Source organism: Rhinoderma darwinii, chromosome 1 (genome assembly GCF_050947455.1).
Source record: "Rhinoderma darwinii isolate aRhiDar2 chromosome 1, aRhiDar2.hap1, whole genome shotgun sequence".
NCBI lineage: Eukaryota > Metazoa > Chordata > Amphibia > Anura > Rhinodermatidae > Rhinoderma > Rhinoderma darwinii.
This window is the reverse complement of record NC_134687.1, coordinates 644,609,229-644,753,407: the sequence shown is the minus strand read 5'-3', so window position 1 is coordinate 644,753,407 and position 144,179 is coordinate 644,609,229. Positions and strand designations below refer to the sequence as shown.

Genomic DNA, 144,179 nt, shown 5'->3' with positions numbered 1-144,179 from the left:
TAACCACAGCATGAGCAGAGACACAGCAGCAGCATACATGTAACCACAGCATGAGCAGAGACACAGCAGCAGCGTACATGTAACCGCAGCATGAGCGGAGACACAGCAGCAGCGTATATGTAACCACAGCATGAGCAGAGACACAGCAGCAGCGTACATGTAACCGCAGCATGAGCAGAGACACAGCAGCAGAGTACATGTGACCGCAGCATGAGCAGAGACACAGCAGCAGTGTAGATGTAACCACAGCATGAGCAGAGACACAGCAGCAGAGTATATGTAACCACAGCATGAGCAGAGACACAGCAGCAGCATACATGAAACCACAGCATGAGCACAGACACAGCAGCAGAGTACATGTAACCGCAGCATGAGCAGAGACACAGCAGCAGCATACATGTAACCGCAGCATGAGCAGAGACACAGCAGCAGAGTACATATAACCGCAGCATGAGCAGAGACACAGCAGCAGAATACATGTAACCACACCATGTGCAGAGACACAGCAGCAGCATACATGTAACCGCAGCATGAGCAGAGACACAGCAGCAGAGTACATGTAACCGCAGCATGAGCAGAGACACAGCAGCAGCATACATGTAACCGCAGCATGAGCAGAGACACAGCAGCAGAGTACATGTAACCGCAGCATGAGCAGAGACACAGCAGCAGCTTACATGTAACCGCAGCATGAGCAGTGACACAGCAGCAGCGTACATGTAACCGCAGCATGAGCAGAGACACAGCAGCAGCGTACATGTAACCGCAGCATGAGCAGAGACACAGCAGCAGTGTACATGTAACCACAGCATGAACAGAGACACAGCAGCAGCGTACATGTTACCGCAGCATGAGTAGAGACACAGCAGCAGAGTACATGTAACCACAGCATGAGCAGAGACACAGCAGCAGCGTACATGTAACCACAGCATGAGCAGAGACACAGCAGCACCGTACATGTAACCACAGCATGAGCAGAGACACAGCAGGAGCGTACATGTAACCACAGCATGAGCAGAGGCACAGCAGCAGAGTACATGTAACCACAGCATGAGTAGAGACACAGCAGCAGCGTACATGTAACCGCAGCATGAGCAGAGACACAGCAGCAGCGTACATGTAACCGCAGCATGAGCAGAGACACAGCAGCAGAGTACATGTAACCGCAGCATGAACAGAGACACAGCAGCAGTGTACATGTAACCACAGCATGAGCAGAGACACAGAAGCAGCATACATGTAACCACAGCATGAGCAGAGACACAGCAGCAGCATACATGTATCCACAGCATGAGCAGAGACACAGCAGCAGAGTACATGTAACCACAGCATGAGTAGAGACACAGCAGCAGCGTACATGTAACCGCAGCATGAGCAGAGACACAGCAGCAGCATACATGTAACCACAGCATGAGCAGAGACACAGCAGCAGCGTACATGTAACCGCAGCATGAGCGGAGACACAGCAGCAGTGTACATGTAACCACAGCATGAGCAGAGACACAGCAGCAGCGTACATGTAACCGCAGCATGAGCAGAGACACAGCAGCAGAGTACATGTAACCGCAGAATTAACAGAGACACAGCAGCAGTGTACATGTAACCACAGCATGAGCAGAGACACAGCAGCAGCGTACATGTAACCGCAGCATGAGCAGAGACACAGCAGCAGAGTACATGTAACCACAGCATGAGCAGAGACACAGCAGCAGCGTACATGTTACCACAGCATGAGCAGAGACACAGCGGCAGCGTACATGTAACCACAGCATGAGCACAGACACAGCAGCAGCGTACATGTAACCACAGCATGAGCACAGACACAGCAGCAGAGTACATGTAACCACAGCATGAGCAGAGACACAGCAGCAGTGTACATGTAACCACAGCATGAGCAGAGACACAGCAGCAGTGTACATGTAACCACAGAATGAGCAGAGACACAGCAGCAGCGTACATGTAACCACAGCATGAGCAGAGACACAGCAGCACCGTACATGTAACCACAGCATGAGCAGAGACACAGCAGAAGCGTACATGTAACCACAGCATGAGCAGAGGCACAGCAGCAGAGTACATGTAACCACAGCATGAGTAGAGACACAGCAGCAGCGTACATGTTACCGCAGCATGAGCAGAGACACAGCAGCAGCGTACATGTAACCGCAGCATGAGCAGAGACACAGCAGCAGAGTACATGTAACCGCAGCATGAGCAGAGACACAGCAGCAGAGTACATGTAACCACAGCATGAGCAGAGACACAGCAGCAGCGTACATGCAACCGTAGCATGAGCAGAGACACAGCAGCAGAGTACATGTAACCGCAGCATGAGCAGAGACACAGCAGCAGCGTACATGTAAGCACAGCATGAGCAGAGACACAGCAGCAGCGTACATGTAACCGCAGCATGAGCAGAGACACAGCAGCAGAGTACATGTAACCGCAGCATGAGCAGAGACACAGCAGCAGCATACATGTAACCGCAGCATGAGCAGAGACACAGCAGCAGCATACATGTAACCGCAGCATGAGCAGAGACACAGCAGCAGAGTACATGTAACCGCAGCATGAGTAGTGACACAGCAGCAGCGTACATGTAACCGCAGCATGAGCAGAGACACAGCAGCAGCGTACATGCAACCGTAGCATGAGCAGAGACACAGCAGCAGTGTAAATGTAACCGCAGCATGAGCAGAGACACAGCAGCAGAGTACATGTAACCGCAGCATGAGCAGAGACACAGCAGCAGCGTACATGTAACCGCAGCATGAGCAGAGACACAGCAGCATACATGTAACCCCAGCATGAGCAGAGACACCGCAGCAGCGTACATGTAACCGCAGCATGAGCACAGACACAGCAGCAGCGTACATGTAACCGCAGCATGATCAGAGACACAGCTGGAGTGTACATTTAACCGCAGCATGAGCGGAGACACAGCAGCAGAGTACATGTAACCACAGCATGAGCAGAGACACAGCAGCAGCGTACATGTTACCACAGCATGAGCGGAGACACAGCAGCAGAGTACATGTAACCGCAGCATGAGCACAGACACAGCAGCAGCGTACATGTAACCACAGCATGAGCAGAGACACAGCAGCAGCGTACATGTAACCGCAGCATGAGCAGAGACACAGCAGCAGAGTACATGTAACCGCAGCATGAGCAGAGACACAGCAGCAGAGTACATGTAACCGCAGCATGAGCAGAGACACAGCAGCAGCGTACATGTAACCGCAATAGGAGCAGTGACACAGCAGTAGCGTACATGTAACCCCAGCATGAGCAGAGACACAGCAGCAGCGTACATGTAATCGCAGCATGAACAGAGACACAGCAGCGTACATGTAACCACAGCATGAGCAGAGACACAGCAGGAGTGTACATGTAACCGCAGCATGAGCACAGACACAGCAGCAGCGTACATGTAACCACAGAATGAGCAGAGACATAGCAGCAGCGTACATGTAACTGCAGCATGAGCAAAGACACAGCAGCAGCGTACATGTAACCGCAGCATGAGCAGAGACACAGCAGCAGCGTACATGTAACCGCAGCATGAGCAGAGACACAGCAGCAGCGTACATGTTACCACAGCATGAGCAGAGACACAGCGGCAGCGTACATGTAACAGCAGTATGAGCAGAGACACAGCAGCAGAGTACATGTAACCGCAGCATGAGCAGAGACACAGCAGCAGAGTACATGTAACCACAGCATGAGCAGAGACACAGCAGCAGCATACATGTAACCACAGCATGAGCAGAGACACAGCAGCAGTGTACATGTAACCGCAGCATGAGGAGAGACATAGTGGCAGCGTACATGTAACCGCAGTATGAGTGGAGACAGCAGCAGTGTACATGTAACCGCAGCATGAGCAGAGACACAGCAGCAACGTACATATAACCATAGCATGAGCAGAGACACAGCAGCAGCGTACATGTAACCACAGCATGAGCAGAGACACAGCAGCAACGTACATATAACCGTAGCATGAGCAGAGACACAGCAGCAGTGTAAATGTAACCGCAGCATGAGCAGAGACACAGCAGCAGAGTACATGTAACCGCAGCATGAGCAGAGACACAGCAGCAGTGTAAATGTAACCGCAGCATGAGCAGAGACACAGCAGCAGAGTACATGTAACCGCAGCATGAGCAGAGACACAACAGCAGCAGAGTACATGTAACCGCAGCATGAGCAGTGACACAGCAGCAGCATACATGTAACCACAGCATGAGCAGAGACACAGCAGCAGCGTACATGTAACCACAGCATGAGCAGAGACACAGCAGCAGAATACATGTAACCGCAGCATGAGCAGAGACACAGCAGAAGCGTACATGTAACCACAGCATGAGCAGAGACACAGCAGCAGCATACATGTAACCGCAGCATGAGCAGAGACACAGCAGCAGCGTACATGTAACCGCAGCATGAGCAGAGACACAGCAGCAGCATACATGTAACCACAGCATGAGCAGAGACACAGCAGCAGCGTACATGTAACCGCAGCATGAGCGGAGACACAGCAGCAGTGTACATGTAACCACAGCATGAGCAGAGACACAGCAGCAGCGTACATGTAACCGCAGCATGAGCAGAGACACAGCAGCAGAGTACATGTAACCACAGCATGAGCAGAGACACAGCAGCAGTGTACATGTAACCCCAGCATGAGCAGAGACACAGCAGCAGAATACATGTAACCGCAGCATGAGCAGAGACACAGCAGAAGCATAGTACATGTAACCGCAGCATGAGCAGAGACACAGCAGCAGCGTACATATAACCACAGCATGAGCAGAGACACAGCAGCAGAGTTTATGTAACCGCAGCATGACCAGAGACACAGCAGCAGCGTACATGTATCCGCAGCATGAGCAGAGACACAGCAGCAGTGTACATGTAACCACAGCATGAACAGAGACACAGCAGCAGCGTACATGTTACCGCAGCATGAGCGGAGACACAGCAGCAGCGTACATGTAACCGCAGCATGAGCAGAGGCACAGCAGCAGAGTACATGTAACCTCAGCATGAGCAGAGACACAGCAGCAGAGAACATGTAACCGCAGCATGAGCAGAGACACAGCAGCAGCGTACATGTAACCGCAGCATGAGCAGAGACACAACAGCAGCAGAGTACATGTAACCGCAGCATGAGCAGTGACACAGCAGCAGCATACATGTAACCACAGCATGAGCAGAGACACAGCAGCAGCGTACATGTAACCACAGCATGAGCAGAGACACAGCAGCAGAATACATGTAACCGCAGCATGAGCAGAGACACTGCAGCAGCGTACATGTAACCGCAGCATGACCAGAGACACAGCAGCAGCTTACATGTATCCGCAGCATGAGCAGAGACACAGCAGCAGTGTACATGTAACCGCAGCATGAGCAGAGACACAGCAGCAGAGTACATGTAACCGCAGCATGACCAGAGACACAGCAGCAGCTTACATGTATCCGCAGCATGAGCAGAGACACAGCAGCAGTGTACATGTAACCACAGCATGAACAGAGACACAGCAGCAGCGTACATGTTACCGCAGCATGAGCGGAGACACAGCAGCAGCGTACATGTAACCACAGCATGAGCGGAGACACAGCAGCAGTGTACATGTAACCGCAGCATGAGGAGAGACATAGCGGCAGCGTACATGTAACCGCAGTATGAGTGGAGACAGCAGCAGAGTACATGTAACCGCAGCATGAGCAGAGACACAGCAGCAACGTACATATAACCATAGCATGAGCAGAGACACAGCAGCAGTGTACATGTAACCACAGCATGAGCAGAGACACAGCAGCAACTTACATATAACCGTAGCATGAGCAGAGACACAGCAGCAGCGTACATGTAACCGCAGCATGAGCAGAGATAGCAGCAGTGTACATGTAACCACAGCATGAGCAGAGACACAGCAGCAACTTACATATAACCGTAGCATGAGCAGAGACACAGCAGCAGCGTACATGTAACCGCAGCATGAGCAGAGACACAGCAGCAGCATACATGTAACCACAGCATGAGCGGAGACACAGCAGCAGCGTACATGTAACCACAGCATGAGCAGAGAGACAGCAGCAGCATACATGTAACCACAGCATGAGCAGAGACACAGCAGCAGCGTACATGTAACCGCAGCATGAGCAGAGACACAGCAGCAGCATACATGTAACCACAGCATGAGCGGAGACACAGCAGCAGCGTACATGTAACCACAGCATGAGCAGAGACACAGCAGCAGCGTACATGTAACCACAGCATGAGCAGAGACACAGCAGCAGCGTACATGTAACCGCAGCATGAGCAGAGACACAGCAGCAGCATACATGTAACCACAGCATGAGCAGAGACACAGCAGAAGCGTACATGTAACCACAGCTTAAGCAGAGACACAGCAGCAGCATACATGTAACCGCAGCATGAGCAGAGACACAGCAGAAGCGTACATGTAACCACAGCATGAGCAGAGACACAGCAGCAGAATGCCTGAAAAAACTGAGGGACCCACGACGGTCATTAAGTTTTTGGGAATCATGATTGATTCAGATAACATGGAGTGTCGCTTGCCTGATGATAAGTTGCTGGAGATGAGAGGGTTGGTGGCGAGTGCGCTGCGCAGGAAGAAGATCCAGTTGCGGGACTTGCAATCCTTGTTGGGGCATTTGAATTTTGCTTGTAGGATTATGCCCATGGGACGGGTGTTTTGCAGGCGATTGGCGAGTGCTACCGCAGGGGTTCATTCTCCCCATCATTTCATTAGGTTGTCGGCGGAGTTGAAAGCTGACTTGTTGGTGTGGGGGGAGTTTTTGCAGACCTATAATGGGCGGTCGGTGCTCATGTATCAGCCGGTGTCTAGTGTGGACTTGGAGCTGTATACTGATGCATCAGGTGCTTGTGGATTTGGGGCTTATTTCCAGGGGCAGTGGTGTGCAGGAGTTTGGCCAGATGCATGGCATGAATGTGGTTTTGTCCGTAACTTGGCTCTGCTGGAATTGTTCCCGATTGTGGTGGCTGCGGAGTTGTGGGGGGATTGTCTGCGGGACCGGAGAGTGCGTTTCGTATGTGACAATCTGGGTGTCGTTCAGGCTGTTAATGCGCAGACAGCTAATTCTCCGCCAGTCGTGCGACTATTGCGACATTTAGTTTTGAGAGGTCTGATGTTGAATGCGCATTTTGTGGCAGTGCATATTCCTGGGGTGCTGAATTCTGTGGCTGATTCCCTTTCTCGTCAACAGTGGGACAGGTTTCGTCTGCTGGCGCCGGGGGCGGAGTCTCATGGCCTGCCGTGTCCAGAGCATCTGTGGAAGGTGGTGTGACAATGGCGATGTCGCTCGTGGAAAGGTCTGTTAGTGCGGTAACGTGGCAGAGGTACAGTGCGGTATGGCAGGTATGGGAGGCGTTGTTGGAAAATGCGCAGGCAGGTATTGCAGATCGGCAGGCGTGTTTGCTGTATTTTATAGGAAATGCGTACAGTGAGGGGTCGTCTGCAGCAACGGTCGCTCGCAGTTTGTCGGCCTTGGCTTTTTGGTTTAAGAAGAAAGGTGAGGAGGACGTGACTAAGTCCTTTCTGGTGCGGCAGGCAATGAAGGGTTTCAGGAGGGGTTCCGCAGTTAGGGACCGCAGGAAGCCGGTGTCATTTGAGCTGTTGGTAGCGATTTGTGATTTGTTGAGGGAGGTTTGTGTTTCAGCATTTGAAGTGCGGCTATTTACACTGGCCTTTTCTTTGGCGTTCTTTGGGGCGTTCCGGATATCGGAGTTGGTGTCGGCCAGTAAGATTGTGGCAGGGGGTTTATTGTACGCTGATGTGGATTTGGATGGCTCCTGCCTTTCTTGTTTGCTCCGTAGATCTAAGACAGATCAGGAAGGGAGAGGTTTTGTGGTGCGTTTGTATGAGTTACCAGGGTCGCGGGTGTGCCCGGTCCGCTGTTTTCGGGAGTTTGTTGCGGTGAGGCCTGAGGGCCCAGCATCCTTGTTGGTTCATGCAGACGGGCTGTCTCTGTCAAAATTCCAGTTTTCACAGGTGTTCAAAAAATGTCTCCTGTTGTCTGGCAGAGGTGGAGCAGGTTTTAGCTCTCACTCTTTTAGAATTGGCGCAGCTACGGAAGCAGCTCGGTGGGGTTTATCCCCGGCGATGGTTAAGAAGATCGGTAGGTGGGAATCAGACAGATATAGGTTGTATGTGCGGCCTCACTTGCTTTGAGGCGGTGGTGATAAGATGTGCTGGAGGTGGATATGGAGTAGTTACGTTGTTGTTTTGTGTTGTTTTAGGTGCAGGTCCCTGCTTGATTTGGATCATGGGGCACTCCTACGTGCACTGGGGAGGTGTTCGTGCAGATGTTCGTCCGGCCGGACGACAGTTGGGCATGGATCACGCAGAGGTGCAGGTCAGATGGTTGGGCCTGCGGGGCATGCTGTGGTGTAGGCTGTTACCAGAGGTACAATTTTATGCAGGTTTGGACAGGGCGCCGGATATCTTAGTGGTGCACCTTGGCGGCAATGATTTGGGCATTCGGTCGTCCAGGGATTTAGTGAGGGATGTGAATATTGACCTTTTGCGGTTGTGGTCGGCGTTCCCAGGAGTGGTTATTGTATGGTCTGATATTGTGGCTCGCAAGGTGTGGCGGGAGGCACGTTCCGTACATAGCTTAAATAAAGCGCGAGCAAAAGTCAACAAGGTAGTTGGCAGGTTTGTGGCACGCAATGGCGGTGTTGTGGTGCGGCATAAGGAGTTGGAGGGTAGAGAGGTAGGTTTCCTCAGGGCGGATGGTGTTCATCTAAACGAGGTGGGTCTGGATATGTGGACCCTGGACATTAAGGAGGGCATGGAGAAAGCCCTGCAGTTGTGGAGGGACAATCATGTGTAAGGGGTCACACATGATTGTCGTGGCGGTAGGAAGAGGGGTCTTTGGAGGCACGTAATGGTAAGAAGGAGAAGCAACAATGGAGATTGTTGCAAGAGAACTCGGGGCGTTTAACCCGGGATAGTATTGGAGGGGCTGGGGAGTGGTTACCCAGCTCATATATATTCCTGATGGGCAGGGTCCCCAGGAAGGGAGAGAGAGGTCTTGGACATGGTTGGTGCCCTCGGGTCAGGTGCAGAACGGCTGTAGGGTAAGGGGTCCAGACCTAATAAGGAAACGATGGAGTTTAATGATTGAAGTGCCTTCAAGGATCCTTTATCTGGAGTTGGGAAATAGAGCAGGATGTTATCATGGAGTTATGATGTGTTTATGGTTATGCTCTTTTTCAGAAAAAAGGTGTGTTTAATAAATGGCTGCTGTGGCCTTTACACCAAAATTCATGTGTGGTCTCTTATTGGGGTTTGGGGTGTAAGGTCGTAGATAGCGGAAGCATCAAACATACCTTAAGTCAAGTAAGCCCAGCGTAATGTAGGCGCAGCCGTAATGAAGGAAGCGCATGACTAGGTGTTTGGGAGTTCTAGGCTATTATGTTCTAGGTATTATGTTTTAGGCTATATTTATAGGGATTGGAGGGTTATGTGAAAGGGGCATGGGGCAAAATGTATCTATATGTGGTGGGTGGAGAATAAAGTATATAAGTCCATGCGGGGAAGAGGCAGCCCTCTTTCCCGCTGGACAACAGGAGAAAGTTTTGTCCCGCCCGCCCTCCCAGTATTTTTCTCCTGTTTATCGGAATTTGTCGGTTGGGGTTTTGTTTTGTCACAGTAGCGATGGCGGTAGGAGGAGGGGTCTTTGGAGGCACGTAATGGTAAGAAGGAGAAGCAACAATGGAGATTGTTGCAAGAGAACTCGGGGCGTTTAACCCGGGATAGTATTGGAGGGGCTGGGGAGTGGTTACCCAGCTCATATATATTCCTGATGGGCAGGGTCCCCAGGAAGGGAGAGAGAGGTCTTGGACATGGTTGGTGCCCTCGGGTCAGGTGCAGAACGGCTGTAGGGTAAGGGGTCCAGACCTAATAAGGAAACGATGGAGTTTAATGATTGAAGTGCCTTCAAGGATCCTTTATCTGGAGTTGGGAAATAGAGCAGGATGTTATCATGGAGTTATGATGTGTTTATGGTTATGCTCTTTTTCAGAAAAAAGGTGTGTTTAATAAATGGCTGCTGTGGCCTTTACACCAAAATTCATGTGTGGTCTCTTATTGGGGTTTGGGGTGTAAGGTCGTAGATAGCGGAAGCATCAAACATACCTTAAGTCAAGCAGAAGCGTACATGTAACCACAGCTTAAGCAGAGACACAGCAGCAGCATACATGTAACCGCAGCATGAGCAGAGACACAGCAGAAGCGTACATGTAACCACAGCATGAGCAGAGACACAGCAGCAGAATACATGTAACCGCAGCATGAGCAGAGACACAGCAGAAGCATAGTACATGTAACCACAGCATGAGCAGAGACACAGCAGCAGCATACATGTAACCGCAGCATGAGCAGAGACACTGCAGCAGCGTACATGAAACCGCAGCATGACCAGAGACACAGCAGCAGCTTACATGTATCCGCAGCATGAGCAGAGACACAGCAGAAGCGTACATGTAACCGCAGCATGAGCAGAGACACAGCAGCAGAGTACATGTGACCGCAGCATGAGCAGAGACACAGCAGCAGCTTACATGTAACCGCAGCATGAGCAGTGACACAGCAGCAGCATACATGTAACCACAGCATGAGCAGAGACACAGCAGCAGAATATATGTAACCGCAGCATGAGCAGAGACACAGCAGCAGCATACATGTAACCGCAGCATGAGCAGAGACACAGCAGCAGAGTACATGTGACCGCAGCATGAACAGAGACACAGCAGCAGCTTACATGTAACCGCAGCATGAGCAGTGACACAGCAGCAGCTTACATGTAACCACAGCATGAGCAGAGAAACAGCAGCAGCGTACATGTAACCATAGCATGAGCAGAGACACTGCAGCAGCGTACATGTAACCGCAGCATGAGCAGAGACACAGCAGCAGAGTACATGTAACCATAGCATGAGCAGAGACACTGCAGCAGCGTACATGTAACCGCAGCATGAGAAAAGACACAGCAGCAGTGTACATGTAACCACAGCATGAGCAGAGACACAGCAGCAGAATACATGTAACCGCAGCATGAGCAGAGACACAGCAGAAGCGTACATGTAACCACAGCATGAGCAGAGACACAGCAGCAGCATACATGTAACCGCAGCATGAGCGGAGACACTGCAGCAGCGTACATGTAACCGCAGCATGACCAGAGACACAGCAGCAGCTTACTTGTATCCGCAGCATGAGCAGAGACACAGCAGCAGTGTACATGTAACCACAGCATGAACAGAGACACAGCAGCAGTGTACATGTGACCGCAGCATGAGCAGAGACACAGCAGCAGCGTAATGTAACCACAGCATGAGCAGAGACACAGCAGCAGCGTACATGTAACCACAGCATGAGCAGAGACACAGCAGCACCGTACATGTAACCGCAGCATGAGCAGAGACACAGCAGCAGTCTACATGTAACCGCAGCATGAGCGGAGACACAGCAGCAGCGTACATGTAACCACAGCATGAGCAGAGACACAGCAGAAGGGTACATGTAACCACAGCATGAGCAGAGACACAGCAGCTGTGTACATGTAACCACAGCATGAGCAGTGACACAGCACCAGCATACATGTAACCGCAGCATGAGCAGAGACACAGCAGCAGCGTACATGTAACCACAGCATGAGCAGAGACATAGCAGCAGCGTACATGTAACCACAGCACGAGCAGAGACACAGCAGCAGCGTACATGTAACCACAGCATGAGCAGAGACACAGCAGCACCGTACATGTAACCGCAGCATGAGCAGAGACACAGCAGCAGCATACATGTAACCACAGCATGAGCAGAGACACAGCAGAAGCATACATGTAACCGCAGCATGAGCAGAGGTACAGCAGCAGAGTACATGTAACCACAGCATGAGTAGAGACACAGCAGACGCGTACATGTAACCTAAGCATGAGCGGAGACACAGCAGCAGCGTACATGTAACCGCAGCATGAGCGGAGACACAGCAGCAGCATACATGTAACCACAGCATGAGTAGAGACACAGCAGCAGCGTACATGTAACCTCAGCATGAGCGGAGACACAGCAGCAGCGTACATGTAACCACAGCATGAGCAGAGACACAGCAGCACAGTACATGTAACCTCAGCATGAGCGGAGACACAGCAGCAGCATACATGTAACCGCAGCATGAGCAGAGACACAGCAGCAGCGTACATGTAACCACTGCATGAGCAGAGACACAGCAGCAGAGTACATGTAACCGCAGCATGAGAAGAGACACAGCAGCAGCATACATGTAACCGCAGCGTGAGCAGAGACACAGCAGCAGCAGCGTACATGTAACCGCAGTATTAGTGGAGACACATCAGCAGCGTACATGTAACCGCAGCATGAGCAGAGACACAGCAGCAGCATACATGTAACCACAGCATGAGCAGAGACACAGCAGCAGCGTACATGTAATCGCAGCATGAGCAGAGACACAGCAGCAACGTACATGTAATCGCAGCATGAGCGGAGACACAGCTGCAGTGTACATGTAACCACAGCATGAGCATAGACACAGCAGAAGCGTACATGTAGCCGCAGCATGAGCAGAGACACAGCAGCAGAGTACATGTAACCACAGCATGAGCAGAGACACAGCAGCAGAGTAAATGTAACCGCAGCATGAGCAGAGACACAGCAGCAGTGTACATGTAACCGCAGCATGAGCAGAGACACAGCAGCAGCGTACATGTAACCGCAGCATGAGCAGAGACACAGAGGCAGGGTACATGTAACCACAGCATGAGCAGAGACCTTCTTGATTGATAAACATGATATTTACTGCTGTGTGATACGGGGATCGGTGCCAGCACATGACCGCGGTCACGCTCTCACACCTAGGGGGGAGATCTAAGCTTTAGTGATACTGTGCAAGGCTAGAAGCACGGATTCCCTAACCTTTTCCTCAATTGTACTATCCCTAAACTGGTGCCGGGTTCGTCACGATGTACGTTTTTTCTGAAGTCAGTCAGCTTCTTCTAGTGTTACCATGCACAAAGTTTTTAATTATTAGGGATACAGCATTTAAATCGGAACCCTGCCTTTCCTCCTATTCTCATTTTTATTTCAGTATTCACCTCTGCTAGATATTGGAAGTACCAGTGGCAGCTAAGGAGGTGAATAATATTCGACTTTATAACCACATAAAAATTTATAAAAATAAACAACAATAAATAACAAATATTAATGGGATTTGAAAATAAATAGTTTGCCATATATCCCATTGGCAGGCATAATCTGCCTTCTGGTGCCGGTTTAATATTAAGAGATCGAACGATCCAAGTAACTTTTTCCCATTCTTTTTCCTATTATTTACCATTTACCTATGGTGGTGCACATCAGGGCAGAGTAAAAGTTATTAAAAAAAAAGATCCAAAGAGAGGAAGCTTTAACCCGTCCATACACGTGTAGTTTTGAAGGGTATGATAATGATTGTAAGACAAAAATGACATTATTGTTTTACCTTAGACATGAAAAAACATTATAGTTGTGTTACCATCCACAGAGCAGGTTTTACATGAACTACCGTTCCTATCCTGACACAGCCGCGCAATGATCTTCCATCATCTCACACTAAGGCCGGATTCACACAAGCGTGTGCGTTCTGCGCACGCAAAAAATGTGGCGTTTTGCGTGCGCAAAAGGCACTTAACAGCTCCGTGTGTCATCACCATATGATGCGGGGCTGCATGCTTTTCGCGCAGCCGCCATCATTATGACACTCCGTTTGGATGTTTGTAAACAGAAAAGAACGTGGTGCTTTTCCGTTTTCATTCATCCTTTTCACTGCTATTGCGCGAATCACGCGCATCCCACGGAAGTGCTTCCGTGTGGTGCGCATGATTTTCACGCATCCATTGACTTCAATGGGTGCGTGATGCGCGAAATATGCAGAAAGAACGGACATGTCGTGAGTTTTTCGCAGCGGACTCACGCTGCATAAAAATCACGCACCTCTCTGCACGGCCCCATAGACTAATACAGGAACGTGCGACGCGGGTGAAAATCACGCGCGTTGCACGGACGTATATCCCGTTCATCTGAATAAGCCCTAAACCTTATGTGTAACGTTGTGTTAGAATTACATTTTTTAATAAAGTGTTTGTCTCTCACAATGTTTGTTGTTATTTCTAGTGTTCGTTGAATTGGGTTACATCAATGTACCTAAAAGGGAGTTATCCGTCTGTCTCTGTTTACAAGGCAATGATGTCACAGCACATGGTAAAGATTGGGTGCCTTGGAGACAAGACATGATGTCCTGACACCTTATAATCATAGAGAAGCGGGAAGCTGCAATGTGTGAATAGAGCAGAGTAAAGGAGTATTCCCAACACAGGATATGCCATAAATGTCTGGTAGATTCAGGACCCACATATATGTGGAAAATAGGGGTCCCCTGACCTGCCTGGTCAGTCGGCTGCTTTATCATGGCGGAGAATGAATGGAGAGGTGGCTGCGCATGGGCATTTACTAGATCCATGATCCTAAAATGCCCTCTTGGTTAAAGATCCCAGATCTATGTGTTTCCAGCTTACGAAGTCCACAACCATGTTTTCTGATCCTTTTAGATGGATTGATGAGAGGGACAGATTTTTTTTGGCCCAGATGACATAAACAGTATTGTGAGACAGAATCTTAGCATGGTGATGTCTGAATTGTAGAAAGGCCAATTTTCCAGACCGCTCTCAATTTTTGGTAATTTGAAGATTTTAACCAGACGTCTTGCCGTCATGTTCCCTGTAGAAATTTTTCCAGAAAACACGACCCAAAGGCCATTTGCTCAGGAAACTAGGGACTATTTTAAAATTCTTCTGTCTAAATCTATGAACAAGAGGAATAGAAATTGAAGCAAAAAATCAACTAATAAAGAAAGTAGATGAGGCAGAAAACCATGATGAACTCATTGTTATGGGGTACCTTAACTACCCTGATATAAACAGGGAGGCAGAAACCTTCAGGTCCCACAAAGGAAACAGGTTTTTGACAATAATTAATGACAATTACATTTTACAACTGATGCAGGACCTAAGAAGACGGGGAGAGGGGCACTTCTAGACCTAATTTTAACCAATAGGCTGGGCAGGATATGAAAAGTACAGGTTGGGGGTCACCTAGGTAATAGTGACCACAACATTATAAGTTTCCATGTATGTATAGTAACAGGAAAGGGAAAGAGGAAAGTAGTGTGATCAAATAATATTGAAAATAATAAATTCTTTATTAGTAAATAGTTAAAATAACAATGTTAGCTGAAAATTTGTAGTGCCAATGACCCCTCACTTGACACTATAGACAAATAAATGTCTTAATTATTCTTACTCCGTTGGGGAAATATGCGAGTAATGGGACAAGTAGCCTAAATCTTAGATGTATATTGATATATTGATTAGCCCACAGTTGTATATGCTAAAGCAAAGTGTTGTGGAAATTACACTGCTAGAGCATTAACTTGAGTTGGTTGTAGTGGTACACAATTCTCTATAATGCTGTGCTGAAGGTTCCTTCATCGGGCTGTAATGTTAGCCCAGCGATGGAGGAACCTAGTAAAGTGACAGTCACTGCGTGTCTGTCAAGTTGCACATAGACCAGATCAGCATACAATGTACAGTGCTGAGCACGGTCAAATGAGAGAGAGTACACGGCAAAAGCCGGGATAAGCTGTCTGGGTGCTTGTTAGCACGTCCAGTGCAGCTAAACACGGTCCCTGTTTGTGGGCTAATGCAGCTCACTGAGCACAGAATGTGTGTGCAGCCTAGATGGAGAGACTGCTAAATCAACAGTCTCTACGTAGCGGCTCAATGGTCACACGGCTCAAAAACAAAAGTGCCGTTTGTGAATAAAGAACCAGTGTAATCTACAGAGTAGAGCCGAGATCAGCTGTCTGGGTGCTGTCAGCACGTCCAGTACAGCGTAGCACGGACTCTCACTGTAGGCTGCTACGGCTCACTGGGCACACACTGTGTGCTGCATCGAGGAGAGACTTTCAGGATGACAGTCTCTGCATTCCTGTGGAGCTTCTAGTTGATCACTACGGCATACAGGGAGTAGTGCCGTTCGTGATCAGAAAGGGAGTTTACAGTGTTGAGCCCGGATCAGCTGTCTGGGTGCTAACAGCACATCCAGTACAGCTCAGCACGGTCCCCCACTGCAGGCTGCTGCGGTTCCCTAGGCACACACTGTGTGTACAGTGTCAACAAGAGACTGTTGAAATAACAGTCTCTGCGGTCTTTGAAGCTGCTCGTTGATCATTACGGCACACAATAGACAGTGCCGTTCGTGACCAACGACCAGGGAGTTGAAGCCTGTATGCCGGGATCAGCTGTCTGGGTGCTAATCAGCACGTCCAGAGCAGCCCGGTCCCTTCGTTTGAGCTGCTATAATTGACTGAGCGCACGTACTATGTGCAGCTTCAGTGATAGAGGCACGACGCGCGTTTCGCCGGAACTTCCGGCTTCTTCCAGGGAAGTTCCGGCGAAACGCGCGTCGGGTGTTTTACTATCAACAATGTTTCATGCTCTAACACTAACTCCGTTATTTGAGACACTAGTCTCCAACTAACAACTGTGGCAGAATATCTGCTAAGAGACAGGGACTCCTCTATGCCTCTATCACTGAAGCTGCACATAGTACGTGCGCTCAGTCAATTATAGCAGCTCAAACGAAGGGACCGGGCTGCTCTGGACGTGCTGATTAGCACCCAGACAGCTGATCCCGGCATACAGGCTTCAACTCCCTGGTCGTTGGTCACGAGCGGCACTGTCTATTGTGTGCCGTAATGATCAACGAGCAGCTTCAAAGACCGCAGAGACTGTTATTTCAACAGTCTCTTGTTGACACTGTACACACAGTGTGTGCCTAGGGAACCGCAGCAGCCTGCAGTGGGGGACCGTGCTGAGCTGTACTGGATGTGCTGTTAGCACCCAGACAGCTGATCCGGGCTCAACACTGTAAACTCCCTTTCTGATCACGAACGGCACTACTCCCTGTATGCCGTAGTGATCAACTAGAAGCTCCACAGGAATGCAGAGACTGTCATCCTGAAAGTCTCTCCTCGATGCAGCACACAGTGTGTGCCCAGTGAGCCGTAGCAGCCTGCAGTGAGAGTCCGTACTACGCTGTACTGGACGTGCTGACAGCACCCAGACAGCTGATCTCGGCTCTACTCTGTAGATTACACTGGTTCTTTATTCACAAACGGCACTTTTGTTTTTGAGCCGTGTGACCATTGAGCCGCTACGTAGAGACTGTTGATTTAGCAGTCTCTCCATCTAGGCTGCACACACATTCTGTGCTCAGTGAGCTGCATTAGCCCACAAATAGAGACCGTGTTTAGCTGCACTGGACGTACTAACAAGCACCCAGACAGCTTATCCCGGCTTTTGCCGTGTACTCTCTCTCATTTGACCGTGCTCAGCACTGTACATTGTATGCTGATATGGTCTATGTGCAACTTGACAGACACGCAGTGACTGTCACTTTACTAGGTTCCTCCATCGCTGGGCTAACATTACAGCCCGATGAAGGAACCTTCAGCACAGCATTATAGAGAATTGTGTACCACTACAACCAACTCAAGTTAATGCTCTAGCAGTGTAATTTCCACAACACTTTGCTTTAGCATATACAACTGTGGGCTAATCAATATATCAATATACATCTAAGATTTAGGCTACTTGTCCCATTACTCGCATATTTCCCCAACGGAGTAAGAATAATTAAGACATTTATTTGTCTATAGTGTCAAGTGAGGGGTCATTGGCACTACAAATTTTCAGCTAACATTGTTATTTTAACTATTTACTAATAAAGAATTTATTATTTTCAATATTATTTGATCACACTACTTTCCTCTTTCCCTTTCCTGTTACTATACATATATCATAAATCGGTGGTGTACACCTAGTGTGAATCTCATTGCTCCAACATATTATATATAAAATTGTATGAGGGTAATACCTATCAATCTATAATACTAAGTTTCCATGTATTCTTTAATAAGATGTTTGGTAGAGTACCTAGAAAAACACTAAACTTCTGAAAGGCCAATTTTCATGGGCTAAGGGACGACTTTAACCCCTTCCCGACATTTGCCGTATGGATACGTCATGGAAAGCCATGACATCCCGCAAATTGGCGTATCCATACGCCAAACGTAGAAGGGGTTACAGTGTAAAAAATTAAAATGACAAAGTAAAGATGGTGTAATGACGGGGTAGGGAGACAGACATGTGAGCCCTAATCTACCCGCCACTCAGTCCCTGCCTACTTGCAACGGCCCGTCCTAGGCGACGGCGTACAACTGGGCGACGGTCCTTACTCTCACTATGTGCACGACAGACAGACAGACAAGGGTACAAAGAAGCTAAGGGAAAAGGGGCAGATGCCCATGGCAACACCGTGAGCAACAAGAGTAGTGAACGAGCTGAGTCAAACCAGGAGTCAATTGCCCCATTCCTATTGACCTCATCTTCATCCTCATCATTCAGTGATGAGGAACCCCCGCAAAGACGCCCCAGGACATCAGCTGAGGTAACCCCCCAAATGAGTGATACCATGTGGAACCCACCCCCTGATAATTATGAGCCTCACATTCCGGATTTCACAGGAAGCTCAGGAATTTGATTTGAGACTGTAGGCCTCACAGAAATTGACTATTTCAAGCTCTTTTTCTCTGAGGATTTTGTTAATTTAGTGGTGGCCCAGACAAATTTATACGCCCAGCAATTTTTAGCCCAAAACCCCACATCATCATTTGCTAGGTGGGCCCCCATAGAGGCAGCGTAGATGATGACATTTTGGGGCCTTGTCCTACATATGGGCTTAGTAAAAAAGCCAGAGATTAGGCAATAGTGGAGTGCGGACATTTTATACAGCACCCCATTTTACCGCATGGCAATGACCCGGACACGTTTTGAAATAATTCTGACATTTTTGCATTATAATCATAATGCACAGTGCCCGCCCCGTGATGACCCCACATACAACCGCCTATTCAAAATCAGACCAGTGATTGATTATTTCTGCACCAAATTTCAAGAAGTGTACACCCCCGAAAAGAACATAGCAATAGGTAAGTCCCTTGTACATTTTAAAGGGAGACTAAAATTCCGCCAATACCTGCCAAGCAAGAGGGCGAAATATGGAATTAAAATGTACAAGCTGTGCGAGAGCAGGCCAGGGTACACCTCCAGATTTAGGGTTTATGAAGGGAAGGACACCAGGATAGAACCTCCAGAATGCCCCCCTGTCCTGGGAGTTAGTGGAAAAATAGTGTGGGATTTGGTGCACCCACTGCTAGACCAGGGTTACCACCTTTACTTGGATAACTTCTATACCAGCATCCCACTATTTAAATGCCCCTCCACCAGAAGTACTGCAGCATGTGGCACAGTGCGCAAAAATCAGAGAGGCCTCTCTAAAAATCTGATAGGGCAACCCCTAAGAAAGGGAGAAAGCAGGGCAGTACACAGCGATAACATGTTGCTGGTCAAGTATAAGGACAAGAGGGACGTCCTTATGTTGACCACAATACACGGTAGCGGCAGCACCCCTGTCCCTGTCCGAGGTAGCACTACAATGACCCCCAAGCCAGATTGCATCCTCGGCTACAATAAGTACATGGGAGGGGTTGATCTCTCTGATCAAGTACTAAAGCCATACAGTGCCATGTGGAAAACAAAGGTGTGGTACAAAAAGCTGGCCGTGCACATGGTACAGATGGCATTGTATAACGCTTAGGTGCTATACCAATGTACAGGCCGGACAGGGACATTTCTTAATTTTCAAGAGGTGGTTATCAAGGCCCTTGTATTTGGGAACCAGGAAGGGGAGGGCCCCAGTTCTTCTAGAAGCGATGGTCCATGTATTGTACAAGGGCAACACTTTCCTGGCGAAATCCCCTCCACTGGTAAAAAGGGAAGGACCCCAAAAAGGTGTCAAGTGTGTTACAAAAGGGGGAGAAGACGAGACACAACTTATCATTGTGAAACCTGCTCCGACACACCTGGCCTGCGCAGAAAGGTGTGCTTCAAAGTTTATCACGCATCCATGGATTTTTAATTGACACATTTTTTTAAATGCTCACTATACCCCTAGATAAATTCCTTGAGGGATGAAGTTTCCCAAATGGGGCCACTTGTGGGGAGTTTCCACCGTTTTGGCCACTCAGGGGCTTTGCAAATGTGACATGGCCTCCGAAACCATTCCAGCTAAATTTGAACTCCAAATGGCGCTCTTTCCCTTCTTCCTGAGCACTGCCGTGTGTCCAAACAGCTGTTTATGACCAGATGTGGGGTATTGTTTTACTCGGGAGGAACTGCTCTACAAATTTTGGGGTGCTTTTTCTCCTTTAGACCTTGTGGGAATGAAAAAAAATTAGCTAAACCTACATTTTCTTTGCAAAAATTTAGATTTTCATTTTCACAGCCTACAGCCAATAATTTCTGCAAAAAACCTGTGGGGTCAAAATGCTCACTATACCCCTAGATAATTTCCTCAAGGGGTTTAGTTTCCAAAATGGGGTCACTTGTGGGGGGTTTCCACTGTTTTGTCCCCTCAGGGGCTTTGCAAATGCGACATGGCCTCCGCAAACCATTCCTGCTAAATTTGAGCTCCAAAAGCCAAATGGTGCTCTTTCCTTTCTAAGTCCTGCCGTGTGTCCAAACAGCCGTTTATGACCACATGTGGGGTATTATTTTATTCAGGAGAAACTGCTCTAAAAATGTGGTGCTTTTTCTCCTTTAGTCCTTGTGGGAATGAAAAACAATTAGCTAAACCTACATTTTCTTTGCAAAAATGTAGATATTCATTTTCACGGCCTACTTCCAATAATTTCTGCAAAAAACCTGTGGGGTCAAAATGCTCACTATACCCCTAGATAATTTCCTCAAGGGGTGTAGTTTCCAAAATGGGGTCACTTGTGGGGGTTTCCACTGTTTTGTCCCCTCAGGGGCTTTGCAAATGCGACATGGCCTCCGCAAACCATTCCTGCAAAATATGAGCTCCAAAAACCAAATGGCGCTCTTTCCATTCTAAGCCCCGCTGTGTGTCCAAACAGATGTTTATAACCACATCTGGCATATTGTTTTTCTCGGGAGAAAATGCTCTACAAATTTTGTGGTGCTTTTTCTCCTTTAGTCCTTGTGGGAATAAAAAAAAATTAGCTAAACCTACATTTTCTTTGCAAAAATTTAGGTTTTCATTTTCACTACCTAATTCCAATAATTTCTGCAAAAAACCTGTGCAGTCAAAATGCTCACTATACACCTATATCATTTCCTCAAGGGGTGTAGTTTTCAAAATGGCGTCACTTGTGGGGATTTTCTACTGTTTTAGCACCGCAAGAGCCCTTCAAACCTGACATGGTGCCTAAAATATAGTCTAATAAAAAGGAGGCCCCAAAATCCTCTAGGTGCTCCTTTGCTTATGAGGCCAGTGCTTCAGTCCATAAGCACACTACAGCCACATGTGGGATATTTCCTCAAACTGCACAATCTGGGCAATAAACATTGAGTTGCATTTCTCTTGTAATATTTTCTGTGTTACAAAAAAAATGAATTAAAAATGAATTTCTGCAAAAAAAACGAAATTTGTAAATTTCCCCACTACTTTTCTTTAATTCCTGTGAAATGTCTAAAGGGTTAAAATACTTTGTAAATGCTGTTTTGAATACTTTGAGGGGTGCAGGTTTTAAAATGGGGTGACTTATTGGGGATTTCTAATATCTATGGACCCCAAAGTCACTTCGGAACTGAACTGGCCCCTGTAAAAATAGCCTTTTGAATTTTTCTTGAAAATGTGAGAAATTGCTGCTAAAGTTCTAAGCCTTGAAAAACAGAGAAAAAGGAGTCATATACTATTTAAATATAATTGCCAAAGGCATGAAAATATAGATATTTTATTGGACAATATAAAATATACTTAGTTAAAATACAGACTACAAATCGGACAACTGTATTCCAGTTGCACAAGGAGATAATAGGAACACACTGGTATTCAGCACAAAAAGGAGGGGAAACTCTGGAAAAGAGGCTATCTAGCCTACTCTAAGACAGCAGTCAGATGACAATATAGGATGCAAACCAAAGTGTAAACAGGTTAGCATCATATGGTAAAGTGTAACACAAATACAGTTTATCTCGTAATAATCTTAGTGAAGGACGGGATGAGAAATAGCGCTAGCAATCACTTAAACCATACTTATGTATATGAAAAAAAAACGCCAGTCAATAGACTCAGCATGTCTGAGCCTCAAAAGAGGACACAGAGGTTCCCGGAATATAGGTATAAGAAGAATTGGTTTCTAGAGAAACGCGTAACGTAACTGACCCATGTGGCTCCTATGTTCCAGTGACTCCAAGGTGTGGAGAGACCCCAACATGCGTTTCGCGTGGATAGCTCTTTTGAGGCTCAGGCATGGCGTTTTTTTCATATACATAAGTATGGTTTAAGTGATTGCTAGCGCTATTTCTCATCCCATCCTTCACTAAGATTATTACGAGATAAACTGTATTTGTGTTACACTTTACCATATGATGCTAACCTGTTCACACTTTGGTTTGCGTCCTATATTGTCATCTGACTGCTGTCTTAGAGTAGGCTAGATAGCCTCTTTTCCACAGTTTCCCCTCCTTTTTTTGCTGAATACCAGTGTGTTCCTATTGTCTCCTTGTGCAACTGGAATACAGTTGTCCGATTTGTAGTCTGTATTTTAACTAAGTGTATTTTGTATTGTCCAATAAAATATTTATATTTTCATGCCTTTGGCCATTATATTTAAATAGTATATGACTCCTTTTTCTCGGTTTTTCAAAATATATGGTGGAGTTTCTTCTATTCTGACATTGGGGAGGTTTGAGTCCGCACATGCTGGTGACCTAGCCCTTATACTGATCATTCCTGTGAGACATATGTTTATATTAAAGTTCTAAGCCTTGTAACGTCCTAGAAAAACAAAAGGATGTTCAAAAAACGATGCCAAAGCAAAGTAGACATATGGGGGTTGTTAATTAGCAACAATTTTGTGTGGTATATCTGCCTGCCTTACAAGCAGATACATTTACATTGAAAAAAATTAAAATTGTAACATAAAGTCCAATGTGTCACGAGAAAATATTCTCAGAATCGCTTGGTTACTTGGTTCTGATTTGCGGTCACATGACCGCACCCAGGGTAATTTTTTTATTTCCTGTGACGCTCCGTGTCTCTGCTCAGCCAGCATTTACGGCTGAAGAAAGGCACGGCACATCATCAACTACATTTACAGGCAGTGGGTCAGGCGGATGCTTCATGAGCTCTTCAGGGCTCCACCTCCTCTGGTCCCGCCGCCTGTAAACATAGTTGATGACGCGCTGTGCCTCTGCTCAGCCGGAAGTGCAGGCTGAGCAAAGACACGGAATGTCATCAATCATAGTACACGCCCTCTCCTCCTCCTGTCTTGTCATCCACACCTACTCCTCCTTCAGTCTAGGCGCTCCTGCACTGCCTGTAAAGGTAGTTGATGATGCGCCTTGCCTTTGTTCAGCCGAAAGTTCTGGCTCATCAAAGTCACGGAGTGTCATCTCTCCTAGTACACGCCCCCTGCTCCTTCTACTCGCTGATGTCGAAGGAGGAGGGGGCGGCATTGTTATTCCTCAATCTTCACGCGCCACAATGGTTACATAAAGACAGGGCTGATGGGGTTATATGACCCCCATCATCCCTGTATGTGACTCCCATCATCCCTGTATGTGAACCCCATCATCCCTGTGTATTACCCTGAACATCCCTGTGTATTACCTTCAATATCCCTGTCTATTACCCCCAACATCACTGTATTACCCCCAACATCCCTGTCTATTACCGCCAACATCCCTGTCTATTACCCCCAACCTTCCTGTATATAACTGCCATCATCCCTTGTGTTCCCACCATCTCTGTGTGTGGCACTATCATAACTCCTAAGCAGCACGCCCGCTGTCTCTGGGTTATTTTTGACTCAGATCTTTCCATTACTCCTCACATACAATTACTTTCACGCTCCTGTCATTTTCACCTCAAAAACATCTCCAGAATCCACTCTTTTCTTACGGAGGAAACCGCCGAAACTCTCATTGTTGCTCTGATTCACTCTCGTCTTGACTACTGTAACTCATTACTAGTCGGTCTTCCCCTCACCAAACTCTCCCCTCTCCAATCTATCCTCAATGCAGCAGCCAGGCTCATATTTATTACCAACCGCTACACCAACACCTCTACCCTGTGCAAGTCACTGCACTGGTTGCCCATCCCCTTCCGTATAAAATTCAAACTTATTACTCTCACCCACAAAGCTCTCCACAGTGCTGCACCTCTTTACATCTCCTCCCTCATCTCTGTCTATCACCCTACTGGGGCTCTACGTTCTGCCAACGACCTTAGATTAAAATCCTCCATAATCCGAACCTCCCACCCCCGTCTCCAAGATTTTTCTCGTGCTGCATCCGTCCTCTGGAATGCACTACCCCAGACAATCCGATTAATTCCCAATATCCACAGTTTTAAACGTGCCCTGAAAACACATCTATTTAGACAGGCCTATAACATTCCCTAATCGGACTCTTTTCCATGGCCCTACTTTTAGATTAGTCATCAGAATAAGATTCCCTCACACTCCTTCTCTTCATGTCCGTCATACACTGATACTGGCTGGTGACCGGCTCATGCAGCTTTATGTTACCACCAGATGTGTAGAAAAATGGCGGGACCATCGTACAGTTCAAACACTGTTACACTTTGTGTCTCCCTTATTTCCTCATAGATTGTAAGCTCTTGCGAGCAGGGTCCTCACTCCTCAGGTTTGAATTGTAAACGAAATTTGTCACTATGTAATGTCTGATATTGTTTGTTTCATGTTCCCTCTAAATTCTAAAGTGCTGCGTAATATGTTGGCGCTATATAAATAAGGATTATTATTATTATGATAGGGGAAATACACAGGGATGATTGGGGTTATACACAGGGATGTTGGGGGTTATACACAGGGATGATGGTGGTTGTACACAGGGATTATGGGGGGAATTTACGGGGATGATAGTGGTTATATCATCGATGCATATATTCTGTGATCCCTGTGTATTACCTCATCATAACTGTGTATATAACCCCCACCGCCTGTGTGATTGTGTGTGTGTGTGTGTGTGTGTGTGTGTGAGACAGTGCAGGGAGCTGGGTGACTGTAATTAGAGCAGGGAATGACCTGTGAATATAGAGGGGTGTGGCAGTATACAAATAGCTGAGATGCTGTGGAGGGAGGAAGGGGGGATGTAAGCTGTGTTTCCTCAGTAAGGGATCATGGGTATGGTGGGTTACAAGACAGGAAACAGCCAGGAACAGAAGCAAGGGATGTAAACAAACAGAAAGAGCAGGAGTGATGATGGAGATCAAACAGAAACTGGTTAGAAAGTATGTAGGGGGTTTTAGGGAAGGCAAACCATGGCTGGGGGACACTTTTTAGAAAATATTTTTTTCCTGGCCAACTCCTTTAAATGTATTTTTCTCTACTGTATTTACACAGTAAAATAAGATATCAGACAACAAGATTAGGGATAAAGTAAATTCTTTATTAAATGTCACCTGCTTTACCCAGCAAGAAGTACAGTGCCGCCTTAAAAACACTTAAATAGACAAATCACCAGGTCCAGATGGTACACACCCCAGCGTTCTGCAGGAGTTAAGTACCGTGATAGACAGACCATTATTTCTGATGTTGAAGGATTCTATCATGACTGGGTCTGTTCCACAGGACTGCCGCATAGCAAAGGTGGTGCTAATATTCAAAAATTGAGCCTGGAAATTATAGACCTGTAAGTTTAATCTCCATTGTCGGTTAAATATTTGTGTGTTTTCTAAGAGATGCTATTCTCTAGTATCTCAATGCAAATAAACTGTTAACGCATCATCAGCATGGGTTTATGAGGGATCGGTCCTGTCAAACCAATTTGACTAGCTTCTATGAGGAGGTAAGTTCTAGACTGGACCTGGGTAAGGCTGTGGATGTGTTGTATCTAGCCTGGACCTGGGTGTGGATGTGGTGTATCTAGACTGGATCAGGGTGAGGCTGTGGATGTGGTGTATCTAGACTGGTCCTGGGTAAGGCTGTGGATGTTGTGTATCTAGACTGGACCTGGGTAAGGCTGTGGATGTGGTGTATCTAGACTGGACCGGGTAAGGCTATGGATGTGGTGTATCTAGACTGGACCTGGGTATGGCTGTGGATGTGGTGTATCTAGACTGGACCTGGGTGAGGCTGTGGATGTGGTGTATCTAGACGACCTGGGTAATGCTGTGGATGTTGTGTATCTAGACTGGACCGGGGTAAGGCTGTGGTTGTGGTGTATCTAGACTGGACCGGGGTAAGGCTGTGGATATGGTATATCTAGACCGGACCTGGGTAAGTCTGGGCATATACTGGATCTACATTTTTCAAAGGTCTTAGACACTGTGCTGCATTAAAGGTTCGTATATAAAATTAAAATCCTGGGACTGTGGGTAAACATGTGTAATTGGGTTAACAACTGGCTCAGTGATAGAAAACAGAGGGCTGTTATAAATGGGACATCCTCAGAGTGGGTCACAGTTACCAGTGGGGATGCATAGGGGTCAGTATTGGATCCTCTTCTTTTTAATATGTTTATTAATGACCTTGTAGTGGATTTACAGAGTATCATTTCAGTATTTTCAGAGGATACTAAGCTCTATAAAGTAATCAACACAGAGGGGGATAATGTAATACTACAGAGGGATTTGGGGAAGCTGGGGGTTTGGACAGAGAAAGGGCAAAATAGGTTTATTGTTGATAAATGTAAGGTTATGCGCTTGGGCCGAGGTAACAAATTTTACATTTATGCATTAAATGGTAATACACTGGGTAAAACTACTATTGAAAAAGATTTGGGGATTTTGGTGGACAGTACATTTACCTTTAGCAACCAGTGCAAGGCAACTGCTGCCAAGGCGAATAAAATCATGGGACGCATCAAAAGAGGTACCACTAATTACGACCAACACTCAATCCCCTTTTTGGATGTGAGGATCTTTGTGAACGAACATGGAATCATTGAGACAGATCTCTTTCGCAAGGACATGGCCACAAATAGCCTTCTAGATGCCACAAGTGCTCATTCTATTAGTACTATCAAAGGGATCCCTAAAGGGGAATTTTTGCATCTTAGACGGAACTGCTCAACCTTTCAGCTCTTTAAAACAAAGGCAGTTGAATTGAAAAATAGACTGTCAGTGAGAAATTATTCTAAAAAAAGTATCAAAAGGGCATACAATTGGGCATTGAGAACTGAGCGTCAAACGTTGCTGGTCCCAAAGGTTAAGGTATATGTGGGACAAGAACAGCCACGTTTCATTACAGATTTTCACCAAAATTGGGATGAAATGAATAACGCCCTCAACCGCCATTGGAATATTCTGCTTAGTGACCCCACATTGAGGAACCTTTTGGGAAACAGAGTGTCTCTGGGTTATAGAAAGGGCAAGACAATTTCGAACATGTTAGTACGGAGCCATTTTTCAAGACTAAACAGTACCAGGACCATCTCGAACCCTGGATTTTATCCTTGCAAAATGTGCAGGGCCTGTAGAATCTTGGTACAAAAAAGACACTTCATAGACGCACATGGAACCAGGCATAGCATCAAGGACCACATCAGGTGTGATACACCAGGTGTGATTTATTGTCTCGAATGCCCTTGTGGCCTCAAATACATTGGCAAAACAGTGAGAGAATTGCGTATCCGTATCAGGGAACATATCAACTCCATCATCAATTATGACAAGAATCAAATTGATTGTCAGTCGAGAAATAAACCATTTTGCCCTACCCCAATAGCCAGACACTTTAAAATTAAACATAATTTGAACTGGACTACTCTTAAAGGCTGGGCTATATGCCAAATACAATTGGGCATTAGAAGGGGAGATTTAGATATGGCACTGCTCAAAAAAGAAAGCGAATGGATCTTCAATCTTAATACAGTCAATCCATTTGGACTGAATGAGAATATCGGGTTCGGTAGTTTTCTCTGATATTTGACTGTGTTCCAAACATACGTGTTCCTCCTGGGACCTTCTGTTACATTTTGGAAAAAAATGTAATAATTCAGATATTAAAACATATATTGTTGTGGGATATATTGGTTGGGAAACTTCTACAATAAAATTCTTATATCAATTTATTTATTTATTTGCTTCATATTATTTTTCCTTTGCAATTTTTCTGGCCCTTTTAAATCTAGATGATCTCTATTTTGATATTTGATAATTTTTTCAAATGCCCAACCTGACATGAGCAGTTACAACTTGGTGGTCTTTATTCAAGTGTTCATTCATTCAATTTGACCACTGCATTCTCTTCCTGGCCTATGATTGGCTGGCCTGGATGTCAATCTTTATCTGCCCTATTTATAGGGCAGTTCAATGGCGGTCCCCCACCCCTAGAAGAAGCCAGAATGCTGGCGAAACGCGCGTCGGGTGCTCTAACATTTTAATGTCTCTTTGGTGCAAACAGGGCCATAGCTGCCATACCTAGGCTAATCCACTATCAATTGCTTCTACTGCACTGCTGACAGCAAACGGATGTTCAGTTCACAGCACGAGCGCATTGTCAGCGTAGCACACCCTGCTGTCATTCCTGAGCAGCTGGGTGTTAGCTCCTACCAGCCGCTACGCCCCATTTGACCACCGGTGAATTCACCGTACGGTCTCGTCATTGGGCTCACAGCACGAGCGTACTGTCAGCGCAGCACACCCTGCTGTTATTCCCGAGCAGCTGGGTGTGAGCTCTCACCAGCCGCTACGCTCCATTTGACCGCCGGTGAATTCACCGTGCGGTCTCGTCATTGGTGCCTACCCCGTTCACACACGGGAATAGGACTATTGCCTTACAGGACAGCTTGTCCTGCGGGGCTCTTTGAACTCTCAGCGCTGGAGGCACCGCTCCGCTCTGGGAAACAGTACACATGCTAAGTTTGACTCCACTGACAGTTGAGTCGCACTCCGGCATAGTGCTGTAATACCGCCTCCCAGCTGACGCTGAGCGCGGCCACAGCTAGGCAATCCCGGCTGTTTTCCACGCCACTGCTCTGTTGCCAGGGACGGCGGCGTGGAGATTCAGCTGCCTGCAACTGCTCACATTGTGCCGTGGCAGCTCTGTGTGATGGTGTGGCAGGTTATTTGCCCTGACTCATTCACTATCACGCTCTGCAGATGTGATATATAACACGAGCAGTTTCAACCACTCCAACTTGCTGCCTTACACTTGCATATACTGTTTTGCTTCATAATAAAATCAATTCTATCTTCATATGGCCCTCTGTCATTTAGTTTGGCGATTACCTTGTTATATAAGTGACAGCTCTGCAGCTAATACTGCGCCACACGCTTACGCTTTGGTTTACTGAGACCTCAACTTAAGGGCGTAAACAGCAAGTTCATGTTCACACTGTGTTGCAGTACAGCCGCATGGTAGTGCTATTGGCTACCATTGCCCTCATTTCCGCAACACTGCAGTCTTAGACTACATGCTTGCCACTTTGGAAGCACAATCTTGTGTTCTCCTCACTGAAGCACTGTTGATAGTAACACAATCCACAATTTATTAGTATACTATACCACACCATATATGGCCCATAGGTATGTGAGTTTGGGGGTCACTCACACATACCTTGTTGCACCAACGGACTTTTAGCTCAATTGCTTATTTTAATGCATATCAATAAAAGTTAACTATTAGTAATAGATCACATACTTTTCCTCCTTCCCCTTCCCTAAATATACGGCTTTATTGGGTGGTGCACACCAATGTGATCTGTTGATAATCTTGTGTGATAGGTGGTCATCCACATATTTTCTAAAAGAGGTATAGACACTCATGATAAGAACATCGTTTTACCTCTCTACAAATCACTAGTCATACCACTCGTGGAATATTTTGCACAATATTAGGCACCTGTGTATAAGGACATGGTGGAACGAGAACGGGTGCAAAGAAGGGCGACCAAGGTAATTAGGGGAGTGGGCGGTTTGCAGTATCAAGAAAGGTCATCAAACTTGGGACTATTCAGTTCAGAAAAAAAGACGTCTTATGGGTGATCTAATGACAATGTACAGATATATAAATCGACAGTACAGAGATGTTTTATGATGATATTTTTACATCTGGGCCTGTAACTAGGACAATGGGCATTCTATACATCTGGAGGAAAGAAGGTTTCACCATCATCACAGACGGGGATTTTTTACTGTCAGAGCACTGACACTATAGAACTCTCTGCCACAGGATGTTGTGGTGGTTGACTCTTTGAACAATTTCTAGGAGGGCCTGGATTCCTTTCTTGAAAAATATAATAGTACAAATTATGAGTACTAGATTATGGAGGTGGGAGGTTGATCCAGGGATTTATTCTGATTGCCATATTTGGAGTCAGGGAGGAATTTTTCCCCCAAATGAGGCAACTGGCATCAACCTTCCTCTGGATCAACGTGGTAGGATTATGGGTTGGAATTGATAGACCCTGTCAATTTTCCAACCTTATCAACTATGTAACGAACAGAACATCAAAATGGCTTCTACCCTGTGTGACTTCTCTGATGAGCACTAAGTTTGCCTTTAGTAGTAAAACATTTCCCACATTCTGAACATGAATACAGCTTCTCTCCTTTATGACTTCTCTCATGTGTAACAAGATGTGATTTATCTGTAAAACATTTGCCACATTCTGAACATGAATATGGCTTCTCTCCTGTGTGTACTCTCTCATGTATAACCAGATCTGATTTTTGTGTAAAACATTTCCCACATTCGGAACATGAATACGGCTTCTCTCCTGTGTGAATTCTCCTATGCTTGGCAAGACCTAATTTATCTTTAAAACATTTCCCACATTCTGAACATGAATACGGCTTCTCTCCTGTGTGAATTCTCTCATGTCTAACAAGATATGATTTGTATGAAAAGCGTTTCCCAGATTCTGGACATGAATACGGCTTCTCTCCTGTGTGTATTCTCTCATGTATAAAAAGATCTGATATTGACTTCGGGTTTCAGCGCGCACATGAGCAGACATGGATAGAGAGAGCTCCGTTCACCCTACTCAGAACAACGGGGTTCCAGGGCTCTGAACACCGTCCAAGTTTTCTTTGTAGATACTATTAATCAAAGGATTCTCTCTGGCGTATGGATTGATTCCTGGTGAAAATCGGGACCCCAGGCATTTCTTTGCAAGCACTACAGAACGCCGCCTGGCCGCCGCTCGACAAGATGTCGCCTGAGCCAGCCAGGACCACGAGGAGTACGAGCTCGCGCTCAGCATCGCAGCCTCCTCTGACACAGCAAGCAGTGGAAGAAGGTGAGCCTGACACTCTTCTTACACTTCTTGATATTTCGTGCAAAACGTTGGCCATTGAAGTGGCTAAGCTCATAGCCCCAGATATTACAGCTTCTTTGGAGGCAACAGTGTCGTCCTTGTTACACCAATTACAGTCAGATGTTTCTACCCATAGGGAACACATCACTGACCTGGAGAAATGCCTCAGCTTAGTGGAAGATGAGTTGGTGGAGACACAAACAAAGGTAAAGCAGGTGATTGCTTCCAACTGCCATCTGATAGATAAAGTAAATGACCTAGAAAATCTCTGGAGACTAAACAACTTACGCATCATTGGTCTTCCAGAATGAATACCTGCAGGACAGTTGCTTAAGTTATGTGCGGTGGAGTTTCCACAGACGCTGGGTATGAACACTCCGCTACGAGCTGAGAGGGCTCATAGTGTAAGGCTGTTGAGAGGTTCCACTCAAGATGGTGCTCAGGTGCGACTATGGCCTGTCATTGTGAAGTACTTGGACTATGTCGATAAAACAAATGTGCTACAGGCTTATTATAGATCCTCTGCACAAGTTAGAGGCCACAGAATTAATCTGTTTGGAGACTATTCGGCTGACGTTACTCATAAACAGCATGCTTTTAGCACAGTTTGTTCGACTTTAGTGCAGAAAAACATGCACTTCTCCTTGCTATTTCCCACTCATTTTCTTCTCCTGGTGATGCAGCTAAATTTGTGGAAAGTCTACCTCAGGCGAGCAATTCCAAACTTCTTCATCCACATAGGGACAGATTGCCCCATAGAGGACTTTTCAGGAATAGGAGTTCCAGAAGGGGACTTGCTTCGTCTTCTCCAGATTGAAGAGCGACGATAATGTGTTGAAGGCAGGAGAGTGATGAGGCTTCCAATTTAACATTGATTATTTCTACTTTTTTTTCACTGAATGTTAGATGTGTAGGAAGAGTATACTATGTATTTGTTCTGATAGGTCAAAGTTTAATGCAATGTTCTGAGGAGCTTTTGAGTAGAGTCGGGTGGGAGTCTAATGATTAGCCAATATTTCTCAGATATATAGTAAGTATAAGTTATTTCGTAGTTTTATTTGTGATGGAATGTACAGAGTTTCCACAACTATATGTGCGAAAAAAGTGTCTAGTCTATGACTAGGTTTTTGGGGTTCAAATACTGTTTTCAGTTATCTGTTGGGGGGGTGATGGGAGGGAACGTCTCGGTGGTTGGGGGTCTGCTTTGCCATTTCTGTGGGTTGCCGACTAGCTATTTTTAGTGAAATGTCTGCTATAACATGAAAGTAATAACATGGAATGTAAAGGGACTGCAGTCCCCACATAAACGCATTATGGTACTTTGTCACCTGAAAAAGTTAAAAGCAGACATAGCTATTCTGCAGGAAACCCATTTGCTAGAACAAGAGTTCCAGAGAATGCAAAAATTATGGGTGGGTAAAATATTGGGCTCTTCGGCAGTTAATGGCAAAGCAGGCGTCATGCTCCTTTTGCATAAACATCTGGAATGTACTGTGGTTTCTACAGAGCAAGACGTGGAAGGCAGATATTTACATGTAACTTTGGAAGGAACAATGGGCAGATTGAGCTTGTACTGTATATATGCACCAAATGATAATAATCATGCTTTTTTTCAATTTGTGGAAGGTAAACCTCTAGCTTACAGAGAAAGTCAATTTTTTTGGGGGGGCGACCTCAACTCAGTTTTATGCACAACGGAGGACAGACGTCGAGGGGACGGTAGAATATCAGCTGAAAGATCACATGATAAAGTATTGTCTCCACTACTGACTTCCGGGTACCACCTGGTCGACTCCACCAGCTTCAAGCAATTGATGGCGTGCGCTCAGCCTAGGTGGCGAATACCTAGCCGACATTACTTTTCCAAAACAGCTGTCCCTGCCTTGCACAAGCATGTGGAGGAAAAGGTGTGCCAGTCCTTGCAATTATCCGTGTGCAACAGGGTACATGCCACCGTCAACACGTGGAGCAGCAACTATGGCCAGGGACAGTACATGTCTTTCACGGCCCACTGGGTCAATATTTTGCAGTCCGATGCACCACCGCAGCAATGCCAGGCATTACCACCTCCACGCTTGTATCTTTCTGGTTCAACTCCGGACACAAGGCGCCTACCATCCTCCTCCTCCTACTCCTCCTCCTTGCCTTCCTCCTTGGAGGTCTTCCCGTCCCCGACAGGACACAGCGTATCTTCCACTCCTCCTCCCTCCTCTTTTCTCTGATAACGGGAAGAACGTTGTGGCTGCACTGCATCTAGGTCACCTGACACACGCTCCTTGCATGGCACATGTGATCAATCTGGTCATAACATGCTTCTTAAAGTCATATGTTGGTTTGAAGGGTGTGCTGGCCATGTCCAGGAGGGTTTGCGTTCGCTTTAGACGTTCGTATGCATTTAAGCACACCCTCCTGGACTTGCAGCGTCAAAACAATCTCCCAGAACACAGCCTGATTTGCGACGTTCCAACACACTGGAATTCAACCCTGCACATGTTGGACCGTCTGTACGAACAGCGGAAAGCCGTGAATGATTTCCTGATGCAGAAGACGGGCAGCGTTTGGAGCCAGTGTCATTTCGAGCTCAGGCACTGGCAGCTGGTTAGAGACGCATGTCGCGTTTTGAGGCCCTTTGAAGAGGCCACACGATTTGTGAGCCGTGACGCTAGCGGAATGAACGATGTTATGCCGCTGATATTCATTATGGAGCAAATGCTCACAGCGATGATTCAGCAAAGGATGGAGGAAGGGTCACATCTGGCTATGGATGTTGAGGAGGAGGAGGAGAATGAAGATGAGGAAACAGGACCTGAAGAGGAGCTGGATTTGGAGATGGAATCACAGGAAGGGATAGGGGACGAGGCAGCCGCACAACATGACAGTGATGGTGGTGATGACGAGTCTGACGACGACCTTGATGGACAACCATGGCAGCATGGGGCGGAGATGGAACCAACCGGGCCCTCTGAAACGCTGGCCAGGATGGCGAGCTGTATGCTTCGTTACTTGTGCGCTGACTGTCGTATTGTTAGCATGAAGCAAAGAGATGAGTACTGGATAGCCACACTTTTAGACCCTCGGTATAAAGCCAGAATGGGGGAGTGTTTTGCGCCTTCCGAGAGGGAGGCAAAATTGGCTTATTATCGAGAGAAGCTATGCAGCCAGCTTGTCACGGCTTTCAAACGGCAAACACCTGCTGCAAGCATGTCTGACCGGGGGGCCACTCTCCGCTCCCCACTGTCTCATCGTTCCACTGCCTCTGGCAGAGCTACCTCTGCAATAGGCGGCAGCAGCGGCAGCAGCAGCAGCCAATTCAGTTTGGAAAATATGATGACAACATTTTTACATCCAATACCCCGACCTGACACACATTGTAGTCACCAAAGGGATGTTCACCATCACCAGGTGCAGCACCTAAACAACCAGGTTCACTCCTACCTGGACTGTGCCCTTTCTCCGTCAGAAATGCTGATCCCAGACCCCATGGACTTCTGGGTCAGCAGATTGGATCATTGGCAAGAACTGGCCCAGTTTGCCATGGGTGTACTGTCTTGTCCACCCTCTAGTGTAGCGTCAGAGAGGGTATTCAGCGCGGAAGGGGGCTTCGTCACCCCTAAGCGAACAAGATTGTCCGCCAACAGCTTGGAAAATCTCACGTTTCTGAAAATGAATCAAGCGTGGATCGGTGAGGATTTTAAAACCCCTGTGCCTGATGCCACTGATTAGATCTGACATTGCTACTGCTGCTGCCGCTGCCTCCTGCTACTGCTGCCTGCTACTACGGGATTCTGTCCCGTCCACTCTTTTTTTAATGTGCCGCTGTTGAGGCTTCTACTACTTCTACCACCAAGGACAGTATCTTCCTTCGCACCCGAGGAGATGTCTCTTAGGACTCTCAGGAAAGATGGCTTCCCGCTAGGAAGGGGGAGCGAAGACATAGATGATGGTTGGAAACACTAGAAATACCTATATTACTACTGTCACTGTGCCAAGGAACTGTAGAGGATCTGGAATCCAACAAACCTGGCTTGAAGCCAGATCGTCAGAGTCTTCCTGCTGAGATGACCGCGAGCCAGCCAACAAGTCCACAATGGCCGTATTGTCTAAAGTAACCCGCCCACCGGAAGAGATGGACAAGTCTGGCTTGCTGATACTGCTACTACTACCAGCAGGCACATGGCTGCTGCTACTAGTGGAACTGGGCACATGTCTTGTGCCACAAATGCTGGTACTGGGTCTGGCACCAACAGATCCAACATTTGGACTGGAAGAGGAGACGGTATGGGTGTTTTTTCCTCTACCCCGTCCTTTCACAACCTTTTTTTTACCAGACATTTCACGGCTGGAGTGCAGCAAGTTGAATCAAAACCCGGGGGATGAGCCCCTTCTAAAAGCGTATTCACACTGACACTGGCTTGGCAAATAGCAATGAATGAGAATTTCTATCATCCACGCCGCAGTGCACTCAGGGAATGCTGGGCCTTGTACTACTACTACTACTACTACTACTACTACTACTACTACTACAAAGGCTACCTATATTGCAAGTTGGATTGTTATTTGTTTGTTATGTTAATGGCCGGGGATGAGCCCCTTCTAAAAGCGTATTCACACTGACACTGGCTTGGCAAATGGCAATGAATGAGAATTTCTATCAGCCACGCCGCAGTGCACTCAGGAAATGCTGGGCCTTGTAGTACTACTACTACAAAGGCTGCCTGTATTGCAAGTTGGATTGTTATTTATTTGTTATGTTAACGGTCGGGGATGCGCCCCTTCTAAAAAGCGTATTCACACACTGACACTGGCTTGGCAAATGGCAATGAATGAGAATTTCTATCAGCCACGCCGCAGTGCACTCAGGGAATGCTGGGCCTTGTAGTACTACTACAAAGGCTGCCTGTATTGCAAGTTGGATTGTTATTTGTTTGTAATGTTAACGGCCGGGGATAAGCCCCTTCTAAAAGCATATTCACACACTGACACTGGCTTGGCAAATGGCAATGAATGAGAATTTCTATCAGCCACGCCGCAGTGCACTCAGGGAATGCTGGGCGTTGTAGTACTACGTCCACTACAAAGGCTGCCTGTATTGCAAGTTGGATTGTTATTTGTTTGTTATGTTAACGGCCGGGGATGAGCCCCTTCTAAAAGCGTATTCACACTGACACTGGCTTGGCAAATGGCAATGAATGAGAATTTCTATCAGCCACGCCGCAGTGCACTCAGGGAATGCTGGGCCTTGTAGTACTACTACTACTACTACTACAAAAGCTGCCTGTATTGCAAGTTGGATTGTTATTTGTTTGTTATGTTAACGGCCGGGGATGAGCCCCTTCTAAAAGCGTATTCATACTGACACTGGCAAATGGCAATGAATGAGAATTTCTATCAGCCATGCCGTAGTGCACTCAGGGAATGCTGGGCATTGTAGTACTATGTCCACTACAAAGGCTGCCTGTATTGCAAGTTGGATAGTTATTTGTTTGTTATGTTAACGGCCGGGGATGAGCCCCTTCTAAAAGCGTATTCACACTGACACTGGCTTGGCAAATGGCAATGAATGAGAATTTCTATCAGCCACTGTGCACTGACTCAGGGAATGCTGGGCGTTGTAGTACTACAAAGCCTGCCTGTATTGCAAGTTGGATGCAACGGGGATGAGCCCCTTATAAAAGCGTATTCACACACTGGCTGAGTAGTGGATGAGCCCCTTCGATTGCTGGATTCCTGCCTTTTAGATTCCTAAAGCTTTCCCTTACTGCACAGAGATGCTATCCCTACAGCTCCTGTCTGTAAAATGGCCGCTGAGCTCCGTGCATAGACTTTTATTGCAGGCTTGAGCCCGCCCCTATGCTGCCTCCCGATTGGCTGGGAGAGCCGTTTGCAAGGCATTATGGGGTAGCCTGATGTCAGGTGATCTTGTGAAATCCTCCATTTTAGATGTAACATGTGGCAGGCGCCAAAATGTAGCCGGGTTCGGTCAAAACGGGTTCGGTCGAAGCCGGTGAAGTTCGGATTCGCTGAGAACCGAACTTTTCCGGAAGTTTGGACCGACACCGGGTTCGGTTGTCCCGGTTCGCTCATCTCTAATCTTGACTACTGTAACTCATTACTAATCGGTCTCCAACAAACTAAACTCTCCCCTCTCCAATCTATCCTGAATGCAGCAGCCAGGCTCATCTTTCTGACCAACCGCTACACCAATGCCTCTACCCTATGCCAATCACTGCACTGGTTGCCCATACCCTTCAGAATTAAATTCAAACTTATTACTCTCTCCCACAAAGCTCTCCACAGTGCTCCACCTCCTTACATCTCCTCCCTCATCTCTGTCTACCACCCTACCCGTGCGCTATGTTCTGCCAATGACCTTAGATTAACATCCTCATAATTTGAACCTCCCACTCCCGTCTCTAAGCAATCTCTCATGCTGCACCAGTCCTCTGAAATGCGCTACCCCAGACAATCAGATTAATTTCTAACATCCATAGTTTTAAGTGTGCCCTGAAAAACATATTTTCAGAAAGTCCTATAACATTCCCTAATCTGACTCCTTTACTTCACCCCCCTTTTACATAAGTCATCAGAACCTGACCCCTTCATTCAGCACTATCACCCAAACTCCTTGCACCCTAATACACTTTATGTCTGTCATACACAGATACGCGCCACATACGCTCCATACGCTGAGGATGTCAGCTGTGTATTACAGCAGGGACTAACAGCCAAAAGCAGGGATTACTGAAAACTTTATGTAACTATTTTTAACACTTTTTATTAGATCCCCTAGTGGATTTGAACCAGAGATAGTAAGATCGCTGGTTCAATACACTGCAATAATAATGTATCATAGTGTATTGTAATTTTTACAGGCTCCTGGTGCCCCTCCAAAAATCTGATACTAAGCCTAGTGCATGGCCGGATTCATAGAACACCTTGTAGACAACTTCTAAGTGAAGTCACAGCTCCTTCAGGTCCTGCACTATGTATAACACATTGTCTGAAGTGTTACTGTAATGTAGAACGAAGGAGGAACCTCACCTTAACAAACCTCCCAATTCATTTTCTAAATTCATTATTACTTACCTGTGGTAACACCTCCTGGAATTTCCACCTCCACTTCCCTCTTACACGGTTGATCGCCCCTCAACCGCTCTTCTTCGGCTTCATCCTCCGCTTTAATATAAGTCAGATCTTGCCGCTGATTTCAAATATGTAACAATTCAGTACAATACAGCAGAGAGTGCGAAGAATCAAACACATCAACATAAGAAACCACCAAAATCTATGACCACATCTATGACCGCAGGACCAAAAAGCTCCACACACCCCTATATAGATCTGGTTTAGGGCTCAGCTTCATCTACCTGATGATTCTCTTCGACATTGTGATTTTCCTCTGGACAGTCCTGGGAATACAGAGGACTGGGAAATATCTCTGGTGGATTTCTCCTACTGGATCCATCTGTAGTAAACACACAGTGACGGAATACATGGCTACTGTATATCTGTCTATATATTACACACTTCTTCCTACACTTCTATGTTTACTGATTAGAGCCGAAATTACAATGCTGAGGTCCTCACTACCTGTGTGAAGGTCCCTGTGCCTTGAAAGCCGCAGGCCTAAAGTAAACTGTGGCTTACCACAGAGAACAACGGGGGTGCTGACGACTCCCTGCTCCGCCATAGTATTTAACTGTAGAATGGATAAAAAACGAAATAAAGCTCTTATGTGGGGCCCTCCCGTTGGTGATGTGTGCACAATTTGTGATGACGGAGAATAGTTTTTTTTTACTTCTTATTTATTTAAAATGAATTTTAAAATAACAAATACTAGTACAACATGCTACGCATTTCGACCTAGGACCTAGGTCTTCATCAGGCTTATCAAACAAACAGACAAATACTTTCCTTTTATATCCATTGAAAGGAATTGCTTCTGTGTCAAAGGTGCGCATGACAGTTAAAAGTAGGAGTGGTAAACTCCCATTCCTCTGCTTACAAATAATAAAACTTTAACCCCTTCCCGCGATTGGGCGTGATTAGGTAGCAATGCGACGTCTCATTTAGTTTTTCCCCTGGTAGGTAGGGTACCCTTACGCATTGAATACAGCAGGGTCGCTGGTCTGTTCTCATTCCGTAGTTGAGAGTAACACAGTTTATTTTTTGATAAAAAAAGTTTAAAAAAAAAAAAGTTTAAAAAATTGTAAACATTTTTTTTTTTTAAAAGTGACAAAAATTTTTTGTTCGTTAGTTAGTAGCAATTATTTAATATGGCCAAAAGAGTCTTCACAGCCGAGGAAGCATATGAGATGTTGTGTTCCGATATGGACAGCGCAAGTGAAGGTGAAGCACAGTTCGTGCTTTCATCTTCATCTGCATCCAGTGACTCTGAGTCTGCACCCCCCTGTCGGCGCAGAAGAGCCGTAGGTCCTGCTCAGCCTGAGCTGACATGGGAAGCTGCGAAAAATTATAGCCCCCCCAGGTGCGTGAATTTACAGCCCCAACAGGCATCCAAATTGATACTATGGGTTTCAGGTTTTTTTTCAGACGCCCTTTTAGATTTAATGGTCCAGCAGACCAACATTTATGCGGAACAACTTATCTCCCAGAACCCCGACTCTTTTCATGGGAGAAGCCAAAATTGGACCCCCACTAACGCAGTGGAATTGCGGAAGTTTTGCGGCTTAATTTTAAGTTTTGGTCTCATAAAAAAGCCCAGTATTAGAGTTTATTAGTCCCCTGATATTTTATATAACACCCCCCATTACCGCACAGCAATGACAAGGAAGCGATTCGAAGCCATCCTAAAGTTCCTGCATTACAATGACAATAGTCAGTGCCCACCCCCACAAGACCCAAATTTTGATAGGCTGTATAAAATAAGACCATTGATTGCCCACCACTTCCAAAGTTTTTCCCAAGTTTATACCCCCCAACAAAATATTTTGGTGGATGAGTCATTGGTAAGCTTCAAGGGTAGACTGCACTTCAGGCAGTATCTACCCAATAAAAGAGCCCGGTACGGCATAAAACTGTACAAACTCTGTGAAAGTGCCACCGGTTACACCTACTCTTTTAGGGTTTATGGGGGGAAAGACTCCCATATAGATTCGCCAGAATGCGCCCCCTTTCTAGGAATTAGTGGAAAGATCGTATGGGATCTGAACAACTTTTATAGTAGTGTCCCATTGCTAAAAGTTCTGTCATCCAGATCCACATTGGCGTGCGGAACAATCTGCAAAAGTCAGATGGGCCTCCCCAAAACTTTGCTGGGCCAGATTCTAAAATTAGGAGAGAGCAGAGATGTCTGCAGCGACGATCTGCTGCTCTTGAAGTATAAGGATAAAATGGACGTCCTTATACTGACCAGCATTCATGACAGCAGAGGCAGCCTTGTCCTTGTACGCGGATCCACCATCCAAGTTCCCAAACCATATTGTGTACAGGAATACAACAAATATATAGGTAGCGTTGACCTGTCTGACCAGGTTATAAAACCATACAGCGCCATGCGCAAGACCAAGGTATGGTATAAAAAGCTGTCTGTGCATCTTACACAGATGGCAGCATACAACGCCTTTGTCCTCTACAGATACGCTGGCAGTGGGGATACGTTCTTGCAATTTCAGGAAAAAGTGATCAAGTCCCTGATATTTGCTGACCAGAAAGTGGAGGCCAGTACAACCGTTTCTTCCGTCAGCAGAATAATTCCAGTATTTCCACACAGAAATCCCCCCCACTGAAAAAAAACAGAAGCCCCCAAAAAAATGCTGTGTGTGCGCCAAGAGAGGCATTTGTAAGGACACCACATACCATTGTGAGACGTGTCCTACAAATCCCGGCCTGTGCATGAAACAATGTTTCAAAATATATCACACCTCCTTGGATTTTTAATTTATTTATCCTTCATTCACCTTTTCTGTCTCCCATATTGGCCATGACCAATTATTTATTTTTTTTACTGACCAGCCCCATTTAAAATTTGATCATTTAAAATTTGTAAAAAACCACCTAAAACAAAACCAAAAATTCTCACTATACCAAAGACCCGAGGGAGTGTCTTTCTCACCTTGGTTGCAAATCTGGGTAAAAGGAATAAATCCAGATGAGATTGGTTGTCTCAGCAAATCTTTTTTTGCTGAAGCCTTCGATTTCTTTTTTGGGCTGGAATTTATGGAATGGTGGGTAGGTTGGTAGTGGGACCTGCCATTCCCTCTCCCTCCATTGTGTTTTCCAGGTTGTCTTCCTCAGCTACTAAAATTTAAGTATTTCTTATTATACCCCTAGATGAATACCTAGAGGAAGGGAAGGCACAGCAAGGACTCCAGCTGTGCTCCTGACATCACTGTCCAGCTCTGGGGAAGCCCTAGACATCGCTGTCAATATGTGGACAGTGATATAAGGGGATTCCACAGAGTCCCAGAGCAGAGCCGATACTAGCGATCTGCCCGGGACTCCGCTCTGGGGAAGACCCTGACAACACTGTCCATATGTGGACTGTGATGTTAGGGAATTCCACAGAGTCCCGGAGCAGAGCCTACACTAGCGCTCTGCTAGGGACTCCGCTCTGGGGAAGACACTGACAACACTGTCCATATGTGGACAGCGATGTCAGGGAATTCCAGAGTCTCGGAGCAGAGCCGATACTAGCGCTCTGCCCGGGACTCCACTCCAGGGAAGACCCTGACAACAGTGTCCATATATGGACAGCGATGTCAGGGAATTCCACAGAGTCCCAGAGCAGAGCCTATATAGCGCTCTGCCCGGGACTCCGCTCTGGGGAAGACCCTGACAGCACTGTCCATATATCGACAGCGATGTCAGAGGAATTCCACAGAGTCTCGGAGCAGAGCCGATACTAGCGGCTCTGTGTCCCACGGGCCGCAGATGACAGCCTCAGGGGCCGCATGCGGCCTGCATGCTTGAGACCCCTGACCTAGAGAGTTATCACTTCACAAATTAAAAATTCTCACTATACCTCTAGATGAATACCTTGAAAGGTGTTACATTACAATCTAAATCTTCTCACTATACCACTAGATGAATTCTTTGAGGGGTTTAGTTTCCTAAGTGGAGGTCACTTTTTTGGGTTTCTAATGTTTTGACACCCCAGAGCCTGTTTTCATGACACAGGAAATTAAATGCCATCGAAGCAGGCCTCAGATGTTGCATGGTGCTTGTCATGGGCACAGGGTATGTGGACCCACTAGGCCGCTCCGCAGTAGCGGGGAGGCAGCTGACCAGGTCACAGTCTATGCGGAAGTAAATGGCAGACAGTAATGCTTGGGTACCTGAAATAGTCCGGGCGGTGGCTGTCGCTTCAGCACGGATGGAGGCAGGTGCAGCAAGTATCCAATGAAGCAGTAGACACTTGACGTGGCAGATGACACTTGGCGTGGCAGAAGACACTTGGCATGGCAGATGGCACTTGACGTGGCAGATGGCACTTGACGTGGCAAAAGACACTTGACGTGGCAGATGGCACTTGACGTGGCAGATGGCACTTGACGTGGCAGAAGACACTTGACGTGGCAGATGGCACTTGACGAGGCAGATGGCACTAGACGCTTGTAGGCACAGGAACAATACGGAATACAGGAACGGTAACAGGGCACGGGTAACAGCTGGAACGGGAGACAATAAGGAACCATTTGCGAGACAGACTGGGAAAGACTAACAACGCTCAGGCATCGAACTAGGGGGCTGGACCCCTCTTATAGCCCAGGGTACTCACGGGTCAAAGGTCGTTCAAGATGTCCGGTGCGAGCGCTGCCCCATTAAGAGCGGGGACGAGCGCGCGCGCACACCCTGCGGGCTCCGGCGGAGGTGAGTGGATGCAAGAGCTGGCGTCTCCTGAGGAGGAGGCTGGGGCCAGCACTTGCCGACTCGTGGCTGCGGCTGTCAGCGGGAGGCTGGAGCGGACAGTCCGCAGCCACGGACATTACAGTATCCCCCCTCTTACGCCCCCTCTTCTTGGGACCGGAGCGAGAGAGAAACTTCTTTAGAAGAGTAGGGGCATTGAGGTTCTCCTCTGGTTCCCAGGACCTCTCTTCGGGACCAAACCTCCTCCAATCCACCAAATAAAAGGTCTTTCCTCTCACTCTCTTGGTGTCCAAGATCTCCTTGACCTCAAAGATGTCCGAGGAGCCGCTGGGAGCAACCGCAGGGCTGGGAGTCTTGGAATAGCGGTTTAGGATCACAGGCTTCAGGAGGGAGACGTGGAAGGAGTTGGGAATCCTGAGGGTAGGAGGCAGCCGAAGCTTGTAGGCGACAGGGTTGATCTGCTGCAGGACCTCGAATGGTCCAAGGAACCTGGGAGCGAACTTGTATGAGGGCACCTTCAAGCGAATGTTCCGAGAGGACAGCCAGACTTTAGTCCCCGGAAGATACTGAGGCGGCTCTCTTCTCTTGGTATCTGCCTTTCGCTTCATGCGATCTACTGCCAGCAAAATAGAGGACCGGGTCTGTTGCCAGATTTGCAGGAAGTCCCCATATGCAGAGTCAGCAGCGGGAACCTGAGATGAAGTCGACACAGGAAGAGGTTTTAACGTTTGGAGACGTTCCACCTAGAGTTGCCTCTCCAACCAACACTAGGTACTGGAGTTTCCCGGTTTCTGTGGGCATTGGCGCACAAAATGACCCTTGAGGCCACAATACATGCAAAGTCCAGAGGAGCGTCTGCGCTGCTTCTCCTGTTCAGATAACCGGACTCTGTCTACCTGCATGGGTTCTTCAGGTAGCGCACTAGGAGTGGACAATAGTGGTCTCTGGGCAGAGGGTGCTGGTCTGTGGGCCCGGCTCTCCTGACGAACCTCTTGAGAGCGCTCCCGGATTCTCATATCAACCCGGGTGGCTAACAGGATGAGGGCATCCAAGGTAGAAGGAAGGTCGCAGGCTTCCAGTTCATCCTTGATGTGAGAGGACAGTCCCTGCCAGAAGGTCGCCACCAGTGCCTCATTGTTCCATGCCAGCTCGGCTGCTAGGGTACGGAAGGAGATCGCATACTCCCCTACTGTGGAGCCTTCTTGCTTGAGGGTCAACAGAGGGGCTGCGGCAGAGGATGTTCGACCCGGCTCCTCGAACACGGCCCGAAAGGACTGCAGGAACAAGGCTAGGTCCGAGGATACAGGTCCTTGTTGCTCCAAGATTGGGTTCGCCCATGCGAGGGCCTTGCCAGCGAGGAGGGAGATAATAAATGCCACTTTGGCCTCCTCGGAGGGGAAGAGATGAGGCCGTAGCCTAAAATGCACCATGCATTGATTGAGAAATCCTCTACATGCTCTGGGATCACCGTCGTAGCGAGGAGGAAGAGGCAGAGGAACTGAGGATCCGGAACAAACAGGGGGAGCAACAGGCAGTGGCACAGCAACAGCTTCAGGAGGAAGAACCGGAGGTGGAACAGCGAGTAGATCCAGGCGGACTAGGATAGAATTCACCGCATCAAGGAGTTGATCCTGACGTGTGTGTAGGTCATGCATCTCTGTCTGAATCTTCTGTACTGGGGTCTTGGGCTGGCCAGCGGGTTCCATGGCCTGAGCGTACTGTCACGGGCACAGGGTATGTGGACCCACTAGGCCGCTCCGCCGTAGCGGGGAGGCAGCTGACCAGGTCACAGTCTATGCGGAAGTAAATGGAAGACAGTAATGATTGGGTACCTGAAATAGTCCGGGCGGTGGCTGTGGCTTCCGCACAGATGTAGGCAGGTGCGGCAAGTGGCGCCAGACGTGGCGGGCAGTATCCAATGAACCGGTAGACACTTGACGTGGCAGATGACACTTGGCGTGGCAGAAGACACTTGGCGTGGCAGATGGCACTTGACATGGCAGAAGACACTTGACGTGGCAGATGGCACTTGATGAGGCAGATGGCACTTGAGGCTGGTAGGCACAGGAACAATACGGAATACAGGAACGGTAACAGGGCACGGGTAACAGCTGGAACGGGAGACAATAAGGAACCATTTGCGAGACAGACTGGGAAAGACTAAGAACGCTCAGGCATCGAACTAGGGGGCTGGACCCCTCTTATAGCCCAGGGTACTCACGGGTCAAAGGTCGTTCAAGATGTCCGGTGCGCGCGCTGCCCCTTTAAGAGCGGGGACGAGCGCGCGCACCCTGCGGTCTCCAGCGGAGGGGAGTGGATGCAAGCGCTGGCGTCTCCTGAGGAGGAGGCTGGGGCCAGCGCTTGCCGACTCGCGGCTGCGGCTGTCAGCGGGAGGCTGGAGCGGACAGTCCGCAGCCACAGACATTACAGTGCTCTTTACCTTCTGAGCACTGCCATGTGCTCAAACAGCAGTTTATCTCCACAAATGGGGTATTGTCGTATTCAGGAGAAATTGCGTAACAAACTGTGGGTGCTCCTTTAACCCCTTGTGAAAATTATGAATTTGGGGCTAAAGCAACATTTTCTTCAAAAAAAAATCTAAATTTTATTTATTTACTGCCCAGTGTATGAAACACCCGTGGGGTCAAAATGCTCACTATACAACTTGCAAAATTCCTTGAGGGGTGTAGTTTCTCAAATGGAGTCACTTTTGGGGGGTTTCCACTGCACTGGTACCTTTACAAATGTGACATGGTGCAGAGAAATCAATCCAGCACTCCAAAAGCTAAATGGCGTGCCTTCCCTTCCGAATCCTGCCGCTTGCCCAAACAGCAGTTTATGACCACATGTTTGGTATTTCTGTACTCTGGAGAAGTTGATTTACAAATGTTGGGTGCTTTTCCTCATTTATTTGTTGAATTTTTTTTTTAAATGTTGAGGTAAAGCTACATCTTATTGGAAAATAATGTCATTTTCATTTTCACTACCCAATTCTTATGAAATCTATGAAACACCTGTGGGGTCAAAATGATCACTACACCCCTAGATGAATTCCTCAAGGGGTGTAGTTTCCAAAATGGGGTCTTTTTTGGGGTGTTTCTTTTGTTTTTGCACCACAAGACCTCTTCTAACCTGACATGGTGCCTGAAATATAATTTAAGAAAAGGAAGGCCCAAAAATCCACTAGGTGCTCCTTTGCTTCTGGGGCTTTTGTTTCAGTCCATTAGCACACTAGGGTCACATGCAGGATATTTCTAAAAACTGCAGAATCAGGGCAATAAATATTCAGTTGTGTTTCTCTGGTAAAAACCTTTAGTATTAGGCTGGGTTCACACGAGCACATTAACGTCCGTAATGGACGGACGTATTTCGGCCGGAAGTCCCGGACCGAACTCAGTGCAGGGAGCCGGGCTCCTAGCATCATAGTTATGTACGATGCTAGGAGTCCCTGCCTCTCTGCAGGACATCTGTCCCGTACTGTAATCATGTGTTCAGTACGGGACAGTAGTTCCACGGAGAGGCAGGGACTCCTAGCGTCGTACATAACTATGATGCTAGGAGCCCGGCTCCCTGCACTGAGTTCGGTCCGGGACTTCCGGCCGAAATACGTCCGTCCATTATGGACGTTAATGTGCTCGTGTGAACCCAGCCTCACAGGAAAATTGGATTAAAATGGAATTTCTACAAAAAAAAATGAAATTTGCAAATTTCCCTTCCACTTTACTTTAATTCCTGTGAAACGCATAAAGGGTTAAGAAACTTTCTAAATGCTGTTTTGAATACTTTAAGGGTGCAGTTTTTAAAATGGGGTGATTTGTGGGGGTTCCTAATATAGTTACATAGTTACATAGTTAGTACGGCTGAAAAAAGACACATGTCCATCAAGTTCAACCAAGGGACGGGAAAAGGGAAGGAAAAATTTCTACACATAGGAGCTAATATTTTTTTGTTCTAGGAAATGATCTAACCCTTTTTTAAAGCCATCTACTGTCCCTGCTGTGACCAGCTCCTGCGGTAGGCTATTCCATAGATTCACAGTTCTCACGGTAAAGAAGCCTTGTCGCCTCTGCAGCTTGAACCTTTTTTTCTCCAGACGGAGGGAGTGCCCCCTTGTTTTTTGAGGGGGTTTTACAAGGAACAGGATTTCACCATATTTTTTGTATGTGCCATTAATATATTTATATAAGTTAATCATGTCCCCCCTTAGTCGTCTTTTTTCAAGGCTAAATAGGTTTAATTCTTTCAATCTTTCCTCATAACTTAGATTCTCCATGCCCCTAATTAGCTTCGTTGTTCTTCCTTGTATTTTTTCCAACTCCAGGGCATCCTTTCTATGAACTGGAGCCCAGAACTGAACTGCATATTCTAGATGAGGCCCTCAAAGCCACTTCAGATCTGAACTGTTCCCTAAAAAAATAGGCTCTTGAAATTTTCTTGAAAATGTGAGAAATTGCTGCTAAACTTATAAGCCTTGTAACGTCCTAGAAAAATAAAAGGATGTTCAAAAAATGATGCCAATCTAAAGTAGACATATGGGAAATTTTAGTTCGTAACTATTTTGTGTGGTATAACTATCTGTCTTAGGCTGGGTTCACACGACCATGTTACGTCCGTAATGAACGGAACGTATTTCGGCCGGAAGTCTCGGACCGAACACAGTGCAGGGAGCCGGACTCCTGGCATCATAGTTATGTACGATGCTAGGAGTCCCTGCCTCACTGCAGGACAACTGCCCCGTACTGTAATCATGTTTTCAGTACGGGACAGTAGTTCCACGAAGAGGCAGGGACTGCTAGCATCGTACATAACTATGATGCTAGGAGCCCGGCTCCCTGCACTGTGTTTGGTCCGGGACTTTCGGCCGAAATACGTTCCGTTCATTACGGACGTAACATGGTCGTGTGAACCCAGCCTTACAAGCCTATACATTTGAAGTTAGAAAATGCACATTTTTTGCAAATTTTCTCTAAATTTTGGTGTTTTTCACACAAAAATATTGAATATATCGACCAAATTTTTTCACTAACTTTAAGTACAATATGTCATGAGAAAACAATCTCAGAATCACTTGGTTAGGTAAAAGCATTCCCAAGTTATTACCACATATAGTAACACAAGTCAGATTTAAAAAATGAGGCTGTGTCATTTGGTCCAAAAGTGGCTGCGTCCTTAAGGGGTTAAAATTGATCGTAATAAACTTACATAAAAGTGTTTATACATATAAGCATGAAAATATTAAAATAATGCAAAAAGATATAAAAAACAGATACAATTGATTTTATCAATGAACTACCACATATCCAGATATGGACATGGCTTATCTTTGTAATGGCCGGAAGGAGGTGAAGGGAAAGTGAGCCCTAATCTACCCACCGCCCTGTCCCTGCCTACTTGCAACGACTCGCCCTAGGCGACGAGGTACAACTGGGCGGCGGTCCCTACGCTGTCTAAGTGCACAGGAAAACAAACAGGGAACATGCAAGGGAAGGGGCAGTAGCCACGGAACGCCACGAGGAAACGGAGCGGCGAACGGACAGTCAGGACCAGGACGAAGTGAGTACACCCAAGCGGGCAAGGAGACAGAAGCAAGCCAGGGGCAAAGCAAAGAAGGTCAAGCAGAACTGCAGCAAGGCAGAAGCACGGCAGGAGCAGGCTGGAGCAAGCAGCAGTGGGGCCAGGAATCCAAAAGAATTACAAGCACTGAGGGAGAGAACAGGGCAGGTAATAAAGGACAGGGGGCGGAGCTAACTCCGACAGACCAGGCCGCGATAGGCTCTCCCACTCCTGAGCCTGCCACCCTGGTTGGTGGGAGATGGTGTCAGAAGAACAGGTCTGGCCTCAGGTGTGGATTGATTAATCCCAGGAGTATACCTAGATGAAGTACCTGGCAGATCCCTAACAGTACTCCCCCTTTTATGAGGGGCCACCGGACCCTTACTAAGGGGACCCGGTTTAGTGGGGAAGAGAAGGTGGAACCTCCTGATCAATACCCCAGCGTGAACATCACGGGCAGGTACCCAAGTCCTCTCCTCCGGCCCGTATCCTCTCCAATGGACCAGGTACTGGAGGGAGCCCTGGACCATCCTACTGTCCATAATCTTGGCCACCTCGAATTCCACCCCCTCAGGGGTGAGAACGGGAACAGGAGGTATCCTCGAGGGGGACCAGGACGGGGAGCAGCGTTTAAGGAGGGAGGCATGGAAGACGTCATGTATGCGAAATGATGGGGGTTGCTCCAGACGGAAGGATACAGGGTTGAGGACTTCAATGATCTTATAAGGTCCAATAAATCGGGGAGCAAACTTCCTGGACGGGACCTTAAGGCGCAAGTTCCTGGACGACAACCAGACCAAATCCCCGACGACAAACCGGGGGTTAGCAGAGCGTCTACTATCCGCCTGAATCTTTTGTGCGCTCTGGGACGCCTCTAGGTTCTTCTGAACCTGGGCCCAGACGGTGCACAGTTCCCGATGAACATCCTCTACCTCAGGATTATTGGAACAACCAGGGGAGACGGAGGAGAATCTTGGGTTAAACCCGAAATTACAGAAAAACGGGGAGACCCCTGACGAGTTACTGACCCGGTTATTCAAGGAAAATTCAGCAAGGGGAAGGAATGAGACCCAATCGAATTGACAGTCAGAGATGAAACACCTTAAATATTGTTCCAGGGATTGGTTGGTCCTTTCCGTTTGGCCATTAGTTTCGGGATGGAAGGCAGAGGAGAAGGACAGATCAATCTCCAACTTTTTACAAAAAGCTCTCCAAAATAAGGAAACAAATTGTACCCCTCTGTCAGAAACGATATTGACTGGGGCCCCATGGAGACGCAGGATGTGTTTCACAAACAAAGAAGCTAACGTCTTGGCGTTAGGTAGCTTCTTAAGGGGCACAAAGTGGCACATCTTGCTGAAGCGGTCGACTACCACCCACACCACCGACTTGCCCTGAGATGGAGGCAAATCGGTGATAAAATCCATGGAGATATGGGTCCAAGGTCTCTGGGGAATGGGCAAGGAACGTAGTAGGCCCGCAGGTCGGGACCTAGGGGTTTTGGACCTAGCGCAAACCTCACAAGCGGCGACGTAAGCCCTAACGTCTTTAGGCAACCCAGGCCACCAATAGTTTCTGGTAATGAGGTGTTTGGTGCCCAAGATGCCAGGATGACCAGATAGAGCGGAGTCATGGTTTTCCCTGAGTACCCTCAGCCGGTATTGCAGGGGAACAAACAGTTTGTCCCCAGGGACGTTCCCGGGAGCTGCACCCTGATCAGCCGCGATATCAGAAGCTAAATCAGAATCCGTGGCAGAGACGATTATACCAGGGGGTAAAATACAAGCAGGATCCTTCTCAGAAGGAGGATTGGCCATGAAACTACGTGACAGAGCATCAGCCTTAATATTCTTGGACCCAGCCCTATAGGTAACCAAGAAATTAAATCTGGTAAAGAATAGTGCCCACCGAGCTTGTCTAGGATTAAGCCTCCGGGCCGATTCTAGGAAAACCAGATTCTTGTGATCCGTAAGGACCGTTACCTGGTGTCTGGCCCCCTCCAGGAAGTGCCGCCACTCCTCAAAAGCCCATTTAATGGCTAGAAGTTCGCGGTTGCCAATATCATAGTTACTCTCCGTGGGCGAAAACTTCCTAGAGAAGTAAGCACAGGGGCGGAGATGGGTGAGGGAGCTGGTACCCTGGGACAAGACGGCCCCCACTCCCACCTCGGAAGCGTCAACCTCCACAATAAATGGCTCCTCTTGGTTGGGCTGAATCAGCACGGGGGCCGAGATAAAGCACTTCTTGAGGGTCTCAAAGGCCTGGACGGCCTCAGGGGGCCAATGGAGGACATCAGCACCCTTGCGGGTAAGGTCCGTAAGAGGCTTAGCGACGACCGAGAAGTTGGCAATAAATCTCCTGTAATAGTTGGCGAACCCTAAAAAACACTGTAACGCCTTAAGGGAGGCAGGTTGGACCCATTCCGCCACAGCCTGAACCTTGGCAGGGTCCATACGGAATTCATGAGGAGTGAGGATTTGCCCTAAAAATGGTATCTCCTGTACCCCAAAGACACATTTTTCAGTCTTAGCAAACAGATTATTCTCCCGAAGGACCTGGAGCACCTTCCTGACATGCTCCACGTGGGAGGACCAGTCCTTGGAAAACACCAGTATGTCATCAAGGTACACAACAAGAAAATTACCCAGGTACTCTCTCAGGATTTCATTAATAAAATTCTGGAAGACAGCAGGGGCATTACACAACCCAAAGGGCATGACCAGGTATTCGAAATGACCCTCGGGTGTGTTGAACGCAGTTTTCCACTCATCCCCCTCTTTGATGCGGATAAGGTTATATGCCCCCCGTAGATCGAACTTAGAAAACCATTGGGCTCCCTGAACCTGATTAAAAAGATCCGGAATCAAAGGAAGTGGGTACTGGTTCCTTACGGTGACCTTATTCAGGTTACGATAATCAATGCACGGCCTAAGACCACCATCCTTCTTCCCCACGAAGAAGAAGCCAGCACCTACAGGAGAAGTCGAGGGGCGAATGAAACCCTTGGCCAGGCATTCTTGGATATATTCCCTCATAGCTTTACGTTCAGGACATGAAAGATTAAATATCCTCCCCTTAGGAAGCTTGGCACCAGGCACCAAATCGATAGCGCAATCGTAATCTCTATGGGGGGGCAACACCTCGGAGGCCTCCTTAGAAAACACATCGGCGAAGTCCTGAACAAACTCAGGAAGCGTGTTTACCTCCTCCCGGGGAGAAATAGAGTTAACAGAAAGACATGACATAAGACATTCATTACCCCATTTGGTGAGATCCCCAGTATTCCAATCAAACGTGGGATTATGCAACTGCAACCAGGGAAGGCCTAAAACCAGATCAGACGATAATCCCTGCATCACCAGTACAGAGCACTGCTCCAAATGCATGGAGCCAACACGGAGTTCAAAAACAGGAGTATGCTGAGTAAAATAACCATTAGCAAGGGGAGTTGAGTCGATTCCTACTACAGGGATAGGATAAGGTAAATCAATACAAGGCATCTTTAGAGACATAGCAAATTCCGCAGACATGATATTAGCAGATGACCCTGAATCCACGAAAGCACTGCCAGTGGCAGACCGGCCAGCAAACGAGACCTGAAAGGGAAGCAAAATTTTATTGCGTTTCACATTAACGGGAAATACCTGTGCGCCCAAGTGACCTCCCCGATGATCACTTAGGCGCGGAAGTTTTCCGGCTTCTTATTCTTGCGCCTGGGACAGGTGTTCAGTAGATGCTTGTCGTCCCCACAGTAGAAGCAGAGACCATTCATTCTGCGAAACTCCCTACGTTGTCGAGTGGACATGGAGGCCCCGAGTTGCATAGGTACCTCCGAGTCCTCCGTGGAGGGGCGAGGAGACGGGACCTCGGGGGGGATCGCAGAAAAGTCAGAGGGGAGCACACTGAAGCGTTCTAGCTGACGTTCCCTGAGACGTCGGTCAAGTCGTACTGCTAGGGCCATAACCTGGTCAAGGGAGTCAGACGAGGGGTAGCTAACCAGCAGATCCTTCAGGGCGTCAGATAATCCTAACCTAAACTGGCACCTTAGGGCCGGATCGTTCCACTGAGAAGCTACGCACCACTTCCTAAAATCAGAACAGTATTCCTCAACCGGTCTCCTACCCTGACGTAAGGTCACCAGCTGACTCTCGGCTAAGGCAGTCCTGTCAGTCTCGTCGTAAATGAGTCCGAGGGCAGAGAAAAAACGATCAACAGAGGAAAGTTCAGGGGCGTCAGGAGCCAAGGAGAAGGCCCACTCTTGGGGCCCTTCCTGGAGTCGGGATATGATGATACCCACCCGCTGGTTCTCGGAACCTGAGGAGTGGGGCTTTAGGCGGAAATACAGTCTGCAACTCTCCCGGAAGGAGAGAAACGTCTTACGGTCCCCTGAGAACCGGTCAGGTAACTTGAGGTCGGGTTCTAGAGGTGAGGTGAGGGGTACTACTAAAGCAGCGTCACCCTGATTGACCCTTTGGGCCAGGGCCTGGACCTGTAGGGAGAGGCCCTGCATCTGCTGGGCCAGGGTCTCAAGGGGGTCCATGATAGCGTCAGCGTAGGAGAAATGGTAGACTAGGTAAGGGCTTGTAATTATGTAATGGCCGGAAGGAGGTGAAGGGAAAGTGAGCCCTAATCTACCCACCGCCCTGTCCCTGCCTACTTGCAACGACTCGCCCTAGGCGACGAGGTACAACTGGGCGGCGGTCCCTACGCTGTCTAAGTGCACAGGAAAACAAACAGGGAACATGCAAGGGAAGGGGCAGTAGCCACGGAACGCCACGAGGAAACGGAGCGGCGAACGGACAGTCAGGACCAGGACGAAGTGAGTACACCCAAGCGGGCAAGGAGACAGAAGCAAGCCAGGGGCAAAGCAAAGAAGGTCAAGCAGAACTGCAGCAAGGCAGAAGCACGGCAGGAGCAGGCTGGAGCAAGCAGCAGTGGGGCCAGGAATCCAAAAGAATTACAAGCACTGAGGGAGAGAACAGGGCAGGTAATAAAGGACAGGGGGCGGAGCTAACTCCGACAGACCAGGCCGCGATAGGCTCTCCCACTCCTGAGCCTGCCACCCTGGTTGGTGGGAGATGGTGTCAGAAGAACAGGTCTGGCCTCAGGTGTGGATTGATTAATCCCAGGAGTATACCTAGATGAAGTACCTGGCAGATCCCTAACAATCTTCTAGTGTTTTCGATCTACTGTATATTCTACAAATAGAATTAAAAAGAGTTACAATATATCTACAATAGATATAAGAAGAGGGAACCTAAAATATGTATTAATATTTAAAATGCTATTAGCGTCTTCATTGTCATGGAGACGCTAGTCAAAAGCTCCTGAAATACTGGACAGCTCCCTCTACTGTTAAACGGATAGACTCGAAAGATGTATTGTAAGGTGCTGAAAAATTGGACAGCTCCTCCTGCATCAGGAGGGAACATACAGAAGGGGGCACTATTATATTCTAAATGAAAAGCTAGATCTGTATAACAACTAGGGCTAATTTAATCATTTGGGAATTATAGGAAATCAAACTGTCTATGTTTTCATTTAAACCATTGGGGGTAAGGGTATTGAATTTAAATATTCAATATGATTCTCGTCACCAGCTTTTCACCTATTGAACTCTACTCACCTCTCGCTGGCCGCTGCTGTCAAAAGTTCATCGGTGTTATCCGCTCCTTAACGCCTCCTCCGACTGTAAATAACAGTTTGCAAACATTTTATGCCTTTTATGGTAATAATCCGGTAGTCTCGTTCATTCCTCTTCTCATGCCCACCCACCACCGAAAATTGGCCAGTTCCGAATGACAAAACCTCCACTGAGATAGCGCGCGTGCTTCTGTCCTGTATGGTCCGATTCCCTTCCATGCCCATCCGGGCCTCAAATCTAGTTATTGCGCATCCATCGCTATGGTGTACCGTTGTACGCACGGGAAATTGATGCGCAAGCACAGGATTTTGTTTGTGCAGGGGGAGCCGTCAATCAAAAGTAAGGAGGCGGGGTTAACTCAGGCTTGAGGAATTTAGATATGACTCTTTTCAAACACAGATATGATTCTTATGCTCATTATCATACGGTACAGGAATACTAAAAAACTTAATACTAAAGGTACAGAGCCTACTTAGAAGATAATTATAGGTTACATAAAAAAGATTTTTCACCTACTACCACCTGGTATTGCTGGTTTAAAGGGAACCTGTCACCAGCATTTCACCTATTGAACTTTACTTATCCCACACTGGCCGCTGCTATCTTAAGTTCATTACCGTTATTTCCGCTCCTAAATTCCTCATCCGACTGTAAATAACGGTCTGCAAACATTTTGCGCCTTTTATAGTAATAGACCGGTGTCCCTTTGTGCGCACACAGCAGAAGAGGACATCAATGCACAAGCGCGGGATATTGTGTGCTGGTGGAAGGTGAAGAGCTGTCAATCAAAAGTAAGGAGGCGGGGTAAACTCGGAAAGACTTGAGGAATGAAGATATGACTCTTTTCAAATGCAGATTTGACTCTTTTCAAATGAAGATATGACTCTTTTATGCTCATTAGCATACAGTGTGGGAACACTAATTAACGGAATACTAAAGCTACAGAGCCCACTAAGAAGACAATTATAGGTTATATAGAAATTATTTTTCACCCACTACCACCAGGTATTGCTGGTTTAATAGGTGAAATGTTGATGACAGGTTCCCTTTAAGACTGCAGATCTATTGTCTATATTTATGTTTATTTGTTCTATAGGTGAGATTTTTAGGTTTGTAAAATCTGATTTATGATGTTGCAATAAACGCCTTGATAGGCTGTGTTTTAGGTATCCATTTTTTGCATTAAATCTATGGCCATTCAGTCTACATCTAAGGGTACGTCTAGTCCTCCCTATATATTGGATCCCACATTGGCATTCTATCATATAGATGACAAAATCTGAGCTGCAATTCATAAAAGTTTTAATCATGAATATTTCATTGGTGGTGTTAGATGTCACACTTTTCTTTCCATGGTCAATACTCTGGCAGCAGAGACAATTTTTTTTGTTGCATTTATATATACCAAATAAAAGAGTAAACAAGCTGGGAATAGTTCCAGATGCTTTATTCTTCCTTTTCAGTCTACTAGGAGCAAGAATATTTTTTTTATTGTTTTTCCTCTCCGAAAAGTTATGCCGGGTTTCTCTGGGATTACTTGTTTTAATATGGGATCATTTAAAAGTATATTTCATTGCTTATTGAGGGATTCCCTGATTATATTGCTATCGCAGTTATGCGTAGTTATAAAATTGTTTGAATATTTCTTTCTTTCAGGTTTGCTGTCAGTTGATATATATTTATTCTTCTCTAAAAGACAGGTTTCTTGAGTAGTACTCCGATTTTTTTGGTATACATTACTTATCAAATCTGAGGGATAGTTTCTTTCCTTGAATCTTTCATTTAGGATTTTTGATAGTTTTATGTATGATTCAGTAGTGGAACAATTTTTTTTTATCCGTCTATATTGACTGTGAGGTATATTTTTTGTCCACTTCTTAAAATGTGCACTGTTAAAATCTAAAAAACTATTAGTATCAACCTCTTTGAAGTGAGTTTTTGTGGTAAAACCCTGATTGGTGTTGTTAATTTCCAGATGCAAGAAAATGATGCTTGTTTCCGATATTGTGGGGGTAAATTATCTACCCAAGTTGTAGCTATTCAAATCATGGACAAATTTTCCTACATCATCTGATTACCCTGAGAGTATGAAAAACAGGTCATCATGATCGATCAGCCATGCCCGTATCTGAATATGTGGTATTTCATTGATAAAATCAATTGTAACTGTTTTTATATATTTTTACATGATTTTAATATTGTCATACTAATTATATGTATAAACACTTTTATGTAAGTTTATTATGATCAATTTTAAAGTTTTATTATTTATAAGCAGAGGAACGGGAGTTTACCACACCCCACTTTGAACTGTCACTCGCATCTTTGACCCAGATGCAATTCCTTTCAATGGATATAAAAGGAAAGTATTTGTCTGTTTGTTTGATAAGCCTGATGTTAGTCCTAGTTCCTAGGTCGAAACGCGTAGCATGCTGTACTAGTGTTTGTTATTTTAAAATTCATTTGAAATAAATAAGAAGTAAAAAAAACTATTCTCCGTCATCGCAAATTGTGCACACATCACCAATGGGAGCGCCCCACATAGGAGCGTTATTTCCTTTTTTCTCCATTCTACAATTATTGGATGCTGGAAGGATCCCTATTTCCAGGGAACAGATACCCACAGTCAGCTCCGGAGGCCAGCAAACCACGGTGTACAGAGGTTCTTGAGATCCGATATGCGAAAAAGTTGGGTTGTGCCGAACATCCAGCACAACCTCATCAGGTGAGCTTTTATGTATCACCATTTAACCACTGCACCCACGGTCCAAACGTTATCCTAGGAGAGCGCCGTATATATCCCATTTATGTCTCCACTAAGCATCATAGTATTTAACTGTATCTGCCTTCTGTGTACGCAGATACACTTGAAAGTGGCGGGACACAGGGCGCCTCTATTTTAATAGTTCCCTACAACTAAAAAAAAGTGTCAGGGCATCACCTGCTTATTAGACTCTTAAAGGCTGTGTACAGCTTTATAGACAAAATTTTCTATTCATTTTTATTAACCCGTTCACGTCAGCCATATGGCTATATACGTTCCAACTGCCGATGCCCCGGGCAGTTGTCACGTAAATAGACTTTGGCAGAATGGAACAGGGTTTAATGTGTGCATCGCTGCACTTTCATGTCTCTCTGTTAAGTTCATCAAACTTAGATGCCAAACCCTTGCAGATAGCACCTCAACCCCCTTTAGATAGCGCCACACCCCCCCGGAAGATAGCGCCACACCCCTGTAGATAGTACCACCCACCCTCTGTAGATAGTGCCACTGAAGCTCCCTCTAGGAACAGAATCTCTTACCAGAGCATTGCCATCACTTTGGCCGGGAATTGTGCTTCTAGAGGGAGCCCCTCACATCTCTGTCAATATATGGACAGGGACAGTGATGCCAGGGACACCTCGGGGAGTGGAATCCATGGCCTATTTTTGACCTCTTGAAGAGAGAGCCATTTCTCAAGTCTGACATGTCACCTTAAAAGTATGTACGCACGGCGCGGATAAGCTGCAGATTTTCTGCAAAATATTTAATTGCAGGATTTTAACAAATCTCATCCATGTGCTGCACAGAAAATACACAGAAAAGAGGTGCAGATTCTTAAAATTTGTGCAGTGTGTGGACGCACCATAAGTTGATATAAGATTTTACTTATCCAAGTCATTCTGTGATAGTTTTTTCAGAACACATTGCACTTTATATTAGTGATAACTTTTGCTCCAGACATTCTGTTACATAGTTAATAATTATGAAAAGACACAATTCCATCAAGTCCAAGCTATAATCCCACCGTGTTGATTCAGAGGAAGACAACCCCCCCCATGAGGTGGATGACAATTGTCTCATTAGGGGAAAACTCCTCCCCGAATACAAATCTGGAAATCAGAGTAAATCCCTGGATCAATATCCCATCTCCAGAATCTAGTACCCCTAACTTGTGATGTTAACCCCTTCCCGACATTTGACGTATCCATATGCCAAAGTCAGGTAGGGGAAGTATGGAACGGGCTAACGGAGTGAACCCGCTCCATACGATGTGGGTGTCGGCTGTTTGTTACAGCTGACACTTCAGAGTAACGCAATCCCGCTCGTTTAACTCGTTAAATGCTGCGGTCAATAGCGACTGCAGCATTTAAATCGTTAGAGAGAGGGGGACGACCCCCTCTAGACAGATCATCGCGCCCCCCGCTATGCAATCGCGCGGGGGGGGGGGGCAATGGTTGCTATGGGCTTAATATATGCCTGTCAGAATCACGATGTACTGCAATACATTAGTATTGCAGTATATCGTGCAAGCGATCTGACGATCGCTAGTTGAAGTCCCCTAGGGGGACTAATAAAAAAAAGTAAAAATGAGTTAAATCAAGTTTTTTTGTGTCAAAAAAAATGATAAAAAATAAAAAATAAAAAAATAAAAACTTTTCCCCCTAGAGCATAATAAAAAAATAAAGAAATAGACTTAATTGGTATCGCCGCATCCGTAAAAGTCTTAACTAATACAATATACCATTATTTAACCCGCACGGTGAACGCCGTAAAAAAAATTGTAAACGCCACAATCTCTATTTTTCGGTCACCTCATCTCCCACAAAAAATGAAATAAAAAGTGATCAAACCGTCGCATGTACAGCAAAATGGTATTATTAAAAACGACATATTATCCTGCAAAAAATAAGCCCTCATAGCACTTAATTGCCGGAAAAAAAAGTTATGACTCTCTGAATTTGGCGACACAAAATAAATTTCCTTTTTTACACTTCGGGTTTTACTTGTAAAAGTAGTAAAATATAGAAAAAACTATATATATATATATATATATTTGGTATCATCGTAATCGTATTGACCCACAGAATAAAGTTAACATGTTGTTTTAATTGCACAGTAAATTCCGTAAAAACGGTGCACAATAAACCATTATTAGAATCGCTGTTTTTTTCATTTTCTAACCCACAAATAATTTTTTCCCCGTTTCCTAGTACATTATATGGCAAAATAAATGGTGCTACGAAAAACTGCAACTCGTCCCGCAAAAATCAAGCCCTCTTAGTACTATATAGACGGAAAAATAAAGACGTTATGGATTTTGGAATGTGGGGAGTTTTTTAAGCCACTCGCGTTTTTCACTGCGTTTTTGGAGCGGTTTTCAATAGAGTCTATGAAAAACAGCACCAAAAACGTCCCAAGAAGTGACCTGCACTTCTTTTTTGCGGCCGTTTTTCCAATTGAAATCAATGGGCAATGTTTGGGGCGTTTTGCTTCCGATTTTACAGCCGTCTTTCGGACGTTTATGGCCCAAAAATAAGCCGTGTGAACATATCTTTATAGAGAAAGAGTGTGCCAATAATCGTCTTTCTAACCATGTTTACTTCTAACTACAGCATGGACTGCTTATAGTCCACGCTGCCTGCTGCTCATAACTCCATTAGAGGTCACATTACATTGTACATCGCTGGTGGCGGTTCTGGATAAGGGAGTCATAGAGACAAGCAGGACGTTCTGTCTCCTAATGCAGAGTTATGGGCAGACTGGAGTGGATAGCCTTCCTTATTCAAAATCCCATTTACCTTGTACAAATCTCCCACTTTACCAGCATCAAAGCAACCCCAGACCATCACATTACCTCCACCATGCTTGACAGATGGCGTCAGGCACTCTTCCAGCATATTTTCAGTTGTTCTGCGTCTCACAAATGTTCTTCTGTGTGATCCAAACATCTCAAACTTCAATTCGTCTGTCCATAACACTTTTTTCCAATCTTCCGCTGTCCAATGTCTGTGTGCTTTTGCCCATAATAATCTTTTCCTTTTTATTAGCCAGTCTCAGATATGGCTTGTTCTTTGTCCCTCTGCCCTAAAGGACAGCATCCAGGAGTCGCCTCTTCACTGTAGACGTTGACACTGGCGTTTTGCGGGTACTATTTAATGAAGCTGCCAGTTGAGGACCTGTGAGGCGTCTATTTCTCAAACTAGAGACTCTAATGTACTTGTCTTGTTGCTCAGTTGTGCAGCGGGGCCTCCCACTTCTCTTTCTACTCTGGTTAGAGCCTGTTTGTGCTGTCCTCTGAAGGGAGTAGTACACACCGTTGTAGGAAATCTTCCGTTTCTTGGCAATTTCTCGCATGGAATAGCCTTCATTTCTAAGAACAACAATAGTGTAATGACGGGGTGGGGAGACAGACAGATGAGCCCTAATCTACCCGCCACTCAGTCCCTGCCTACTTGCCACGGCCCCTCCTAGGCGACGGCGTACAACTGGGCGACGGTCCCTACTCTCACTATGTGCACGACAGACAGACAGACAAGGGTACAAAGAAGCTAAGGGAAAGGGGGCAGATGCCCACGGCAACACCGTGAGCTACAAGAGTAGTGAACGAGCCGAGTCAAACCAGGAGTGTACGTGGTACCAAACGCAGAGCAACAGAGTAGTCAGTAAAGCCAGGGTCAATATGAAGCAGAGGACAAATAGTACAAGCAGCAGCAGCAGAGCAAGGAAACAAGCAGAATCACAGGCAAAGGAGAAGCAGGAAATGAAGGTATAAATAGACAGAGGGCGGGAGCTAGCTCCGTCTGGCCAGGCTGTGATAGGCTCTTCCACTCCTCAGCCTCCCAGGCTGAGTGGAAGAAGGAGTCACTCTATCAGACTTAGGAGCAGGTGCAGACTGACTAACCACGGGCGTCGACACAGAAGCTGTGTCTGGCAGATCCTTTACAGTACCCCCCCCCCTTTTATGAGTGGCCACTGGACCCTTTCTAGGTGGACCTGGCTTATTGGGGAAACGTAGATGGAACCTCCTGAGCAATACCCCAGCGTGAACATCCCGGGCGGGTACCCAAGTCCTCTCCTCAGGCCCGTATCCTCTCCAGTGGACCAGGTACTGGAGGGAGCCTTGGACCATCCTGCTGTCCACAATCTTGGCCACCTCGAATTCTACCCCTTCAGGGGTGAGAACAGGGACAGGAGGTTTCCTCGAGGGAGCCAAGGACGGGGAGCAGCGTTTCAGGAGGGAGGCATGAAACACGCCGTGTATTCAAAAAGACTGGGGTAACCAGTCGGAAGGAGACAGGGTTAAGCACTTCAATGACCTTGTATGGCCCTATAAACCGGGGAGCAAATTTTTTGGACGGGACTTTAAGGCGCAAATTTTTAGAAGACAGCCACACCAGATCCCCGACCAGAAACACGGGGTTAGCAGAACATCTTCTATCTGCCTGAGCCTTTTGTATGCTCTGGGACGCCTCTAGGTTCTTCTGAACCTGGGCCCAGACTGTGCACATTTCCCGATGAACGACATCTACCTCAGGATTGTTGGAACCACCAGGTGAAATGGAAGTGAACCGTGGATTAAACCCAAAATTACAGAAAAAGGGGGAGACCCCTGACGAGTTACTGACCCGGTTATTAAGGGAAAATTCAGCGAGGGAAATGAAGGAGACCCAATCATATTGACAGTCAGAGATGAAACACCTTAAATATTGTTCTAGAGACTGATTAGTCCTCTCAGTCTGGCTATTAGTTTCAGGATGGAAGGCAGAGGAGTAGGAAAGATCAATCTCCAACTTCTTACAGAAGGCTCTCCAAAACAATGAAACAAATTGTACCCCTGTCAGAAATAATATTGACAGGAACCGCATGGAGACGCAGGATGTATTTGACAAACAAGGTAGCTAACGTCTTAGCATTGGGTAGTTTCTTGAGACGCACAAAGTGGCACATTTTACTGAAGCGGTCTACTACAACCCACACCACCGACTTGCCTTGAGATGGAGGCAGATCGGTGATAAAATCCATGGAGATATGGGTCCAAGGTCTCTGGGGAATGGGCAAAGAACATAGTAAGCCCGCTGGTCGGGACCTGGGAGTCTTGGACCTAGCACAAATTTCACAAGCGGCGACGTAGGCCTTAACGTCTTTAAGCAACCCAGGCCACCAATAGTTTCTGGCAATGAGGTGCTTGGTACCCAGCATGCCTGGATGGCCAGATAGTGCAGAGTCATGATTCTCCCTGAGTACCCTTAGCCGGAATTGCAGGGGAACAAACAGCTTGTTCTCAGGAAGGTTCCCGGGAGCTGAACCTTGATCAGCCGCAATTTCGGAGACTAGGTCAGAATCAACAGAGGAAATGATTATACCTGGGGGCAAAACACAAGCAGAAACTTCCTCCGAAGGAGTGCTGGCCATGAAGCTACGCAACAGTGCATCAGCTTTAATATATTTAGACCCAGCCCTATAGGTGACCAAAAAGTTGAATCTAGTAAAAAATAACGCCCATCGAGCTTGTCTCGGGTTTAGCCTCCGGGCAGATTCTAGGAAAACCAGATTCTTGTGGTCGGTAAGGACCGTTACCTGGTGCCTAGCCCCCTCCAGGAAGTGGCGCCACTCTTCAAATGCCCATTTAATGGCTAAGAGTTCGCGGTTGCCAATGTCATAGTTACTCTCAGTGGGTGAGAACTTCCTGGAGAAGTAGGCACAGGGACGGAGATGGGTGAGGGACCTGGTACCCTGGGACAAGACAGCACCCACTCCCACCTCGGAAGCATCAACCTCCACGATAAACGGCTCCATTTGGTTAGGCTGAATTAGCACTGGGGCCGAGATAAAGCACTTCTTAAGGACCTCAAAAGCCTGTACCGCCTCAGGAGGCCAGTGGAGGAGATCAGCACCTTTGCGAGTGAGATCCGTAAGAGGCTTAGCGATGACCGAGAAGTTAGCAATAAATCTCCTGTAATAATTAGCAAACCCCAGGAAGCACTGTAACGCCTTCAGGGAGGCAGGTTGGACCCATTCAGCCACAGCCTGAACATTGGCAGGGTCCATGCGGAATTCATGAGTGAGGATTTGACCCAAAAATGGTATCTCTTGCACCTTAAACACACATATTTCGGTTTTAGCAAACAGATTGATTTCCTGAAGGGCCTGGAGCACCTTCCTGACATGCTCAATGTGGGAGGACCAGTCCTTGGAAAACACCAGTATGTCATCAAGGTACACTACAAGAAATACCCCCAGGTAGTATCTTAAAATCTCATTTATGAAATTCTGGAAGTACGCGGGAGCATTACACAACCCAAAGGGCATGACGAGGTATTCGAAATGACCTTCGGGCGTGTTAAACGCAGTCTTCCACTCATCCCCCTCTTTGATGCGGATAAGGTTATAAGCCCCCCGTAGATCAAACTTAGAGAACCATTGGGCCCCCTGAACCTGATTAAAGAGATCAGGAATCAACGGAAGGGGATACTGGTTCCTTACAGTGACCTTATTCAAGTTTCAGTAATCAATGCACTGCCTAAGACCACCATCCTTCTTCCCTACGAAGAAGCCAGCACCTACCGGAGAAGTAGAGGGGCGAATGTAACCCTTGGCCAGGCATTCCTGGATATACTCTCTCATGGCTTCAAGTTCGGGACCAGAGAGATTAAATATCCTACCCTTAGGGAGCTTAGCCCCTGGTACCAAATCGATTGCGCAATCATTCTCTCTATGAGGAGGTAACACTTCGGAGGCCTTTTTAGAAAAAACATCAGTGAAGTACTGAATAAACTCAGGTAGAGTGTTCACCTCCTCAGGGAGAGAAATAAAATTAACAGAAAAACATGACGTCATGCATTCATTACCCCATTTGGTAAGATCCCCAGTGTTCCAGTTAAACATGGGATTATGCATCTGCAACCAGGGTAGGCCTAAAACCAAATCGGACAATAATCCCTGCATCAGCAGTACAGAGCACTGCTCCAAATGCATGGAGCCAACAAGGAGTTCAAAAACAGGGGTATGCTACGCAAAATAACCATTAGCAAGAGGAGTGGAGTCGATACCCACTATCGGGACAGATTTAGGCAATTTAATCAATGGCATAGCTAGAGACATAGCAAATTCCACAGACATAATATTAGCAAAAGACCCTGAATCCACGAAGGCATTGCCAGTAGCAGACCTACCACCAAAAGAGACCTGAAAGGGAAGCAAGATCTTATTAGGTTTCATGTATACGGGAAATACCTGTGCGGCCAAGCGACCTCCCCGATGGTCACTTAGGCGCGGAAATTTTCCGGCTGCTTATTCTTACGCCTAGGACAGTTGTTCACTTGATGCTTGTCATCTCCACAGTAGAAGCAGAGACCATTCTTCCTGCGGAACTCTCTACGTTGTTGGGGAGACACGGAGGCCCCGAGTTGCATAGGTTCATCCGAGTTTTCCGTGGAAGAACGAAGCAACGGCACCTCGGGAGCCATCATGGGGGAGCCAGAGGAGAAGGCAACAAAACGTTCAAGTCGTCATTCCCTGAGACATCGGTCAAGACGTACCGCTAGAGCCATTACCTGATCTAGAGAGTCAGAAGAGGGATAGCTAACTAACAGGTCCTTCAGGGCGTTCGACAGACCCAATCTAAACTGGCACCTGAAGACAGGGTCATTCCACCGAGAATCTACACACCACTTCCTAAATTCCGAACAGTACTCCTCAACGGGTCTCTTACCCTGACGTAAGGTCACCAGCTGACTCTCGGCAAAGGCAGTGTTGTCAGTCTCGTCATATATGAGCCCGAGAGCAGAAAAAAAAGGTCAACAGAGGAAAGCTCAGGGGCGTCGGGAGCCAAGGAGAAGGCCCATTCTTGGGGCCCGTCCTGGAGCCAGGACATAATTATACCCACTCGCTGGCTCTCAGAACCTGAGTGGGGCTTTAGACGGAAATAGAGCCTACAACTCTCCCGAAAGGAGAAAAAACTCTTCCGGTCCCCTGAGAACCGGTCAGGCAACTTGAGGTGGGGTTCAAGAGGTGAGGTGGGGGGCACTAGCAGGGTAGCATCATGCAGGGCTTGGACCTGTAGGGAGAGGCCCTGCATTTGCTGAGCCAGGGTCTCAAGGGGGTCCATAGTGTGTCAGGGACCAGGGTAGAAAAGGTATATGGGCCTGTGATTATGTAATGACGGGGTGGGGAGACATACAGGTGAGCCCTAATCTACCCATCACTCAGTCCCTGCCTACTTGCAACGGCCCGTCCTAGGCGACGGCGTACAACTGGGCGACGGTCCCTACTCTCACTATGTGCACGACAGACAAGGGTACAAAGAAGCTAAGGGAAAGGGGGCAGATTTCCACGGCAACACCGTGAGCTACAAGAGTAGTGAACGAGCCGAGTCAAACCAGGAGTGTACGAGGTACCAAACGCAGAGCAACAGAGTAGTCAGTAAAGCCAGGGTCAATATGAAGCAGAGGACAAATAGTACAAGCAGCAGCAGCAGAGCCAGGAAACAAGCAGAATCACAGGCAAAGGAGAAGCAGAAAATGAAGGTATAAATAGACAGAGGGCAGGAGCTAGATCCGTCTGGCCAGGCTGTGATAGACTCTCCCACTCCTCAGCCTCCCAGGCTGAGTGGTAGAAGAAGGAGTCACTCTATCAGACTTAGGAGCAGGTGCAGACTGAGTAACCACGGGCGTCGACACAGAAGCGGTGTCTGGCAGATCCTTTACAAATAGACTGTCAAGTTTCACATGAAAGCTCTCTTTTTATAGCCATTTTGAGAGTTTAATCGAACCCACAAATGTAATGCTCCAGATTCTCAACTAGCTCAAAGGAAGGTCAGTTTTATAGCTCCTCTAAACAGCAAAACAGTTCACTGCGGTGCTAACATAATTGCACAAGGGTTTTCAAGTGTTTTCTAATCATCCATTAGCCTTCTAACACAGTTAGCAAACACAATGTACCATTAGAACACTGGAGTGATGGTTGCTGGAAATGGGCCTCTATACACCTATGTAGATATTGCATTAAAAAACAGACGTTTGCAGCTAGAATAGTCATTTACCACATTAACAATGTATAGAGTGTATTTCTGATTAATTTAATGTTATCTTCATTGAAAAAAACTGTGTTTTTCTTTCAAAAATAAGGAAATTTCGAAGTGACCCTAAACTTTTGAACGGTAGTGTATGTACATAATAATGCACATCCCATTCTAAATCTATAGGCATTAATATGGAGTTGATCCCCATTTTGTAGCTAAAACAGCTTCCACTCCTTTGGGAAGGCTTTCTAAAAGATTTTGGAGTATGTCTGTGGGAATGTTTGCCCATTCATCCAGAAGAGCATTTGTGGGGTCATACACTAATGTTGGAGGAGAGGGCCTGGCTCATAATCTCTGTTCTAATTAATTCCAAAGGTGTTAGATGGGGTTAATGTCAGGGTATTTTTTTTTATAATGTAGGTGTTACCTGTCAGTGTAATCCTGCCTGTGATGATAAGGAGATGACTGCTGAGAAGTGATGTCTACAGAACGAGAAGGTTCAGTCTATTATGGATGGTGGATCCTGTGATATCTGTAAATAGGTGTTATCTGTCAGTGTAATCCTGCCTGTGATGATAATGAGATGAGTGAAGAAAAGTAATACCTACAGTACAGGTAGTTTGTCTATTGTGAGGCTTAGGGGCCAGAGGATTTGTCACAAATTTGAACTATTTCAATGTGGAAGGGTTGAAATCCAAGTTGAATCTGCAGCAGAAGCCACATGTGGATTTTTCTGTGGATTTACCAGAGATTTGTGCAAAAAAAAATAAAAGCGTAAAATTGTCTTGGACTTAAAGAAAGGGTTCAAAGCACCCGGAAATGTCTAGTATTGTTGAGACATCCAATGACGTTTTAAAAATGTAGAAACATTTCGATGCCTCTTTTTGGTTTTACATGGAATTATGGCCAGTTGTCTGCTGATTCCCATAGTCCCGGCGGGGTGCTCAATGCACACAGGGGGAACCGGCAGTATCCTCATTACATACAAGCTCTAATATAGAGTAATATGTGTAAATTAAATTTTCAATAATTTTTCAAACAAAACTAAAAACCTCGCAGATATTACACTTCCTTCTATGGCTCAAATAACGGGTTCTGCCGCTTTGGAAAAACAAACTCCAGCAGGATTATATTTTTTATAAGGCCTCATTCACACTTGTGTATTTTGGTTAGTACTTTCTATCAGTAGTTTTAAGCTTATAAGGGAGATTTTGTTTCCTTTTCTTTCACGGGGAGCATGCACAACCAGTTCTACATCCCCCCAGCATCTTGATGGGATTTAGAACTAGGCTTTGACTTGGTGATTCAAAAACTCTCTATTTCTTTTCTTGGCCATTCCTTTGTGGGTTTACTGGTATTGTGTTGTTCCAAAGTCTACTTTAAGCTGAACTTAAAGCTTTCTGACAGACGGTCCCACATTATCCTCAGACTCTGCCAATGTAGAATTCATAGTAGATTCTAGGATGATGACCTGCTCAGGTCCTGATGCAGTTTAGTAGTTCTAAACCATAAGATTTCCTCCACCATGCTCTCAAGTCATTTAAAAAAAAATTTTCTCTGATGAAATGCAGTCCATAATTCATGCCAACATGTCTTCTGGCACTGGGAACAAATTACTTTTGGATTTTTCTTTCCAGAGCAGACTGCTTCAGAAGTCATGTTTATTGCCTAGGTGTTCGTGAGCAAATTATAGTCTTGCCCCGATGTTTTTTCTGGATAGCTAAGGTTTTATTTTGACATACCCCATGTAGTTTTCATTTTTTAAGCATTTTTGCAATGGGAGACATCAAGAGTGGGAAAATCTGCAGTAGATCTTTAAGAAATTCTCAAAAGCTTCTCTCAGCATCTTGTGTTCTGCTCTCAGGCTGATCTTACTGAGACAGACTGGACCAATTGGCAGTTGTCTGAAATCTCCAAATGTAGATGGTTTTCTGGACAGTGGAATGATTGACATAGTTTAGACATCTTCTCTTTCCTGAATCATAGACACCCATAACTTTTCTGAAGGCTTCAGAGCGCTCTGGATTTCAACATGGTGATACCACACATTTCAATAACAAAGGGTAAATCAAACGACAGAGGTTTAAATGAGACACGTCCCTCCTAGACCCTCTCTAAGGTTGGAATCACACATGCAGTTATTTGTTGTTTTTTTTTTTAGCAAAAAACAAATGCGTAAACATTTTTCACATATAGAGACTCAAAACGTCTTTCCCAGTGTGGTTTGTGGTTTCTCCGATGAGCCCTAAGTTTGCTTTTAGAATTAAAACATTTCCCACATTCTGAAGATAAAAATGGTTTCTCTCCTGTGTGACTTCTCTCATGTATAACAAGACTTTATTTATGTGTAAAACATTTCCCACATTCTTAACATGAAAATGGCTTCTCCCCTGTATGACTTCTCTCATGTACAAGATATTATTTTCGTGTAAACCACTTCCCACTTTCTGGACATGAATATGGCTTCTCTCCTGTGTGACTTTTCTCATGTCTAACAAGCCCTGTTTTTCGTGTAAAACATTTCCCACATTCTGGACATGAATATGGCTTCTCCCCTGTATGACTTCTCTCATGTACAACAAGATATGATTTTCGTGTAAAACACTTCCCACATTCTGGACATGAATATGGCTTCTCTCCTGTATGACTTCTCTGATGAACCCTAAGTTTGCTTTTAGTAGTAAAACATTTCACACATTCTGAACATGATTACGGCTTCTCTCCCGTGTGACTTCTCTCATGTACAACAAGATATAATTTTCGTGTAAAACATTTCCCACATTCTGGGCATGAATATGGCTTCTCTCCTGTGTGACTTTTCTCATGTCTAACAAGCACTGTTTTTTGTTTAAAACATTTTCCACATTCTGAACATGAATACGGCTTCTCTCCTGTGTGACTTCTCTCATGTGTAACAAGACTTGATTTACCTGTAAAACATTTCCCACATTCTGAACATGAATATGGCTTTTCCCCTGTGTGAATTCTCTCATGTGCAACAAGATATGATTTTCGTGTAAAACATTTCCCACATTCTGGACATGAATATGGCTTCTCTCCTGTGTGACTTCTCTCATGTACAATAAGATATGATTTTCGTGTAAACCAGTTCCCACATTCTGGACATGAATATGGCTTCTCTCCTGTATGACTTCTCTGATGACCCCTAAGTTTGCGTTTAGTAGTAAAACATATCGCACATTCTGAACATGAATATGGCTTCTCTCCTGTGTGACTTCTCTCATGTGCAACAAGACTGGATTTATCTGTAAAACATTTCCCACATTCTGAACATGAATATGGCTTTTCCCCTGTGTGAATTCTCTCATGTGCAACAAGATATGATTTTCGTGTAAAACATTTCCCACATTCTGGACATGAATATGGCTTCTCTCCTGTGTGACTTTTCTCATGTCTAACAAGCCCTGTTCTTTGTGTAAAACATTTCCCACATTCTGAACATGAATACGGCTTCTCTCCTGTGTGACTTCTCTCATGTGTAACAAGAATTGATTTATCTGTAAAACATTTCCCACATTCTGAACATGAATATGGCTTCTCCCCTGTGTGAATTCTCTCATGTGCAACAAGATCTGATTTTCGTGTAAAACATTTCCCACATTCTGGACATGAATATGGCTTCTCTCCTGTGTGACTTCTCTCATGTACAACAAGAGTAGATTTTCGTGTAAAACATTTCCCACATTCTGGACATGAATATGGCTTCTCTCCTGTGTGACTTTTCTCATGTCTAACAAGCCCTATTTTTTGTGTAAAACATTTCCCACATTCTGAACATGAATACGGCTTCTCTCCTGTGTGACTTCTCTCATGTGAAACAAGACATGATTTATGTGTAAAACTTTTCTTACAGTTTGAACATGAATACGGCTTCTCTCCTGTGTGACTTCTCTCATGTACAACAAGAGTTGATTTTTGTCTAAAAAATGTCCCACATTTTAAACATGGATATGGCTTCTCCCCTGTGTGATTTCTTCTGTTTGTAAAAAGACCTGAGATTTTTATGAGCGGTTTACCAAATTTAAATATTTTACCCCCTTTCTGAGCTGTACTTGTGGTAACAATCTGTGATTGGTCAGGAGAATGTTCCCCATAATTTGGAGAATTATAGGATAGATCTGTACTGTGAAGTCCTGGATGCACATTAAAGGTAATGAGGTTTTCTCCTGGAGACTGGTGCATCATATCTTCATCTTCTACTTTATGATTTATCGATAACATGATATTTCCCTCAAAATCCTTACTGGGATTTTCTGTTAGGATTAAAAATGCATTTTGTGATTTTGTTTCAAAACAAAAAGTTGACAAATTTATAACATTCATATTAGGCTGGAACACACATGCAGTGTTTTGAGCCAAAGCCAAAGGGGATCAAGCAGGGGGAAGTTTAAGCCATGTCTTTTGAATCCATTCCTAGCTTTAGCTCAAAAACTATGTGTGTGTGATTCCAGCCTTATAAAGCTTTGTAAAACACTTTAAGGGAGGATTTACACGAGCGTGTGCGTTTTATGCGCGCGCAAAAGGTACTTGACAGCTCTGTGTGTCATGATCATATGGGGCACGGCTGCGTGCTTTTTGCACAGCCGCCATCATTATGACACTCTGTTTGTATGTTTGGTGGTGCTTTTCAGTTTGCAATCATAGTTTGCCTGCTGTTGAGCAAATCACGCACGTCCCACGGAGGCGCCTCCGTGTGGCATGCGTGATTTTCACGCACCCATTGACTTGAATTGGTGCGTGATGCGCGAAAAACGCAGAAATATAGGACCTGTCGTGAGTTTTACGCAGCGGACTTACGCTGCGCAAAAATCACTGACAGTCTGCACTGCCCCATAGACTAGCAAAGGTCCGTGCGATGCGCGTGAAAAGCACGCGCGTTGCACGGATGTATTACACGTTCGTGTAAATCCGCCCTAAAAGATATCCAGGATTCTGGTCTACACCCAGTCCTACACTATAATTACATAAAGCTTGACTTGCTTAAAATAATTTTGTTTTGAAAAGCAGAACCTTGTCTGGCAATCAAGCCTGTCCACTGCCAACACATTTGGCTCTCCAATACGAATTGGACATACATCTTAACTTAATAATGTTATAGACAATCTAATATTGGCCACAGTCTACATTTAACAAGAGAATGTGTCATGAGACAAAGCATGGAGGTCTGTATATCCTAATAGCTTATAAAGGATGAACCTCCTATTTTATTTTATTTTAAGTTTAAAATGATAGTGATCCTTCCTGCTCTGGTGTACACCACCTATTAAGTCATTGAAATTGTAGGTATGGGGAAAGCGGAAAATGGAGCAAGATTGGTCAATGTCGCCTTCAATTCTTTTCATTGAAACCGACTGTTATAGGAAAAGGAATTTATTGTGCAACGTCCCCTTTTCCTTTCATTGCACAACAATTTTTAATTATGTTTAATTTTTAATTTTTATTACTTCATTTATTGTAAATGTTTTATTTGTATTTTAAATCCCATTGATTAAGGTGCCATTATATGGCTATTCCTCATCAATGGAATAAAGGAGGGAGTACTCCAAAAACTTGTGTTGTGATTATGACTTAGTCCATAAATTCACACAACATAGAGTTCAAAGCTGCAGCCTGTGTCAGACAAGTAGCTGGATCAGATTACACCAGAAGGTAAGTTTCCTAGTTCATATAATTTATGGTTGTGTGTATTAGGACTTGTACAAACACTTTGACTGCACTGGGAGAAAGTAAATCTCCCAGTCCGTTGTTGTGTGCGTCTGGACTTTATGTACTGTCCCGAGTATCGCTTCTCCAGGACCTGTCAGTCGAGCAACGAGACCGGGATCGCAGCTTTCACTGCACTGGGATAGACACACACCCAGTCTGCAAACACACACTTCCGAACAAAGAGATCGAGATTACAGGCTGTATCGTGCCTGCATACATTCAGAGTGTCAGCCGTGGGTGCCGTGACGTCATTAGCACTCAACGGCCGGGCGGCATGAATGATTGACGTCGCCACTACACTCACTCGATCCCGTTGTGATTAAGAGCCTGTCTTAGGTATGGTAGGATTATTTTTTTTGTATTATTCTAATCTCTCCCTCATTATTCCTTTCCCTATTATCTGGTCGGTATTGTCCCGACGTAAACATAAAGTCCAGACGCACACAATGACGGACTGGGAGATTTACTTTCTCCCGCGATTGGGCGTGACTGTACGTCCAGAAACAAAGTGCGTTCCCGTGTGCATTCCCTTCTGAGTCCTGCTGCATGCCCAAACAGCAGTTTATGACCACATGTTTGGTATTTCCGTACTCTGGAGAAGTTGCTTTACAAATGTTGGGGTGCTTTTCCTCATTTATTTGTTGAAAAAATGAAACATTTTGAGGTAAAGCTATATCTTATTGGAAAATAATGTAATTTTTCATTTTCACTGCCCAATTCTAATGAAATCTATGAAACACCTGCGGGGTCAAAATGCTCACTACACCCCTAGATGAATTCCTCAAGCGGTGTAGTTTCCAAAATGGAGTCTTTTTTGGGGTGTTTCCTTTATTTTTGCACCACAAGACCTCTTCTAACCTGACATGGTGCCTGAAATATAATTTAAGAAAAGGAATGCCCAAAAATCCTCTAGGTGCTCATTTGCTTCTGGGGCTTATGTTTCAGGCCCGTAGCACACTAGGGCCACATGTGGGATATTTCTTAAAACTTCAGAATCAGGGCAATAAATATTCAGTTGTGTTTCTCTGGTAAAAACCTTCAGTATTACAGGAAAAATTTATTAAAATGGAATTTCTGCAAAAAAAAATGACATGTTCAAATTTCCCTTCCACTTTGCTTTAATTCCTGTGAAACGCATAAAGGTTTAAGAAACTTTCTAAATGCTGTTTTGAATACTTTAAGGGGTGCAGTTTTTAAAATGGGGTGATTTGTGGGAGTTTCTAATTTATAAGGCCCTCAAAGCCACTTCAGAACTGAACTGGTCCCTAAAAAAATAGGCTTTTGAAATTTTCTTGAAAATGTGAGAAATTGCTGCTAAACTTATAAGCCTTATAACGACCTAGAAAAATAAAAGGATGTTCAAAAAATTATGGCAATCTAAAGTAGACATATGGGAAATGTTAGCTAGTAACGATTTTGTGTGGTATAACTATCTGCCTTACAAGCAGATACATTTAAATTTAGAAAATGTTAATTTTTTGCCAATTTTCTCTAAATTTTTGTGTTTTTCACACAAAAATATTGAATATATCGACCAAATTTTTGCACTAACTTAAAGTACAATATGTCACGAGAAAACAATCTCAGAATCGTTTGGATAGGTAAAAGCATTCCCAAAATATTACCACATATAGTAACACACATCAGATTTAAAAAATGAGGATGTCATTTGGTCCAAAAGTGGCTGGGTCCTGAAGGGGTTAATCAATGGGATTTGAAATACAAATAAAACATTTACAATAAATGAAGTAATAAAAATATAAAAATTACAAAATAAAAATAATTAAACCATTAAAAATTGTTGTGCAATAAAAGGAAAAGGGGAATTGCACAATAAATTCCGTTTCCTATACCAGTCGGTATCAATTAAAAGAATTGAAGGCGACATTGACCAATCTTGCTCCATTTTCCTCTTTCCCCATACCTACAATTTCTATCCTAATAGCTGCACAGTCACCAGATCGCAATTTCATAGAAGATCTTTAGGACGTGGTGGAATAGACAGAGTGAGGTTATCAGAATCTGTAATAAAGGTTTCCAGCATCTTGTTATATTATTCCACTAAGAATTCAGGCTGTTCTATGGCAAAAGAGGGTCCTATCAAGTACTAATAAGGTGGACCTAGTGAAGTGGCTTCATTCAAGTTTTAGCCATGTGACAATTTAATAGCAAATTGTTGTTCTATTCCTCTGCCAACTTATATTTATTTTGTCTTTGGTTTTCTCAGAACATATAGGGCTTCATTATTGTGTAATAAAATAAGTGATATATTTAACTCTGATGGAGTGGGAGAGGTGTAGATGGGAAAACTCTGCTGTTTTAAAACGTCCTTGCAAAGATAGGTGTGGACCACCAGGACATTTATAATCTATGGGCAGTCAGCGACTGGTTAAAAAAGGTGCTTCCTAATAATCATTGATCTGTTTTTTTTTTTTTTCATTCCAATATAAAGAAACCACATCTTTAACCCCACTTTGAAACCTTCTTAAAGACCCTTAAAGCGAACCAAATTTTTAGATGACTTTTCAGAATAATATGACATATGAGTGTACAGGAGGAATAACATTATTTCTGCCCATTATATGACTTGTATATGCCATTCTATTAGAAGTTTATTTTAGGTTCTATCCTTAAAGAGGCTCTGTCACCAGATTCTCAAATCCCTATCTCCTATTGCATGTGATCGGCGCTGCAATGTAGATAACAGTAACGTTTTTTTTTGTTTTTTTTAAACTTTCATTTTTGGCCAAGTTATGAGCCGTTTTATATATATGCAAATGAGCTTTGAAATGGACAATTGGGCGTTTTTTTTTCGTTATGTCCAACTGGCGTGTATTGTGTTTTTAACTGTGCGTGTTTACGTGTATGACGCTGACCAATCAGTGACCAGTCAGTGTCATACACTCCTCTCCATTCATTTACACAGCAGTGATGTGCAGCCACATACACAGAGATTAATGTTAATCAAGTGTCCTGATAATGAATACACATGAAATCCAGCCTGGACGTCATGTGTATTCAGAATCCTGACACTTCTGAATCTTTTCTGTGAGATTCCAGCAAGCCACGCGTAATCTCGCGAGATTACGGAGGTAAACGAGATTTCGTTTCCCTTGCTGGAAATCTCAAAGAAAAGAGTCAGAATTGTCAGGATTCTGAATACACATGACGTCCAGGCTGGATTTCATGTGTATTCATTATCAGGACACTTGATTAACGTTAATCTCTGTGTCTGTGGCTGCACATCGCTGCTGTGTAAATGAATGGAGAGGAGTGTATGACGCTGACTGGTCACTGATTGGTCAGCGTCATACACGTAAACACACCCAGTTAAAAACACAATACACGCCAGTTGAACATAACGAAAAAACTAATGTATTGCAGTATATCGTGATTCTGACAGTCTCCTTTGAAGCCCTGGCAGGGCTTCAAAGGAGCACAAAGATGGCAGACCTGGGGGCCTTTACTAGGCCCTCAGTCGGCTATACCAACCATTGTAAACAGCCGATCATGCATTTGCATTTTTCTAAATTTAAATGTATCTGTTGTTAAAACAGATAGTAATACCAAACAAAATAGCTAATATTTCACACATCCCATATGTCTACTTTATGTTTGCATCGTTTTTTGAACGTCCTTTTATTTTTCTTGGACGTTACAAGACATAGAACTTCCCTCAAGGTATTTTTCTAGGGGTATAGTTAACATTTTGACCCCACAGGTTTTTTGCTGAATTTATTGGAATTAGTCTGTGAAAATGAAAATCTACTTTGTTTCTGAAAAAAGAGAAATTTCTAATTTTTACAAGGAATAAAGGAGAAAAAGCACCCCAACATTTGTAAAGCAATTTCTCTCAATTACGGCAATACCCCATATGTGGTAATAAACGGCTGTTTAGACCCACAGCAGGGCTCAGAAGGGAAGGAGTGCCATTTGGAGCACAGATATTGTTGGAATGGTTTTCGGTGCCATGTAATGTTTTCAATGCCCTGGAGAGACCAAAACAGTAGAAACCCCCAAAAGTGACCCCATTTTGGAAACTACACTCAAGAATAACATTTTAATTTTTTTCACAAATACGTCATTTCTAGGACATATTTTTACAAAATAGTACATGAAGCTGATGAAACACACCCCAACATTTATTACCCAGTTTCTACCCCCATTAAGGCCGTAATCTGCTGCATGCCCTCACAGTGTTACCCCAAAGCAAAGAAGAACCCTTTGGCTTTTCAGAACGTAATTTTAGCTTGAATGAGTGGATAGGCCCCACTCCATGCCGGTAAAGGATTTGAAAAAAAAAAAAAAAAAAAAAGCCTTTCGTTCCAGTTAGGGACTCGCAAGTCTGGGGATCCTTGTCGTGGATTGTGAGCTTGAGTCCTTTTGGCCAAAATGATCACTAATACCCAAGGTATTTTTCATTATTACTTATATTCGCTTCTTTTGGACACAGCCGGGTCTTTGATGCTGGGAGAGCATGGTGTGTTGTTGTTTGGCTTAGCAAGCAGGGTAGCCCGCTCTATGAATTATCAAGGTGTCACAAATAGGCTTCTACCTGGCTATACACGTTGCGCCTCATGACTTACACACTATCCCTCCATGTTTCACACACTTGCACCCCATTATTCATTTATTTTTGAGGCACTTTACTCATTACTGCCCCCTATATTTCACTTACATTATTACACTTGCACATACACTATTCATTTAATATTTCTTACTACACATCCCATGCACCACACACCACTCCCCTCAAGACTAGTGGGAGTGGCTATTATTATTTAAAGCACCTGCTCACTCTCCTTCATCAGTGTTTCTGACCTGGCTGTGTCCATTTGTAAGTATGGCATCTTTCGGTGTTTTTGTATATATGTCCCCTTGTTTTTATCTGTTTTGTCTGTAAAGGATTTGAGCTTGCAGAACTATCTGACACCCCTAGAAGTGACCCCATTTTGAAAACTGCACCCCTAAGGTATTCACCTAGTGGTTTAATGAGTGTTTGTACCGCTAGGTTTTCATAGCCGGAATCATGGTATTTAGGTGGTCCTTTTTTTTACCAAAACGATTATTTTTGGGGAATGGTTGCCTTCCACAGCATATTAACCCGTAGAAGTGCATTTGCCAGTGTATGTAACTATGTCACGCTAACAAAGCAGATGACCAACAAATATGTCAGTCCACAACTGTTAACAACATTTAAAGGTAATGTGTCGCTAGAAATTTTTTTTTTCTTTTTTAGTTAAACAGTTAGTGTATAAGTGATTAAATATTGTTCTAATTTTTTTAATTTTTTCATGAGTCAGGAAATATTATAAATGAGATTCTAATTTATAACATTTCCCAGTGCTGGTCACTAGATGGAGCAATTCCCAAAATTGCAGCATTGGCATGTGGTAAAGCAACCACATTGCTTTATGCTGCAAAATTTGTGAAAACTCACTCGCTCTAGTGAGCTCACAGAATCCCCCCTCCTTTATCCTGGCTAGTGCCAGGAGAAAGGAGGGGATTGAACGGTCAAACCTCCTACACTGTGTGTCACCATTTTTTGAGCTAACACACAGTGTAGTAGGTTTACATACAGTAGTAAACACACAGGTAAACACGTACATACACAGACCTAACTTACCTGCTCCTGCCGCCGCCGCTCCCTCCGCTCCGTCTGCTCCAAGTGCACAAGTCCGGAAGCCGCGACCGGAAGTCATAATCTTTCTGTCCGGCCGCGGCTTCCGGTCCACAAGAAAATGGCGCCGGACATCGCTCGGCCGAAGACCTTCAATTTGGACTGTGTGGGAGCGGCGCATGCGCCGTTCCCACACAGACGGCGTACAGCATAGTGGATGGAACGGGCCCCGTTCGCATTCACTATGGGGCTGTATGTGCCGTATTCCATGTCTGTATGTGTCGATAATCGACACATACAGAGATGGAAAAAAAATGGCAGCCCCCATAGACACGAAAAAGTGAAAAAATAAAAAAAAGTAAAACACAAACACACAAATAAAACATCTTTTAATAAAACACTAAAAGCAAATTGATATAAAAAAAAAAATTTCCGCGACACTCGTCCTTTAAAGCAGGGAGAATTTAAATTAGAACTGTATTGGACTGAAGGGCAATATATTTGAGAACTGGAGGAAAAAAATTAGAACTTGGTCATGTTCACAGGATGAAAGAACAGGGCTTTATAATGTCACTACTTTTTTTCAAAGGCAATGGTCATACAACGTCTCTTTAGCCCCATCAATCTCTATATCAGAGACGAACGTGCCAAGGGACGTTGGCACACCATTACAGGTCCCTGCCCGTCAAAGTAGGAACCGTAATTTGCGCAAAACAACCAATCACCTACAGAATATATAAAAGGGCAGTGTCCAACACCATCTTTATGGACAGTAAAGGATCACTAGTCCCCTAAGATATTGTCAGTTTTCCTGGAAGTATTTTCGGGTTTAACAGGTTGTGCAAAAACCCGAACAAAACAACAAAAAGGCCCATAATGTATTGATCAGGAACATCTCGTAAATTGAGTAACCTCCAAATATAAAGAACTATGCCCATATCACCAAATAGTTTATAAGAATTAATATAACAGCTTTATATGGCAGGACATAGTTATAATAATAGGCAAACTCAGTAAAATTATTTAAAAAAAATATGTATTGAAGGAATATTACATTTATATGAAATGATACTGTCAAATAAAAAAAAATATTTTTAGCTCAACTATCTATTTCAGTGATTCCAACTGACCTTATTTTGAATACTCTACCCTTCAAGGTATTCATCTAGGGGTATAGTGAGAAATTTTATTAGGGGTTTTTCAAAAATATTTTAATTTTGTGTGACTAATTATAATGTGAAACCACTTTAGGTATTCATCTAGGGGTGTAGTAAGAATTTTTAGTTTTGTTTGGGCTTCTTTTACATTTTGTGGGCAAAAATATATGATATAAAATTACTCAGCTTCAAAAATCAATTTAGAATGGCCAATTTGTAAAATAAACGGGTGTATAAATAAAATAATCTAAAACTCAGTGGAGATATGGTAAATTTTGAAGCATTCATTGATGCACAGGCCTGGCTTTGTGGGGCATGTCTCACACTGGTGGATAGTGTCTTTCTTAATGCCTTTTTTGGAACACACCCGACATCTTTTCTTGTCAGTGGGGGGATTTACTGAGGGAAAGTGCTGACCTGGAATTATACGGCAACTGTAATCTCCCGAAGAAGTGCCCTCCCCTTCTGGGTTGTCAAATAAAAGGGCCTTGATTATGGTCTCCTGAAATTGGAGAAATGTGCTTCTATTGCCTTCTATTGCACAAATGCGTTATACATTGCCATTTGGGTGAGGTGGACTGCCAGCTTCCTGTACCAGGTCTTACTTTCCACATGGCACTGTACGGCTTTATGACCTGATCAGATAGATCCACCCTACCCATAAAGCGGTTATAATCCAGTACGCAGACAGGCTTGGCAGTAGTGGTGCTGGAGACACGAACTGGAACGTGGATGCTGCTATCCTTATGGATGCTAGTTAGAATGTGGACATCTTTCTTTTCCCTATATTTCACCAGCAACGTGTTGTCACTGCACATTGCTTTGCTTACTCCTTTTGGCAATGTCTGGCCCAGGAGGGTTTTGGGGAGGCCCTTCAAATTTTTTTTGATTGTGCCACAGGCCACTGTCGCTCTTGCCAAAAGGCACTTTTGGAGAGGGATGCTGTTATAGAAATTGTCTATATAGACATTATATCCCTGGCCAAGTAGTGGGTGTATAAGATCCCACACAATTTTTCCGCTGACACTCTGGGGGATCAATTTTGGAATCCCTTCCCACATAAATCCGGAAACAATGAGTGTACCCGGTGGAACTTTCGCAGATCTTATAGAGCTTTATTCCATACCGGGCCCTTTTATTTGGGAGGTATTGACGGAAGTGGAGCCTTCCCTTAAAACTGACAAGAGACTCGTCGACCGCAATATTTTTACCTGGGGTGTAAATTTGGGCAAATTTAAAATTAAAATGATTGATGACAGGCCTTATTTTAAAGAAACGGTCATAATTTGGATCATCGGGGGGTGGGCAGCGGGTATTATCTGCGTAATGCAGAAATTTGAGGATGACCTCAAATATTTTTCTGGTCATAATAGGGGGGTATTATATAGGACATCCGATGACCAGTAGTCCCTAATGCTGGGTTTCTTTATGAGGCCCATATTCAGTAAAAGGCCCCAAAATTTGCAAAGTTCCTCTGAGTTTGTGGGTGTCCAATTTTGGCCTTTGGCACAGTATGATGTGGGATTGTGAGCGAGAAATTTTTTCGCATATAAATTAGTCTGTTTGACCATTAAATTAATAAATTCAGCGGAGAAAAATAATAATAAAAAAAAAAAATCTAACACTCTTAACCCCGTGGTCTCCACTTGGATTCCCGAGAATGCGGTGAAGTCGGGAACCTGGGGGGCATAACTTGTAGCAGGCATCCATATCGCCTCACTTTCGGGGAGCTGGTCAGAACTATTCTGTGCTGCTGGGGGGTGCTCATCAGATAAGGCCGGTTGGGGAAGAAAAAATGAAAATGAAAAACTGAAAAATGGCTACGGCGGGAAGGGCTTAAGACATATCGACGTTATAACAAACACTACTACATGGGGCCTTTAACCCTTTAATGACCAGGCCTGAAAAGGCCTTAACCCCTTCCCGAAATTTGACGTATGGGTACGCCATGAAAAGCTAGTGCTTCCCGCATTTTGCCGTATCCATACGCCAAACGCTTGGCACCGGCTCATAAGCTGAGTCGGTGCCATCATCACCGGATGACAGCGGTATCATACAGCTGACATCCGGCTGTAATGGTGGGGACCGAAATTAGCTTAGATCCCCGCCAATAACCCCTTAAATGCAGCGCTCAAACACGATCGCTGCATTTAAGGTGTTTGCAGCTCATCGGAACCCCAGCAATGAAATTGCCAGGGTTCCGGTGGCTGCAATGGCAACCGGAGGCCTAATACTGTAATACTGGCCTCCCGGTCTGCCTAGCACGGAAGCCGGTCAGGACCCGCCCGGCGGCGGAGCCCTAACGGCCTCTGTAGCCGCTGGCAAGATGGCGCCGGATCAGGAGCTGATCCGGCGTAATCAGCGGTGGAAGTCAGCAGTATGTTGCAGCTGACATCCACCTGTAACGGCAGGAACCGGAGCTAGCTCCTATCCCTGCCATTAACCCCTTCGATGCAGTGATTGAAAGCGATCACTGCATCTTAGCGGTTGTTAGCAGGTCACCAGCCCTGACAGGCAATCAGGACTGGCGACTGCTGCTATGGCAACAGGAGACACAATGGCCTCCTGCTCTGCCACTACGGAAGCCGATTAGGCCCCGCCGGGAGGCGAAGCCTAATCGGCTTGCTGTCCGTGAATAACTGACAGATCTAATACATTGCACATAAAACATAGGTAGCGCAATGTATTAGAAAAAATATATATCTGACCGTTGGACCTTCAAGTCCCCTAGTGGGACTTGAAAAAAAAGTATAAAAAAAGTGTAAAAATAAAAAAGTGAAAAAAATAAAAGTTTTAAAACATAATAAAAGTTTCAAGTAATAAAATAAAAACACAATCGCCCTGTTCCCTTATCAAGTCCTTTATTTTTTTTAAAAAATAATAAACACTACGTATTTGGTATCGCCGTGACCGTAACGACTTGAGGTATAAAAATATTATATTATTTATTGCACGCGGTGAACAGCGTAAAAAAGAAAACATAAAAAACGATACCAGAGTTTCTGTTTTTTGGTCACTTTGCCCTACAAATATTGGAATAAAAAGTGATCAAAAAGTTGTTCGTATCCAAAAATAAGCTGGGCACAACATATTTGCCACTGAAATAGCATATCTAGGGAAATATATTAATTTTTCATTTGCACCATCCACAGCACATTCATTTATGGAAAAGACCTGTGGGGTGAAAATGCTCACTACACCCCTTAATAAATGCCTTGAGAGGCGTAGTTTCCAAAATGGGGTCACTTTCTTTTTATTATTTCACATCTGAGACTCTGCAATTGTGAACCAATACTTTGTAAATTGCCAAATTAGGCCTCAATTTTACATGGCACTCTTTCACTCCTGAGCCTGGTCGAATGTCCAGTCAAAAGATTAGGGTCACATGTAGGGTGTTTCTAAAACTGGGAAACACCGCATAATAATTAGAGAGCTGTCTTGTTATGGTGGCACAAGCTGGGCACCACATATTGGCATATTTATGGAAAAAAATCCCATTTTCACTCTGCAACATCGAGTGCACACTAATTTCTTCAAAACACCTGCAGGGTTAACATGCTCACTACACCCCTAGGTGAATGCATTGAGGGGTGTAGTTTCCAAAATGTGGTCACTTCTGGGGGGTTTCCACTGTTTTGGTCCCACAGGTGCCCAGAAACCAATCCAGCAAAATCTGCACTCCAAATGCCGCTCCTTCCCTTCTGAGCCCTGATGTGTGCCCAAACAGCAGTTTATGACCACATATGGGGTATTGCCGTACTTGGGGGAAATTGCTTTACAAATGTTGGGTTCATTTTTTTCTTTATTTGTTGAGAAAATGAAGAAAAGAGATTGTTTTTATTTTCATTGCCCAATTCTAATAAATTCTATGAAACACCTGTGGGGTCAAAATGCTCACTACACCCCTAATTTAATTCTTCAACGGGTGTCGTTTCCTAAATGGAGTAACTTTTTGGGCGTTTTCATTGTTTTGTCCCCTCAGGGTCTTTGCAAATGTGACCTGGCCTCCGCAAACCATTCCTGCTAAATGTGATCTTCAAAAGCTAAATAGCATGCTTTCCCTTCTAAGCCGTGCCGTGTGTCCAAACAGCCGGTTATTACCACATGTGGGGTACTGTTTTACTCGGGAAAAATTGCTTTACAAATTTTGCGGTGCTTTTTCTCATTCAGTCCTTGTGGAAAAGAGAAAAAAATAGCTAAACCTAAATTTTTTTTGAAAAAATTAATATTTTTATTTTCAGGGGCTACTTCCAATAATTTCTGCAAAAAACCTGTGGGGTCAAAACGCTCACTATACCCCTAGATAATTTCCTCAATGGGTGTAGTTTTCAAATGGTCACTTGTGGGGGGTTTCAAAAATATTTTAATTATCTTTATATGTGTGAACATATATTGCTTTTGTGAAGGTGATTAGAATATGTTTCAAAGATAACATTTTGCATGGACTCCATCTTGTATGGTAGGCATCCATTTTGGATCATTGGAATCTATCTTTTGGCCTGAAGGAGCCATCTTGAGGTTAATAAGTAAAAAGTAAATGTCAGCAGATGTCCTGAAGCAATTCTATGCTATGTGTTCTTGAATTGAATGTTTTATTACTCTTTTAAGGAGCAGATCAAATAACCTTGGTGGAATGGACAATGGCTGTTTACCATAGGTCAGCCTTGGATTCAGGCCTCTGTTTAATTAATTTAAAGTTATCCGCAGTCTCCATTCTCTAGTGAGATAAGAAGTAGAGACAAATTAACTTGTGTTTCTGAAATGTGTGTCCTTCCCATGGGACAAGGTTCAGGCCACCTGGGGCTTGGAGGGTTAAGTATTATTATAATGCATTGAAATAATTCTTATAGGCTGAATCAGAGTCATTATCATATTGTAGATGATTGGCTGAAACCAAAGCCTACACCTTTCCTGTCATTATACCATATGTGGAGTTTTGGGATATTACCATATATAGAATGTTTATGTTTGCAAGTATGAGGTTACCACCTACTCTCATTTTCCTATAAATAAAGATGGATCCGCCCCCTAGGGCAGAGATCGTTTGAACACTGAAGCTGCATATCATGGTCTCTCTCCGGCCGGCCTCTCTCAGATCCACCATTGACAGAGAATTCATTAATTTGGAGCTCATAGACAAATGCAGATAATGTCCAACGTTAACGGACATACTAAATTCTGCAGCGACAAGGGCTTTGTAAATGTGACATGGCCTCCGCAAACCATTCCTGCTAAATTTGAACTCCAAAAGCCAAATGGTGCTCCATCCCTTCTAAGCCCTGACGTGTGTCCAAACAGCCATTTATGACCACATGTGGGGTATTGATTTACTCGGGAGAAACTGCTTTATAAATTTTGCGGTGCTTTTTCTCCAAGTGAAACCAAATCTAGCGAGATTACGGAGCTAAACGAGATTTGGTTTCACTTGCCGGAATCTCACAAAAAAAGAGTCAGAAGTGTCAGGATTCTGAGTACACATGACGTCCAGGCTGGATGGTCATGTGTATTCATTATCAGGACACTGTAGTAATGTTAGGGCTTGTGTATGTAGCTGCACATAGTGATATAACTATATCGCTAGTGCAGTGTAAATGAATGGAGAGGAGTGCATGATGCCGATTGGTCAGCGTCATGCACTCCTCTGTACAACGCCCACTTGGTCGAAAGTAAAAGTACGCCCACTTGGGCATTAAGAAAGCTCATTAGCATAAACCAAAATCGCTCCTAACGTTGTGAAAAAAGATCGTTTTTTTAAATAAAAAGCATTACTGTCACCTACATTACAGCGCCCATCTCCTTATGTAGGAGATAGGGCACTTATAATGTGGTGACAGAGTCTCTTTAATACCTGCAAATTATTAATGTAAATACATATGTAATATACCTACATTTTCCAAATTGGCCCCGCTTCCAGATGCTGCTGTGGGGTACATGACGGATGACGTCACCCTCTGGCCACTGTGTTGGTCTTCAATTCTCTTCCAGGTATGTGACACGTCACTTGTGACGTGCCGTGTATGGGCTGTTCTGCTGTACAGCCCGTAACACGCATGCGCGGTCCGTGCTGTTCTCGAGAGAACAGCAAGGACTGCGCATGCGTGTTACAACAGAACAGCCCATACTCGGCACGTCACAAGTGACGTGTCATATACCTGGAAGAGTATTGAAGATCAAAACCACAGTTTTAACCCTATCGAGGACAGTAGTAGAACGATGGTTTCAAACTTAGTATCAACATAGCTAAGAACCATAGTAATGCCCAAGTACTTAAATTTGTTAAAGTGTAGCTAAACGTTCAAAAAACTTCTGACCTGTCATAGTGACATGTCAGAAGTTTGGGTTGGTGAGGGTCCGAGCACTGAGACCCCCACCAATCGCTAGAATGAAGCAGCTGAAGTGCTCTTGTGAGCGCTCAGCTGCTTCGTGTCTGTTCGGCTTTTTCCGGAAATAAATGTAGCGGTGTACGGACTCAATACAATGTCCATGAGCCTGTACTCCGCTACATCGGCTTTCCGGGAAAAGCCGAACAGAAACAAAGCAGCTGAGCGCTCACACGAGCACTTCAGCTGCTTCGTTCTAGTGATTGGTGGGGGGTCTCCGTGCTTGGACCCCCACCAATACAAACTTCTGACATGTCACTATGACAGGTCGGAAGTTTGTCGAACGTTTAGCTACACTTTAACTACTGCTAAGCCATATTGTGTGACTAAAGGTTCATAAGGCTGGTTTAAGGCAGTGTACAGTATGGCTGAGTTTTGCCAATTGACCTTTAAACCAGAATATTGTGAGAAGGTATCGAATATAGAGATAGCATGATGAAGCGAGTTGTTAGGGTCTCTCAGGAACAAAATCATGTCGTCCGCGTACAGGCCTACTAAACTAGATTTCCCCTCCCACATAATACCCGTCACCAGAGTGGCTCTAAAACGGATCGCAACAGCCTCAATGGCAATCACAAACAGGGCTGGGGATAGGGGGCAACCCTGCCTCGTACCACGAGAAAGGGGGAAGGAGTCAGAGGGGATGCCATTAACTAGAACATTGGCTTTAGGAAATGTATAAATGAATTGAATCCAATTTTGGAAAATAGGGCCAAAGCGTTGTGGACGAGCCATTAGGAACGGCCACTCAACTGAATCAAAAGCTTTCATAGTATCCAGAAAAGCAATAGCCCAAGGCATATTATGTGCACTACCTAACGGAATTACTGTCTGGACCGGCCTGATATTAATGCTGGTGGACTTCCTGGGCATGAATCCAGTCAGGTCTGGGTGAATAATTGTTAGAATGACTTGATTCAATCTCTTAGCTAATTAAAATGATTTTTTATTAATATAAATATTGATTTTAGGTGATTAAACACTTTTTTTTCTTTTAAATTGACTTTTGTTAAACTTTTTTTTGCATTTTACGATACAGCTGTTATGTCTCCTCTATACACAGTAGCGGGATCATTCATGATCAGCCAAATCCGCTAGTGAAATGAACGGACGACTCGGCTGAGATTATCACAATAATTACCATCACATCTAAGGTGATGAACATGGATACACAGGACCCGCTCTCAGCCGAGTCGTCAATGACGGTATGTCAGCCCAGCGGCGGCGTCCCAGCTCAGCTCAACATAGCACAGGCCGACTGCTTGTCAGTGTGTCAGCGTATCAGCCCAGAGTCTCAGCTCAGCAAGTCGGACTGAAGGATAACAGCACGGCATAAAAGCCGAATATTCCCAGCACCTAGAGGCGACTAATCGACGGAGGTACCAGTGGAGCTGGTGTCAGAAGCGTCGGCGTCACATACGTCAGACGCACTTCTTGACCTCATCCACAACATAGTTAATAAGGTTAAAGACAGACACAAGTCCAATCTATAATCCGACCGTGTTGATTCAGAGGAAGATAAAACCCCCCATGAGGTGGATGAATTGTCTTATTAGGGTAAAATCTCCTCCCCGACTCCAAATCTGGAAATCACAATAAATCCCTGGATCACCGTCCCATCTCCAGAATCTAGTACCCATAACATGTAATATTAAAGAGAACCTCCGATTATACTGACATTATATAGGAAACTATTATACTGCCGGAGTGTGCCGATAATCGTCTTTCTACATGACTTGTATTACCATGTTTACTTCTGACTACAGCACGGACTGTCCATAGTCCACGCTGCCGGCTGCTCATAACTCTGCATTAGGAGACAGCGCGTCCTGCCCGTTTCCATGGCTCCCGTATCCAGAACGGCCGCCAGCGCTGTACAATGTAATGTGAACTCTAATGCAAAGTTATGAGCAGCCGGCAGAATGAAACGTAGGGATCTAACGTAATGTAAAAGGAGCCGACATTCTGAAGCTCCTACATTACATGTCACTGTACACATGTGTATATGTACTAAACATGACGTTATTAAGGCCTCAACATGGCCGCTAGTCCAGCCTGTGCCCACAGTAATGCCAATATATATCTGTCTCTTCTCACCTTGTGATGTGCGCGGCCGGTAGTTCTCCATCATGACCTCCTGGTACAGATCCTTGTGTCCTTCTAGATACTCCCACTCCTCCATGGAGAAATAGACAGCGACGTCCTGACACCTTATAGGAACCTGACACACACAATGATACAGTCATCACCCAGACACCTCCAGTGCTGTTACTGTAGAATTTCCCAGCATTCCCAGCAGTGTCACCTCTCCAGTGAGCAGCTCAGTCATCTTGTAGATCAGTTCTAAGATCTTCTTCTCATGTATCCGGGAGGGAGGGGGAGGCTCTGTGATGGGGCTCTGACTACTGCTCCATCCTCCTGACTCATGGATGATGGGAGTCGTACAGTCACCCGATGTCTTCTTCACTATTGTGTACTCCTTTGTATGGAGAGAGACACTTAGAGAACTGAACACAGTATTCCCCCCGCAGTAGAAAGAGGGAGATTGTGACCCCGCTGTATAGAGCTCTAGTGACCCCACATCTGTAATACTGGAGACATCACCTACAAAAAGACATTGAGGAAATAGAACGAAAGCAAAGCTAAAAAGGAAATAATATTGGGGGGACTAGATGGACCATGTGCTCTCCTCCTGCCGTCATCTTCTATGTTTCTATATAGAGGTCATCCTGATCCTCCTGGTTCCTTGTCATTCTCATTACTCTACAACATTACTATTGCTGCGTTGGTGACATGACACATAACTGACCATAATGGTTGCTGATCAAGGACACTGGATTGTTCCTATTACTTCCTATTATGTTTTGTCCCTTCCCTATGTGTGACTTGTTCTATAATGTAGAAAAGTTTACCTCTCCGCTCAACAGGTAGATGATCTCCAAGGTGAAGTCTAATATTCTTCTGCTCATCTCATTCCTGTCCTTGTCCATCCTTGATGGGTCATTCAGGGGAAGGAACGTTGTGGAGGAGAAGATGAGAAAACTTGAGGAACTGGAGGATCTATTACTGCAGACGTCTTCATGAAGAAAGGAGAAGATGGAAATCATACAGGGGACAACATCATGTGTGACATACAGAACCTCACTTATTCATCATTGAGAGAAACATCTTCTCAGAGCCGTCACCACATGGAATAAAGGGGTATTCCCAACACGGACATTTCTCCCCAGGATATGCCAGAAATGTCTGATAGATGCGGCTCCACCTCTGGCCGTGCTCGGCTGTTTCTAGACCTCCTATACAAGTGAATGGAGAGAGTCGTGCACATGTGTGGTCACCTCTCCATTCATTCTCCACCTGGATGCAGTCATCACCTCACCAGGCAGGTCGGGGGAGCCCCGCTCTCCACATAGAGGTGGGGCCCCGTATATCAGACATTTATGGCATATCTCTCAGGTGAGAAGTGTAAAATGAAGACATTTCCCCCCAGACAATGAAGACCTGACTCCTGACAACCTGACACATGGCGGATACTGCGGAGACATTGCTGACATCTCACAAGACATGGTGCACACTATGCAGTCAGTGTTTGATATGAACTGTGAGGTTCTGCAGCAGCTGAGGTGACATTATATATATAAAAGGAACATCCAGTGTGATCGCTTATGTTATAGCGCAGGTGGAGTGGAGCAGAGCGATGTATTGTTTCAGTATAAACTTGTATTTTACTCATTTAACCCCTACCTGCACAGGACATTTAACACTCAGGAGTTGTTCACATGAAAGAGGGAAGACCTGACACCCTGATACAAAGGCCAGAGACCTGAGAGAACTGCGATTACGGCCATTTAACCCCTTCGATGCTGCGGTCAATAGTGACTGTGCACCTGAGTGTTTGGGAGGGGGCTCCTTTGTAAGATCATCTTCACCTCGAGATTGTGGAGCAATGATGAGTTGTCAATTTCAAGTGTGTACAGAAAAAAACAAAACTTCACCTTACAAAATGTTTTGTAATGGATTTCTTTGAACTATAAATAATTGTGATCACCCCAACAATAATGACCGGACTTATAAATGATCATACTTGTCTAACCACTGAAGGTTATTTCCACCGTGGTCATAAAAAGCCCATCCTGGAATTATAACAAAGCTACAAATAGTTCTTTGCCTTGTACAGATAACGGGGTCACTAGTAAGACAGATATAGATTATAACACATCACGTCATTTATCTCATCCACTCTATACAATGTCAGGTTCAATATGTCGGTTGTAGAACATTAATGGTGCGAATTCATAAACCCCTTCTAGACAGTAACAAGAAAGATGCCAGCAATCCCTCAGCCATGTCCAAACGCGGCCATCCCCATGACAACACTGAATGTCATGATGCTAGGAGTGAAGTATGGAGGGGGTTTACAGGCTGAGTACGCTCCATACGCTGCAAGTAGGGCTGGGCGATTTTGCCAAAAAACTAAATCTAGATTTAATTCAACCCTATAGATGATTTTCAATTTAAATCTCAATTTTCTTATTTTTAGGAGTAATTAAGGAATTACAGTGCATGCATTTCCCAATTCTTTTACATAAGGGCAGGCACAGCTATTCCATAATATATACTGATTATCAGGATTGTCCCTTAGGTGCTATGTGTGATCACTTATATATTATATACTGATTATCAGGATTGTCCCTGGTGCTATATGTGATCACTTATATAATATATACTGATTATCAGGATGGTCCCTGGTGCTATGTGTGATCACTTATAGAATATATACTGATTATCAGGATTGTCCCTGGTGCTATGTGTGATCACTTATATAATATATACTGATTATCAGGATGTCCCTGGTGATATGTGTGATCACTTATATAATATATACTGATTATCAGGATTGTCCCTGGTGCTACGTGTGATCACTTATATAATATATACTGATTATCAGGATTGTCCCTGGTGCTATGTGTGATCACTTATATAATATATACTGATTATCAGGATTGTCCCTGGTGATATGTGTGATCACTTATATAATATATACTGATTATCAGGATTGTACCTGGTGCTATGTGTGATCACTTATATAATATATACTGATTATCAGGATTGTCCCTGGTGCTATGTGTGATCACTTATATAATATACACTGATTATCAGGATGGTCCCTGGCGATATGTGTGATCACTTATATAATATATACTGATTATCAGGATTGTCCCTGGTGCTATGTGTGATCACTTATATAATATATACTGATTATCAGGATTGTCCCTGGTGCTATGTGTGATCACTTATATAATATATACTGATTAACAGGATTGTCCCTGGTGCTATGTGTGATCACTTATATAATATATACGGATTATCAGGACTGTCCCTGGTGCTATGTGTGATCACTTATATAATATACTGATTATCAGGATTGTCCCTGGTGCTATGTGTGATCACTTATATAATATATACTGATTAACAGGATTGTCCCTGGTACTATGTGTGATCACTTATATAATATATACTGATTATCAGGATGGTCCCTGGTGCTATGTGTGATCACTTATATAATATACACTGATTATCAGGATTGTCCCTGGTGCTATGTGTGATCACTTATATAATATACACTGATTATCAGGATTGTCCCTGGTGCTATGTGTGATCACTTATATAATATATACTGATTATCAGGATTGTCCCTGGTGCTATGTGTGATCACTTATATAATATATACTGATTATCAGGATTGTCCCTGGTGCTATGTGTGATCACTTATATAATATATACTGATTATCAGGATTGTCCCTGGTGCTATGTGTGATCACTTATATAATATATACTGATTATCAGGATTGTCTCTGGTGCTATGTGTGATCACTTATATAATATACACTGATTATCAGGATTGTCCCTGGTGCTATGTGTGATCACTTATATAATATATACTGATTATCAGGATTGTCCCTGGTGCTATGTGTGATCACTTATATAATATATACTGATTATCAGGATTGTCCCTGGTACTATGTGTGATCACTTATATAATACTGATTATCAGGATTGTCCCTTAGGTGATATGTGTGATCACTTATATAATATACACTGATTATCAGGATTGTCCCTGGTGATATGTGTGATCACTTATATAATATATACTGATTATCAGGATTGTCCCTGGTGCTATGTGTGATCACTTATATAATATATACGGATTATCCCTTAGGTGCTATGTGTGATCACTTATATAATATATACTGATTATCAGGATTGTCCCTGGTGCTATGTGTGATCACTTATATAATATATACGGATTATCAGGATTGTCCCTGGTGCTATGTGTGATCACTTATATAATATATACTGATTATCAGGATTGTCCCTGGTGCTATGTGTGATCACTTATATAATATATACTGATTATCAGGATTGTCCCTGGTGCTATGTGTGATCACTTATATAATATATACTGATTATCAGGATTGTCCCTTAGGTGCTATATGTGATCACTTATATAATATACACTGATTATCAGGATGGTCCCTGGTGCTATGTGTGATCACTTATATAATATATACTGATTATCAGGATTGTCCCTGGTGCTATGTGTGATCACTTATATAATATACACTGATTATCAGGATGGTCCCTGGTGCTATATGTGATCACTTATATAATATATACTGATTATCAGGATTGTCCCTGGTGCTATGTGTGATCACTTATATAATATATACTGATTATCAGGATTGTCCCTGGTGCTATGTGTGATCACTTATATAATATATACGGATTATCAGGATTGTCCCTGGTGCTATGTGTGATCACTTATATAATATATACTGATTATCAGGATTGTCCCTGGTGCTATGTGTGATCACTTATATAATATATACTGATTATCAGGATTGTCCCTGGTGCTATGTGTGATCACTTATATAATATATACTGATTATCAGGATTGTCCCTTAGGTGCTATATGTGATCACTTATATAATATACACTGATTATCAGGATTGTCCCTGGTGCTATGTGTGATCACTTATATAATATACACTGATTATCAGGATTGTCCCTGGTGCTATGTGTGATCACTTATATAACATATACTGATTATCAGGATTGTCCCTGGTGCTATGTGTGATCACTTATATAACATATACTGATTATCAGGATTGTCCCTGGTGTTATGTGTGATCACTTATATAATATATACTGATTATCAGGATTGTCCCTGGTGCTATGTGTGATAACTTATATAATATACACTGATTATCAGGATTGTCCCTGGTGCTATGTGTGATCACTTATATAATATACACTGGTTATCAGGATTGTCCCTGGTGCTATGTGTGATCACTTATATAATATATACTGATTATCAGGATGGTCCCTGGTGCTATGTGTGATCACTTATATAATATACACTGATTATCAGGATTGTCCCTGGTGCTATGTGTGATCACTTATATAATATATACTGATTATCAGGATTGTCCCTGGTGCTATGTGTGATCACTTATATAATATATACTGATTATCAGGATTGTACCTGGTGCTATGTGTGATCACTTATATAATATATACTGATTATCAGGATTGTCCCTGGTGCTATGTGTGATCACTTATATAATATATACTGATTATCAGGATGGTCCCTGGTACTATGTGTGATCACTTATATAATATATACTGATTATCAGGATGGTCCCTGGTGCTATGTGTGATCACTTATATAATATACACTGATTATCAGGATTGTCCCAGGTGCTATGTGTGATCACTTATATAATATATACTGATTATCAGGATTGTCCCTGGTGCTATGTGTGATCACTTATATAATATATACTGATTATCAGGATTGTCCCTGGTGCTATGTGTGATCACTTATATAATATATACTGATTATCAGGATTGTCCCTGGTGCTATGTGTGATCACTTATATAATATATACTGATTATCAGGATTGTCCCTGGTGCTATGTGTGATCACTTATATAGTATATACTGATTATCAGGATTGTCTCTGGTGCTATGTGTGATCACTTATATAATATACACTGATTATCAGGATTGTCCCTGGTGCTATATGTGATCACTTATATAATATATACTGATTATCAGGATTGTCTCTGGTGCTATGTGTGATCACTTATATAATATACACTGATTATCAGGATGGTCCCTGGTGCTATGTGTGATCACTTATATAATATACACTGATTATCAGGATTGTCCCTGGTACTATGTGTGATCACTTATATAATATACACTGATTATCAGGATTGTCCCTGGTGCTATGTGTGATCACTTATATAATATATACTGATTATCAGGATTGTCCCTGGTGCTATGTGTGATCACTTATATAATATATACTGATTATCAGGATTGTCCCTGGTGCTATGTGTGATCACTTATATAATATATACTGATTATCAGGATTGTACCTGGTACTATGTGTGATCACTTATATAATATATACTGATTATCAGGATGGTGCCTGGTGCTATGTGTGATCACTTATATAATATATACTGATTATCAGGATTGTCCCTGGTGCTATGTGTGATCACTTATATAATATACTGATTATCAGGATTGTCCCTGGTGCTATGTGTGATCACTTATATAATATACACTGATTATCAGGATTGTCCCTGGTGTTATGTGTGATCACTTATATAATATACACTGATTATCAGGATTGTCCCTGGTGCTATGTGTGATCACTTATATAATATATACTGATTATCAGGATGGTCCCTGGTGCTATGTGTGATCACTTATATAATATACTGATTATCAGGATTGTCCCTGGTGCTATGTGTGATCACTTATATAATATATAGTGATTATCAGGATTGTCCCTGGTGCTATGTGTGATCACTTATATAATATATATTGATTATCAGGATGGTCCCTGGTGTTATGTGTGATCACTTATATAATATATACTGATTATCAGGATGGTCCCTGGTGCTATGTGTGATCACTTATATAATATACTGATTATCAGGATTGTCCCTGGTGCTATGTGTTCACTTATATAATATATACTGATTATCAGGATTGTCCCTGGTGCTATGTGTGATCACTTATATAATATACACTGATTATCAGGATTGTCCCTGGTGCTATGTGTGATCACTTATATAATATATACTGATTATCAGGATTGTCCCTGGTGCTATGTGTGATCACTTATATAATATATACTGATTATCAGGATTGTACCTGGTGCTATGTGTGATCACTTATATAATATATACTGATTATCAGGATTGTCCCTGGTGCTATGTGTGATCACTTATATAATATATACTGATTATCAGGATGGTCCCTGGTACTATGTGTGATCACTTATATAATATATACTGATTATCAGGATGGTCCCTGGTGCTATGTGTGATCACTTATATAATATACACTGATTATCAGGATTGTCCCAGGTGCTATGTGTGATCACTTATATAATATATACTGATTATCAGGATTGTCCCTGGTGCTATGTGTGATCACTTATATAATATATACTGATTATCAGGATTGTCCCTGGTGCTATGTGTGATCACTTATATAATATATACTGATTATCAGGATTGTCCCTGGTGCTATGTGTGATCACTTATATAATATATACTGATTATCAGGATTGTCCCTGGTGCTATGTGTGATCACTTATATAGTATATACTGATTATCAGGATTGTCTCTGGTGCTATGTGTGATCACTTATATAATATACACTGATTATCAGGATTGTCCCTGGTGCTATATGTGATCACTTATATAATATATACTGATTATCAGGATTGTCTCTGGTGCTATGTGTGATCACTTATATAATATACACTGATTATCAGGATGGTCCCTGGTGCTATGTGTGATCACTTATATAATATACACTGATTATCAGGATTGTCCCTGGTACTATGTGTGATCACTTATATAATATACACTGATTATCAGGATTGTCCCTGGTGCTATGTGTGATCACTTATATAATATATACTGATTATCAGGATTGTCCCTGGTGCTATGTGTGATCACTTATATAATATATACTGATTATCAGGATTGTACCTGGTACTATGTGTGATCACTTATATAATATATACTGATTATCAGGATGGTGCCTGGTGCTATGTGTGATCACTTATATAATATATACTGATTATCAGGATTGTCCCTGGTGCTATGTGTGATCACTTATATAATATACTGATTATCAGGATTGTCCCTGGTGCTATGTGTGATCACTTATATAATATACACTGATTATCAGGATTGTCCCTGGTGTTATGTGTGATCACTTATATAATATACACTGATTATCAGGATTGTCCCTGGTGCTATGTGTGATCACTTATATAATATATACTGATTATCAGGATGGTCCCTGGTGCTATGTGTGATCACTTATATAATATACTGATTATCAGGATTGTCCCTGGTGCTATGTGTGATCACTTATATAATATATAGTGATTATCAGGATTGTCCCTGGTGCTATGTGTGATCACTTATATAATATATATTGATTATCAGGATGGTCCCTGGTGTTATGTGTGATCACTTATATAATATATACTGATTATCAGGATGGTCCCTGGTGCTATGTGTGATCACTTATATAATATACTGATTATCAGGATTGTCCCTGGTGCTATGTGTTCACTTATATAATATATACTGATTATCAGGATTGTCCCTGGTGCTATGTGTGATCACTTATATAATATACACTGATTATCAGGATTGTCCCTGGTGCTATGTGTGATCACTTATATAATATATACTGATTATCAGGATTGTCCCTGGTGCTATGTGTGATCACTTATATAATATATACTGATTATCAGGATTGTCCCTGGTGCTATGTGTGATCACTTATATAATATATACTGATTATCAGGATTGTCCCTGGTGCTATGTGTGATCACTTATATAATATATACTGATTATCAGGATTGTCCCTGGTGCTATGTGTGATCACTTATATAATATATACTGATTATCAGGATTGTCTCTGGTGCTATGTGTGATCACTTATATAATATATACTGATTATCAGGATTGTCCCTGGTGCTATGTGTGATCACTTATATATATTATATACTGATTATCAGGATTGTCTCTGGTGCTATGTGTGATCACTTATATAATATATACTGATTATCAGGATTGTCCCTGGTGCTATGTGTGATCACTTATATAATATATACTGATTATCAGGATTGTCCCTGGTGCTATGTGTGATCACTTATATAATATACTGATTATCAGGATTGTCCCTGGTGCTATGTGTGATCACTTATATAATATACACTGATTATCAGGACTGTCCCTGGTGCTATGTGTGATCACTTATATAATATATACTGATTATCAGGATTGTCCCTGGTACTATGTGTGATCACTTATATAATACTGATTATCAGGATTGTCCCTTAGGTGATATGTGTGATCACTTATATAATACTGATTATCAGGATTGTCCCTTAGGTGATATGTGTGATCACTTATATAATATACACTGATTATCAGGATTGTCCATGGTGCTATGTGTGATCACTTATATAATATATACTGATTATCAGGATTGTCCCTGGTGCTATGTGTGATCACTTATATAATACTGATTATCAGGATTGTCCCTGGTGCTATGTGTGATCACTTATATAATATATACGGATTATCAGGATGGTCCCTGGTGCTATGTGTGATCACTTATATAATATATACTGATTATCAGGATTGTCCCTGGTGCTATGTGTGATCACTTATATAATATACACTGATTATCAGGATTGTCCCCTAGGTGCTATGTGTGATCACTTATATAATATATACTGATTATCAGGATTGTCCCTGGTGCTATGTGTGATCACTTATATAATATACACTGATTATCAGGATTGTCCCTGGTGCTATGTGTGATCACTTATATAATATACACTGATTATCAGGATTGTCCCCTAGGTGCTATGTGTGATCACTTATATAATATATACTGATTATCAGGATTGTCCCTGCTACTATGTGTGATCACTTATATAATATATACTGATTATCAGGATTGTCCCTGGTGATATGTGTGATCACTTATATAACATATACTGATTATCAGGATTGTCTCTGGTGCTATGTGTGATCACTTATATAATATACACTGATTATCAGGTTTGTCCCTGGTGCTATGTGTGATCACTTATATAATATATACTGATTATCAGGATGGTCCCTGGTGCTATGTGTGATCACTTATATAATATATACTGATTATCAGGATTGTCCCTGGTGCTATGTGTGATCTCTTATATAATATATACTGATTATCAGGATTGTCCCTGGTGATATGTGTGATCACTTATATAATATATACTGATTATCAGGATTGTCCCTGGTGCTATGTGTGATCACTTATATAATATATACTGATTATCAGGATTGTCCCTGGTGCTATGTGTGATCACTTATATAATATATACTGATTATCAGGTTTGTCCCTGGTGCTATGTGTGATCACTTATATAATATATACTGATTATCAGGTTTGTCCCTGGTGCTATAAGTGATCACTTATATAATATATACTGATTATCAGGATTGTCCCTGGTGATATGTGTGATCACTTATATAATATATACTGATTATCAGGATTGTCTCTGGTGCTATGTGTGATCACTTATATAATATATACTGATTATCAGGATGGTCCCTGGTGCTATGTGTGATCACTTATAGAATATATACTGATTATCAGGATTGTCTCTGGTGCTATGTGTGATCACTTATATAATATATACTGATTATCAAGATTGTCCCTGGTGCTATGTATGATCACTTATAAAAGGTTCAATCCTGATTATCAGTATATATTATATATTAGCTTTGTCTGCAATTCTATTATGTAAAATAATTGTATCTTGGTATTTTTTAGATAATGGAAAGGCATGCACAGTAATTCCTTAATTACTCCGACTAAGCAGGATAAAATAACAAACCTATCTACTATTTGAATATGAGACAGTTTCACTCCTCTCTGTATATACGACAGGAGAGAGATTGTAATGTAAATAGACGAGAGAGAGAGAGAAACACTGCATATGAGACAGTCTTTCTCCTCAATGTATTTTATGTATTTTATGTCTAATGGAAATAAAGAAATAGAAACGCCGATACGGTCGCTCTCCTCTGTTTACATTAGACAGTCTCTATTTCAGTCTCCAGGGCGTGGGGTCTTCCTGCTGGTCCTTCATAATTACCTGGCTGCAGTGTCTCCTCCTCGGTCATCCTCCTTGGCTCTCTCCTTTCCCCTTTTAGAGCCAGCAGGATCCAGTGTTTTTCCTTGGGTTCCTTATCCTCTCGTCTTCTGCTCAGTACATGAGGGGCAGGGCCAGGCAGCAACGGTTCTGTTGCATGGTGAGGCGGCCCGGCAGTTGTGCAGAGGAGGGTGAAGACATCAAGGGTCAGGAGGATGTAAGTTCGGAGAGCCTGCTGGTGATGGACTCGCTGCTGCTCTATTGGCTTCTTCCTCCAGCGCCCCTCCCGCCATAATGAGAAGCCTATGCCGTGCGGTCGGGACTAATATCAAATTCACGATTCTGATCAACATCAGAATGGTTCGCCATTTCATTGACGCATTAATTTGATTAATTGCCCAACCCCAGCTGCAAGGGTATTACAGCTACTTTAACTACTTAGATGCCGTGGTCAATAGCGACCACAGAATCTAAAATGTTAGAAAGAGGGGGTGGTCCTCCCTAACAGCTCATCAGCCCCTGGTGACACGATCACGGGGTGCAGATAGTGGTCATGGCAGCTGGGAGGCCTATAGATGGTCGGCCATCTTTCTGCTCCTATTAACGCCTTAAGCTTAATCACGATATACTGCGATACATTAGTGTTAAATTTTATTGTACCAGCGATCTAATCATCACTAGTTTAAGTCCTCCAGGGGAGTAATACAATTTGCTAAAAGTAATCAAATAAAGTTTATAGTTACGTACAAAAAAAAAAAAAAAAAGCTCTCCAATCTTTTCTCTAAAGTAACATAAAAAAAATAAAAATAAACATGACAGGAATCACGGTATCCGTAAAATTCAGAACCATTACAATATAACATTTACGTATACCTAAATGCCCGAAAAAAACAAAAGAAGCTGGAATTGCAGTATTTTGGTCACCTTAGCGCTAAAAACTAATTTTTAAAAAAAATTGTCAAAAACTACAGCTCGTCCCACAATAAACAAGCCCTCACTCCGCTTCATAGACGGAAAATATAAAAAGTCTGTCTCTGAGAATATGGCGACACAATACAATTTTTTTTTAATGAATCGTTTTTTCTCTGTGAATGTCGTACATCATGAAAAACTATAGAAATTTGGTATCACCGTAATTGGATGGACCTCAAAATAAAGACAAAATTTCATTTTTACCAACACGGTGAACGCTATAAAAATGAAACAAAAAAAACATTAGAGGAATCAGAACTTTTAATTCCCATTTCACCCCACAAAAGGTTTTTTCAGTTGCATTTACATTATGTGATACTTTATATGATGCACTGAAAGACGGCAACTCGTCCCGCGAAAAAATAATCCTTCCCAGCGCGGGATAGACTAAAAAAAAATACAATTATAGCTCTGGGAAGACGGAGAGGGGGAAAAAATACATATTTAAATAAAAAATAAATCATCTGGTGGTTAAAGGGTTTAACCTGCGGTGCGGATTATAAACATGCGCATTTGTTGAAGAATTTCCCCATTAAGTTCAATATGAAGGTCAAGTTCTGCAAAAAACGCCATTGTTCCCAAAATCCTCTGCGGCTCCACCGCAGGTTACATATCTATAAAAAAGAAGGTGTCATGTGACCCCTGCGGCCAATCACAGGCTGGAGACGTCACATGTCATTATAGGGGTCACCTGGACACAGCCGGAAGAGCAGGGACGTGTTGCTATGGTAACACTTGGAGCGGTGAGGATCGGCCTTGTCGTATTTCTGTAGTAGAAATTGCGGAGGATTATATGCCCACTATTTGGGGTGAATATTCGGATGGATTTCCTTGCGTGTTGTGGGTCGTATTCGCTACGTGTGAACATTCCCTTAAACCGCATAGTGAACGAAATTAACAAGAATAAATCAATAGGGAAGAAATTGCTTTTTTTCAAGCCCCCTTAAAAACGTATAAAAGTTAGTGAATAAGTTGTATGTACCTAATATTAGGTCATTACAAAATACGACTCGTCCCACAAAAAACATCATACCACTACAAAGACCAGAAATAAAAAGTTACCGCTCTCTGAAATTCCTGCAGTATTTAACCCAAAGGGGACCGGTACTAGAGGGGTTAAATCCCATGTCAGTCTGGATGTAGGAGCTCAGTGGGCGGGGTCACTCAATGATTGACTGCTCTCTGTATACACTCATACAGGGAAGGATGACTGATAACAGGGAGAACATCCGACCAGCACCTGCTCTCTACCTCAATACGCTGCAATTGCTGAAGGACCTGTGATGTCACCACTATGTGACTGGCGCGGAGAGTAGTAGCGACATATCAAGATCACGCGACAGATGCATCAGGGGGCGGAGCTTAGAAGTGGGAAGAATGAACGTTTGATGACGGACCTGTGGTGATGATCATGTGACATGAAGGATCATGAGGATCATGTGACTGGTGCAGGAGTGGTCAGAGCTAAGCAGTGCAAAATATAATATTTTGTGGCTAAAAGACCTGTGATGATGTCACCACCATGTGACCAGGGCAGGAGGGGCGAAGCTTATCAATGGAGAGAAGTGTTGTATAAAGGACCAGTGACGATCATGTGATGTAAGGGGCGTGGGGCTGTGGCTATTGTGCGCTGTGGAGAAGAGATGATCATGTGAGATGAGGGGTGGGGCTCTGTGAGGGGGCAGGGCTCCTGTGCTGTATGGAGTAGTGATGGATTCAGTGTTTTCTTCTTCTTTAGGTTGTCAGCAATTGTGAGAGCTGGAGCCAGGGAAATGCTGGGAATTGTAGTCCTTTACTTATATGCCTCCCTGTTTTGTCCTCTAATATCCAATAATAAAAGTCTGGAAATTCTGGTAGTTCTAGTTCTCTCCTCTTACACCCCTCCCTTTATTGTTCTCAGATATATTATAATAACAGCCTGGACATACTGAGAGTTGAAGTTCTCCCTGTCTATGAACTCTTCTATGCAGGTCTTTATTTAATTTGGTGCTGCAGCAGATTTTCTAGATTTGGAGATTATCCCTGCACCTCAGGAGAAACCCATTGACATCGGTTCGTTGGATGGTACTCGTGTGTCTGGAGGATCGGTAAGATCCCGTACTCCTGGTCTGAAGTTTTCAGAAGGAAGTATCCACTGCGAGACTATTGCTCTTCTGTTAGTTCTCTCTCCCTCCTATACAATTATTTTGGGGTATCCTTGGTTGTTCCTACATAATCCATTGTTTCATTGGACTTAAGGAGAATTAGTGGAGTGGGAAAGTTTTGTTCGGAGAGATGTTTTACTTCCAACCAATTCTAGTCACAGTCACCAGTCACCAGGGTCTGCCTGTTAAGTATAGAGAATTTGTGAATGTTTTGTGTGAAAAAAATCTTCTGATGTTCTTCCCCCTCATAGAGTACGACGGCTCCATTCGTCTTTTCTCGCAGTTTTCTACAGCAACATGTGGAGACCTATGTACCTTCTTTCATCATTCCTCCTGATAAAATGGTCACAGGGCTAACACAGGATATTTCTGATTTACTCCTGCAGGGTCAATCTCACGCACCTCCAGTCATGGCAGTAAGTTGGCGGGTCATTCAGGTATCACGAAGATGTGTAAGACCATGTCGCTCTGTTTGGTGGCCAGATATGAGGAGAGATGTAGAAAGGTTTGTTGGGGAATGTGACATCTGTGCTTGCAATAAGACATCTACAGCATTAACTTTTGTTCAGTTAAAACTTTTTCCCACTCCCAGGAAACCATGGACACACATATCCATGGACGTAGCATGTGAGCTATGCTGTTTTCGGAACTCCTGACCATATAGTCAGGAAGTGGCCAGGAGGCAGCGGGACCAGAAAGGTAGAAACGGGTTTGGTGGGCCCCGTCCTAGAGATAGGTGTGGGTCCCAGAGGTGGGACACGAATCTGACATTTATGACATATCCTGTGGATATATCATTAATGTCCCTGATGGGAATACCCCTTTAAGATGTTGAAGTCAGTGTGAAGTAAGGTCCATTGGGCTTGGGGCTCAGCTGCCCTTCGTGCTAAACGCAGTTTGATTGTTCAAAGTGGAAGATAGAGTGTGATTGTCCTCCAAAAACATCAGTTTAAGACAACCATGTGGCAAATTGGGTCTAAATTTATTGGTCCTTTTAAGATTTTAAGACAAATTAATCCAGTTTCCTTTAAGTTGGATTTACAACAAAGCATGAAAATACCCAGGACTTTTTATTGTTCTCTTTTTAAACCTGGGTCTATTTTCAGAAGGGTGATCCGTAGACCACCTTCTGTTTTGGTCCATGGTCAGCCTGAGTATGTGGTGCAGAGCAGCCTTGATTCTGAAAAGTCACTTCTTGGGACATTTTTGGACCAGTTTTTCATTGACTCTATAGAAAACAGCTCCAAAAACGGCCGTGAAAAACGCAGCGAAAATCACGAGTGGCTTAAAAAAATTCTGAAAATCCCTTGAAAACAGCGCCGTATTTTCAAACGTTTTTAGTTAAGCGTGTGAACATACCCCTAGCCTCAGGACTGCTGCTAATCAATTATTTCTGTTATCTCAGTGTTTGGACATTGCTAGGCAACGCCTTTGGTCGGAGTTTGGATTTGGTCATAATTGAACTGTGCCTGGTTAATTAGGGTGGTGTACTTTTATTGGGCCTATATATACACTACATGCCTGGATTACTCAGGTGCTAGTTATACTTTTTCTGGCATGTGCTAAATTCTTTCCAGAATCTAGTTGATGATGTTGTTCTTGTCTCTGTGTTTGTTTGTACAGTGAGACCTGTTGGTCCTCAGAGAGATCTAGTTTTTTTGCAAAGTGGGTTGTGTGTGTATTCTGGGATATGTAGTTCCCCTGGTTTGTTTTAAATTTCCTGTGTGTTTGGTCTGCTGCCAAGCTGTAGTCTTTCCCAGGTGTGAGATAGTATGGTGACCGAGTGCTGTTAATTCTGATATTAATCTGCCATCCACTCCATTGATGTATCTCCATCTTCTACTACCTTTAGTGTTCGGTTACACTAATCCCACTGGTGAGTATTTGTGCCTTTTGTTTTCGGTCAGTGATGATGCGTACTTCACCCATGTGATTGCGATTGTCTGGTGATTTTCCTGAATAATCTGTCAACTGTGTGTGAACATGAGAAATAATACTCTTTTAACCATTACAGTACTTGTATCCTACATTATTCACCAGTTTCCCTTATCTGTAGGCTTTATCTCGAATTGTCAGTTTTCCCTAAACTCAGTTCCAGAGTGGGCAGAGACTAGCTGCTATGTCCTCTCCCATACGCAGTACACAGAGTATAGAGTTGATCGTGCTCCGCTCTCTTACATTCAGAAGCAGCATGGACAACATTATACAGCATTACGGATATGTGTAGCTGTGAATCCAGCAATGGGGTGAGATATAATACTTCCTACAAGCAGCAGCAGCATGGAGGATATTATAAAGCAGTAATGAGCAGTGGAGCTGAGAATACAGCACTTTTGTGAGATATAATACTTACTACAAGCAGCAGCATGGAGGACATTATAAAGCAGCAATGAAGCTGTGAATTCAGCACTGGGGTTAGTTATAGCATTACTAGAAGCAACATCTGTGTATCTCTTCATGCAGCAGCTCCTTCCTCCACCCTCTCCGTAGACTTCTATGGACAGTAGCTTTAACCTGATCTCTTAGTGTACAGACTCCTGTGTATGGATTTTATCCGTAAATTCAGAGCAGAAGTCAGAGAGGGATGAGGAGAGGAGTCTGATAGGTGGAAAAAAAAATATATAATTTTTCTGTAATAATATAAATTACAAAGTTTCTTATGTTCACTTATACTATTGATTTATGGGAAAAATTTAAACGATAGTTGAAGGGGTTTATGCCAGGAATACATTTTATTTCTATTTTAACCTAAGGCGACATGTACAATTAACTTTCTAATATAGATAGACACCGATCAGCAACACTGAGTCACTGTCCAATGACCCTTCAACATAAGGCAAAAAAAGGAGTGAGGCAGCACAACCAGATCCTGTTTATTTTCACATGCAAACGTTGTGGTTCTGGTTGTGCTGCCACACGCTCCTTTTTAACTTTCTAATATAATGTCTATTTTTTAAACAGCTACTTACTTCTAATTAGCGGTCACGTGACCACATCTAGAGTAAATTTTTCATTTCCTGTGACGTTACATATCTTTACTCAGTCAGCACTTCTGGCTGAAAAGTGGCACGGCGCGTCATCAACTACGTTTACAGGCAGTGGGCCGAACGGATGCTTCATGAGCTCTTCAGAGCTCCGCCTCTGGTCCCACTGCCTGTAAACCTAGTTTATGACACACCGTGCTTCTTTTCAGCCGGAAGTGCTGGCTGAGCAAAGACACGGAGCGTCTTCTCTCAAAGTACATGCCCCCTCCTCCTCCCCCTAACTCGTTATTCACGGCCCCCTCTTTCGTCTGCTCTCACTACCTGGCCGCAGCGTGGACGATGAGAGGAGGGTGTGTGTACGAGGAAAGACGCGGCTCTGCTCCGGGACTCTGTGGAAGCCTTGACATCACTGTCCATATACGGGAGAGAAGCCGCCAGAGACCAAAATAATGGACGGCCTTGGATGCGAAAACAACGCTATTAACCTCACTGATTTCCCACTCACTAAAGCCCATCTTGCCTTACTGAATCGTGGTCTATCATTTGTAACAAGGAAAAAGGAGAAAAGATCCAGCGCTTGTAGAAGATTGAAAAAGGAACTACAGTTCCAAGTTTGTTCCAATATTTAAAAGTTCAAGTGCAAAGGAGTGGTAGCAGTAGCCTACGCATTTCAGACAACACTTCTGTCCTTATTCATGGCTGGTGTCTATTTGCGATACAGTCAGTCAAGCTTTATATCCCAGGAAAACAGGAAGAACCAATTATCCTGCACCTGGGCCAAGGGAAAACTCCCTGGGAAATCGAGATGTCAGTCGACATAAGGTAAGTTGGGAAAAAACAAATATATGCACTTTATATGTATTTGTTTGCCAAGCGGTAATGTGTAGAAAAAACAGGTATAACAACATTATATATATTCTCGAACATATATTCATATTTATGTATAACCCAAATTTGGATATTCCAATGGTGAATGTATTTTTTGCTTGACAACTGCATAGCAAAAGATTTAGCGTTAAGGCATATCATAAAACATAACAGAAAAAGTGCATGGTGATTTAAAATTAAATTTTAAAAAATAAAAACTATTCTGACCTAGTTTGTATATGTTGGCAATTTCAAATATATAGTACAATATACTCTGATATCACATATTAGTGAGATTTCGTTTTAGAGAAAGAATCATTTGAAAAGGTATACTGTATGTTCACGAGTTATTTGTAGGGGGTTATGCATATAATTAATTCCTCTGTGATATATAATTACATTAAGATGTCCCACTGATTTCTTTATTATTCCATCGGGGGATATACTTGAGATTGCAATAAAAGGTTGTCTAATATTACTAACACGTAATTGTCCTTCAGTTGGTCTTTGTTATATTTTGTAATATTAACTCCCCTGCAAGTTTTCGTTTTGGAAATCGAATCATTTGAAATATATGTATTCACAAGACAAGGTTGTTTATAGGGGGTTATACATATAATGAGTTTCTCTATATTATATGATTATGTTATGGTACCCCACTGTCTTCCTTAATATTTCCTCAAAGGATGTACTTAAGATTTATAATTGTATGAAAATGTTTTGTCTAATATTACAGACACCTAATTATTATTCATTTATTTTTTTCTATGTTGTATATTATGGTAAGGGAACAATATTTCTAGAAAGATGTTTTATGTAGGAGACATGTATGTTTATGTTCTTTGATCAGTAATAATTTGGTACTGTATATCCATTATGATCCGTATTAATCAGTGGAAACAATATTATTGGCCATATAGCGTATGAAAAGATACATAATTTTACTGTTACCACAGTTAACTAATTTCATGTAGTGTGTAATTTAATTAACCTTGATCACAAACAGTATTTCGTTTAATACATATTTATCTCGTCATTCAATAATTACAATAATTGTTCATATCCATACATGTTTTCCACATCATTCAATAATGGAACATTATTTTGTTACAGAGGTTCAACCCTCTTGGTAGTCTAGTCTTTAGATTGTAGATCCAAAATGCCTCCCTATCTAGAAGGGTATGACTGAAATTCCCCCCACTGGTGGACTTTTTAACTTTCTCAATGGCATACGTTTTAAATGATTTTGTTGATCTATTATGTTTAGTGACAAAATGGCTAGCCGCATTAGAAATATTACAAATAGTAACATTCCTAATATATCCCAAGTGTTCTAGAATTCTTGTCTTAAATTTTCTAATAGTGCATCCTACATACATCAAATTGCAATCTGTGCATTCAATGATGTAAATAACCCCTTCACTGTTGCAATTGATATATGATTTGATGTAAAATGTATTGATGTTCTCTGAGTCATGAAAAGCCTTATTCACACAACTGAATAAGGCTTTTCATGACTCCAAGAACATCAATACATTTTACATCAAATCATATATCAATTGCAACAGTGAAGGGGTTATTTATATCATTGAATACACAGATTGCAATCTGATGTATGTAGGATGCACTATTAAAAAATCAAAATTAAAATTTACATTTAAGACAAGAATTGTCTTAACGCTAAGTCTTTTGCTATGCAGTTGTCAAGCAAAAAATACATTCACCATTGGAATATCCAATTTGGGTTACACATAAATATGAATATACGATCGAGAATATATATATATATATATATATATATATATATATATATATATATATATATATATTTTATTATACCTGTTTTTTTCTACACACTGCCGCTTGGCAAACAAATACATATAAAGTGCATATATTTTTTTTCCCAATTTACCTTATGTGGACTGACATCTCGATTTTCCAGGGAGTTCTCCCTTGGCCCAGGTGCAGGATAGTTGGTTCTTCCTGTTTTCCTGCATCGCAAATAGGCACCAGCCATGAATAAGGACAGAAGTGTTGTCCGAAACGCGTAGGCTACTGCTACCACTCCCTTGCACTTGAACTTTTAAATATTGGAATAAATTTGGAACTGTAGTTCCTTTTTACAATCGCTGGATCTTTTCTCCCTTTTCCTTGTTGCCTTGCCGCGTGCCGTCACGCTGGATCCGAGCGAAGTCTGGACTAAGACGATCAGTGGGTGAGCCGGACGATTCCTACCTAATTTTTCTATCATTTGTACCCACTGTTGGAGGAAATTAATTTGAAGTCTATAAAGACATTAAATTATTTGTACGCAAGATTTTATTGCGGTTATATCACTCACAAGGGATCGAACACATGACTCAGGCAAGGTAACTCAAGAAAAACACTCCCAATTTTTGAGTAATCTCACCCCTTGTGAAAAGGAGGCTCTAAATGCCCTTGAGGAACTACATGTGGAATGCTCAACCACTGCCTATATTACTGTCCAACCAGAAATTCCAGAATTCACTAATTTAAAGCCTCTCTGTCTCACTATGCTACCAATTTCCTCTAATCGTTACGCTAGAGCCTTTATGGAGGGGGGTCAGTCGTGATTGGAGTTCGGCTAACTGGAAAGACCCTGTAAAGTATAAGCTTCCATATGCAGAACGTATGGCTTTGAATCAACTACGTGATTTAAAAGGAATAGCCATCAAACCCAGTGATGAAGGGGGCAATGTTGTATTTCTTAAAGAGGAATACTATATCGGGGAGATAATGAAACAACTGGGATCAAAAAGTTATAGACGGGTTCAAGAAAATCCTCTTTCTGATATTACTAAAAAGCTAAAATTTGAAAAGGGCCTAATTACTAAAAATGAATACAAATACCTCAGATTAAAAGAACCTAAGATGTCAACTTTATACATGCTCCCCAAAGTTCACAAGGATAGACAGCTACCACCCGGACGCCCAATTATTTCAGGGATAGATGGACCTACAGATAGATAGACTTGGAAAACATGTGGACAATAAACTTAAAATCTTTGTAAAATCGTTACCATCATTCATTTTGAACACGGGTGACATTCTAACCAAGTTGAACAGTTTATATATCCCCCATAATTGTTTACTGTTGGGGTTGGATGTCGAATCCCTGTACACTTTGATTCCCCATTGGGCTGGTTTAAAAGCTGTAGAATATTATCTTGATAGATACCGGCCACAATTCTCTCATCAGAATGAGTTTATTGTGGAGATGTTGGAATTTGTATTAACCCACAACTGTTTTGGCTTTGATAATAAATATTATTTTTAGGTGGAGGGTATGGCCATGGGGTTGTCATGTGCTCCCTCCTATGCATGTCTCCATTTGGGATACTGGGAATCGGTGGCGGTCTACCCCTGTGAACAATTTAAAAAAGACACGTTTGTTGTTGGTATAGATATATCGACGATGTCTTCATGGCTTGGAGTGTGACAGGTGAACAGCTAAAAGGACTTTGTGGAAGTCCTTAATTCTAATGATTGCAATATCCATTTGACATATACAGTCAGTAACCGGGAGATCAGTTTTCTTGACCTTTTGATCCAGAAAAAAAATGACAAGATAGAAACTAGCACTTTCAGAAAGCCCACTGCAGTTAATACTTTATCGTGGGCACAAAGCCATCACCCAAAGTCAAATATACGGGGAATCCCAGGCGGCCAGTCTCTGCGTCTTCGCAGAAACTGTTCTGATCTACATCACTTTAAGAAGGAGGCTCGAAATCTGGGGCCTGTCCTACACTCCAGTCCCTGCTTTTGATGAATTTAAAGAGGCTCTGTCACCAGATTTTGCAACCCCTATCTGCTACTGCAGCTGATAGGCGCTGCAATGTAGATTACAGTAACGTTTTTATTTTTAAAAAACGAGCATTTTTGGCCAAGTTATGACCATTTTTGTATTTATGCAAATGAGGCTTGCAAAAGTCCAAGTGGGCGTGTTTAAAGTAAAAGTCCAAGTGGGCGTGTATTATGTGCGTACATCGGGGCGTTTTTACTACTTTTACTAGCTGGGCGTTCTGACGAGAAGTATCAGCCACTTCTCTTCAGAACGCCCAGCTTCTGGCAGTGCAGACACAGCCGTGTTCTCGAGAGATCACGCTGTGTCGTCACTCACAGGTCCTGCATCGTGTCGGACGAGCGAGGACACATCGGCACCAGAGGCTACAGTTGATTCTGCAGCAGCATCAGCGTTTGCAGGTAAGTAGCTACATCGACTTACCTGCAAACGCCGATGCTGCTGCAGAATCAACTGTAGTATTTCTAGATCTTCGGATCTCCCTGGATCCTGATGGTAGTGTCCAGACCAAGATCAGTCGTAAACCCACAGCTACTAACAGTCTTCTCCATTGGGATAGTCATCACCCCCCGGCGTTGAAAAGGGGTATCCCAATGGGTCAATATCTGAGAGCAAGAAGGAACTGCTCAGATGAAGCATCTTTTAAAACTGAATGTGATGGTTTATTTCAACATTTTTTGTCTCGGGGTTACCCGAAAAAACATCTACATAGGGCCTATGCCAGGGCGTCAAAAAGGCAGGATCTTCTCTGTGAATCCACACGCGTCAGAAATGTCAATCCTAGAGAATCCACCCGTTATCAGATGCATCGGTACCTACGATGCATGTTCCTCCGAAGTTAGAAAGATTTTGGAAAAATACTGGCCTATTCTAAGGGCAGATCCTGATCTACGTGATCGGATCTCTCCCATTCCCAGTGTAACGTACAGAAGAGGGAAGAATCTACGGGAATATCTGGTCCATAGCCACTATTCAAAACCGTCACTTACCTCCACATGTTGGCTAAGAACAACAATTACGGGCTTAAATCCATGTGGCAGATGTTCATTCTGCCCCTATATGCCTGCCACTAAAAGTTTTTGTAACATCTCAGATGGTAAGACATATCAACTCAAACAATTTATGAACTGCCAGAGCAGCGGTTTAGTATATGCAGCACAATGCCCTTGTCCGAAATTGTACGTAGGAAAGACGATACAGGAACTTAGGAGAAGAATTTCTCGACATTGTTTCTCCATCAATGGAAAAGAGGATACGCCACTATCGAGACATGTTCGTTCTCTTCATGGTGGTGATACCCGGGTGCTGAAGTTCTGGGGTATATCTCTGGTTAAGATGGGCCCACGTTCGGGCAATCTTGATCGCAAATTGTTGCAGGAGGCGGCCAGATGGATCTATCGTCTTAAAGAGGCTCTGTCACCAGATTTTGCAGCCCCTATCGGCTATTGCGGCAGATAGGCGCTGCAATGTAGATTACAGTAACGTTTTTATTTTTAAAAAACGAGCATTTTTGGCCAAGTTATGACCATTTTTGTAGTTATGCAAATGAGGCTTGCAAAAGTCCAAGTGGGTGTGTTTAAAAGTAAAAGTCCAAGTGGGCGTGTATTATGTGCGTACATCGGGGCGTTTTTAATACTTTTACTAGCTGGCCGTTCTGATGAGAAGTATCATCCACTTCTCTTCAGAACGCCCAGCTTCTGGCAGTGCAGACACAGCGTGTTCTCGAGAGATCACGCTGTGTCGTCACTCACAGGTCCTGCATCGTGTCAGACGAGCGAGGACACATCGGCACCAGAGGCTACAGATGATTCTGCAGCAGCATCGGCGTTTGCAGGTAAGTAGCTACATCGACTTACCTGCAAACGCCGATGCTGCTGCAGAATCAACTGAAGCCTCTGGTGCCGATGTGTCCGACACGATGCAGGACCTGTGAGTGACGTCACAGATCTGCACTGCCAGAAGCTGGGCATTCTGAAGAGAAGTGGATGATACTTCTCGTCAGAGCGCCCAGCTAGTAAAAGTATTAAAAACGCCCCGATGTACGCACATAATACACGCCCACTTGGACTTTTACTTTTAAACACACCCACTTGGACTTTTGCAAGCGTCATTTGCATAACCACAAAAATGGTCATAACTTGGCCAAAAATGCTCGTTTTTTTAAAATAAAAACGTTACTGTAATCTACAATGCAGCGCCTATCTGCTGCAATAGCAGATAGGGGTTGCAAAATCTGGTGACAGAGCCTCTTTAATACTTTGAGTCCTGTCGGACTCAATGAGGGTTTCAACTTTGTAGCCTTCATTTAATGAAAGTACCTCTTAAAAATCGGATAACACGCGTGCACAAAAGTGTGCATGCCGGTCGTTCGGTTGGGCTAATCAATATATTAAATTCGTACACCTACTTATTGGAGTGTATAGCGCCCCAGTGCGCACGCTCCAATTTAGAATAATTATTATAATTTACAGATTTTTTTAAATATAATGATACAGTGGTTCTGACTACCCTGTGTTTTTCATTGTATCATTGGTGATAGCGCGCCTTCTATATGTATTTGTGTTGATGCACAATATTGGCACTTGACCACCTTCGATGTTATACCTATCTGCCGACCCGTCCCTCGGAATGCCATCACATGCATTTGTCAGGGATCTTTATAAACCCTGCATAATCATGTTGTGATTGCCTGGCTGCCTGTCCTTTGATGTACTGCAGCGTGTACATCCTTACGATGGGATCAATGAGGAGACGTAGTATGTGATTATACACGGGGGGCGGGCACTTGTCATTGCCCCGCTGTGATTCCACTTTGATTGGATGCTTTCTGCGTCCGTCAGAGGAGATGGGAGTTGTGTCTCTCCACTCCATGTACTATTGGATAGAGCCGTTGTGCTCTTTGATTGGCCTCCAGTGACAGTCACCGGTTGGTCCGCTGTGATGTCAATCAGGCCGGTTGGGAGGATTGGCCGTAGCGGCGGCCTGTGATTGGCTGGCCTGATTTTCAGCTGTTCCTCCTGGACGACTTAATACGGCATCTTTTTTTATTTATCCATTTATTTAGTCATTGTCAGTTGGATTAAGAGGAATTTTTCTGCTGGTAGCAGTCTTTTGTAAATATAATCTTTTTATACCAATCTGACAATGGTATACACTTACATCATAGCCAAGTAGGGGGAAGTATGGAGCGGGCTCACAGTCGGAGCACGCTCCTTACAAAGCTGGTGATGACTGTAAGATACAGCCAACACTTTACAGTAATGAGTAGGAATGCGCTAGAGCGCGATCCCGCCTGTTTAACCCATTAAATGCCACAGTCAATAGCGACTGCGGCATTTAATGACCCCCCTCTAATAGCTCATCAGACGTGACGCGATCGCGGGGTGCCGATGGTTGTTATGGAAGCCTGGGGGCCTAATGAGGGCCCCAAGTTCAGCCATATTTGTGCTCCTATATGCAGTAAATATTGCAAGTGATGCAACGATGCTGGTTCAAGTCCCCTAGGGGAACTAAAGCAAAAACAAAGTATAATTTAAATAAAAAGGTTTTTATGATTTTTAATAAAAATAAAAAAAAAGATTAAAAACTAAAACCTTTTCCCATTTTCCCTCTAAAGCATTGTAAAATTGGTATCGCTGCGTCCGTGAAAGTCTAAACAATCATAATATATAATTATTTAGTCCGAATGGTTGTACGCTGCATAAAAAAACTGTTAACCTCTAGAATTGCTGTTTTTGGTCACCTCATCTTCCATTGAATAAAAAGTAATCAAATCCTCACATGGAAAATGGTACCATTAAAAACTAAAGCTTGGCCTGCAAAAAATAAGCCCTCAAAATCGACAGAAAAATAAAAAAGTTCTGAACCTAAATTTGGCGACATGAAATAAATATAAAATTTTATAGTTAGTTTTTTCTTTGTAAAAGTAGTAATATATATATATATATGTGAATTTTGTATCGCCGTAATCATATTGACCCACAAAATAAAGTTAACATGTAATTTTAAACGAAATGCAAAAAAACAATGGAGGAATCACAGTTTTTTTTGTAATTTTCGACCCCACAAATTTTTGGGGAAAAATCTGAAACATTTCTACCGCGGGTAGGGGTTAAAATGTGGCTGTGGCCTAAAAGAGACGACATTATGATGTGTGGGCAGGTCTCACCCTAGAAGACTTTGAGAATTTGTATTAGGGCTGGACGATTATGGCCTAAATCAACATTACCCTTAATTGAACCCGTAACCTCGATTACGATTAATGAATTATTTAGGCCACACCCCTTTTGCATACCCTGCCTCCTATCTGCATGCTACGCCATTGAATTAATATTTATCCCGAGTCTGCTGTATATAATATACCCAATGAAACTTCCCCACACAGTATAATTCCCCATAGTTGCCCCCACAGAGTATATAATGCCCCATAGCTGACCCCACACAGTATAATGCCCCATAGCTTCTCCCGCATAGTATAATTCCCCCACATCCTCAATAGTGCCTTATAACAATAATAATAATAATAATATACATACTCACCTAACCCCGTTCCAACAAGTGGAGGTGATCCCTCTGCTCCTCTGGTCTGTGCAGCTCGGCGCAGACAGGCTCGATGATGTCACTGCCTCGCGTCTGGCGATACATAGTGAATGGTAGAGCAGAGACCTTACGGTGCTTTGCACTACCATTGGATTTAACTGTATCTGCTTATTGAAGATGTAGCTACAGTTTAAACCGGGAAAAAATAAATTGCTAAAACCAAAATTCGCAAGATGACGTGGGTTAACTGCGCTGAATTATGTTTTTTTAATAATTGCCCAGCCAGACTGTGTACGTTGGTCCAATGTGGAAAAAACCGGAAGCCTACGTAGGTCAGCGGAAATTATGTGTACTACAAGCCACGTGGTATGTGGCGGGGCAAATATTACAAGACTCCCGTGAATTTCTTGTTCCACACATGAATTACCCACCGCACAAATGTGCACAGATGTGTAAAGCAATGGTCCCCATATCACAGATGTACAACAAGTATTCCCAATATGGTCGCCAATGCCGCCTACAGTAACGCCAAAAATATATATATATCTGTCTCTCCTTACCTTGTGATGTGCGCGGTCGGTAGTTCTCCATCATGACCTCCTCGTACAGATCCTTGTGTCCTTCTAGATACTCCCACTCCTCCATGGAGAAATAGACCGTGACATCCTGACACCTTATAGGAACCTGACACAAACAATGATACAGTCATCACCCAGACACCTCCAGTGCTGTTACTGTAGAATTACCCAGCATTCCCAGCAGTGTCACCTCTCCAGTCAGCAGCTCAGTCATCTTGTAGATCAGTTCTAAGATCTTCTTCTCATGTATCCGGGAGTGAGGGGGAGGCTCTGTGATGGGACTACTGTTCCATCCTCCTGACTCATGGATGATGGGAGTCGTACAGTCACCCGATGTCTTCTTCACTATTGTGTACTCCTGTGTATGGAGAGAGACACTTGGAGAACTGAAAACAGTATTCCCCCCACAGTAGAAAGAGGGAGATTGTGAACCCACTGTATAGAGCTCTAGTGACCCCACATCTGTAATACTGGAGACCACCTACAAAAAGACATTGAGAGAATAGAACCAGGCCAAAACTAAAAAGGAAATAATATTGGGGGGGGGGGGGGGGGACGACTAGATGGACCATGTGCTCTCCTCCTGCCGTCATCTCCTATGTTTCTATATAGATGTCATCCTGATCCTCCTGGTTCCTTGTCATTCTCATTGCTCTACAACATTACTATTGCTGCATTGGTGACATGACACATAACTGACCATATTGGTGGCTGATCTTCAGCTTCTTGACGTCACTTGGAAGGTCTGGGCGCTGTTATACAGGACACTGGATTCTTCCTATTATGTATTGTCCCTTCCCTATGTGTGACTTGTTCTATAATGTAGAAAAGTTTACCTCTCCGCTCAACAGGTAGATGATCTCCAAGGTGAAGTCTAATATTCTTCTGCTCATCTCATTCCTGTCCTTGTCCATCCTTGGTGGGTCATTCAGGAGAAGGAACGTTATGGAGGAGAAGATGAGAAAACTGGAGAAACTGGAGGATCTAGTACTGCAGACGTCTTTATGAGGAAAGGAGAAGATGGAAATTATACAGGGGACAACATCATGTGTGACATACAGAACCTCACTTATTGATCATTGAGAGAAACATCTTCTCAGAGCCGTCACTACATGGAATAAACGGGTATTCCCAACACGGACATTTCTCCCCAGGATATGCCAGAAATGTCTGATAGATGCGGCTCCACTTCTGGCCGTGCTCGGCTGTTTCTGGAACTCCTATACAAGTGAATGGAGAGAGCCGTGCACATGTGTGGTCACCTCTCCATTCATTCTCCACCTGGATGCAGTCATCACCTCACCAGGCGGGTCGGGGGACCCCCGTTCTCCACATAGAGGTGGGACCCCCATATATCAGACATTTATGGCATATCTCTCAGGTGAGAAGAGTAAAATGAAGACACCTCTGGGTGGCCTTGTTAGGCGGTTTCCGTAACTCTTATAGAAGTGAATGGAGAGACACAATCTGCTCAGGTCCTCCTGCTATATAATATGCTGCCAACAGATCAGACGGGTGTTAAATGTGACAATGCCAGTTATGAATTCATACACCCCTAATACAATTTTTACAGATATTAGAAGTTACCTCAGAGATCCTGGATCTTCAGAAACATCTAAAATTCTTATTTATTACAGTAGTCCCCTATTTCTTGTAGATTATTTGACAGTAGCTTTTCTTCACATCTGAATGACAGACACCAACCATGGTTCATGGAAACCGGCTGTCCAGTGTGCATGTAAGGAAGGTCCCAGCCGTCCAGTGTGCATGTAGGGAAGGTCCCGGCCGTCCAGTGTGCATGTAGGGAAGGTCCCGGCCGTCCAGTGTGCAAGTAGGGAATGTCCCGACCGTCCAGTGTGCAAGTAGGGAAGGTCCCGGCCGTCCAGTGTGCATGTACGGAAGGTCCCGGCCGTCCAGTGTGCATGTACGGAAGGTCCCGGCCGTCCAGTGTGCATGTACGGAAGGTCCCGGCCGTCCAGTGTGCATGTACGGAAGGTCCCGGCCGTCCAGAGTGCATGTACGGAAGGTCCCGGCCGTCCAGTGTGCATGTACGGAAGGTCCCGGCCGTCCAGTGTGCATGTAGGGAAGGTCCCGGCCGTCCAGTGTGCATGTACGGAAGGTCCCGGCCGTCCAGTGTGCATGTACGGAAGGTCCCGGCCGTCCAGTGTGCATGTACGGAAGGTCCCGGCCGTCCAGTGTGCATGTACGGAAGGTCCCGGCCGTCCAGTGTGCATGTACGGAAGGTCCCGGCCGTCCAGTGTGCATGTACGGAAGGTCCCGGCCGTCCAGTGTGCATGTACGGAAGGTCCCGGCCGTCCAGTGTGCATGTACGGAAGGTCCCGGCCGTCCAGTGTGCATGTAGGGAAGGTCCCGGCCGTCCAGTGTGCATGTAGGGAAGGTCCCGGCCGTCCAGTGTGCATGTAGGGAAGGTCCCGGCCGTCCAGTGTGCAAGTAGGGAATGTCCCGACCGTCCAGTGTGCAAGTAGGGAAGGTCCCGGCCGTCCAGTGTGCATGTACGGAAGGTCCCGGCCGTCCAGTGTGCATGTACGGAAGGTCCCGGCCGTCCAGTGTGCATGTACGGAAGGTCCCGGCCGTCCAGTGTGCATGTACGGAAGGTCCCGGCCGTCCAGAGTGCATGTACGGAAGGTCCCGGCCATCCAGTGTGCATGTACGGAAGGTCCCGGCCGTCCAGTGTGCATGTAGGGAAGGTCCCGGCCGTCCAGTGTGCATGTACGGAAGGTCCCGGCCGTCCAGTGTGCATGTACGGAAGGTCCCGGCCGTCCAGTGTGCATGTACGGAAGGTCCCGGCCGTCCAGTGTGCATGTACGGAAGGTCCCGGCCGTCCAGTGTGCATGTACGGAAGGTCCCGGCCGTCCAGTGTGCATGTACGGAAGGTCCCGGCCGTCCAGTGTGCATGTACGGAAGGTCCCGGCCGTCCAGTGTGCATGTACGGAAGGTCCCGGCCGTCCAGTGTGCCTGTACGGAAGGTCCCGGCCGTCCAGTGTGCATGTACGGAAGGTCCCGGCCGTCCAGTGTGCATGTACGGAAGGTCCCGGCCGTCCAGTGTGCATGTACGGAAGGTCCCGGCCGTCCAGTGTGCATGTACGGAAGGTCCCGGCCGTCCAGTGTGCATGTACGGAAGGTCCCGGCCGTCCAGTGTGCACGTACGGAAAGTCCCGGCCGTCCAGTGTGTATGTACGGAAAGTCCCGGCAGTCCAGTGTGTACATATAGAAGGTCCTTGTAGGGTTGTCACGATACCAGAATTTGGACTTCGATACTTTGTGTAGTATTTCGATACCAAAATTATATTTTGCCAACAGCAATAAAAAAAATAATAAGTTCTTCCATTTTATAGTACACAGATAGTTGTTAGGACATACCATATTTCCTGTTGTTAGGGCATATTAGGTAAGACAGACCTGGGGTCCTTCAATGGACCCTGGGCTGTCTGCCCATATATGGTATGTCCCTCAATTACCTGTGACGCGATCCAAACTGCATCCCCCTTCTCATTTTCCCCTTGAATGATGCAGTCTGCTTTGATCGCAGCATTCAGGGGAATAGCGGTGGAGACGAGAGGTTTCTCTGATCTCTGCCGTTAGAGCGTGGCTGCGGCAGTGTAATACGGTCATTGCCCCGCTCCTGACAAATAGTGTGCGCAGTCAGGAGGTGTTTTGCAGTGCGGATGCCATGTTCGGTCTTCAGTGCAGCCGCTCATTAGTGCAGCACTGGTCGCATCACATCATGCTGACCGCGCGCGCACTTGTCAGGACTCAGCAGCTGATCAGTGGCTGTAGTACACAGCCATAGCCCCGCTCACTACATTCATGTGTTACAATGCTAAGCTGCGCGGCGGCACAGCTTACTATCTAAATACATGAAATAACAGTTTTGATGCATCGTGCATCCTTAGGTCCTGGCAGTGAAGTGTCAGGAAGCAGCATGTAATGTGCTGTGTGCAGGATCTCTGCATTATCTTACCACTTAGCAGTCACATCTTACACACAGACTTCTGTCAAGTGTAACCTGTCCTCTGCCTTCCACATTACTCTGTGCTCCTCCTTCTAAACCTGTTCCCCCACTTCTACATTACTCTGTGCTCCTCCTTCTAAACCTGTTCCCCCACTTCTACATTACTCTGTGCTCCTCCTTCTAAACCTGTTCCCCCACTTCTACATTACTCTGTGCTTCTCCTTCTAAACCTGTTCCCCCACTTCTACATTACTCTGTGCTCCTCCTTCTAAACCTGTTCCCCCACTTCTACATTACTCTGTGCTCCTCCTTCTAAACCTGTTCCCCCACTTCTACGTTACTCTGTGCTCCTCCTTCTAAACCTGTTCCCCTACTTCTACATTACTCTGTGCTCCTCCTCCTCGACCTGTTCCCCCACTTCTACGTTACTCTGTGCTCCTCCTTCTAGACCTGTCCTCTGCTTCTATATTACTCTGTGCTCCTCCTTCTAGACCTGTCCTCTGCTTCTACATTACTCTGTGCTCCTCCTTCTAGACCTGTCCTCTGCTTCTACATTACTCTGTGCTCCTCCTTCTAGACCTGTCCTCTGCTTCTACATTACTCTGTGCTCCTCCTTCTAGACCTGTCCTCTGCTTCTACATTACTCTGTGCTCCTCCTTCTAGACCTGTCCTCTGCTTCTATATTACTCTGTGCTTCCCTTTTTACACCTGTCCACCACCGTATAGATCTGTCCTCTGCTTCTACATTACTCTGTGCTCCTCCTTCTTGAACTGTCCACAACCTCCTGATACAAATTCTCTAGTCCCTTGACATCACAGACTTGGCCCTGGATCTCCTCATACCTGACCAACTAAACGTTTATTATTGGCCAGTGGCGTAATTACCACAGTAGCAGCGGCTGCTACGGGGCCCGCGGCTTGAGGGGGCATGTGCCGCCAGCCGACACTCTCCCCCCTATACGCACAGTGGCGACACTAGCAGCCGTTATGGCTGCTACAGCAGTAGCGCCGCTACTACAGGGCCCGCACCGCTGAGCCTCCAACAAGTATGGGCCGGACGACATAGGCCCCCTCATGTCCATAGGCGTCGCTACAATGACTCTGATTGGCGGGGCAAAATGACTTTCCCCGCCAATCAGTGCCTTTCAACGACGCTAGCGGCGCAATAACGTCATCTCGCCAATTCCGTGCTTGAAAGGCGCTGATTGACGGGGCAAGTCATTCTGCCCTGCCAATCAGAGTCATTGAACGACGCGTCGCTCAGCTCCAGCAGGCCTGCTCAGAAGAGAGCAGATCTGCATTGCCATCGGACTGCGCGGGAACGGGATCCTGTGAGTATGTAAAGTTTTTTCTAATAAAACTGTGAGTGGCATTAACTAAAGTGGGGTCTCTATCTACAGGGAGGGTTGTCTATATGCGGGACACTATATACAGGGGGGGTTCTATATGTAGGGAACTATCTACAGGTGTGGTATATATGTGGGGCACTATCTACAAGGGGGGTCTATATGTTGGCCACTATATACAGGGGGATCTATATGTGGGCCACTATATACAGGGGTGGTCTATATGTGGGCCACTATATACAGGGGTGGTCTATATGTGGGCCACTATATACAGGGGGGTCTATATGTGGGGATGTGGGACACTATATACAGGGGTGGGTTACCTGTGGGGCACTAGCTACATGGTGGCTATATGTAGGGTACTGTCTACAGGGGTGGGCTGTGATACTATCTACAGAGGTGGGCTATACGTGGAGCACTATCTATAGGGGAAGCTATATGTAGGGCAGCACGGTGGCTCAGTGGTTAGCACTATTGGCCTGCAGCTCTGGAGTCCATATGTGGGCACTATCTAAAGAGGGCTGTATGTCGGACACTATCTACAGGGGCTGGTGAGGGCGCTATCTACAAATGGGATGTGACACTGTCTATAGGCGGGGATATATAGCACTGTCTACAGGGGGGCTGTATCGCACATTCTACAGGGGGCACTATTTATAAGGGGGGCTGCTTGTGGCACCCGGGGGAGGGCCCGGTCAAGTGTTTGCTATGGGGCCCAGTCTTTCCTAGTTACGCCCCTGCCATCAGCCACTCACACACCTCCACCACCTCATCCCACCCTCTCTCTCTGTCAGTGTTCCTCACGGGTCCCAGTATCATGGGACCCTTACTCTTCTCCATCTAAACCTTTGGTGAAATTGACCTCCCTGGTCTTGATGTTACCTCCCTGCTATCTAGAGTGTCTAACAGCCATCTCCTCCTTCACCTCCCACTTCCTAAAGATCAACACAGACAAAACGGAATCATTATTACCCTATTTCACGTAGCCCCCTTACCAGAACTATTAATCACAGTTAATGGCTCCACACTTTTCCCCGTCTCACAGGCCGCCGCATTGGGATAACCCTTAATGTCAAACGGCACAGCCAAGCGCTTACCACTTCTTGCTGCCTCCACCTCATAAACCCTCTAGAAGTCAGTCTTTCCTCACCCTCGAATAGACAAACATGCTAGTATATATGTCCTCATCATCTACCGTCTAGACTACTCCAACATCCTTCTCTCTGGCTTCCCATCTAACACTATTGCACCCCTCCTACCCATTCACAACTCAGCTGCAAGGGTAAATCTACCTCTCCCCTCATTCCACCTCTGCGGTCACTGGCTACCCATTGCCTACTAAATTAAGTTCAAAATATTAAAAATAACATGCAAGGCTGTCAACAACCCGTCCCTTACACACATCTGTGCCCTAATCTCCTGATACCTCCCCACACGTAATCTCCAGTCCACTACCTGTCCCCTCCATATATCTGTGCCCTAATCTCCCGATACATCTCACAAAATATTCGTTCCACAACCTGTCCCCGAAATCTCTGCCGTAATCTTCCGATACTTACCCACACGTTATCCCCAGTCCACTATATATATCTGTGCCCTAATCTCCCAATACCTCCCACAAAACATCCGGTCAAGAACTTGTTCACCATCCATTCATCTCTGCCCTAATCTCCCAAAACCGACCCACATGTAATCCCCACTCCACTACCTGTCCCCTCTATATAGCTCTGCCCTAAATCTCCCGATACCTACCCACACCTAATCTCCAGTCCTCACAAATTCTTCTTTGTTTTCATTTTATCTGTTCCTCACATCATTGTCTAGAAGATTTCTCCCGTGCATCCCCCATACTCTGGAACTCTTTAACCTAACACATCAGATCTCTCCCTCCATCCAAACCTTCACTAGTAACCTGAACACCCCCTCTTCAGAAAAGAGTACACCCTGAAATAACCCGGGTGCTACTACTCCACCGGATGACCAGCTTCTACCCTCACCCACTGTCTCCTCCTCTTGTAGAGTTTAGTCTACGCGGGCAGGGTCTCTCCTTCTCTTGTAGAGTTTAGTCTACGCAGGCAGGGTCTCTCTCCTCTTGTAAAGTGCAGCCTACGTGGGCATGGTCTCTCCTCTTGTAGAGTGCAGTCTACGCGGGCAGGGTCTCTCCTTCTCTTGTAGAGTGCAGTCTACGTGGGCAGGGTCTCTCCTTCTCTTGTAGAGTGCAGTCTACGCGGGCAGGGTCTCTCCTCTTGTAGAGTGCAGTCTACGTGGGCAGGGTCTCTCCTTCTCTTGTAGAGTGCAGTCTACGTGGGCAGGGTCTCTCCTTCTCTTGTAGAGTGCAGTCTACGTGGGCAGGGTCTCTTCTCTTGTAGAGTGCAGTCTACGCGGGCAGGGTCTCTCCTTCTCTTGTAGAGTGCAGTCTTCACGGGCAGGGTCTCTCCTTCTCTTGTAGAGTGCAGTCTTCACGGGCAGGGTCTCTCCTTCTCTTGTAGAGTGCAGTCTACGCGGGCAGGGTCTCTCCTTCTCTTGTAGAGTGCAGTCTACGCGGGCAGGGTCTCTCCTTCTCTTGAAGAGTGTAGTCTACGCGGGCAGGGTCTCTCCTTCTCTTGTAGAGTGCAGTCTACGCGGGCAGGGTCTCTCCTCTTGTAGAGTGCAGTCTACTTGGGCAGGGTCTCTCCTTCCCTTGTAGAGTGCAGTCTACGCGGGCAGGGTCTCTCCTTCTCTTGTAGAGTGCAGTCTACTTGGGCAGGGTCTCTCCTTCTCTTGTAGACTGCAGTCTACTTGGGCAGGGTCTCTCCTTCTCTTGTAGAGTGCAGTCTACGCGGGCAGGGTCTCTCCTTCTCTTGTAGAGTGCAGTCTACACGGGCAGGGTCTCTCCTTCTCTTGTAGAGTGCAGTCTACGTGGGCAGGGTCTCTCCTTCTCTTGTAGAGTGCAGTCTATGTGGGCAGGGTCTCTCCTTCTCTTGTAGAGTGTAGTCTACGTGGGCAGAGTCTCTCCTTCTCTTGTAGAGTGCAGTCTACGTGGGCAGAGTCTCTTCTCTTGTAGAGTGCAGTCTATGTGGGCAGGGTCTCTCCTTCTCTTGTAGAGTGCAGGCTACGCGGGTAGGGTCTCTCCTTCTCTTGTAGAGTGCAGTCTATGCGGGCAGGGTCTCTCCTTCTCTTGTAGAGTGAAGTCTACGCGGGCAGGGTCTCTCCTTCTCTTGTAGAGTGCAGTCTACGCGGGCAGGGTCTCTCCTTCTCTTGTAGAGTGCAGTCTACGCGGGCAGGGTCTCTCCTCTTGTAGAGTGCAGTCTACTTGGGCAGGGTCTCTCCTTCCCTTGTAGAGTGCAGTCTACGCGGGCAGGGTCTCTCCTTCTCTTGTAGAGTGCAGTCTACTTGGGCAGGGTCTCTCCTTCTCTTGTAGACTGCAGTCTACTTGGGCAGGGTCTCTCCTTCTCTTGTAGAGTGCAGTCTACGCGGGCAGGGTCTCTCCTTCTCTTGTAGAGTGCAGTCTACACGGGCAGGGTCTCTCCTTCTCTTGTAGAGTGCAGTCTACGTGGGCAGGGTCTCTCCTTCTCTTGTAGAGTGCAGTCTATGTGGGCAGGGTCTCTCCTTCTCTTGTAGAGTGTAGTCTACGTGGGCAGAGTCTCTCCTTCTCTTGTAGAGTGCAGTCTACGTGGGCAGAGTCTCTTCTCTTGTAGAGTGCAGTCTATGTGGGCAGGGTCTCTCCTTCTCTTGTAGAGTGCAGGCTACGCGGGTAGGGTCTCTCCTTCTCTTGTAGAGTGCAGTCTATGCGGGCAGGGTCTCTCCTTCTCTTGTAGAGTGAAGTCTACGCGGGCAGGGTCTCTCCTCTTGTAGAGTGCAGTCTTCGCGGGCAGGGTCTCTCGTCTTGTAGAGTGCAGTCTACGTGGGCAGGGTCTCTCCTTCTCTTGTAGAGTGCAGTCTACGTGGGCAGGGTCTCTCCTTCTCTTGTAGAGTGTAGTCTACGTGGGCAGGGTCTCTCCTTCTCTTGTAGAGTGTAGTCTACGCGGGCAGGGTCTCGCCTTCTCTTGTAGAGTGTAGTCTACGCGGGCAGGGTCTCTCCTTCTCTTGTAGATTGCAGTCTACGTGGGCAGGGTCTCTCCTTCTCTTGTAGAGTGCAGTCTACGTGGGCAGGTTCTCTCCTCCTCTTGTAGAGTGCAGTCTACGTGGGCAGGGTCTCTTCTCTTGTAGAGTGCAGTCTACGTGGGCAGGGTCTCTCCTTCTCTTGTAGAGTGCAGTCTACGTGGGCAGGGTCTCTCCTCTTGTAGAGTGCAGTCTACGTGGGCAGGGTCTCTCCTTCTCTTGTAGAGTGCAGTCTACGTGGGCAGGGTCTCTCCTTCTCTTGTAGAGTGCAGTCTACGTGGGCAGGGTCTCTTCTCTTGTAGAGTGCTGTCTACGTGGGCAGGGTCTCTCCTTCTCTTGTAGAGCGCAGTCTATGTGGGCAGGATCTCTCCTTCTCTTGTAGAGTGCAGTCTACGTGGGCAGGGTCTCTCCTTCTCTTGTAGAGTGCAGTCTACGTGGGCAGGGTCTCTCCTTCTCTTGTAGAGTGCAGTCTACGTGGGCAGAGTCTCTTCTCTTGTAGAGTGCAGTCTATGTGGGCAGGGTCTCTCCTTCTCTTGTAGAGTGTAGTCTACGTGGGCAGGGTCGCACTGTGAATTTTATTTCTCTGTGGGTTAAATAACTCAATATTTTAATAAATTTGGACAATAACGGATGTGGCGATTACGTTACTTATTTTTAATGCTTATACCATTTTTTGTAAAGAACAAAAACGTATTACAATGTATTACACTGGTAACCGGTCTGCATCGCGCAATTTCATCGGAGGACAAAGGAAGCCGCTATCTCTAACTGATCGGATGCCGCGGTAGCTATTCATCACGGCATCTCAGGGGGTTAAATGGCCGGGCTTGCGCTGTCTCCGATCTTGGCGGTTGCCGGCGGCTGTCAGTAGTCGTGTACGGTGCCGGCTCCGCTCCTTCTAGTGTGACGGCGCACGTACAACATAATAATATAGATCTTATGTCACCAAGGGGTTAATCCCTCCTGTATTTCATATTTACAGCACTCTAAATAATAATAACAAAAACGCACCAAAACCGGACAGAAATTACGTCATGTATCCTTACCTTACTACTGCATCATGGGAAATCTCCTGACTGATAACAGAGAGAACACTAAACAACAGCGGTGACCCGAATTCACTTACACCCGACCAGCGCTGCTCTCTACCTCATACACGGAAACAGCTGAAGGACCTGTGATGACGTCACCACCATGTGACTAGGGTAGGATTGGAAAGAACTCCGCCCCTCATGTCACGTGATCATCATCACTTCTTTACACAGCACAGAAGCAACCGGCCCTTTACAGAGCTCCGCCCCTCATTCCACGTGATCAACATCATAGTTCCTGCATCCACCACTTCTAGCCACTGATAAGCTCCGCCCCTCCTTCCCCGATCACGTGGTGGTGGTGACGTCATCACAGGTCCTTCAGCTGTTGCCGTGTAGGAGGTAGAGAGCAGCGCTGGTCGGGTGTTCTCTCTGTCATCAGCCACCCCTGTATGAGTGTGTATACAGAGCTGTCAATCATTGAGTGACCCCGCCCACTGGACTCCTAGCCGGGATTTAACCCCTCCAGTGCCGGCCTCTTTGGGGTAAGTGGTTATTTCTGGTCTTTGTAGTGGTCGGATGTTTTGTGGGACGAGTCGTGTTTTGTAATGACATAATATTCGGGACATACAACTTATTCACTGACTTTTATACATTTCTTGTTAATGTCGTTCTCCGTGCGGTTTAAGGGAATGTTCACACGTAGCGAATACGACCCACAACACGCAAGGAAATCACCCCGAATATTCACCCCAAATGGTGGACGTATAATCCCCCCGAATATCTACTACAGAAATACAACCAGGCCGATCCCCACCTCTCCGAGCGTTACCATAGCAACACGTCCCTGCTCTTCCGGCTGTGTCCAGGTGACCCCTATAATAACGTGACCTCTCCGGCCTGTGATTGGCTGCAGGGGTCACATGACGCCTTCTGTTTTATATATGTGTAACCTGCAGCGTTGCTGTGAACACGCGGTGGAGCCGCAGAGGATTCTGGGAACAATGCGATATCCTGCGTGTCTATAATCCGCACCGCAGGTTAACCCCTTCACCACCAGGACAGTTTAGTTTCCCTCCGTCTTCTCAGATCTATAACGTTCTGGTTTCTCTGTCAGTCTCGCGGTGCGAGGATTAGATTCTGCCGGACGAGTTGTAGATTTTCAGGGCGTCATATAAAGTATCACATAATCTCACTGCAACTGCAAAACCTCTATGTGGGGGAAATGGGGAAAAAAAACTGTGATTCCTCCAATGTTTTTGTTTTATCGTGGTAAAAACGTTCTGATAACTTTATTCTGCGATTGATATTATTACGGTGATAAAAGTTATATAATTTTTCATGATGTGCGACATTTACAAGGAAAAAAACAATTGTTAAAAAATATTTGTTTTGTGTCGACAAATTCTCTGAGCCAGAACTTTTTTATTTTTCCGTCGATGGAGCCGAGTGCGGATTGTTGTTTGTGGGACAAGCTGTAATTTTGTATCACTTTTTAAAAAAAAAAAAAAATAATAATTTTTAGAGCTGAAGTGACAAAAACAGAGATTTTGGCTTATTTTATGGGTTTTACTTTTTGTACATGACTTTACCTAAAAACCACGTCTTGTGAGATGTCAGCAATGTCTCCCCAGTATCCGCCATGTGTCAGGTTGTCAGGAGTCAGGTCTTCATTGTCTGGGGGGGAAATGTCTTCATTTTACTCTTCTCACCTGAGAGATATGCCATAAATGTCTGATATATGGGGGTCCCACCTCTATGTGGAGAACGGGGGTCCCCCGACCCGCCTGGTGAGGTGATGACTACATCCAGGTGGAGAATGAATGGAGAGGTGACCACACATGTGCACGACTCTCTCCATTCACTTGTATAGGAGTTCCAGAAACAGCCGAGCACGGCCAGAGGTGGAGCCGCATCTATCAGACATTTCTGGCTTATCCTGGGGAGAAATGTCCATGTTGGGAATACCCCTTTATTCCATGGGGTGACGGCTCTGAGAAGATGTTTCTCCCAATGATGAATAAGTGAGGTTCTGTATGTCACACATGATGTTGTCCCCTGTATGATCTCCATCTTCTCCTTCCTTCATAAAGACGTCTGCAGTACTAGATCCTCCAGTTCCTCCAGTTTTCTCATCTTCTCCTCCACAACGTTCCTTCTCCTGAATGACCCACCAAGGATGGACAAGCACAGGAATGAGATGAGCAGAAGAATATTAGACTTCACCTTGGAGATCATCTACCTGTTGAGCGGAGAGGTAAACTTTTCTACATTATAGAACAAGTCACACATAGGGAAGGGACAATACATAATAGGAAGAATCCAGTGTCCTGTATAACAGCGTCCAGACCTTCCAAGTGACGTCAAGAAGCCACCAGCAGAAAAGCTGCAGATCAGCCACCAATATGGTCAGTTATGTGTCATGTCACCAGTGAAGCAATAGTAATGTTGTAGAGCAAATGAGAATGACCAGGAACCAGGAGGATCAGGATGACCTCTATATAGAAACATAGAAGATGGCGGCAGGAGGAGAGCACATGGTCCATCTAGTCCCCCCCAATATTATATCCTTTTTAGTTTTGGCCTCGTTCTATTTTCTCAATGTGTTTTTGTAGGTGAGGTCTCCAGTATTACAGATGTAGGGTCACTAGAGCTCTATACAGCGGGGTCACAATCTCCCTCTTTCTACTGAGTGGGAATACTGTGTGCAGTTCTCTAAGTGTCTCTCTCCATACACAGGAGTACACAATAGTGAAGAAGACATCGGGTGACTGTACGACTCCCATCATCCATGAGTCAGGAGGATGGAGCAGTAGTCCCATCACAGAGCCTCCCCCTCACTCCCGGATACATGAGAAGAAGATCTTAGACCTGATCTACAAGATGACTGAGCTGCTGACTGGAGAGGTGACACTGCTGGGAATGCTGGGAAATTCTACAGTAACAGCACTGGAGGTGTCTGGGTAATGACTGTATCATTGTGTGTGTCAGGTTCCTATAAGGTGTCAGGATGTCACTGTCTATCTCTCCATGGAGGAGTGGGAGTATCTAGAAGGACACAAGGATCTGTACGAGGAGGTCATGATGGAGAACTACCGGCCGCGCACATCACAAGGTAAGAAAAGACAGATATATATGTGTATCGGCATTACTGGGGGCACAGGCTGGCACTGGCACCATGTTGAGGCCTTAATACCGTCATGTGCAGCGCATATACACGTGTGTACAATGACATGTAATGTAGGAGCTCCACAATTTCGGCTCCTTTTGCAGCGCGGACTATGGGCAGTCGTGCTGTAGTCAGAAGTAAACCTGGTAATACAAGTCATGTAGAAAGACGATTATCGGCACACTCCGGCAGTATAATAGTTTCCTATATAATGTCAGTATAATCGGAGGTTCTCTTTAATATTACAAGTTATGGGCACTAGATTCTGGAGATGGGACGCTGATCCAGGGATTTATTGTGATTTCCAGATTTGGAGTCGGGGAGGAGTTTTTCCCCTAATTAGACAATTATCATCCACCTCATGGGGTTTTATCTTCCTCTGGATCAACACGGTCGGATTATAGGTTGGTCTTGATGGACTTGTGTCTTTTTTCATCCTTAGTAACTGTAACACAGAATGTCTGGAGCAAAATGTACCACTAATATAAAGTACAACGTGTTCTGAAAAAACAATCTCACAATGTCTTGGATAAGTAAAATCTTATTCCCACTTATGATACGTCCACACATGGCGTAAACACTAAGTGGAAATTCTGCAGCGTTTTCACAAGAGATATTCACATGTTGTAGATTGGGAATCTGCACCGAATTATTTTCTACCTGTTTTGTCCGCAGTTCTCCAAAATTCCACAATGAAATCTGTTGTGGAAAATCTGTAGTTAATCTGCTCAGTGTGTACATACCGTAAAAGTGTAAATTGAAAATAGGGAAGGGAAAGATAGTGTGGTTCAATGGAGAATTCAAAAAATAAAAAACTGTTATTAGTAGATCTATGATAATTAAAATGCTCAAAGTAAGCAAATAATAACAAGTGCAGATGTCCCCTGAGGGTATGTTCACACGGCTTATTTTCAACCATTTGTCTGGCCGAAAAAACGGACGCAGAACGCCTCCAAACATCTGCCCATTGATTTCAATGGGAAAAACGGCATTCTGTTCGAACGGGCCGTTTTTAACGTGGCCATTTTGAAAAACGGCCGCTTAACTCCTTAACGCCGAAGGACGGATATATCCGTCCTCAGCAGCTGCTAGTTCGCGCAGGAGGACGGATATATCCGTCCTGTGATCACGCGGGTACTGAGACTGTACCCACTCGATCAGCGGCAGGAGCACGGCTGTTATACTCAGCCTGGCTCCTGCTGCAACTGCCGGAATCGAAGCACGCTCCGATTCCGGCAGTTTAACCCATTAAATGCCGCTGTCAATAGTGACAGCGGCATCTATTGTGTTTGACAGAGGGAGGGAGCTCCCTCTGTTACCCGATCGGCGCCCCCGCAAACAAATCGCGGGTCGCCGTCGGGTTTCCATGACAGCCGGGGGTCTAACAAAGACCCCTAGGTCTGTCTTCAGCAAATGCCTGTTAGGCGATGCCAGAGGCATGACCTAACAGGTTGCCTGTCAGTTTTACACTGACAGGCAATAATGCTTCGGTATACTAAGTATACCAAAGCATTATATATGCGATCAACAGATCGCATAGTGAAGTGTCCTGATGGGACTTTAAAAAAAAATGTCAATCAGTTAAATAAAGTTTGTGAAAAAAATAAAATAAAAATTACAGTCAAAGTCAAATAAAACTACTTTTTTGGCCCAAAAAGTGGTTTTATTTAGTAAAAGTGTCAAAACAAATCACACATACACATATATGGTATCCCCGCGTTCGTAACAACTTGACCAATAAAATGAACATATTAATTAAACCGCCGGATGAACAGCGTCCAAAGAAAACGCAAAAAACAACGTCAAAATTCTCTCTTTTCTCCCATTCCCCCCATAAAAAATAAAATAAAAGTTAATCTATAAGTCCTATCTACCCCAAAATAGTACTAATGAAAACTACACATTGTCCCGCAAAAATCAAGCCCACATACGGCCACGTCGACGGAAAAATAAAAACGTTACGGCTCTTGGAACGCGGCGATGCAAAAACAAGTAATTTTTTTCTAAAAGGCTTTTTATTGTGCAAACGTAGAAAAAACATATAAAACCTTTACATATTTGGTATCCCCGTAATCGTGCCGACCCATAGAATAAAGTTAACATGTTATTTACGCTGCATAGTAAACGGCGTAAATTTATAACGTGAAAATTAATGCTAGAATAGCTGCTTATTTTCAATTCTCTCCTAAAATAAAGTTAATAAAACGTAATCAATATATTATAAGCATCTAAAAATGATACAATTACAAAATACAACTCGTCCCGCAAAAAAAAAGCCCTCATACGGCTATATAGACGGAATACAAAAAAAGTTACGACTCTTGGAATGCGAGCGTGAAAAAACAAGAAATAATCCTTGGTCATTAACGTGCAAAATGGCCCGGTCATTAAGGGGTTAAAAGAAATACATGTCACTTTTTTAGCCGTTTTTTTAATCAGTTTTTCATTGACTATAGAAAAACAGCTCTGTAAAAAACGTTGCGAAAAACGAAAGTGGCTTAAAAAATGTCTGAAAATCAGGAGCGGTTTCCCCTTGAAAACCGCTCCGTATTTTCAGACGTTTTTTGCTAAGCATGTGAACATAGCCTTACTCTGCACTAAAGACAGAATAATGTCTAAAGGTATGTGCACACGCTTATTAAAAACGTCTGAAAATACGGAGCTGTTTTCAAGGGAAACCCTCATTCGGGATGAGCGGTGAATGAACGGGCACGTATGCCGCATACAGCTACAGAAATGGTAGTGATAATGTCCATTGAACTGTGTCCAGGAATTCGGACACAAAATAGGGATGAACGTGATGCAGGCTGAATGACCATTTAGGCTGAGCGTGAACTATGACTTTAACATTGCATTGTATTTGAAAAGGTATGAGTATCTAAGCACCCGACGCGCGTTTCGCCGACATTTCCAGTGTTACTGCTGTTTATACCCTGTTTATACCCTGTGTGCTTCCTATTGTTGAGTTGCTCTGTGTATCTATACTGTGTACGTTAACATCATTAAAGAGGCTCTGTCACCACATTATAAGTGCCCTGTCTCCTACATAAGGAGATGGGCGCTGTAATGTAGGTGACAGTAATGCTTTTTATTTAAAAAACGATCTTTTTTCACAACGTTAGGAGCGATCTTAGTTTATGCTAATGAGCTTTCTTAATGCCCAAGTGGGCGTACTTTTACTTTCGACCAAGTGGGCATTGTACAGAGGAGTGCATGACGCTGACCAATCGGCATCATGCACTCCTCTCCATTCATTTACACTGCAGTAGCGATATAGTTATATCACTATGTGCAGCCTCATACACAAACCCTAACATTACTACAGTGTCCTGACAATGAATACACATGACCATCCAGCCTGGACGTCATGTGTACTCAGAATCCTGACACTTCTGAATCTTTTCTGTGAGATTCCAGCAACGGATACGAAATCTCGCGAGATTACGAGGTAAACGAGATTTCGTATCCGTTGCTGGAATCTCACAAAAAAGAGTCAGAAGTGTCAGGATTCTGAGTACACATGACGTCCAGGCTGGATTTCATGTGTATTCATTATCAGGACACTGTAGTAATGTTAGGGCTTGTGTATGAGGCTGCACATAGCGATATAACTATATCGCTAGTGCAGTGTAAATGAATGGAGAGGAGTGCATGATGCCGATTGGTCAGCGTCATGCACTCCTCTGTACAACGCCCACTTGGTCGAAAGTAAAAGTACGCCCACTTGGGCATTAAGAAAGCTCATTAGCATAAACTAAAATCGCTCCTAACGTTGTGAAAAAAGATCGGTTTTTTAAATAAAAAGCATTACTGTCACCTACATTACAGCGCCGATCTCCTTATGTAGGAGACAGGGCACTTATAATGTGGTGACAGAGTCTCTTTAAATCTATTTCCACTAGTACTTACCAACCATTAGGGATTTAGAACTTCTTATAATCATGTCATACTGAGGTATCTCAGGGATCCATTATACAGTATATAGCAGGCACCCTATGTTTTGATTCATAAAATTACTGAGTATTCACTTCATATTAGACGTTATTCTGTCTTTAGTAAAGAGTTCGTGCATGTTCACACGGTTAACAAAATAAGTCTGAAAATACGGAGCTCTTTTCAAGGGAAAACCGCTCCAGTTTTTTAGCCGTTTTTTTAAGCAAACTCGCGTTTTTTACGGCCGTTTTTGGAGCTGTTTTTCTATAGAGTCAATGAAAAACCGCTCCAAAAACGTCTCCAGAAGTGACATGCACTTCTTTTTAAGGGGTGTCTTTTTACGCGCCATTTTTTCAAAACGGCGTGTAAAAAAACGTCCCGTCAGAACAGAACGTTGTTTTTCCCATTGAAATCAATGGCCAGATGTTAGGAGGTGTTCTGCGTCCGATTTTTTTAATTACATTGGTCATTTTGACCCCTTCCCGCTATGGCCACTTTTGACCTTCCTGACAGAGCCTCATTTTTCAAATCTGACATGTTTCACTTTATCTGGTAATAACTCCGGAATGCTTTTACCTATCCAAGCGATTCTGAGATTGTTTTCTTGTGACACATTGGACTTTATATTACTGGCAAAATTTGCTCGATACGTTCAGTATTTAATTGTGAAAAACACCAAATTTAGCAAAAAATTGCAAAAATTTGCATTTTTCTAAATTTAAATGTATCTGCTTGTAAGACAGACAGTTATACCACACAAAATAATCGCTAACTAACATCCCCCAAATGTCTACTTTAGTTTGGCATAGTTTTTTGAACATCCTTTTATTTTTCTAGGACGTTACAAGGCTTAGAACTTTAGCAGCAATTTCTCACATTTTCAAGAAAATTTCAAAAGGCTATTTTTACAGGGGCCAGTTCAGTTGTGAAGTGGTTTTGAGGGGCTTATATATTAGAAACCCCCAAAAACCCACGCCATTTTAAAAACCTCACCCCTCAAAGTTTTTAAAGCAGCATTTAGAAAGTTTCTTAACCCTTTAGGCGTTTCACAGGAATTAAAGAAAAGTAGAGGTGAAATTGACAAATTTCATTTTTTTTTGCAAAAATTAATTTTCAATCCATTTGTTTTGAAACACAGAAAGTTTTACCAGAGAAATTCAACTCAATATGTATTGCCCAGATTCTGCAGTTTTAGGAAATATCCCAGATGTGGCTCTAGTGTGCTACTGGACTGAAGCACCGGCCTCAGAAGCAAAGGAGCACCTAGTGGATTTTGGGGCCTTACTTTTATTAGAATATATTTTAGGAACCATGTCAGGGCTCTTGCGGTGCCAAAACACTGGAAATCCCCCAAAAGTGACCCCATTTGTGAAACTACACACCTCAAGGAAATTATCTAGGGGTATAGTGAGCATTTTGACTGCACAGGTTTTTTACAGAAATTATTGGAAGTAGGCCGTGAAAATGAAAATCTACATCTACAGAAATTGTAGGTTTAGGGATTTTATTTACTCATCTCCACAAGGACTAAAGGAGAAAAAGCACTTCAAAATTTGTAAAGCAATTTCTCCCGAGTAAAACAATACCCCACGTGTGGTCATAAACGGCTGTTTGGACACAGGGCAGGGCTTAGAAGGGAGAGAGCGCCATTTGGCTTTTGGAGTTCACATTTAGCAGGAATGGTTTGCAATGGCCATGTCGCATTTGCAAAGCCCCTGAGGTCACAAAACAGTGGAAACTCCCCACAAGTGACCCCATTTTGGAAACTACACCCATTGAGGAAATTATCTAGGGTTATAATGAGCATTTTGACCCTACTGGTATTTTGCAAAAATTATTGGAATTAGGCCGTGAAAATTAAAATCTTATTTTTTTCAAAGAAAATGTAGGTTTAGCTAATTTTTTTTAATTTCCACAAGTACTGAAGGAGAAAAAGCACCGCAAAATGTGCAAAGCAATTTCTACCGAGTAAAACAATACCCCACATGTGGTCATAAACAGCTGTTTGGACACACGGCATGGCTTAGAAGGGAAAGCGCGCTATTTGTCTTTTGGAGATCACATTTAGCAGGAATGGTTTGCGGAGGCCATGTCACATTTACAAAGCCCCTGAGGGGACAAAACAAAGTGACTTCATTTAGGAAACTACACCCCTTGAGGAATTCATCTAGTGGTGTAGCGAGCATTTTGACCCCACAGGTTTTTCATAGAATTTATTAGAATTGGGCAGTGAAAATAAAAACAATCCCTTTTCTTCAATAAGATGTAGCTTTAGCTCAAAATTTTTGATATTATCAACAAATAAAGGAAAAAAATAACCCGACGTTTGTAAAGCAATTTCTCTCGAATACGGAAATACCCCATATGTGCTCACAAACTGCTGTTTGAGTTCACGGCAACGAACAGAAGAGAAGGAGCACCATTTGGCTTTTGGAGTACAGAGTTTGCTGGATTGGTTTCTGGGCGCCTGTGGGACCAAAACAGTGGAAACCCCCCAGTAGTAACCCCAGTTTGGAAACTACACCCCTCAACGCATTCACCTAGGGGTGTAGTGAGCATGTTAACCCCGCAGGTGTTTTGTAGAAATTAGTGTGCACTTGATTTTGCAGAGTGAAAATGGGATTTTTTTTCCATAGATATGCCAATATGTGGTGCCCAGCTTGTGCCACCATAACAAGACAGCTCTCTAATTATTATGTTGTGTTTACCGGTTTTAGAAACACCCTACATGTGGCCCTAATCTTTTGCCTGGACATTTGACAGGGCTCAGGAGTGAAAGAGTACCATGCGAAGTTGAGGCCTAATTTGGCGATTTACAAAGTATTGGTTCACAATTGCAGAGGCTCTGATGTGAAATAATAAAAGAAACCCCAGAGAAGTGACCCCATTTTGGAAACTGCACCCCTCAAGGCATTTATTAAGGGGTGTAGTGAGCATTTTCACCCCACAGGTCTTTTCCATAAATGAATGCGCTGCGGATGGTGCAAATTAAAAATTAGTATTTTTCCCTAGATATGCCAATTCAGTGGCAAATATGTCATGCCCAGCTTGTGCCACTGAAGAGACACACCCTAAAAATTGTTAAAAGGGTTCTCCCGGGTATGCCGATGCCATATATGTGGAAGTAAACTACTGTTTGGTCACGCTGTAAGGGTTCAGAGGGGAGGTAGCACCATTTGGCTTTTGGAGGGCGGATTTTGCTTGGTAATAGTTTTTGTTTGAGTATTGCTGGTGTTTCCGTTTATAATGTGGGGGTATATGTAAGCTGGGCAGAGCATATCAAGGGCATAGTCAGGTGGTATAATAGTGGGTTAAAAAAACAAAATAATCCATAGATCAATAAAATGTGCTTTCTTATTTTGTTGGGAAAGGGTTGTCCTGGTATAATACGGGCGCCCTCGCTTCTAGCAGATTTGTTTGGTCCCTCCCCTTCCTGGTTCCCTAATTTTAGGGCTTTGATAAATCGCCTCTTCAAACAGAAGCAATGTTCCGCTTGGACCTGCACAACTGCGTATTTTTTCTTTCCTGACTTATAGGAGCCTTAACTCATTTTATTTTTTCATAGACATAGTGGTATGAGGGCTTTTTTTTTGTGAGACGAGCTGTAGTTATTATTGGTACCATTTTGGGGTACATGCGACTTTTTGATCAGTTTTTATCCTATTTTTTGGGAGGCTAGGTAACTAAAAACCCGCAATTCTAGCATAGTTTCTTTAAGTTTTTTTTTATTCAGCGTTCAACATGCTTTATAAATTAAATGTTAACTTTATTCTGCGGGCGTTCTGAAGAGAAGTGGATGATACTTCTCGTCAGAAAGCCCAGCTAGTAAAAGTAGTAAACACGCCCCGATGTACGCACATAATACACGCCCAGTTGTACTTTTACTTTTCAACACGCCCAGTTGTGCTTTTGCAAGCCTCATTTGCATAAATACAAAAATGGTCATAACTTGGCCAAAAATGCTTGTTTTTTTAAAATAAAAACGTTACTGTAATCTACATTGCAGCGCCGATCTGCTGCAATAGCAGATAGGGGTTGCAAAATCTGGTGACAGAGCCTCTTTAAACGCTGCGATCAATTGCGACCGCGGCATTTAAGGAGCCGGTAAGAGATTTCTATGTATGTTCGTGTTTGTGTGTGTTTACTACTGTATGTAAACCTACTACACTGTGTGTTAGCTCAAAAAATGGCGACACACAGTGTAGGAGGTTAGACCGTTCAATCCCCTCGTTTATCCCGGCACTAGCCAGGATAAAGGAGGGGGGGGATTCTCAGAGCTCACTAGAGCGAGTGCTTTTTTCCCAATTTTGCAGCAAAAAGCAATGTGGTTGCTTTACCACATGCAATGCTGCAATTTTGGGAATAGCTCCATCTAGTGACCAGCAATGGGAAATATTATAAATTAGAATCTAATTTATAATATTTCCTGACTCGTGAAAAAAATAAAAAAAATTTGAACAATGTTTAATCACCTACACACTAAATGTTTAATTTAAAAAAAAAAAACATGTTTTGCTGGCAACACATTCCCTTTAAGCCCTCACATCGCTAAATTGATGGAAAAATAAAAAAGTTATGGCTCTCAGAATACGGCGACACAAAAGTTTTTTTTTAATTTAGTAAATTGATTTATTTTTTTAAAAGTGGTAAAACCTAGAACAAAACATATACATTTTGTATCGCTGTAATCGTATCAACTTGTAGAAGGTTAATATGTAGTTTTTACTGCCTGATGGACGCCGTAAAAACAAAACCCCCCAAAATATGACGTAATCGCTGTTTTTTGCCCGTTTCACCGCACAAATATTTTTTTTTTAGCTTCTCTGTACATTATACAGTACGATAAATGGTGCCATGAAAAACTACAACTTGTCCTGGAAAAAACAAGCCCTCGTATGGCGATATAGACGGAAAAATAAAAAAAATTATAGCTTTTAAAAGGTGGGGAGAAAAAAAACAAAAGTGAAAATTTGAAAGGTCTGCGTCCTGAAGGGGTTAACCCAAAATGGTCTTGGGCTTAAAGATTATGTACACCTTTTATAGTCAATTTTATTCTTTTCTTTTTTTTCTTTTTATTAAATATGACTTTTAAGTGATTACAAAAGTTTTTTTATTTCACTTTCATTGAACATTTTTTTTTTTCATTTTTAAGATACAGGTGTTATGTCTCCTCTATACCCAGTCATTCGCTATCAGCCAAATCCGTAAGTGACGTGAACTGACGATTCAGCTGAGAAGGGGTCCTGTGTATGGTAACACACAGGATCACAATAATTACCATCACATCTAAGGTGATGAACATGGATACACAGCACCCGCTCTCAGCCGAGCCCTCAGTTCACTTCACATACGGATTCAGCTTATAGAGAATGATCCAGCTTCTGTGTATAGAGGAGACATAACAGCTGTATCGTGAAAACCAAAAAAAAATGTTTAATAAATGTCAATTTAAAAAAAACTTGTTTAATCACCTAAAACAAATATATATATATATATATATATTAATAAAAAATAATTAAAAGGAAATACTGCCTACAGAGGTGTACATAACCTTTAAGGCGCTGATAAGCAGGTGACGCCCTAACAGTTATTTGGTTGGCAAGTAACTCTTAAAATAAAGGTGCCCTGTTTCCCGCCACTTTTAAGTGTATCCACAGAACGCAGATACAGTTAAACACTATGGCGGAGCAGGGAGCCATCGGTTCCCCACCATTCACTTTGGTAGACCACTGTCTACTTTAGGCCTGTGGTTTACAGGGGGCAGGAACATCGACACAGGTAGTGAGGATCTCAACATTGTAATTCCGGCTCTGATAAACATAGAAGTGTAGAGAGAAGTGTCTGATCTATAGACAGATATACAGTAGTCATGTATTCAGTCACTGTGTTTCCTACAGATGGATCCAGTAGGAGAAATCCACCAGGGAGATGTCCCAGTCCTCTGTATTCCCAGGACTGTCCAGAGGAAAATCATAATGTCCCAGAGAATCAGCAGGTAGATGAAGCTGAGCCCTATACCAGATCTATATAGTGGGGTGTGGAGCTTTTTGGTCCTGCGGTTATAGATGTGGTCATAGATTTTGGTGGTTTCTTATGTTGATCTGTTAGATTCTTCGCACTCTCTGCTGTATTGTACTGAATTGTTACATATGTGAAATCAGGGGGAAGATCTGACTAATATTAAAGCGGAGGATGAAGAAGAGCGGGTGAGGGACGATCAACCATGTAAGAGTGAAGTGGATGAGGAAATTCCAGGAGGTGTTACCACAGGTCAGTAATAATGAATTTAGAAAGTGGATTGGGAGGTTTGTTAAGGTGCGGTTCCTCCTTCGTTCTACATTACAGTAACACTTCAGACAATGTGTTATACATAGTGCAGGACCTGAGGGGGCTGTGACTACACATAGAAGTTCTCTGACGTGTATTATGTCTTTCCACAGAGTGCCTCCTTTTGAAGAGAAAAAGCTTTTATTACATTTATGCAAATGCCGAATGTCAAAGATACTCCCGTCGCCATGGAACAGAAGAAGAAGAATTCATATTCTGCTTCTGTTTCGTGGTGGCGGCGGAGCTGCGCGTGCGCACGCACACACACACACTCTCGCTCTGCTCTCTCCAGCTCTTGCTGTGACACTGTCCATAGCTGATTGGACAGTGTCACAGCGATGTTCAGGCCCTGCCTGGTTCAGGGCTTAATAGGAGTACAAAGATAGCAGACCTGGGGGCCTTCATTAGGCCCCGAAGTTACCGTGACAACAATCAGCACCCCGCAATCGCATTGCGGTGGGGCCAATGGGCCGTCGTCAGGGGGCTGCCCACTTTTTCTAACTCCTTAGATGCCCTGATCGTGATTGACCGCAGCATTTAAGGGGTGAAAGGGGCGAAATCAAAGTGTTCTTTGATTCCGTCTGTTGCAGTAACCCGTCACCTGCTAAGTATGGAGCGAGCTCAGCCTTTGATATTATGATATCACAATGTACTAGAAACCTTTATTACAGATTCTAATTAATAACCTCACTCTGTATATACCACTACATCCTAAAGATGTTCTATAAAATTGAGATCCGGTGACTGTGCAGCTATTTGGATATACAGACCTCATTGTCATGTCCATGAATGTTTCAAAATGCTTTATAAGTCTGGAATTACACATGCAGTTCTTGGTGCAGTTTTCTAATACAAAGACTAATGCGGATTCAAAAGGAATGGCTTATAATTCTCCCTCCTGCTCGATTCACTTCTGCTTTTGACTTAAAGGGGTTGTCCAGGAATACATTTTATTTATATTTTAACTTAACGGGACATATATAATTAACTTTTTAATATAATGTCTACTTACCTGTGGCAGCGTTACTTAGTTCTGATTAGCGGTCACGCACCCAGAGTACATTTTTCATTTCCTCTGACGTTCCGTGTCTTTGCTCAGCCGGTACTTCCGTCTATTTAGAGGCATGGCGCGTCATCAATTGCATTTACACGGGGCCGGGCGGATGTTTCATGAGCTCTGGTCCCACTGCCTGTAAATGTAGTTGATGATGCGTCGTGCCTCTGACTAGTCTCTACTAGTACACGCCCCCTCCTACTATTATCTCGTCGTCCACGCCTCCTACTCCATCTTCTCACTTGTAGTTCCCGCACTGCCTGGCTGCCTTGTCTCTCCACTAAAACGCTCCCTCCTCCGCTTATCTCGACCACAAGGCCCCCTCCTCCTTCTCTATGCTCACGACACCAGCCTCCTCTTGCTGCATCCGAACCCCGCGTCCTATCGCTACTGTCCCTTTTTTATCTATTAGCCCAGGGGTCTCAAACACGCAGGGTAGCTGGTAACAGTATGGATAGTGATGTCAGGGGCTTCTCCGGAGTCCAAGAGCAGAGCCTATACTAGCGCTCTGCTCTGGGACTGCGACTCTGGGGTAACCCCTGACATCCCCATCTATATAAGGACAGGGGCTTCCCCAGAGGCCCAGAGCAGAACGTTCGTATAGGCTCTACTCCTGGACTCTGGGAAAGCCTCTGAAATCACTGTCCATATATGAACAGTGATGTCAGGTGCTTCCCCAGACCGGGAGTCCCGGGCAGAGCGCTAGTATAGGCTCTGCCTCGGGACTCTGGGGAAGTCTCTGACATCTACAGAGGGCACTGTGGCGTTATCTACAGAGGGCACTGTGGCATTGTGTGTGTGTGTGTGTGTGTGTGTGTCAGTATCTACAGAGGCCACTGTGGCCGTATCTATGGATGGGTGGGTGGGTTTCAGTATCTACAGAGGCCACTGTGGCAGTATCAATGGGTGGGTGGGTTTCAGTATCTATAGAGGGCACTGTGGTATTATCTACAGAGGGCACTATGGCATTATCTAAGGGTGGGTGTGTGGCATTATCTACAGAAGGCATAGTGGCATTATCTACAGAGGGCTCAGTGGCATTATCTACAGAGGGATCTGGCATTATCTATAGAGGACTCTGTGGCATTATCTACCTGTATTATTCGATCAGTAAAAAAAAATATGTACTATTGTTTGGAGTAGTGTTTGGTGTTTGCCTCACTGTAAAGGTCAGTTCAAACGTTCAAAATCCGCAGCAAATACTGTAGCAGCAAAGTGGATGAGATAAAACAAATCTCATCCACACGCTGCGGTAATACTGAGCGGAAAAAGCGCTCAGCAATTAACCTGCGGTGCAGAGTTTTAGTCCGCAGCATGTCAATTTTATTTGTGTAAATGCTGCTTATTTGTTGCGAGTTTTCCCCATCAAATTCAATGGGGAGGCAAATTCCGCAACAAATAGCAGTTGTTGTGTTTTTTGTGGCAGGTTCGCAGCGATCCCGCAGCAAGAAACGCAACTCGGGCAACAAAAAATATATTATACTTACCTAGGAGTTTGGTCTTCCTCCCGGCTGGTCTCCTGGGATGACGCTTCATCCCAGGAGGCTGGCCTGCTAGCAAGTGCTGCAGCTTTTCGCAGCGGACATTCCGGGCGAAAAACTGCACCACAGTTTAGTGCGGTTTTTCATCCGGAAATGCTTGCGGCACCCAGTGCTTTTAAGAAGCGTATCCTCCCTGTGTGAATTCAGAAATACAGGTTTGGAACAGATCCAGCAGCAGGTAAGGAAGACGTGCTGGCTGGATTGTGTGTAACAATATGTCTCACATAGGTGGAGTGGGCAGATTTACATTTAGCATGCTGTGCAAGGGGTGGGCGAGGTAGATGGATGCCTGTAATTAGATCAGGGATAAATGGAGGCACAACAGATAATGATGATTACAAGTGGCTGTTTAGGACAGTGCAGGAAGGGAGCTGGGTGCCGGTAATTAGAGCAGGGAATTACCATGCAAACATAGAGGGGTGTGGCAGTATGCAAATAGCTGAGATGCTGTGGAGGAAGGGGGAGGATGCAAGCTTTGTCAGATGCGACAAGGGATCATGGGTATGGTGGGTTACAAGGCAGGGATGTAAACAAACAGAAAGAACGGCAGTGACGATTGAGATCAAACTGAAACTGGTTAGAAGGTTAGTAGGAGGTTTGAGGGTAGGCAAACCAAGGCTGGGGGACACTTTTTAGGGAAAAAAAAATTCCTAGCCAAGACCTTTAATAAACCGCATCAAAAACTGCATTTGTGTTTCCAGCCTAATATAAATGTTATATATTTAAAAAAAAACAAAATCACTATGTATTTCTAATCCTAACAGAAAATTACAGTAAGAACTCTGAGGGAAACTTCATGTTATCGATAAGTGATAAAGTAGAAGATGAAGATATCATGCAGCAGTCTTCAGGAGAAAACCTCATCACTCTTAATATACATCCAGGACTTCGCAGTACAGAGCTATCATATAATTCCCCTAATCATGAGGAGCCTTCTCCTGACCAATCACAGATTGTTACCACAAGCACAGGTCTGAAAGGGGGTAAAAGATTTCAATGTGGTAAAGAGTTTACAAAAAGCTCAGGTCGTTTAAGACACAGAAGAATTCACACAGGGGAGAAGCCGTACTCATGTTCAGGATGTGGGAAATGTTTTACAGATAAATCAAGTCTTGTTATACATGAGAGAAGTCACACAGGAGAGAAGCCATATTCATGTTCAGAATGTGGAAAATGTTTTACACAAAAATCAAATCTTGTTAGACATAAGAGACGTCACACAGGAGAGAAGCCGTACTCCTGTTCAGAATGTGGGAAACGTTGTACAAATAATTCACATCTTGTTGTACATGAGAGAATTCACACAGGAGAGAAGCCGTATTCATGTTCAGAATGTGGGAAGTGTTTTATAACTAAAACCAAACTTCGGGATCATCAGAGAAGTGACGCAGGCAAGAAACCGTATTCATGTTCAGAATGTGGGAAATGTTTTACAGATAAATCAAGTCTTGTTATACATCAGAGAAAACACACAGGGGAGAAGCCATATTCATGTTCAGAATGTTGGAAATGTTTTACAAAAAAATCTAATCTTGTTACACATGCAAGAAGTCACACAGGAGTGAAGCCATATTCATGTTCAAAATGTGGGAAATGTTTGACAAAAAAATCAAGTCTTGTTATACATGAGAGAAGTCACACAGGAGAGAAGCCATATTCATGTTCAGAATGTGCCAAATGTTTTACAAATAATTCACATCTTGTTGTACATATGAGAATTCACACAGGAGAGAAACCATATTCATGTTCAGAGTGTGGGAAATGTTTTACAGATAAATCACGTCTTGTTAGACATGAGAGAATTCACACAGGAAAGAAGCCATACTCATGTTCAAAATGTGGGAAATGTTTTATTACTAAAACCAAATTTATGGATCATCAGATAAGTCACACAGGGTAGAAGCCATTTTTATGTTCTCTTTGTTTAAAAATGTTTTACAAGGAAAAACAATATTAAAACTCATCAGAAAATGTACATAATGAAGAAACCATATTCTTGTTTGGAGGAAAAAACGCAACAAAAACGGCATTTGTCATAAAAAAAATGCTGCGTGTGAAGGTACTCTTAGAGTATTCATTTTTTTTAGGTGGAATTACCCTAGATGTGCTAAACACCCAAAATATATTTACCTAAGGTCAACTGTGGCCGGGATCTACTAACGAAAAGTATTGTGGATAGAAGGAAGAAAAGAAGAGCCTTGTTTTCTTACAAAGCGTTGAAGCTGAATTGTCACCATGAACCTCGCTTCTTATTAATATATTCATAAATTCACCAACACTGTAGGAGTATCCAGACTGACAGTACGGATGCCCCATGTATAATATTTATATTTTTTAACATGTGACCATACAATATTTGATCTTCATTCAAACAGTATCAGATGGTAACGGTAATGGAATTCAACAAAAACACTAACAAATTAACTTTTCAAAAATTTATTAGAATAAAAATGTTGTATACTTATGTCAAGAAGTTGTCGCGGGCTCAGAAGCTAAGTACGTACCATCAGATGCGGTTGTCAGCTGTATGTTACAGCTGACACCAGGCTGTAACGGCAGGGACCGGACTTAGATGCTGTGGTCAAAAGCGACCATGGCACCTTAAGTGGGATGCCAATGGCTGCTATGGCAACTGGAGGTCTAACAATGGCCTCCTAATCTGCCAAGTATGCTGGAGGTAGGACCTAATAGGCTGCCTGGCAGTGTCAAAATGACTATTCTAATGGATTGTACTCTAGGTAGTGCAATGTATTAGAATACAGATCAGAATGTTTAATTTTCAAGTCCACTAGTGGGACAAAAAAAAAGTGATCAAAAATTGTGTACAAAAATAAAAGTTTGAAGTAAAAAAACAAAAACACCCTTTTTCCCTTATTATTGGAAAAAATTTAAATAATAAACTATACAAAATTGGTATCGCCTCGTCCGTAATGATCTGAACTCTACAAATATTATGGTATTAATCCGCTGCGGTGAACACCAAAAGAAAAACCTAAAAAACAATGCCAGCATTGCTGTTTTTTTGGTCACCAAGCTTCCCAAAAAATAGGAGAAAATTTATCAAAATGTCGCTAGTACCCCAAAATGGTACCACTAAAAACGTCAGCTTTTTCCACAAAAAACAAGAACTCCCACAGCTCCGTAGTCGGAAAAGTAAAAAAGTTATGGTTCTCAGAATATGGCAACCCAAAAAAACATGATTTAAAAAAAAAAATTAATTAAAATTAAATAATATTTTTTCTGGAACACAGAAGGTTTTACCAAAAAAACACGACTCAATATTTATTGCTCAGGTTCTGCAGTTTTTATAAAATATCACACATGTGGCTCTAGTGTGGTAATGGACTGAAACGCCGGCCTCAGAAGCATAGG

At 44.1% G+C, this 144,179-nt stretch overlaps 3 protein-coding genes across 3 annotated transcripts; 2 read left to right on the top strand and 1 right to left on the bottom strand.

The window, feature by feature from the left end:
* Positions 1–68,692: 68,692 nt before the first annotated feature.
* Positions 68,693–123,768, bottom strand: LOC142657883 (uncharacterized). Its single transcript, XM_075833426.1, has 8 exons — positions 121,670–123,768; positions 115,190–115,353; positions 114,544–114,711; positions 114,336–114,459; positions 88,095–88,258; positions 87,488–87,661; positions 87,280–87,403; positions 68,693–70,572 (listed from the first exon to the last, which is right to left on the bottom strand). The coding sequence occupies exons 2-8, from the start codon at positions 115,265–115,267 to the stop codon at positions 69,008–69,010; spliced, it is 2,397 nt and encodes a 798-aa protein (XP_075689541.1). The 5' UTR covers positions 115,268–115,353; positions 121,670–123,768; the 3' UTR covers positions 68,693–69,007.
* A 1,405-nt stretch (positions 123,769–125,173) lies between these two features.
* On the top strand, positions 125,174–127,750 carry LOC142696326 (oocyte zinc finger protein XlCOF29-like). Its single transcript, XM_075847680.1, has 3 exons — positions 125,174–125,328; positions 126,877–127,040; positions 127,523–127,750. The coding sequence occupies exons 2-3, from the start codon at positions 126,963–126,965 to the stop codon at positions 127,748–127,750; spliced, it is 306 nt and encodes a 101-aa protein (XP_075703795.1). The 5' UTR covers positions 125,174–125,328; positions 126,877–126,962.
* A 10,004-nt stretch (positions 127,751–137,754) lies between these two features.
* On the top strand, positions 137,755–143,660 carry LOC142696197 (uncharacterized). Its single transcript, XM_075847619.1, has 3 exons — positions 137,755–137,880; positions 138,047–138,155; positions 141,572–143,660. The coding sequence occupies exons 1-3, from the start codon at positions 137,755–137,757 to the stop codon at positions 142,705–142,707; spliced, it is 1,371 nt and encodes a 456-aa protein (XP_075703734.1). The 3' UTR covers positions 142,708–143,660.
* Positions 143,661–144,179: the final 519 nt, after the last annotated feature.

Bases quoted from the DNA above. Each gene is read 5' to 3' on its own strand.
- LOC142657883 (XM_075833426.1), bottom strand. From the start codon at position 115,267: ATGGACAAGGACAGGAATGAGATGAGCAGAAGAATATTAGACTTCACC. The intron at 114,460-114,543 runs GTGACACTGCTG...TGTTTGTGTCAG, and splicing joins CTGAGCTGCTGACTGGAGAG to GTTCCTATAAGGTGTCAGGA. The intron at 87,404-87,487 runs GTGACACTGCTG...TGTGTGTGTCAG, and splicing joins CTGAGCTGCTCACTGGAGAG to GTTCCTATAAGGTGTCAGGA.
- LOC142696197 (XM_075847619.1), top strand. From the start codon at position 137,755: ATGTATTCAGTCACTGTGTTTCCTACAGATGGATCCAGTAGGAGAAAT. The intron at 137,881-138,046 runs GTAGATGAAGCT...ATGTGAAATCAG, and splicing joins ATGTCCCAGAGAATCAGCAG to GGGGAAGATCTGACTAATAT. The intron at 138,156-141,571 runs GTCAGTAATAAT...TAATCCTAACAG, and splicing joins TCCAGGAGGTGTTACCACAG to AAAATTACAGTAAGAACTCT.
- LOC142696326 (XM_075847680.1), top strand. From the start codon at position 126,963: ATGGACAAGCACAGGAATGAGATGAGCAGAAGAATATTAGACTTCACC. The intron at 127,041-127,522 runs GTAAACTTTTCT...CTCCATACACAG, and splicing joins TCTACCTGTTGAGCGGAGAG to GAGTACACAATAGTGAAGAA.